Source organism: Embiotoca jacksoni, unplaced genomic scaffold (genome assembly GCF_022577435.1).
Source record: "Embiotoca jacksoni isolate LCO1_2020_lvr unplaced genomic scaffold, fEmbJac1.0.p SCAF_20, whole genome shotgun sequence".
In the NCBI taxonomy this organism is placed as follows: Eukaryota; Metazoa; Chordata; class Actinopteri; family Embiotocidae; genus Embiotoca; species Embiotoca jacksoni.
The window spans coordinates 9,817,663-9,961,541 of NW_027185341.1; the positions used below are offsets into that span (position 1 = coordinate 9,817,663).

A 143,879-nucleotide genomic window follows, 5' to 3' on the forward strand; every position below is an offset into this window, starting at 1 on the left:
AAGAAAGTCCTTAAAATTGTTTGGTCCCTAAAATGCCTAATCTGGTTCTCCAGCAGCACACCCTGTATGAGTGGTTCATTTCAGTCTCTTCCACTGTGATAGTCGACGTACTCTCCACGTCTCTGGAGCTGCATCCCAGAGACTCCTGATAGTTAAGAGTGAAGACATGTCGACACCTGTTGCTCAAGTCCGTCATGGGTTTTCAGCTGGGTTGAGATCTGAAGGTCATGGTATATTTTTCACATCATTTTCAAACCCATCAAACCATCCAGTGACCCCATCTGTGACCTCTATGAATCATCTGCATTAATTATTATTCACCACTCGTTTTTTGCCAAATTTGTCATCCATCTGTACCCACACAGCTCAACACCAATACAGGTAAAAGAATTCATTCATTTTATTGTTTATTCATTTAAATGAACTGACCATTAACTTTCCACATGGATGCAGCTTCCTCTATTAAGGCAGCAAAATTAAGATTATACATTATTGCCAGGTCATAATGTGTGCTTATTGTAACAACACTATTTACCTTATAACCTTAAATTACTTTTGTTACAAATGTCTTAAACTGGGCAACAAAGCTGAAAAGCCTTAAAAAAAAAATAAACCTCCAACAGAACTTAACACTGATTACCATCAGACTTTAACTAGAATTTATTCAATATACTTTGAATTATGATTTGAATGTTTTGATTTTAAAGCACAACCAGCAAAACTATATGCATACGTTTACCAGAACTGCCTGCAGTGAAGAACATTTTTTCCCAGAACCTCAAACTAAGTCTACATTCAGGTCGACTCCATGCTGAGTCATGATACAACTATCAACAGGGCTGTCTAGCATTTACGTTGTTTTTTGTTACACTGATTCCTGAATGACTGTATTTTAAATAGCTGCTCGTCTTATCCGTGGACGCAGCCAATGGAACATGAATTTGATTGACAGATGAGACACTGCAAAGGGAACCAATCAAAAACACGGCTTTAAAGGTTTTGAGTGCACACTGTGAAAGAAGCCAAACAAATAATACATTCTACATATAAGCTCTTAATCCAAAAGAATATATTCGGATGTAACCACACTATGAATAATCACCAACATTTTGAAAAATAATTGTAATTTAATTACATATTTTTTTCTCAGTAACTGTAACTGATTATATGTGTTTTGTATTTTAGAATAAGATTAGTAGATTAATTAATAATTAATAAGTAGAAGAAGATTCTCAGCTGATTGGGCTGAACATGCCTGCAAACATCAAGCTTTTGTTCATATTGGATGCATATTTTGATTATTCTGAGCTTGCTCCTATCCTCTGTTCACAAAAGACTAAATACTAAATTAAATAAAATGCAATCATTTGTGGCGGTCCAATTGACCCACACATAACTAACACTTTGATTATGGATAAAATCACAATATATGTTAAAAGGGGGCTCTATGTTAGAAATGCATGCATTCGATGGAGTCTAATAAATACACTGTTGGTTGTTCCAAAAGAACACTGTTAGTGTTTGGAGTGCAAAACACACACAGACACACATGAACACACACACACACACACACACGCACACACACGCACACACACGAACACACACACGCACACACACACTACCTGGTGTTTTGAATTGAGGGATGGGAGGAGGGCTTGTTCTATTATTTATTTGGGATGACATCTGGATCAGTCAGACTTTTTGAAACACCAAGCCTCCTACTTGCATGTGTGCAAACTATTCTAAGATGCCATTATTACTGCAATATCAGCTTCTCACTTTGTAACCAACCAGACGCACACTAGCACGCAATGTTCCCTTTAGAAATCATAGTCCACCTGGAAATCTGTGCTCATTGATCAGTCTCATATCCCACCCTCTACACACCCACATTCAACCATAAATGGTCAACGCAAAGAATGAATGATTTTGATGAGGAATGAGGCTGCTGATCAGTAGTTCTTCATGGTGAATCACATCTACGGAGAGAAGAACCAGGAAAAGGAATGTTTCTGCCGCAGAATTGTTGCATGTGGATGAGGTGGAGGATAAAAATCACATATTGTTTGGTGTCACAACAGTGGGGTGACGAAGAAAGAAAATGTGTCAAGTGGCAGCATGTTGCAGTTAGATCATTACCGGACAGTACCTGGTTTTCTGTTTTGTTTTTTTCAAGTCTTCAGATTCAGAAGTTGGTGGAAAAAAAGAACAGCATACCGCCGTCTGAGTGTGTCTGATACTAACGGGGGCGGAAACACACCCGAGCTGTCACAGCTGGAATCCTGACTGTCCTCTTTATTCAGAGGAACAGGTGTGTGTGGAGCCACCGCGCTGTAATCAGTGCGCTGAGTGTCTGAAAGCACAGTCGGATTTACTGCAGCGCTCTTACACACAAAAACTAAACGATAACTCACACTGGGTGATGTATGCACAGTAAGATAAGATATTATTAAAATCTATTGACGCTCAGTTCTGCAATTCTTTAATGCTATTTCATTATCTTCTGTTATCTTGGATTCCTACAATGGATGATGATGATTTAATCAGTCAGCCCAGTTCATTGGGGTAAGGAGAAAAGTTATATCTTCGGAATATCCTTTTTTTTTTTTCCTATCATAAGCCTCGTCAATATTATCTTCCCATGACACTGTTAGCTCAAAGAAATATATGATTCGCTGGCTACCTGACCACAATACAATGTCTGGCCTGTGGCTGCTACAACTTATTTCTTGCGGAATCAAAAGCTTTCAGACATGATCTACCTGCAGTCACATGAGAAACTAGTTTGGTTTTTTTAGGTTGTTTCAATTAATATTCCAAGAACTAAAAATGAACTAAGAATAACACACATTTTCACCAAAAGACTAAAACAGAAATTGACTGAATCAGGTGTCTAAATAAACACTGGGGATCAGGAGTGGCACTTTCTAAAGTCCTCAATACATGGTTTACATGGCATTGAAGTTAGTCTTTAATGGCTTCATTGTGTATTTTAATTGCTTTATATTTGCCTGTGTGCAATTTCACAGACTATGAGACACTTTATTATTCTTTGCAAGACTGTTGCCAGAACTATTTCCAGCTCATTCTGAGTCAATCAACTTAGAAAACACAGCGCACAAAAGCCAAAGTGCAGCCTGAGGCAATATGAAGAACTGATTTAAGAAAATGTCTTACAAACCACCACAATAACAACACCTCACACTTATTGTGCAAAATTGACTTTAAAAAACGTAATAAAGAAACAATTGTCAGACAGATAGGTCGGGGAAGTGGTAGCATTATTATATTTATAGCTTACTGTTTGGGAGAGAAACTTGTGGTGTATTGTCCTGATCAGAAGATATGTCCTTGACATAACTGGTCAGTCACAGACTAAACAAAAAAATCTTAAGGTAACTGAGAGATAATGAACTTAGCAGAGTATCTCAAACAAATTCAAGGTCAGTATGTCAAGAGTAAAGGATCTAATATGTCAAGAAAAATTAAATTTTTCCTTTCGATTTATTGTAATAAAGTCATGGTTAACTCATAATCTTAAATCCTCAAGATTAGAAGAATACCTCTTTAGATCAAACTGCTCCCCTGAAGACTCTCATGCCTATAAAAGGGTCATGTGAAGTGCATAAACAAGTGTACTTCACTTTAAATGCACCTCATAGGGTCGTGGTCGCCAGCAAGGCAACAGTACATCAGTCTTTATGGAAGCATGTTCCCTGCATCAGGCAAGTGAGGCTCTGTGATTACGCTGCAGGTACATCCTTGGAAGCATCCTTGGTGGATAATGGCAGCTATTCATCTGTGGCTCCTGTGGTGCAGCTAACTCCATCAGAGCCTGTCAGTGTTTGGAAGGTCCCATCTTTCACTGGGAGATCCTACGCAGGTGGCCGATTGGTCCCCGGTCAATTAAGCAGGTGTCACCTGCTGCATGTCAAGCTCGGTGGATCACCTTGACATAATCGGACTGCAGGCAATTATCACCGAGCGGAGAGGGATTCATCCAGGCAAGGAAAGGCCTTCACGTGTAACATCTGCTGCATTGGGCCTCCACAGGGAGAAGAGATGTTAGTTTATTCAAATACTTGGGCCGGATATCTAATTCTCTCATCACGAGTCCTCAGAGACTGTTGTGCTTACTTACCTCATCTTAATTTCCCCCAGCACCCAATCAAGAGAGAAAAGGCTGCCCCATTTGATATGATGAGAGAGGGATTACTCACCTACGAGTGCCGGATGACGTCATCATTAAAGAAGGTCAGTCATGCCGGGGCACTCGGGCTTGACGTAAGTAGCTTTCATGGAGCTTGTTGCTAAATTAGAGAAGTGCAGAAAATAATACAGACAGTATTAATCAATTATGCAGCGGGTGAAATGTTCCCAAGTCTGTAATTGAGCATCCACAGTGGGAACCTTTGGCCCCAAGTTATACAGTGCCATTTTCCATTAAAATCTAGTGGCGTCACTCTTGTGGTGGGTCCACCACCTCAGTTCCAGCTAAAAATATATTCCACCAACTGCAGCCTCTTTTCTTTGGATGTTACCAAAAGAATCAATAACTTTGGCCCCCAAAATTAGTTTCCTGACTTTGAAGATCCACAGACCTTTTTATGAGGTCGACAACAGCCTCATCTGTAATTTATGTTTGATGCAAATTAGCAAATGCTGGCAAAGCAGCATGCTCCAGTAAAATGGTGAATACGGCGCCCATCTTACAACTGTCTGTGTGAGCATGTTAGTACGCTGCATGAGCTCGATGCGGTACAGCGTCACACAGCTGCTAACACATGTAAAATCTTAATTTTGTTTATGTTTGCCGCAGTGTTCCCAATTTTTATCAAAAAATGTATTTCAGCATTTTTACTTTTGCTGGCCAGCAAACAGTAAAGAGGCAGACAGGAAACATAGGGTGAGAGAGGGGTATATAATGTGCAATACATTTGAACCGGCACCGTTGTGTTTATGTGATATGAGCTGTAAGCATTCAACAACTACGGTGGTCCAATCTCAATATAGAGTGCAGCAGTTTTGCACTGTGACACCAACCAGGAAATGAAGGTGTCTGATTCTTGGGGTCTTTACGGAGTAACCGAACACGACTCCATAGTCGACCTGAAGAACTGCTTTTACTGCTTTTGTGGAAGATGCTGTTAACTCACTTCACAGACTATCCCAGGCTATTCAGATTGCTGGTCTCATTTAGTCAAATGACCAATGAGCTTTTCTTTCTGGTTACAACTCTTTCAAATCGTATCTCTCTGATAGAGTTCAAACTGTTGTTGCCTTTAGTTTCAAGCCAAATCATCAGACCGTAGATGAAGGTGTCCCCCAGAGATCAATTTTAGGGTCCACTGCTCTTTATTCTGCACATAAATTATATTTTTTTCCCCACACTATTGAACCAGTCTAACATAATGATGTAACACTATAAAACACTCAGCCAGGGAAATCCATAATGTGTTTCTCATTTTCTGCAGTCTTGAGAAGATTAACATATGGGCTCAACTGTACATGACCCACTCCTGTTCTCGTCAGAGAAAGAAAGGTTGGTGGAAACATTGAAGAGTGAATCTATCATGCTATACGTCCCAGCTTCTACCTAATCCCAAATCCCAGAGCACAAGCCAGGTATTTTGTTTTCATTTTGGCTCTCATGGCCTTCATTCCCACGTTCACACACACACATACGCAGATAATAAGAAGATGGAATGTGCCGGCATAGAAAATACCTAATCACAGTCTATCTATCCCTGAATCTCACTGAAACAGTTTGAGCCAAGATGTAGTACACCAATCACGCGTGCATCGGTCACTCTCCAGCTGGCTTTTTTACGTAAACTTATCACAGTATATCACAACAGAGAACAAGAACACATTTTAATGACACTCTGAATGGCTGAAATTACAGCGCCTCCATCTCATCAACACAGTGTGAGATGTAACATTCTTCTGAGATTAATTGAAACATGGCGGAGGGATCAGGGGGTGGGGGGGGGGGGTTGACAATGTGTTGATGATATGCATTAGTTCTCAAGCAGTCTGTAAGAATACGCATATTGCACAATATTGCACACAAGTGTTATTCATGGACAACAGCAGTGAGATCATGCAACCTGCAAGGCATCATTTTAATTTCACCTTCGGGAAGTGACATAGTAAGCAGTTCTCAACTGCAGTATGAAGAGTGCTGATAATAATGTGGTCTAAAGTGCTGCTCTAATGCTTTTGCACTGAACATGATGTTCTGAGCCGAACTGTGTGTTGAGACAATGGCCTGTTAGCTTTAATAAGGATGTACTCAGCACTAGTGGTTCAAAAAAGTAAATGTGGACCATACATATCAACGACATAAACAACAATGTGTTAGAAATACAGCTTTGCAATGTTATGCAATTCAGCAGCACTGTCAGCCTTCATTTATTTAAAAGGTAACTGAAAGCTGCCATGATCAATACATTTATAATGACAAATGAGCATATAACTGTCATGTTAAAGTCCTCATTTCTAGGGAACCACTTATCCTTTAGATCTGTAGAGCTACGACGGAGCGTTTTGATGAGTATACAGTATTTCACATAACCTTCAGTTGCTAAAGAACCAGATATTTCCCTCGGATGTTAGAGGCGACCAACTACAAAAGAGCTCAGAGAGTCAATGAGCTCGCATTCATTAGTTGGACAGAAACATGACTGTAAATGCTGCACAGGATTTACGTGCTGTATAAATAGGCACCTGTTTGCCAACAGGTTCACTACACCGTGGGTGTAGCTACAGCTTGTTTCCACTGCACAAAAAAAAAAAAATCTGACGCAGGTTTAAAGGAATAGTTCACCACTTTATTTTGTTATTTATGTATGGGTTTCAAAATTTAAACAAAGCCAGACTAGTTTATTTTCCGCTGCTCCGTCAGTATGCTATGCTAAGCTAAGTAAACACATCTTAAATTTAAGTTTCGTACCTAAATATAAAAGCAGTTTTTTTTTTTTTTTTTATTGTTTTATATATGTTTATAAAAGTTGGGATTGTGTGGTATTTGGAAACTATACAAGGACATGTGAATAGGCTTCTTTGTGTTACATGGACGGTCAGCTAGGAAGTTTCTTCAAGGCCATTTTTAGTGTTTCTCAGTTGATCTACTGTAAAAGTGTTTAGAGCGATGTGTTAAAACTACATGTGTTTCCTGACAGTTTTACTAACTTGGACAAAGTTCTTGACGAGCGAGAAAAGTAAATAAGAGATGAGAAGTATCTTGAGTTCCTTGACACCAACAAATATCTGCATTTGGTTGGGAAAATATGTTAATGTCAAGCATCACATTAGAACTCTGACCAAGAAACTCTATCCTCACGTTAACGTCGCTTGTCCCACTGCTTTGGCCCTACTTGACTCACTTTGTCATGCTGCGTTGGAAACTCAGGCGACAGGACTCATCACTTCACATCGTGGTCGGATGATCTTCACTTACTACGTGCAGGCTGCAGCTCTGGTATATGAATTTTTAACGCTATACTCAGTTTACATTGGTGCAAAATACTAAAAATCTTAAATCCGTCAACACTGCAACCACAGGACAATAAAAAGAAAAACCTTGTAACTGATATTAGATCAAATATATAATCATATAGAGCACTTAAAAGGTAGATTAAATTGGACCACAGTAGTAAACCATTGGTGACTTTAAGAAGGAAGGTTTTGATGATGTAATTAATTACTTTATAAAAAATAAATAAATAAACATTTTTGTGAGGAAACCAGTTTCTCCCAGTAAAAGAAAAATGAATTGACCTTTAAAAATGTTTTTCTGAAGGTGGGTTGGCATCTTCCCCTGAGAAGTTATTACAGGAATAATAACTGCAGGGAAACTCAGACTGAACTATGAGAACTATTATGAGAGCTGGAGGGAGAGCCAATTAGAGTCAACGGGATTCTGACAATGTGGGAGTTCTGCGACAGAAAGATCAGAAATTCTGCACATTTTTTTATTCTACATCTGATTCAATCTGTGGCATCTAATCATAAGCAGTCTAACAATATCCACAGAGAATTGGTCATTTTTTTTCCATCAAGATCAGCTTTAAGGGACTTTCTTTTCAAAGCCTCAACTGATATGCAGAGGAAGGAGGTTCCAGAGGAGCAGCGATTATTTACAGCAAATGAGGCCTCCCAGAATCTGATAGCTGGAGATAAGAGGCGGGACGGTGACAGAAAGCTCAGTAAAGAAGGAGGACAGTGTGAGAAAGTGTGTATCTGTGTGTGTGTGTGTGTGTGTGTGTGTGTGTGTGTGTGTGTGTGTGTGTGTGTGTGTGTGTGTGTGTGTGTGTGTGTGTGTGTGTGTGTGTGTTATCGATGGATTGATGGATTGATGAGACAGGCCTGAGACTCTGCATGAACTGACTTTTTCTTATTCGAACGTCAAAGAGTTTTGTTAAAATATACAAAACAATTTCAAAGCGATACGAAACAAAAGAAACCCAAAGAACTGGAAAACCACCACAATGACTACAAAAATAAGTAAAGCACACACAAAGCATGGCACCAAAGAAACACAATACCAGAGAGACCAAAATAATTATCCCAATGAGAAGCAAAACCTTTGAAGTAACCATTACAAGGCACAAAATGACACCAAAGACATACAAAACGAGACCAAAGACTTACAAAATGACATCAAAGACAGACAAAATGACATCAAAGAGACTCAAAAAGATGCTAAACAACACTGAAGAGACAGAGAACAACACCAAAGAGACATGAAACAAAACTGAGAGACAAAATGACACCAAAGAAATACCAAGCAACACCAAAGAGTCACAAAACAATATAAAAAGCACAAATTATCCCAATTCGAGGCAAACTTTTGAAGCAACCATTACAGTAGACAAACTGACTCCAAAAAGATGCTCAATGACCCTGAAGAGACAAAAAGCAACACCAAAAAGACATAAAACAAAACCAGAGACAAATGATTCCAAAGAAAAGTAAAACCACCAAAATAACTGCAAAGACACAAAATTACCCCAAAAAGCAGCCAAACAACACCAGAGACACGAGCAACATTCAAGAGACAAAAGTATACTGCAACGACCAATAAGACCAACAAATTGACAACACAGAGACACAAAATTACTCCAAAAAGAAGCAAAACAGACACAATTATATTGAAAGAACCACACAGAGACACGAAATGACAACAAAAAGAAATAAAAAAAATTACCCCGAAGAGACAAGAAAGCCCTAAAAACAATACCAGAGACACAAATGATCCCATATCGAAGCAAAACCATCAAAACAACTGCAAAGACCAAAGAATACAACCACACGGAGCCAAAATGACACAAAAAACAACCACAAAGACATAAATAAACAACCACAAACGACTCAGAACATACGTCAAACAGCCGAAAGAGATGCACAACAACACCTGACCAAACCAGTGCTGCCATCCTGTAAAACATACCTGCCTGGCCAAGTTGGAGCGATGGTGGTGGTGAAGGACTTGATGGTACTGAACTGAAACAGCTGCAGCGTAAACTCTCGGCTCATCTCACGGCCTTTTCTTTCCATCTGAACTCCCATCAGAACAATGATTTTATATCTGTTTTATTCTCTCGGTATTTTAAAGTGTTTGTGTCTGAGCCAGGTGTAGAAAGGTGCTAATGTTTGCATCCACAGTATGTGAATCTGTCAACATGGTTTGCTGGTGAAATACCTGAATGACCTTTCGCCTCTACTCTTTGGAGAATCTCCAAATGCCACCACATCAACGTATGATTCAAGATCTCATGCAAAACAGCCCTCCCGTAGCAACACATTTATCATTTAATTTACTGCTGACAGACGCAGAACAAACCCGTCACCTCCCCGACTCCTTCTGACGAAAGTCATCATCGCAACTGATGAGCCGGGCGTGACGCACGTCGTCACTTTGTGCAGAGGCAAGTGTTTCATCCAGGTCTCTTTTACTCGTCTATTCCTCCAATTATCCATCAGAGACCTCCTCTGAAAGTGAGGTCAGCCGGTTTGAGGATTTAAATCAATGGAGGTGCACCAGAGCAGCGGACCCCTTCCTCCAGGAGACAACCAGACTTCGGAGAGGAAGCGGAAACGTGAAGGGAATGCTGACAACGTTACACTCGATACGACATGACTGGCAGATAATAGTACAGGACATCTACTCAAAGGACTCAAAGCTTCACTATCTTTGATTTTTAGCAGTTTGGGTGAAGAATAGATCTCAATTCCTGATTTTTTTCTCTTTTTTTTTTCTTTTAATCCCCAAACTAAAAGAAAGTCCATTCATGTTCATATGAATTCATATTAAAAACTTCTTCAGGAACTTATATTTGAATCATACTATAAATAACTGATTCAGGATCTCAATTTGAAAATAAATCACACAAGTAGTAATTATTTACACGTTACCAGAGAAGGTTAACAGGTTTTATGCATCCATCTTATTTTGATGGTTTTCCAGATTGATAAAGATTAATTCGTGCCAATTCAAGTTCAGACTGTGAGAATTATGGAAAATAAAATCCTGCTTTTTATAATGCTGGCTGTCTGCCGGGCACAAATAAGAGTGAGCTTCTAACAGGATTCAAGTGGATTTCTCATAATACAGAAAGTCGTTACGTTAATGCAGAAATCATCACTGCTGCAGATTAATTCAATGATGGACTTAATGTTGAGGTCATGAGAGGGCAGGTATCCATCTCCCTGAACAACAGACTGCAGACTTCATAATCGAGTAGTCATGCTGCTGTGATTTGTAAGACTGCTGTCTGTACAGGTTAACGCTGATGGCTGCATATTTACTGAATTTCACACTGATGACGCTCAATTGAACGATATGGACAGAGCTTTTTGTCAGTCAGCGAGCCATTCATTGTAATGAGATGCAATTGCGTATAAATGGAGTTCTGATTCCTGAAGTTCACCAGCAGAGCTGGTTTGATGATTACGCCCTAATTGCTGAACTTCTGTCTTCCTTCCGTCACCATCTCAGCAGACGCTGTTCGCTGCTAGGTAGGTTATTTCTGCACAAATATTGCAAATACATGCTAATGTTTTGTTTTTGTTTTTGTTTTTTTGTGCATGTAAGTGTTGCTACTTTTTTAAGAAGTGTGATGAATGAATGGATGTGATATATAACAGGTAGCAAGCACCCTCACCAAACAAGTCAGCTGGCCATGGTGCTAAAATAACTTGACTTAACGTGACTTTTTGTAATTCGTTCTTTGTTTTTTTAAAGCAAATTATCGGATTGACCGCTATAGTGTACGCAAAACAGTTTACGTTCAAATTTTCTTTGGGTTTTACACAAATGTCTGAAAAAATGTTGGCAACATTTTTTTATAAACAGCTGGTGATGCCAGTTCTCCAGTCAGTGCCATTAAACCTCTGCAGGTGAAGAGGTCGCAGATGACGTAATTAATTAGCCATCAAACCTGAAAAAAATAATAAATAATGTGAAAAAAACTGAATGAAAGTTTGTCATTTCTATTTGCGTCACGCCATCATTCAGGAAGGTTACCGTCTCCTTTTACAGCGGAGCGCAGCTTCAGTGTATGTGTACAATCTTCTCTCCCGACCGTTTAGCTCCTTACCTCACGGTGACCTCGTCGCTGAGACAGACAAGTCATCGCGGTGACTCTTGTTCACCTGCACGATAGCTGCTCCAGATTACTGCCTGGCTGCTGCCACGTTTACGCCCTCTTTGATCATGTTTAACCATTCGTGTCTTCCCTGAATAGCTCATCAGCTGTCTGCAGAAGTAAATGCATTACTTAAGCCTTATTACTTGACGAATCCAACTTCTTCATGTCTCTTATGTCTTCTTTTCTCACGAAGTTAAAAATTGATTATGAAGCTCTGTGCATCTAAATTTGTCAAAGAGGTAAACTAGACAACACGTACTGGAACTATGACAGTAGACTGACGGAGGGAACGTTTGCAGTCGATGTCTCATATCCAGACTATTGATCACGTTTTACTGCGTGTTTTCCAGGATGCTATGACAATGACAACATCATATGACTGTTGAGGTAATTGGGTGATATGAAGGAAGGCGGTCAGGGAGGCAAACATCCATCATATATCTCACTTTGTTATTTTAATTATTATAATAATCATATCACGCTGACACTTCATCATTTTATATAGAAGAATCATGTGAAGTAAACTGACTTTTGACTCTGAAAAGGTGAGGAGTCCACTAGAATATTAATTATCTGAATTTGTGTGTAATTATATACGGTTTTTTCCTCATGTCTGGAAAACTGGAAAAAGATTTGTCATATGAAGAAGTGCTTCATCTGCAGATACAAATACAAAAATCTTAAACTCATAATTAACACCATGAGATGATTTAGCTGGAGTTTGTCTCATTATACGTCACCGTGACGAGAGTTTGTTGGATTTTAGATTTTACACCATTTTGTCACAATTTAATTTACAATATGCTTCAGTGCAGTCCGTGTCACTACTGCTGCCCTGATGCACGTAAAGCCGACTGTTGTCAAGAAACGCTAAAAATGATATTTCAATGACGTATTTTTCACCATCAAAATGAAACTAAAGCTAAATAGTAAGTAACCTTTGTAACTATGACAAAATGTTAAGAGCTCAACATTGTTGTTGAAGTCATAACGAAATGAAACTGAACATGCATGTTTAACGTTCCAGAGGAAACAGATTCAGAGACTAAATACATCAACAATCCACTGAGAATTAGACAAGAAGGCCCTAAAAACACCGGGGGGAAACTACAAATACATGCAGCATGCTGACAAAAAGGTATGAATCGCCAACCAATGTAACGTTTTGAAGTGATGTAGCATCGTTACTTTGCAGCGTCGTTGACTGGGCATCAAATACTGCTGATACAAAAACATGTGGTGATGGTTCGGAAAAGATCATGGTTTTGGTAGTTGCTGTTGCTGTTTAGTGACAATTAGGCAACAAAGCCACATAGTTAGGGATAAGAAAAGATTGCGGTTTGGGTTAATTAAAAGAAATCCACATTGACTTTCCCTTTTTTATGGTCTTTTTTGACATATTGCACCTTTAAATTCTGGTCATTTATGCGTCTAATGGCAAACAACTTGATTGTTAAGAGTTGTTTATGGTAAAGTTGTACTTTTGATCGTGATTTTTAACTACAAAACTTTTTTACTATTTTTCTTTATGTTGTGGGTTTTTTTTTTAAGCTGCTGACTGCTAATAAAACTTAAACTGCTTTACAGATTGACAAATTGATGATAAGAGTACAACTATGAGTCTAATGTTGAAATCCGTGTTTGGTAACATATTTGAGGGGCCATTTTAATCATGTATGCAAAAAGGCTTTTTTACATTTAGTGTTCGAAGGTATTTTAAAGGTTTTGATAAAGCATTTACAAGCAGATTGGGGGAAAAAAATGGAGCTGCTGGCCATAAAAATGTCATTTTACAAACCTGCAAAGAATATTTTCCCACTCTACACTTTCACTTGAACTTCTGAACTCACCATCTTCAGTGAGTCACTGAGAATAATCCTGCTGCCCAGTTGATGGATCGCTGACATACTTTATGTAGAGAAATGACATTTGACAGATTCTGCGATTCACACCGATGAACATTCGGTACACTGCCGTGTCAGCTGCATGAAGAATGACAGAGACTCTGGAGGTCGGTGAGGGGAGGTTTACTGTGTTTTACTTTCATACGAGGTGGAAATAGTCTCCTGGAAAAACTCTAATGCAAATGTTGACCAACTGACCCACTTGGGCAAAGATCTTTTTGAGGAATTTGGTTTCTGTAAGTGCTAAATAAAGATCCAGACAGATTGTTTTATCCCCTTTAAATGCTCTGAGGTAGTATTTCCCTAAAATACAAGAACTTGAGGTTGGGGCTGAACGTTGTTGATTGGTTGAATCCTCTTGAGTTTTTCTTAGCATTTATCGAGTTATTTTTAAACACCTTCAAATGCAAAGAAGTTACTTTAATTTTTGTTCATTGTGCTGCAACACAACTTTGTGCTACAGAAGAAATCATATGAAAGACATACCGATGAGTCTCCCTTTCATCAGTGTTGTCATCACTGTATTTTTTAGCACAAAAATTTAGTAAAATAGGTGTTGTTTTACATTAGCAGATTAATCATTTAGCCTTATCTTCGTGGGGCTTTGAGACATGATGAAAACGCTGAAAGTTCTTGGACATTAGTCCAGAAGAATTTCGGTGGAAACAAGGTAAGAGTCCGGGTCCTTCACAAATGTGGTAAAAATGAGAGCACAAATCTCTACTACGGCAAATGGTCCTCTTCTATGATATGCAAATCTGCAACCACAACCACTATATACTATATACTATATATACCTCGATATATTTACAATTGTGCCGATGTTACAGTTGTACTTGTTTTAGTTCTCCTCTATGAAGCCACTGTTCATTAAAAAATCAGTTTACTGACCCTGTCTGTCTCTTTACCAGCTCTCTCAATGTTATTTTGGCTGCTCATGAGAGCGAGCTGCGGGCGATCCTGTTCCAGCAGATAAGTCCAAGGCTGAATTTGTTTCCCAGAACACCTTTGGTGATCCAAAATGTCTGCCTGCTTAAGTTTGAACAAGTACATGTGTATCCTAGAGGATTACTGGCTCTCGTGAATGTACATTGTGATGCAGAGTCATCGCATTTCTGTTTTGTCACTGTTAAACTTTATAACTATCTACTAGATTTCCAAATGTACAATATTGCGTTTAATGGGCCAAATGTCCAATCACAAAGGTAAAAAATAACGCCTTGAGATTTGGATCTGCTCTAAAGTTGAACACCTTCTTCCTTAGACTAAACACTACACCCTTCCACCAAATTTCATGTAAATAGGGCAAAGAGATTTTCTTTGACCCTGGTGTGAAATAAACAAACAAACAAACATACCAAAATCAAGCTACGTGGCAGAGAAAAGGAGGGAAATTTATTTCTGCTACCATTGACCTGTTATTCAGACATGTACCTGATATTGATCCACTAATTGAGCTGATCTTCCTTGTTAAATTAAGTATAGTTTATATTTTACAACATTTTCTTCAAATTCCTTTAATAAAATGTGATTAAAAGCCACATTTATACAGCAGACATCAAACCTGTACATTAGATGAGTGTTTCTTCAAATATCAGTCATCGTCTGCTGTGAACAGATGTAAGAAAAAAGGGGTCAGGGGGCTTAAAATTGTTAAATGTACTGCTACAAAAATGCATCAGTGCAGCATGTTCGTGATTAAATAAAAACACGTAAAGATAAAAATGATTTGATAGATCACGATCTTCCTATTAAAAAGTAGGGAAATGGTTTTAAAGTTGTATCAAACAGACTAATTGAAAATGTGCACACGTTCCATGTTGGCAGTCATGTTGGAACGGTGACTTGTTGAGGGACTGTTTAAACCAGTAGTGGGTTGGTGTCATACTGACATCACAGATTATGTCTTCAGATAATTGCTGCTGTCACAATGCAAGAGGTGCAAAAATAACTGGTGGAGAGTTTCAAAACAGTTGAGGTGAAAAGGAGACATCCAGACTGTCTTCTTATTGTTGAATATTATTAAAAGAGCAAACTTAGCCATGAAATACCCAAACAGACAGCACATTAAATGCCCTACCAGAGTGGACACATTGTGGACCATTGCTATACAGTAATAATACCGTGCGGCTTTTGACATTCAAACCACAATCTGCTTCATTCCCGTCTAGTCTACAAGCAGCAACTAAGACCTGTGATTACAAAAGTGAGAAGATGGACCACTGAGGGAAAACAAGAGCTCCAAGCTGCACAGACTGGAGTGTCTTTGAAACTTCTCCCATCGACCCGACGGACATTGTGACATCATACGTATAACAGCTTTTTTGAGGGCATTCCTACTGGAATGGGACGTATCAACAACAAGCCAAAGTTCACCCCTGAGTGTAAGCAGATCCATAAAGACAAGATGGAGCCAATGGGAAAGGAGACAAGGGCACTCACAGACAATAACAACAAAAAAAACCTGTATAAGGGGAACTAAACGTCAGGCTGGCAGCCAACGACCCCGCTGCAGTTTGTAAGTTTATGCCGGACATTAGCAGCTACAACAGAACATCCCTCCATATTGGCGGTAATCAATGACTCGTCGACAACTTTGATGACACCGTTCGCACCTAACATGGGTCTCTAGTAGCCACATGTGATCGGATCGCACTTCCCCTCTTTGTATGCAAATGAACACGTACATCACGCAAATAAACAAGTAAATAAGCACATAAAACACGTACAGCAATGAGAGGAGTTGAAGCAATAGGCATTTAACACAATGAGACGTCTCTCCTCACCGGAGCCTCATATAAATGATCCATCTATTAGAAATGTACGACGTATGTCCCGTTTGTAAATGTCTGAACATAGTTCATGGAGATTATAACTAAAAAGCTCCTTTATAGCCACAAGTTTGCAGGTAAATCTCCTAGTTTCTGTACGGTTCTGCTGTTCTTGTCAGAATCATGCAGGATCATTTTTCTGGTAACATAATGAAATCAAAGAAAAGCAGGTAGAGATATTCAGGTGAGAGAACTGTTGCAGAGGAGTGAACAAAAACATCCCAAACTAATTTGGGATCCTGGTGGGTGACTTGAAGGTACCGCCGGCAGCTCTGCTAGCTGGAAAAGATGTCATGATAGCAGTGTGGCATCAGTGCGCCTGACCACACCTCATATTAAGATCAACACATCCATAGGTGATATTACACTTGGCGTTTAAACAACAAGGGCTCTGGATGGGAAAATAATGACGGTGTCCCTCTGAAACTAGTGGAGCACTGGTAACTCCGTAGCGTTAACTATAGATGAAACTGTTGCTTGAGATAACTTACTCTCTGGCTATGGGTTAAGAAAAGTACATAGACAGCTACTTCCATTTAACACTATTTCTTTAATCTTCCTCCTTAACCACCTCGAACAACCGAACTACCAAACTACCCAAACATGGCCTCATCACCTCACCACAAATCATTCCATCCAATCTCAACATTGCAGCCAAAGTGCAGCCCATTATATAGTTCCCAAATTAATGACACAGAACAAATACAAAATAAATCCCGACAAATATAAATCTAATTTTACACTAGCAAAGATACCAGCAAAGACCAATGACTTAGTATATTTGTCTTATACGTCTTATTTTCTTTTTCTTTCTCTTCTTTTTTATTTTTTTATTTGTGTGAATAATCTGAGGAGGTTTTAGGGCATATATATATATACATGTATATAAATGCAGAAATTCTCAAACACTTCCAAGAACCACCGTGTATGGAGGGATAAGGCTTCCTGGCACTGATTCACATGACGGGTGTGTCATTGAAACAGCGTCAGTGAGACTCTCGAGCAAATCAAACTTTTCAAGGCCACTTCTCAAAAGAAATCGGAGACATTATATAATGCAGTCCACTTTGTCACTTATCTGACTCCACATATTTCTTCACCGTTCATAGTAGAAGGCCTGAAGAAGACTGATAATGCTCTTTGCTTCAATTTGAAAAGCTCTCCATCCAAATATCATTCAGCTTTGCAGGGTTTGAGTCGTTGAGCTCACAGTGTGCTGACTTCAGCTGAAGGCTCTATCGCTCTCTGTGCATTGATTCTGAACCAAGGCGGGCGTGTTTACCAACTGGGTAAGCTCGAGCACGTCCCTCAACTTCATTGAAGTGTGGAGTTCAGAAATAAAAGCCCCGACCGATGCATTTTCACTTCCATTGCATTGGATTTTTTTCTTCGATTTATGGCCAGGAGCAGGAAGACCTTCACAGAATAGGTAATTATGCTCCATACATCATAATAAAACCTCAGAAGACTGCATTAGAAAGCTTGTATGGATTTCTCATAAGGTTCAAGAAATAACAAGATCTTACATAAACACGTCATCACCATTATTTTTTAATTTCTGACATTTATGATGATGAATTATGATCAATTAACAGCTCAGACAGACATTTAGAGAACCGTTTTCCTGGAAAGATGACAGGGTATTGGTATTTCTAAAGGCCAGACATGTTGTCATTTCCCATTTGCATCAGGCACAGCAGTTACTTCTTCCATGCCAGTAAACTGTGGTAATTCCATAGAGATGTGTGGCCAGTGACATTAGTAGCTGACAAATAAAGCATACAGAGGAATCGTTCAGGTTCAGAGGTCCACCAGTGTACCAGCTGGCTGCTCAGAGCCTCAACGTGACTGGAACACAGACAGGAAAGTACGAGGTTTAAGGACAGAGTTAATCTGTCCGTCAGAACTTTACAGTGGATTCACTATTTAAATCGGGGACAGTTTAATCTGGTAAAGTTACTGAAGTTCACTCTATGAAACTCAAGTCAGGACGGAATCCACTGAGAACCAGTTAAGCTCGATTAGATCTGAAGAGTTCAACATGAGGGACGGAATTGTCGGTCAACTTGGCCTTCACGACCATAACGGGCCTTTTCTAGTAAGGAATCAGAATTTTCTGTACAGGACAAACTTGGCGAGTTGTACGTGATGAAGCTGTATGATGAACGAAAGGAAGTAGTATGTTTCATCTACAACCGAGACAAAAACATTCTTGCTGATACCATGGACTCATCCGGCCTGTAGGGAGTACATATCATCTGTACTGTCCACACCTTCAACTCAGAGATCAACACTGAAAACTAACTCGGTCATTCCAGCACAATACCAGTGATTTTCTTAATGCCACTCATGAGCAGCTCCGGCTTTATTTTGGAAGTTGTCGCGAAAACACAAATTGTCTCAGAAGTCGCAAATTGCAGAAGGACCTTTACTGTGAGTTCTCTTCGACCTTCACAAGCCTTCCCGATACTGTTGCATCATGATGACTTTTCCCACGATTAATCTTTGCTCAACATTGTCTGTAAAACCGTCTTCGGCATTCTGGCCAAGAGATCGTCAATACAAGATGGAAATTGAATATTAACGTCTGTAAGTATTAGAAGAAGAATTTTAAATTCAACTTTTGATTTGGCAGGAGGCCAATGTAGGGAAGCTATAATGGTGTGAATGTGCGCTCTCTCTCGCAAACAGCAGTCAGCACTCTTGCCACGCGATTGTGAATCAGCTGGAGGCTTTTCAGAGAGCCACCGGGACACCCTGACTACAAGGAATTACTGCTGTCTGGCCTGGAAGTAACCTGGATCGCTATGTATGTATTTAAAATGTTATTCATCTCAATTGTACTTAGATGAGAGCAGCGGTCAAAGAGTCAGATATATCCCAACCTTGACACATAAAACTGTCTCTATGTCCATTTACCTACAGAGCTCAGAGGAAATGTTGCTTTTCTGTGAATTTGTTGAAAAAAGTCTTTAACCTTAAATCAGACCTTTAGGAGGTGATCGTCATTCGGCTTCGCAGCACAGGGAGTCTTCTTTATGTTTTACTATACAACCTCCTAAAATAAGCTGCACCACTGACGTCTTCTGGGTATCAGATCATTCACAGTGAAAAAAAATCCACAAACCATGTTAATAAAACTAACATTGAACAATCTTAATGTCTTTCATGGGTTTTTATTTGTATGTAACCTAGCACAGTCACCATGGTGACCATGGGGCCAAATATAGCCGCAGAAACCTAGGATGAACTATAGCTTACGCTCCTCCCAAGTAAGTAATTGTTTAAAAAAGTTAAGTCAGTGAGGAGAGAGTGAGAGAGGTGTGTATAGGAGGCATTACAACAGCATCAGTGGATTAAAGCTGGTAGAATCCATGTTATTCTCCGGGGCAATCAAACACCTCCAACGAAGTGCAGCACAGTGACATGCACGGAGCGCAGACAAGCAATAACCTTCAAGAATAAGTATTCCAGGCTGAGTCGTTTGATCAACATGAGCACTAGAGTGGTACAGTGGCACGTTCGCATTTACAGCAACACCGTGGACTGAAGCAGAGAGTGTCTCATCGAATTTGTTGTCAAGCAGAAGGTTTCTCTGATATTCATAGCGTTGTGCAAATTGAGTTTGTCCACAAGAGTCAGACTGTCAACAACTAGTTCAACCGTTTCGTTCTAAAGTGTCTGCGGGAAAACATTTGGCGCAAAGAAGCTGAGGCGTGATGCCGCTTCGGTTCTCAAACACGACAACCCTCACAGCGCATTAAAAACCCACGAGTTTCACACCTTTACCAACACAATCATCGCCTCTATTCACCCGATTCGTCTCCGTGTGACTTTTATTTCCCCAAAGATTTGTCACATGTTCAGATTGCAAATGCCAATATTGCTTCCACCTGCTGCGGCACATCACGGTGCTGAGCTTTGTCTGCGTGCAACAGGAGCATTCTCTGAACTTATTGATCCACCCTACCGCAAGTTCAAAACACTGCATATCTGACTACTGATCATGTGATCTTACCGTGAATTGTAAAGCGGATGCAGTTGTGTTTTTGAATTTGTGTGTTATGGCTGGTGACACCTGTCCAGGTTGTTCCCCGCCTTTAACGCAATGCATGCTGGGGAGAACCTCCAGTGACAGTTAACAGGATCCTCAGTTGCAGAAAATCAATGCATTAATGTATGATTTGATGACAGTCGCTCTTGTTGTGACCAAAGTAAAAAGAAGGATAAACAACAACAGGAATCTGATCAAAAGTTTTCCGTTTTAAAACAAAGTAACAGTTTATGTAGCAACACAGAAGGGAGCAGAGAAACTCAGACCAAGAAGGAAATCAGAAGTTTCCTGCGTGAAAGAGATAAGAATCGATATGTTTTCAACCGCAATCAGCACAACAAAAGAGCTGCCAGCACCGTGACGTACACCCTCTTGTGCCGTCCGCCACCCAACACCTGCTCCCTGTCAGCATGTCACTCGCACACTTCCACTGCCGTCCCCCATTTCTGTCATGAGGAGCTATCTACACGCATACTGGAAGATCACTATGGAAACTGAGCAACATGATCTAAGAATAGACATGAAAAATGCACACATGCAGTTTATCTGGGATACTATAACTCTGAGGTTTTGTAACACGAGAATCTCTAAGTTTGTACGATCCACAAAAATACACAGTAAATCCTCATTTCGTGATGCGTGCAAGGTACGGCACACGTTTCCCAAACTAAAGTACATCCAGCTGATAAAAAAAAAAAGCACAATTCAAATAATGAGTCTCTCCTTTCCACATCTACTCGAGTGTTATCCTGAAATCTGGATAGACAGCATCTGTAAAATATCTGTATCAAACAGCTCACTGTGTTTCTGTCTGTGACAGATGCTGCTAAGAACACAGTGTTCACCCACCATTTCTACACCTGGTGATGTTGTCGTAAGCACAGGAAGTTTTCTCTTTGTACTGCAAAAATGTACGATTACACAACTCTGAATTGTTCCCCGCCATCCTGTTTAACTTGAAGAATGTTTATATTTTTGCTTAAGACTTTTTGAGCATGTAGTGCAGAGTCTGACCTTTGCTGCATAAAACCATCTTTGTACATTCCTGACACGGAAAAGCTTGTCCTGTCACACTTCTCATTCATGCAGAATGAGACGCCGTCTTTTCCTTTTACTTCACCAAAGAAATACCGTATCTATTCTACTGTTTTTCTCTTTTTCACTATTCTTACATCACTCTTTCTTTCCACTCCTCTTTTCCTGTTCCCTTTGGTCAGATTCCCATGATTAGTTTTGTAATCCTACTTAATGTGAAGTCAGTCCTCCCTATATCAAGTCTATTCATGGGAAAAAATAAATACACATCATCTCTCTGCTTAAGTTATTCTGTGTAAAATGCACAACTTGGTCCGTATTTCAGAGGCCGTGGGATCTGCTGTTTTTATGCTGCTTACTTCCTGTGCTGCAGGGTTTGAGGCTTGTTTTACAGCACAGCTCTTTACAGTTTATGTGGCATGATAATTGGAATACGTCTCCCCCCTCCAATAAATGAGTTAGATGTACAGTAGATTACTAATTAAATAAAGGTTCCCTTACGGGCAGAAGTGACATGTTAATCATTTTTTGTGTGTGTTGTAGCACGTATGTGGTTAGTTACTTCTTTCAAAAGTAAGTCAGTAAGTAATGAAAAGTAATTATTTGAATGTGTTATGTCCTTGTAAAATTATTTAGAGTTGCATCATCAAACAGTTGTGATTTTACACATTTTGGAGACTCACATCAACATTAGCATCAACTTGAAGTCGTGTTTCTGGCCACTTCACTTAATACGAGTTCAGTGTTCACTCTTCTGTTCATTAGGTAGTTGTTACTACATCTGCTGTTTCGACAGTGTGTATCTGTGGGTTTATCAAAACTTTTCCACTAAAGCCAGCTGCCTGATGCATCTAACAGGACTGATGAGAACTGTAAAGTTGTGTTTCACTCATCAGAAGCATCCGTCCCTCCAGGAATTTGAGTAATTCTTTTTGGATAGTTATGATCAAATTTATTTGATTTTGCAGCAGCTTTTCTTAAGAATTGAAATTTGTGAAGTTTCTAGTGGTTTTTTTCAGTAAAATTGCATAAATTGGCAAAAAGTGCAGCTACTTTATGCAGTGACTCTTTCAGCAGAGCTTCTGTTGAAAACCTTTTTTGAGTAAAATTCACGGGAATTTGGCAACATCGCAAGTTCTTGCAAATACTGCGAAGATTTCTTGAATTTAGGTTAATTATTGACTGTCAGTCTGTGATTTCTTGGAGGGACTGAACAACGATAGATGGCTGATAAATATCTGGGTTCATCACTAACGAGTCAACCACTTTCACATAACACACTTCAGATCGACTGTTATTCAAAATCTTTCATCAACGCAGCTTTAAAATTCATTATTTTTGCTATGTTTTGGTAGCAACATTTTTCTTTGGCCTCGGGGATAAAAACAACAAATTTTGATCATTAAAACAGATGATTTATTTTCTTTAAAAGAAAACTTTTTTGAAAATAATCATCGAGAAATACCGAACCTCTGAAAACTTTCAGCAGTGGACTTTTAAGATTCAGTTTGTCACAGTTTGTTGCTCCTGCTCACATTATTTACAGCAGCTGAATGGCAGTGGAGATGACACATCAGACAGGACTGCTCTGATATTTTTTTTTATTTTCCAAAATGTTCTTTTTCAAGATTCAGATCTCTGGTCGTCTGTGAGAATCTGCCTGATGAGAACAGAGCGGCATGCCGTGAAAGGAATTAACAAGAGGATGCCAATTTAAGACTTGAGATCACGTCCTCTGGCAGCTGATTCACTCATTTGTCTGGGAGGAGGAACTGCGTGTGTGAGTGGATGTTGGAGGGAGGATGAAGAATAGAAAACAGACACTACATTGTGTATCACTGTGTTAACTGCCACCACACTTCACCCCCCTTCACCTTTTCCACCGCACGCAGAGTCCAACGTGAACCAACTATTATATTTTTGGCTCCAGCGCCTCTCTGAGCCTTTTTTAGCTCTGAGGATGGATGGTACAGTATCGTAGGTGCTCCCGGAGCTCAATCACCTGTGGATGAATGAGTCTGAGGGCACCTCTGTGCTGTCTTAGGAAGATTATTGGCTCGTGATTGCTGACTCAGAACACACTCATCAATTTGGGAAGACAAGAAGGGCCGCGAGAGAACAAAGTCCAACACTGAAGTTGAGAAAACAACCCAGTATCACGGCAGAGCGTGAAATAGACACGCCAGTCCACTACAGCAAAATGTGAGATAGCCACACTTTGACCTCTTAAGGCGTGACAGTTACACATTTTGCAAACGTGAAACCTGTACGCATGTAAAAGTAACGCAAGGAAGGATTATGTGACCAAGTCGAATCCAGGAGGTGACAATGCTTTTCTTGAGTTATTTTCTGTTTCCTAACCGCAACCATGTTGTTTTTTATGTTAACCCCAACCAAGGGTTTTTCCTAAGAGTTAAATTTTCCTGTAAATCACATGGCCGTATGCATGAAGTAGGTTTTATTTACATCCACTACAGAAAAACGTGAAACTGTTGTGCCTAGAGAGGCCAAAGTGTGGCTATCTCACGTTTTGATGTCGTTGACCGGCGTGTCTATTTCACATTTTGCCGTGATTGGAGAAAAAGATGAGAAAAGGGCAACTTCATCAATAATACTGGGAGGAAAAGGAAAATCTCAAAGATTAATACAAATAATAAGCATATATTAAGTTTGTAAATGACTAAATATAACTATATATACTGTAACTAAAAGAAGGTCTGCTTACATGCTTCTGCTTCCTGGATAAGTTCATACTTAAAATTCTAAACACATTCATCTCATTAACCAATAATTAATCTGATGGCAAAGTAGCTAGTAGAGTGTTGCCCTTGAAAATAAAGGACAACTGATTTTGCTGCCAGAGAGGAAAGCCTTAAACAAGCTGACTCTCTGAAGTGAAGCTGCAGCCTTAATACAGCAGCTCCAGGCTAATTGGTGATTTTGTTAAACTATAAAACTATTCTGACATTTTCAAAAATGTCTTTAATTTGATGTGAACTTCTGGCAAAACTTCATGAAAAAATGTTGTAGTGTTTATAACTGTCAGGATAACCTGGAGGAGCAGAAAAGAAAAGCCATAAATCGAATCTCTGGGAGAAAGTCAGTGTGTTTTAAAGCACACATAGTCAGTGCAAGAAAAGTCAATTATCTGTGCTGGTTCGACTCTTATCAGTCTCATTTGCTGGAAGAAAATGGCCCATGGAAATTAACTGGGAGAGATTTTTTTTTTTTTAAAGATTATTGCAATAATTAATTCAGAAAGTATGTGTGTAAAATTGGCTCTTTCTGGTTTCAGCAAAGACTTTTAATCTCAAAAGGTTTGCTGCAGCTGCCATCCGAACTTTTTTTTCCCGAATATTTTAATCTCATACCTGTCAAAGTAAAAAAAAAAAAAAAAAAAAAGGCACCCTTTCCTCTTTTCTCCTCCACTGTGTCTTATTCATCTTCTTTCTTCCATTTGCACAATGTTTACAGCTGCGTCCATGAGACGGCTGGATGGCTTGTGTATTTTTGATTTATTATCTTCACTGTGAGTGTGGTGACGTCAGGAGCAAAGAGCAGCAGGCGGCGAGCAGAGAGCTGGATATGTGAGACGCAACCTGTGCCGGTGCGCATCTTTCCAAACTTGTCCAGCGCTGTCCGCGAGCACGGAACCAAACAACAACAATCCGGACCGGGGGGATCATCAGCGCGCGCAATGAATAACAAGTCTTTAAATGTGAACACGAGTCCGGCGCGGGTCGGCGGCTCCGGGACTGTGGATCATGAACTAGTCATCACCTCCACTTTCGGGACGCTTCTCTCCGTCGTCTACATAATCGGAGTGTCGGGGAACGTGTACACGCTGGTGGTTATGTGTCACTCGATCCGCTTCGCCACTTCCATGTACATCTCCATCATCAACCTGGCTCTGGCGGACCTGCTCTACCTCTCCACCATCCCCTTCGTGGTGTCCACTTACTTCCTGAAGGACTGGTACTTTGGGGATGTGGGCTGCCGCATCCTGCTCAGCCTGGATCTCCTCACCATGCACGCCAGCATCTTTACCCTCACCGTCATGTGCACGGAGCGCTACCTCGCCGTCACCAAGCCGCTGGACACCGTGAGGCGCTCCAAGAGTTACCGCAAAGCTCTGGCGTGGGGTGTGTGGCTGCTCTCTCTGGTGCTCACTGTGCCCATGATGATCATGGTCGCTCAGACCACTAAAAACACTCCGGATGGGGGAGTGAAGAGGATGTGTGCACCCACCTTGGCGCCGCTGGCTTATAAAGTATACGTGACCGTCCTGTTTGGCACCAGCATCATGGCCCCGGGGCTTATCATCGGCTACTTGTACGTGAAGTTAGCCCGCACTTATTTAGAGTCCCAGCGCAACTCTGTGATCAGCAAAGGCGGCAAACGATCACCGAAACAGAAAGTGCTGATCATGATTTTCACCATCGTGCTCGTGTTCTGGGCGTGCTTCCTGCCCTTCTGGATCTGGCAGCTGCTGCCTCTGTACCACAAGCCGCTGAGCCTGGCCTCGCAGACGCACACCTGCATCAACTACCTGGTGGCGAGCCTCACGTACAGCAACAGCTGCATTAACCCTTTCCTCTACACGCTCCTCACCAAGAACTACAGGGAGTACCTGAAGAACCGGCACCGGAGCTTCTACAGGTACACGTCGTCGTTTAAGCAGCGGCCGCCCAGCCTCTACTCCTGGGGGAAGTCCGCGTCCTCCAGCAATCAGTTCGAGTTCAACTCCGAGACGTTGGTCATGGGGACACTGAAGTGACTTTTGAGCTGCGTGTGAGAGGAAAAAAAGCTTCTGAAACGGGAACCACAATAGGTAGGTACCCCAATGTCACCATTACGCACAGGCCGGAGTTACACCGTGCGTAAAACACGCGCTGTGGTGGCCAAAAGTTCGGGACGTGATTTGTCACTGAGGGTTATTTTCCAGCATCACAAAAACCTTTGATCACAAGATACTTGTTTGTAGTCAGAGATAATCTGAATGTTATTCCATCCATGCCTGGCCGTTTTCTTACAGAGTCCCACTGAGCCCTGTTAGCACTATCTGCTGCTCCTTCAACCCCTCAGCATCAGTGGAGGAACTGATCCTGCACAACACAATGCCACAGAAGCTGAATCGTGTTAACCCTGAGATCCCAAGTGGCACAGCCAAAACACTAAACACTAAAAATCATCACCATATAGGAGGGGAGGGGGAATCCTTTTCTTTTTCCCATGTAAGAAATGTATGCATATGTAACAACAGGAACACAAAAAGGGTGCAGGTGTTGCAACCTGGTATGATTTTAAAGGAAACATGTCAGTGTCACATTTGCCTCATTTAGGCGTGAAAAGTGCTGCGGTTCAGGAAAAGATCAAAGTTTTGACGGGTGACACCGACTTTATGGTCAGTTGTGTCAATACGGTGGGCAAAATTCAAAAGTTAATTATTTCATCATGATGCTAAAAAAAAATCATAAACAATTGTCTATCAGACATTCCTAAAATCCTATTTCTATTAGACAAAACAAAGTAAAAAGAGAACAAAAAATTCAGGGCTCTGATTAAATGTAGATGTGGTGTAAAGATGCTGTTAAATATGAAAAAAAATATTTTGTGGAAGTGCAAGTTATTACAGCAGGGAACTCATAAATAAAGGACAGCTGTGTTCTCAAATGAAAACATATTATGTTACACTGTCTGTATTTTCTGTTAATGTTACCACGGCTTGATTAACCTGCTGGGGGACCGGTGACCCCACTGACCCTCCACCTACTGACAAGGCTGGATTATCAATCAAGCAACAGACCGGGAGCCCCAGAAGGCCCCAACGTCATCTGTGGATATTATTCTGTGGTAATTTGATTTGTTAATATGCACCACTATAGTGCACAATTTAAAATACATTTGTCCCCTTCGTATCCTCGTGGCCCCATTTTACAAAAAGGTTAAGTGAATAAAGTTTTGATAATCTATGTTAATCTTAATGTTATGCTTGCATTGTCCTTAAATTTGTGTGTAATCAAATTATCACTCAATACATACGAAACAGAGCTAAAAAGTTTGATCAGGATAAAAAAAAAAAAAAGTATATCCCTGCCCACCTTCTGTACAACAATATGTATTCCACCAGGTTGAACAGACAACTATCATGGGTCGCCCAAAGCCCGGGTTTACTCCATGTTATTTGGGGAAACATAATTCATGTGCCAATTTGTTGGAAAGTTTCACCAATTTAATATAATATTAACTTGTAGAGGGGCTCGGTGTTGACAACAAGTTTTAGGGCCTTTATTTTAGATTATGTTGTATACATGTTATTATGTTATTTTTGTGATTCTTTTTTTTTCAAATTGCCCTAAAAATCTAGGCAAATATTAAATATACCCATTTGACAAACAATTGCCAGAGATTTTTCTCATTCTTGTTAAAACAATGACTTTACAATAATACAATAAAATTGCTGACAATTGATTTGCGTTTGACGGACCAATAATTTCAGCTCTCTGAGGCTCTTTGGTTTCTATGAGTGGAGAAATAAGGAAACTGAAATGTGTTGCGGTGGTCAGTGGGGACAAAGCAGCACAGTTTTGCCCCGGGGTCCTGTAGGAGTTTAATCCGGCCATGAAATGATAAAGTATATAGTACATCCTGCCGCCTCCAAGTTCTCCAGTAAAACGTGCCCAACCCTGCTGGACTTCTACTGAACTTGGGGAAACACATTCAGGAATATGCATCGTGGGGACATGGGGTTAAAGTGTCAACCATGAACTGCATCGCTCCTGGTTTAAACATGACCGGGGCCTTTGTTGCAAGTTATTCCTCAAGTCTCTAATGAACGCAAACTGAAATAATAAAGATGTTAAAACAAGATTTTAAAGCAGGACATGTCTACAAAAAATGTATTTTGTTAATAATGCTGGGCCTGTCTTCGCTGAAAATGAGTGACTCCCTAAACAACTAAATTAAGTTGTTCAAATTACTATAATATACAGTCAACCTTTTGGGGTTCAGTTGGATCTGCACAGTTAGTTATTGATCCTTAGACACAAGTATTCCAGTGCTCGAAGTTCACTTCATGCGTACAATCACATCACTGATTAAACCAAAACAGTCGGTCCCATGGTGAGTAAAACCAGACGAGTGTTGAGCTCTGGGACTGACTTTAGATGATCTGAGTCCACATCTAGGGGCCAAATTCACAAGGATTCCTCGGACTTTAAGTTCCCCCTAGCGACAAAATCCTAAGAAATTCTTAGAATTGTGACGTTTTCTAAGAATGTCCCCTTAAACTTAAGAGCAGATCCTCTTAAAGATAAAAGTTAGTCAAAACATCTTAACCCTTGAGAGCTCCCAAGGTAAAAAAAAAACAAAACTGTGAGGAGCAGGGAGGAGGACTTTTAAGAAGCTCAAGAATTTCTTCAACAGGAGAAAATTGCAGAAGTACAGCGAGGTCGGAGAAATAATCTTCAAACGCTGAATGACGGCATGTTAATGAAACGCTACAAATTATATCATACAGGGATGATGTTTGTGTTCGATCTCATTAGAGACGCTCACTTCTCCCATTCAACACAATTAAGGTAGAAAATGCAAATTATTGCAGAGCGACGATATTTTTTAGCTGGAAAAATGACTCGGGTCCGTCACAACCTTCATCAACAGCGACCACACGAACAAAATCACACTTTCACAGCTTCGTATTGGCACATAGTTCATTTCATTTCCACTGGATGTCATCGTCCATTCTGTGTCCATTATCACCAAGAGTGCATTTTTTGTGATCATCCAATCACATCTTTTAAAAGGCCGCGTCACTTAGCAACACGGTCAACCACAACCTTTCACTAAGATAAAAGTTACTGTCCTTTCCTTGTTCGGAGTTGTTTTGAGAAGTTTCCTTAATCACTCCTAGTCTAAGACTCCCTGGTGAAAAAATGTTTGTCTAAATTAGGAGCTCTCTGAGAGGATTCGAAGAATGTTTGTGAATGCGGCGCCTAGATTCTGGTGGGAGGTGGAAAAAAAGAAAAGGAAAATCCACCTGCGTGGCCAATCGCTTCCACTGAATGTTCACGCTTCCACCCACAGAAGCGAACACACTTCTCCTGCTGTGGTAAACTCCGTGCCAACAACACCTTCTGCTCAGACTAAGCGCTTCCAAACAGGCTTTGTGTGTTTGTTTACTAGAAGAACTGAGCTGTGGCCCACTTACCTGAATGATGAAAGCTGCAACTTTTTCATTGTTGACACAATGAAAAAGCCGATCACCTGATCTGCACTCAATGACAATTAACTTTTAAGAAAGTGATGGTGGCAGTTATTTTAACAACTGCTGTACGTGCCTCATGTTTTATGGAGAGTTTATAGTGTTTTAATTATGATAGCTACTGAAAGGAAGCACTTTTCATTGAATCTGAAGTCCTCAGATCGAACAACCATCTGCTGTAAAACCAAGGTGCCCTCCTTAGATTCAGCAGGCACAGACATATAAACAAACTGTATGTAGTCGGGGAGGATGGATGGTAATATTATGTATGCCTGGACACGCCTGCTTTGTTGTGCAAACACACACTCTGACAGAAACACGTCCTCAGTGTCAGATTTCCTGCAATTATGAAAATGATCAGAATGATATGGAGAGGCGTGACATTTTCAGACTAATGTCCTCGGTGGGATCGGACATTCTGGTCCGCGTTGACTTCTGCGCGTGTTTACATGTCAAATGTCCCAAACTCGTGCATAAAATTCATTGCAGCCGATCCCTCGGTGCCACACCGTCCCAGCATGTGAAAAACGGCCTCTCCTCCGATCTCCTTCTTCCACTCTCCACATATTGTCTGACAAACGCTTTGCTGCACTTCCACGATGCAAATTTCTGGATACGATCAGGCCCGTCTGGGACTTATACACGTACGGCTGCATGAATTCAAAATGCAAGAGCAATCTAGGAGGGATTTGTTGATTTCTGTCCTGAGGCTGTAAAATCTGTTCATCCCTGAGCTCAAGAGAGTCGCCTCTTGGTTTTCTGCAATCTCATACTTTAATCCCAAAAGAGAAACCAGATGAATACTATTGATGATGAACAGATTTTGCACCAGGGAGTGAGTGTACGTTATTTCAATCAGACAAACTGTTGGACCTGTAAACGCTAACCTCGTCACTTTTTAAGTTAGTAAAGTGAACTTGGCAAATAGATGTCAACTTACACATCCGGTAGACACGCAGCAACTTCAGCATTCATTGATCTAAAAGTCCTTTTAGCTCTGTTTTTGGTCTCCACCATCTCCGAAGGAAAATATTTGGTTCCTTAACTGCTAAATGCGACGCTAACGTTACCTTTTTTTTTGTCTGTAATTTGGAACTGAACTGGGCCAGTAGGGTGGGATTTTAGATTTTCATCCTGATAACAGCTGCTTGCAAAACAACTGATGAGAGCAGGTGGGTGTTAAAAACTTAATCTCTGTAGATTAGATCGTTTGATAGATTTATATAGATAATAAAACATACTGTAGGCTATATAAAGCAAATTGAAGCAGCAGATCAGATAATGGGACACGTGCCGGCACTTACACCTCCTTTTTTTTTTAAATTCTAACTTCGTTAGAATATCTATCCATATCTATATTCCCCCTAAACCCTCCAAGTCAAGCTTTCTGCTATAAACTTGTTTTTTAGCCCATGCTAAGATACGTAGCAGGTCCTTTAACTTAAAGCTCCTCTGGAACCACACAAGAAGTTATACAATTGTTTATAAGGCCTCATGACTACCTTACAACTTAAATGAACACGAGAACATGCTACTGAATACAGCTTGTGTTTTAAATCAATACAAAAATCGTGACTTTTAATTTGACAGAACAGGCAAACCAGTGTGTGTCATCTCTTCAGGTGTTCTTAAAATCAAAACCAGAGGAGTCTGTCAAATCATCTTTGTTAAACAAAGTGGAGATTTCTTTTCATCTTTAAAGCTAACAGCACTCTTGTGCTTTGAGATCCTAGTTTTAACACGAGTAAATCCGTGATTCTGAGCTCACGCGACTGTTTTTCTGTGCCGTAAAGCAGTATAGATAAAACTGCTGTAATGTGCAGTTCAATCTTCATGCTGTCGCTTTAAAAATGACATTTTGGCTTTTGGATATCACATCAAGTTGAAGTGGTCTGCAGCTGTGTGTTAACTGCCTATATTGGCAGACACTTCCAAGAGTTTCATTAAATGGGGATTAGTCAAGTCGCCAGAGACGGAGTCCTCACTAGGCTGTGTGGACACGTCGATCTAATGGGGCCTGTTGACGATGATAGTGGTTATGAGCCAAACCACTACAATTAATTAATTAAGCACATATCGTGATAGAAGCCTGTTGAGAGTAAGACTTTGTATTATGTTTCTATCATTTGTTCAGATTGCTTTACAAATGCCCCAATTAATATTGAATCACTGCCCAATGCTGTCAAAGCTTTAGTAATAAGACTGGAGGCAATGCTTTCTTTGTACATTCAGTTTAGCGACGAGTGCTCCAATTACAGCCGTGTTTACCAAAGTTTTGTCCTTAATACAAGATAATGGAGTAACTGGACAGTAAAAGCCAATTAGTGTATTGCATTAAGGCGAGGCCAAAGGAATTTACAATGAACTGTTGGACAAACTCCTTTCCCAAACAGTTAGTAGCTTAACAGTTTAGAGCAGTGTGTTTAGGGCTGTCGTGAGGAAGAGATTTGATATTTAAAGAGATTAAAGGGTTATATGTTTGTTTTTTTGCCTTTTCAAAGTCCAAAATACAAGAGAAAGGATGTAATGAGTGGATTAAACAGTGTTTACCTGCCTGAATCTCAAGCATGTCTGGCTAACTACGAGGGGAAATCTAAAAACTTTCAAGACTGCTCTTTTTACATGTGAACTGATGATGTGCGCTGAGCCGGGGAAAGTTCAAATCCGTGTTAATATTCCAAGACATGTTGCTTTATCAAAATCAGCACCTGAGTTACACACGATTTTGTAAGCAGTGGTGCATTTGGGATTTTCACTATTGACATTAGCAAAAAATGTCACATTAAATTTTGTGTCAAACTCAAGAAATCAGAAATTAAGCATATTTGACCTTTATTTAACCAGGTAATATCAATTGAGAACCAATTCTCATTTACAATGATGACCTGTCAGCACAGTCCTGAGGTGCATGTTTTTGGATGATGGGAGGAAGCCGGAGAACCCGGAGAGAACCCACGCAAGCACAGGGAGAACATGCAAACTCCTCACAGAAAGGCCCAGGACCGGATTCGAACCCAGAACCTTTTTGCTGTGAGGCGACAGTGCTAACCACTGCACCACCGTGCCACCATTATCTACTGTTCATTATCAGGGTAAAAAGATGTCCTTTGAAGTTTATACTTTTGAAGAACCTGATAGATTAAAAAAAAAAAAATGAATGCGAACCGTAGCAGATAATTGTGTTCTTCTTTACAGCGACCGGCGCATTTACTCTGAACGTTAAAGAAAATTAATGAAAAAACGACTTACTGACATAATTATATGAGCCGGAAGACTTGTATACGGTGCCGTCTCGCAGGATCTTGTTACCTTGAAGCCTACATTCAGTGTGTTGCAGTTTTACTTTGACATACCGAGCGCCATCCTCGTTTCAGACGCTGGCATTCCTCCCACACGGCCCTGATCCACAGGCAGGCCTCCTGCTGTGCTCCTCTCATCACTAACGAATGCGATAATAGGTCCCTGAGGAAGAGCAAATCTGTGCTGTAGGCGCAGGAGTTGTTAGTGAACGCGTAGACGTGAAGTCACTCACTTAAAGCTTCATTCAGAGTCAAAGTAAGAATAGGAATTTTTATGTAAAGCACAGCAGGACTTCTTCCACCAGTGACAGAGCAAATCATGTACGTGTACATTTTTGCTAACCGACGCTTTTTTTTCCCCCTCGATGTTGCTTATATTGTCTAATCCATCAAAGACCATCAAGCCAGCAGTTGTGCGCAATTGATAATGTAGATTTAAAGCTACCTTTGATATTTTTATATTAACAACTGGTCAAATGACTGTTTTTAAGGGATAACTCGTAGTGACAAACCCAAGCACCACCCGACGCTGCAATTCCCCCTCAGCTTTCCAGGGTGTTTTAGCCTCTTTTAGCATGATTTAGATTTGATGGCCCACAGCTGTGGTAATTTGGTTCAGTCTCACCGCTCTCATCAATCAAAAGGCCTATTTTTATTTATGTAAGAAAAGAAAATCCGATAAACCCACTGCAAACCTTTGGCTGAACACTAAACAAATTAGGGATACGTTTTTGAGCATTTATTATCCCAAGTGCCAGAGATTTCCATCAGGAGTTGGCTGCAATATCCAGTGGAAAGTGATTTGAAAAACCGTGTAAGTAGTGCTTCTCAACATAAGTGTAAGTTTGACAAAAATATGAATGCAGACTTTGTTTTTCAAAGCAAAAAATTACACACCTCATTTCAAAAGTGGGCATCTCCAGATCTGCAGTAATGGTTCTCTGCTGGAAAACGGCAGATTCCTCCCTTCAGGTTGGGACGGGGTTCTTTTCCCAAGTGAAGGAGTTAAAGTATCTCGGGGTCTTGTTCATTAGTGTAGGTAGTATAGAGCGGGAGAGAGTGGCCAGGCTCAGCCTTAGAGATTGGGGAAGGAGTTCTGACACCCAAGGAGACCTCGGAGTAGAGCTGCTGCTTTCTAGGAGCATCCAACTGGTAGGAGACCCCTGGGTAGATCCAGAACACACTGGAGAGATTAAACATCTAATCTGGCCTGGGAACACGTTGGAATCGCCTAAAAGGAGCCGGAAAATACTGCTGGGGAAAGAGACATGCTGCCGCCACCACCACCCGACCTCTAATAACCGGAAAATGGTTGGATGAATTTCAAAAGTCTGCTGAATGAAAGTCATATTGCACTGAAATGAACAGAAACCAATAGCTGCTTGCATTGAAAAAAAAAAAGGGAAAAAAAGCCATTATAATTTCCCCAAAAAAGAAGCATGGTTTGCATTGAACATGTGAAAATAGCTGCTGGCATTTTAAATCGATTTTTGTGATAGAGCTGCCAACGTAAACATTAATGTATCCAACTATATCCAGCATTAAAGAGCTGGATTCAGCAGAGGATTACCTGCCTTTAATCACACGTGGAGCCCAATGTGACATAGAGTTTTTTTTTTGTTATGATTATTAAAATGGCTTCATGTCATGGAAAGTGACACAAGAATAAAACGGAACATTTTGATTGCTGGAACCTAAACCAAGACAGACTTTTGACGCATCACGTCATTTCATTTACGAGCCCACCCTCTACAACAACTAACACAGAAACTACCATTAACATTTTATTCCCTTGGAAGTTAAGGATTCAAATGGCTGATCGGCAAATAAAATATAAATCAAAAGATGGATTCCAAATTCAAACTCCAGAATCAATAAAGAGGAGATGAGAATGGAGATAGCGGACGGTTCAGAGCAGCTGTGTGGAAAATAAGAAAGGCAAGGATGACGGCTTCTGGAACGGAGGATGGCGTTTGATCAATCGAGCGTTTCCTCGAGTGTCGAGCTCACAAAAGAAGTGTGGATAAGGCGCTGGTAGCAATCAATAGGAGGCGTACACGTGAATAAGACTGGTTGATTTAATAAAAACTTGACACCAATACTCAGGTTCGCTGGTTTCTCAATAATGGAAGGAAAACGGAGGAAAACCAATAAGTTTGAGGCCTATAATGAGGCAAAGAAACATTATTTCTCAGGTCTGTATTTTATTTCAAACCATCTTCACTGATCATATGGAATCAAATAGTAGCACACCAGAAAAAGCCATCGGTCTTGGATAAGGAGAAGGTTCTTTGCAGAGGAAAATGGCTCTCGGGGCGAGGATTTAGCGATGAGAAGTGGATTCAGTACCAGATTTATTTCTCTTCTTCAAGGAATTGATGGCTCTCCTTAAAATGAAAACATCCTATCCTACTTTAGGCTCCGAATCTATTTCGGCAGAGAAGCAGTATCTTCTCGAGCCGTCCCCTGAATGACCGAGGAAAGCAGACGGTGGAAACCTGCCAGGAACCCAAACATAGCTAATACGAGCAATTAAGATGGTGCAAAAAGAAAAGAAACCGCAGTAGAAAATTGGAAAAAACACAAAAGGTCAGTAACAAATAAGAAAACACCTCTACATAAGAGAGGGAGTCCCCAATAACAAGAAGCAAGTCAATACCTGAAATTAAAAAGAAAATTACAGATATTGAATGTGCAGCTACAGTATATCGATGTTATGAGTAGAACCTCACTTTTTCCTTCCCCTCCTTTCCCCCATTGTCCTTCCTTCTTGTCCCCCCCCCCCCCTCTCCCCTCTTCGTTGCAGGGCTTGTACAAGCCGTCGGGCTGCGGCGTCATCCATCACCCATGGATGCCTCAGGGCATGGCGGGATCAGAGATGCCGTGCGCGGGGTCGCAGGTGAAGGACACGGTGATGGCGAAGCGCGTCCCCCACGTCACCTTCTCCACGTGGTGGAGGTTCTCCGAGCCAGAGGAGAAGAAACACACTCGTCCTGGGAGAGGAGGGAATGAGAAGGGACTCTTTAGTAGAGGACGCGTTTACAAACGGTTTTAAAAAAAAAAAAAAAGGAGCAGTTCAACATTTTGGTTCTCGTTTTGCTTTCCGTGTACGACCGAGACGAGTCGATTACATACGTGCACAGCGTTCGCGTTGCGATCCACGGCTGGCGTCGGGACGCGGTGGACGCAGCTGTGAAACTAAAGACGACGTCGGTCGTAATCCCACGTCTGTGTTAAATGCAGAGTTCGGTCCTGACGGTGACAGTAGCTCAGCACACAGGAAGCAGGTCAAGACGGGTAAACACTTTAGTTTAACCAATGTATGAAGAGATATGTAAAAACTGATATGAGTAACGTTGACGGGAGGATGGTGGATATTTCTCGACACGGTCTGGGTGTTTAGGTGTGATGACTAATAAGAGCAACCGTTTGCTGTCCCAACTCAAATCTAACCAAGACCCCTTAAGCATCATTTTAACTGTTTATTATAAGATATTGGAGATTGTATTACATATATTGAGATTACTTCTAAATTTTGGACAAAAGCTAAACGAGCCGTTCTTTCCACACTAACTGAAGTTAAACATCGTTACAGCGACGCTGCTCATCAAAGAGCTCCAACAGGAAACCTAAACTCACAAATCATTCCATTTGAATTTCTGCTCATAATGGTTTAAATAAACAATATAACTCCCCAACATGTAACTCCACCAAGTGTGGACCAAGCAGTGACGACGATCGTCCAGTGATGACGAGCTCATCGTTCAGTGACGACGATTGTCCAGTGACGACAATCGTATCGTCCAGTGACGACGATCGTCCAGTGACGACGAGCTCATCGTCCTGTGATGACGATTGTCCAGTGACGACAATCGTATCGTCCAGTGACGACGATCGTCCAGTGACGACGAGCTCATCGTCCAGTGACGACGATCGTATCGTCCAGTGACGACGATCGTCCAGTGACGACGAGCTCATCGTCCTGTGACGACGATCGTATCGTCCAGTGACGACGATCGTCCAGTGACGACGAGCTCATCGTCCAGTAATGACGATCGTCCAGTGACGACGAGCTCATCGTCCAGTGACGACGATCGTATCGTCCAGTGACAACGATCGTCCAGTGATGACGAGCTCATCGTCCTGTGACGACGATTGTCCAGTGACGACAATCGTATCGTCCAGTGACGACGATCGTCCAGTGATGACGAGCTCATCGTCCTGTGACGACGATTGTCCAGTGACGACAATCGTATCGTCCAGTGACGACGATCGTCCAGTGACAACGATCGTCCAGTGACGACGAGCTCATCGTCCTGTGACGACGATTGTCCAGTGACGACAATCGTATCGTCCAGTGACGACGATCGTCCAGTGACAACGATCGTCCAGTGACGACGAGCTCATCGTCCTGTGACGACGATTGTCCAGTGACGACAATCGTATCGTCCAGTGACGACGATCATCCAGTGACAACGATCGTCCAGTGACGACGAGCTCATCGTCCTGTGACGACGATCGTCCAGTGACGACAATCGTATCGTCCAGTGACGACGATCATCCAGTGACAACGATCGTCCAGTGACGACGAGCTCATCGTCCTGTGACAACGATCGTCCAGTGACGACGATCGTCCAGTGACGACGAGCTCATCGTCCAGTGACGACAATCGTATCGTCAGTGATGACAATCGTCCAGTGACGACGAGCTCATCGTCCTGTGACGACGATTGTCCAGTGACGACAATCGTATCGTCCAGTGACGACGATCATCCAGTGACAACGATCGTCCAGTGACGACGAGCTCATCGTCCTGTGACAACGATCGTCCAGTGACGACGATCGTCCAGTGACGACGAGCTCATCGTCCAGTGACGACAATCGTATCGTCAGTGATGACAATCGTCCAGTGACGACGAGCTCATCGTCCTGTGACGACGATTGTCCAGTGACGACAATCGTATCGTCCAGTGACGACGATCATCCAGTGACGACGATCGTCCAGTGACGACGAGCTCATCGTCCAGTGACGACAATCGTATCGTCCAGTGACGACAATCGTCCAGTGACGACGAGCTCATCGTCCAGTGACGACAATCGTATCGTCCAGTGACGACAATCGTCCAGTGACGACGAGCTCATCGTCCAGTGACGACGATCGTATCGTCCAGTGACGACGATCGTTCAGTGATGACGAGCTCATCGTCCTGTGACGACGATTGTCCAGTGACGACGATCGTATAGTGACGACGAGCTCATCGTTCAGTGACGACGAGCTCATCGTCCTGTGACGACGATCGTCCAGTGACGACGATCATATCGTCCAGTGACGACGAGCTCATCGTCCAGTGATATTTTGGTACGTTAGCCAAACCCGCTAGGACACCGTTGCCTGCTTACAACCAACTCTACGATGCGACAGACCATTACGGCCACGTTGAGAAAAGTCTGATACTTTTTTTTTTTTTTTTACTTTGCATTTTCACAATTAAATGGAAATGTCTCTCGAAAAAAAAAAAAAAAAAAAAGCCAAAACTTTGAGAATAAAGTTGAAATTAGACTGAACAAAATCAAAATGTTGAGAAGCTCTTTGTGACCTCTGTTGCGGGACGTCTGCGCCTCAGAGCTCGTCTGAGCTCCACAACTTCAGGATCAAACAACGTGTTCGAATGTCTTGTGATTCAACGTATTCTCTTTGGAGTGAGCGCAGGTTTAACACCGATACCTTCACGTTTGTCCGTTTCCGGCTATTTCGGTCTGCACAAACGCGACTACGTCCTCCAAGTTTAACTTTGCAGCACGCTCTCATCCGTCTCAACACTAATTACTAAACTCTTTACGCGCCAAACGAGAGATCAGTTCCGTGTTACTAAACACACACAACACTACACCAGGCGTTTTCTACAATCACTTGACTTTTTTCCCCCTCTACATTTCGCCTTCTTTTTCAAAAGCAAAATTTGTTAAATACTCGTTTGTACTGCCACATCCAAAAAGTAAACCAACGACATGGACTACTCACTATTCTAAATGCCTGGTTGTTTGGCAGTGCTTCCCCTTACATTGTCCTGGAAATCGTTTTTCACACAAGAGTTAATGCCTTTACACATGGTGTGAAAGCTCCAAGACAATCGACCTACTTCCAGGGAAAAAAAAAAAAAAAAGTCACTTTTTTTCACCCGGTAATGTTTGTTTTCTGTGTGAACTAATGACAAAAACAACAGTTTAAAAAAAAAACACCACCAGTGTGTGAAGACCATTAGAGGTCTTGGAGTTGCTCCAATTTATACAGTAATGATTCCTAAAATATCATTAAACATGCGTGAAAATTTATTCTTACGTATTTGATAAACAAACAAGCGACATCGTGATAGTCGGCGAGCTTTCGAAGTATAATTCAATATTTTTTAGTTGAACGGAGCCAAACTGGCCGTTTTGTAGTAGTTGTGCTGAGGCGACCCACGTCCTCACTCCGGCTGGGCACTTGAAGCACAGACATTGAAGTGGTAATAACATTATCATCTCAACTGTGAAAAGAAAATAACGGCCGTTTAGCTATTCAAAAAGAAAATTCACGCTGCTGATGGAACCGTAAGGAAGTTTGATGAGAAAAGAAAAGGACACGTTCGACTTATTCCAGGATGGTATTTTAGTGAACGCTGAAATGTATTTTTAAACTGAGATTGAAACGTGTTAAAAAACGCTCTTTTTCTTGAACCAACGCTCGGCGAGAGTCTGGTGAGGATGCCTCGGCTAAATTCTCTTCGCTCATCAGTCTTTGCGTCGCTGGAACAGATAATGAGCGAATGCCAATTACCAACCGACCAGTCCGATTCTTTTCCAACTACAGCGCGCTCCGTGTCACACGGACATTTGCATCGCTAGTCTGAGGTTGTAGCGCCACAATTAAGAGATTTATATTTCAGTTTTCAGACTGTTGTTTTGTGATCAAACTTCCAGCCTCTTCACCTTCTGAAAGGGTTATCTCATTATGTGAATATGAATAAACAGTTTGAATCATTGTGCCCCAATTTGTGTCCTCTCCTTTCCTTCAGGGAATACCAACACGCGCAGTTGTGTGTGTGTGTGTGTGTGTGTGTGTGTGTGTGTGTGTGTGTGTGTGTGTGTGTGTGTGTGTGTGTGTGTTTAAATCCCCCCCCCCCAACAGGGCATTTCCTGAGGATGTCGGGGGAAATCAGTACTCGCTGTTAAACAATAGAATTTATACTGAAAACTCCAACAATGGTAAATAAGAAGAAAAGGAATTGGCGCACAAACAAAAGAGTGCGAGCAGCGAGACAATAAGTGGAGGTCCGTTTGTTTTCCACCAGTGGGAAACGAGGGCATTTTCAAAGTGCTCAAATTAGCAGCACCGCTTCCGATAACTTCACAATGAAATAATCGGAGAGTAAATCGCTTGCACTTGTCAGTATAAACGTTCACACCGATTACTGTGAAGGACGCGGCAGATTCGGTGCAATCAGCCGAGCGGATCAGCGGCAACGCAAAAGGAGATTCACGGGGGAATTCGACAGAACTGGCCGTCTAGTAAAAAGTAATAACTTTCCGACGCATTAGTCGGACACGACTGGAAAAACCTCGACAAGCCCCCCGTGAAACGAAGGACGGTAAACGCTTGCCTATACGGACAATTATAAATAAATAGGCTATTTCCATCACTGTGTAATAAAGAAAACACATCAAAGAGGCGTGGCTGAATTTCTTGGTACCTTTCTATGAAAATAAAAAAAGAAACTAACAAAAGTAATGTGTTTGATGAAAATCCAAATTGTTTTTGGATTTTTGTATTCAACATAATAGTTTAAATAAGAAACAAATGTAAATGGCAATAACCAAAATGATAGAACCCTCGACTTAATATTTAATTGTACAGCCTTGAGAGGCAGGAGCATCAAACGAATGACTTGTGAAGCTCTCGGTGAGACTTCTGCTCCTGTCAGCAGGCAGTTTGTCAGCAAACTGCTCCATTTGTCTAAAGTCCAGTCTCTCCAGATCGCATGTTTCAGCTCTTTCAATAGATGTTAGATAGGATTCAGACCAGGACTCTTGGAAGGCCACTTCAGAATAGTCCTATGTTTTAGTGCTGGGCCATTCTGGGGTGATTTTAGCCGAGTTTCGGGGGATTATGCTGTTGGAGGAACCTGTGGCCGAGACGGAGCTTTCTAACACTGGGCAGCATGTTTCGCTCCAAAATGCCTCGATAGTCTTGTGATTACGTGGAGTCCCGCACAGATTCAAGGCCCCCTGTGCCAGAAGCAAAGCAGCCCTAAAACAGAACAGAGCCTCATCCATGTTTCACAGCAGGTGTGGTGTACTTTTCTTGGAAAACTTCCTCTGTGAACACAGAGCTGACGTGACTTGCCAAAAAAAGCTCCAGTTTTATCTCATCTGTCCAAAAGAAGTTCTCCCAGAAGCGCTGTGGATTATTATTATTTTGTGCTTTTCAGTCAAGTTTTTGTTTCAACAGGCGAGTCTTCCTCGACGCCAGATTTTGCTCTACAAGCCAATCATGCTGCAGTCAGACACTGATGTCTGACAGCCCTTTGAATTGATCTTAAATCTACTTTTTCAAAGGTTCTTTGATCTGCCATCACCACCATCCATCTGCTCAATCTTTGGTCAATTTTCCTCTTGCACCTTCATGCAGGCAGTTTGACCTCAGTCCCATGGACCTTAGCTTTTTTTAAAAATAATCTTTTCAACTATAGTGACAGGAACATCAAGCTGGTTGGAAACGGTCTTACAGCCTTTATCTTTAATGCGCTTGTCTACATTTTCTTTCTGATCTCTTCAGACAACTCTGCTTTGATTTCTCTGCTCTATGTTCAGTGCGGTGCACACAAACACCAAACAGCAGAGTGATCACTCGTCTCCATTTAAACAGGCTGAATGACTGAAGACATGCATGGCATGTTGGTTTGAAAAATCACTATCACCTTATTATTTCTACCAACAAATCTGCCAAGGTACAAGGTACAATCATCTTTATAGAAGAAGCAACAATTGATCTTTTTTCATTTGTATGCTTTACTCTATGACATACCAAAGACAGGCAGCTCCTGCATAGAGGAGAAAACTGCTTTTAAATTTCACTACTTTTATACAATTAATTGTAATAATCTACATAAATTTATACGTTGCAGTCCAACTAAAATCACATTTCATCGCTCATTTCTGCGGAAACTTGTTTTTTTTCTTGTTAATGTCAATAAAATGAAAGAAAGACCGGTGAGGTTTAAAGACCACACAAGCATCTGACATTTATCTGACATAATGCAATGCAAATGAGCAGCTAATTAGCCTCCTGCTGTAGCCTGTAAACTGGTGAATGTCTGGTTGCTCATTCAAGCGATACAGGAGGAGTGTTAATGTTTGTACGTCCGAAAAGAAGAAGACAGCTGCAGCAGCAGTGTGTCATCGTCTTATCTGCATATGACAGCTGATATTACGGCTTTATGCAAATCCTAGGGGCGTCACGGTGCACAGAACGGCTGTCTGGCTAGAATACATATCGATGATAAAGCTGCAGGTAACTGATGCTCACGAGAAAAAAAAAAAAAAGACTTTACTGTCCAAAAAGAAAATTATGGAAGGGCCAATATGTCAAAGCTCAGCAAGATTTGAAAAGGGCAGTAAATGCAAGAAAACCCCAAAAACATCTTGCAGCTTAAGGAATTTTGCATGGAAGAATGGTAAAAGCTTTCAGAACAATGCCATCAAAGACTGATGAACAATTATGAAAAACACCTACAAGAGGATGTTGCTGCTAAAGTGGCCGGTGCCGGCTTCTGATGCCAAGGAGGTACAGTACATACCTTTCCCACCCAAACTATATTCAACCTATTCAAACTAAAATGCTGGTTTTCCTTGTGGTCATCACCTTTACCTGTAGGTAGGTACTGTGTCACAGAAGATCAAAAGTATCCAAATATGTCACAAATGAATTCGTTCATCCAGTTTCCATTGAAATGTATTGATTTTTTTTTCACGACTGCAAGATATGCACTTGGGTGTTGCATTTTGCTGCCTATCTTAACACGGATTTCCCGATTGGGCAGTTGTCTTTCCAAAAGTTCTTCAGGTAATAAAAGTTCATTTGTGGCCGTAAACCTTTTCAGGTTTATACTTTGACCATTTGTAATGTGACTAATTTGTGCTATTGTACATTGTTCCGTTTGTGAGCACAAGACAACCTGGAAACCGACTACAGAGAAAAACCTGCCATTTAATATACAGAAATATAAACCACAGCAATTTAAATTTTTACCAACAGTAACGTGATGAAAAACATCTGTCCACTTGAAACAATGAATTAATAATGTAATCCCTGAGAGAAGCACAGCAGAAACACCAGTGTCAGATTGAGCACTTGTCTTGAAAACACTTAAATTGACTCCGTAAATAAAATTTAAAAAAGCTTCGGTATCATAGCTAGGTTCTGAATTAATATTCTGTTTAGCATGTTGCCCTTACTGAGCAATTACTTAACTTTGTCATCAGCTCCACACACAACTCCTGCTCTTCAAGTCGTTCCTCCAGTGTTTTTTTGTGTGTGCTTGTAATAAACATCCACACCTCACTGATTAGCCCTTAATGAGGCCTTTAACTTCAGAGACCCAACTGGCATGAATGTGCGCGGCTAACAAGATGCTAAACGGTGCGTGACTAGTCCGGTGCCAAACCTGAAATGCCCACAAACACACGCCAGCACGGTCACGAGGCGCGCAGCATGTCAACAAACTGTCCAGTCGATGTATTGATTACTCCCACCGCCTCATAAATAATTAGCTGAGGATGAATCACACAGGCCGTAGTGTCTTTGAGGACGGAAGGCATAAAAGTTGGACAAAGCGAGATGACGTAGGCATTAATCATCGAGCAGATCTCGGGCGGAAAACACCTTCAGGGACACAATTACCTGGATTCCACTATGATCGGGTACAATTTGAAACCCCCCGAGACGGCTGAAAGAAACGAGTGCACTTTCCGTTTGTGCCCCGCAGCGTGCATCAAGTCTGCAGCGCTGCTTCAGCGACATGATGACATCTCTTCTTTACAACAGTTGTTTACCATTTCGGGTTCTTTCAGAGTTTCACAGGAGGTGGTCCATTTGACCAGAAACAACGAAACCGTGGATTTCAATGTCGGTGTGTGTACCACACACAGCGTCCAGTTTCACTCCCAGTTGACTGCACCGTCGCTGCATTCCCTTCCCTCTGCTATTAAAAAATATATATCCAGTTTTATGGCATGTAGCATTAACATTCATGGACACAGCAGCACAGCAAAAGCCAGTTCTCATAAAATTGCTAATAAAATTGACCACTGGGGAAAATGTGACAAAATCTGCTTCAGCATCTCCACTCAGCTATTTTCCTGAGGGAAGCTCTGGATTTTAATTTGTGCTGAAATGATTTCATAGTTAGCCTCTCGGCACAAAATTAGTCAACAAGCCAAGATGGTGAGCGCGGCATACATTATACCCACTAAACATCTGCTTATTGGCATGAGCACAGTAAGTATGATAGCCTGCTAACAATCGCATTTAGTTCAACCTACCGCTGTGCAGCGTCACAGAGATAATAGCATGGCTATAAACCCGTGTTCGGTTTTATTCACTGGTGAAATTATGAAGGCCATCAACCTGTGGAAACTGTGTCTGTGGAGGAGCTTTGTTAATATCTCATCAAATTGTATCTAAGCTTACACCGGATACGAGACATTTAGTTTAACAGGAAGCCGGCTTTACGATTGGAAAGTAATGTAAATTAGGCAAGAATCTAAAAAAAAAAACTAAGTGGCAACACACCATGATGTTACTTATTGGTTTCTAAACTGCTGTTTCGAAGCCTTTTTCAGAAACCTGACGGCACTCGGATTGTATTTTCAACTGAACGTAGTTTCCGGGTCTGAAAAGAGAAGCTCGCAGGGAAGAGCATAAAGTGTGATACCAGTTGGGGCCACTAGGGGCTAGCTTCAAAAAGCTTCTGGCTCCATAGACTTAAAATCAACTGCTCATCAAATAGAAAGTTTATAAATATATTTTTCCACTAGTCAAAATGGTGTCATTCACTAAATTCGTTCCTTCTTATGAGTTTTCTGGTGGTCCATTTGAAAATAATCCCATTGTTAATTTGATATTAGGCTTCAAAAAAAGCAATTGTTTGGGGGCGTGTCTGGTTTCTGACATGCCTGGGCTGCAGTCAGGTTTCCACAGAAAGTGGGTGGTGTAGTGTCCTTGGAAAGTCAGTCAGTCACAGCTCGCTCCTCTCCAGCTTATCCAAATATGGTCACTTCTGGTTTCAAAAAAACATAACGATGGAAAAATGCTGAACTTGAAGCTTTGAAGCAGTAGGCCACAAGTAGGATATTTGAGTGCACCTCAGGTATGTCAATCAAAAGAGACACCCCCCAAACATACCTGTCTGAGGTTTAATACCTCTATAATTATGGAAGTATTTTCAGAAGGACCACCAGAACACTGATCACAAGTGAATTTAGTGGAAAACAAATTCTCCTGTAATATTTCGAGAGAAGTTGACGCTTTTTGAATTGGAGTGTATTAGACCCAGAGGTGTTTTGGAGACAGACCCTAGTGGCCCTCAGTGGTATTACACTAAGGCACCTCCACACTGGCTTCACTTTTCAGACAGACTTCACTGGTGCGCCCTCTGGTGGAGTCCTCCAGTAACACGTAGTACAGAGTCAAGTATATGAACAAATACGTTCACGACGCAGAGTTGTCAATGAGAACGCGTCAACAGCAGGTATATCTCCGGTTTAACATTAATCTGAACAACACATGACACCTTTCAAACAGGAATCAGCCCTGTTAAGAGCCAAGAATTAATCCAGACAGTATTCAGTGTATGTTTGCAGAAGCACAGACATCAAGGTCAGGCTGCTGGTTTAAGGCGTAAATGCAGCAGAGGTTATCTAATTCCCCCGCGGTCGTCTGAGCTGGAAGGTTATCCCCGACTGACTCCACCCACGGACAGACGTGCCGCTTTCACTGTCCGTCCTTCTATCGCTCTGTTTGTATCCGACGTTCCCAGCCGAACCCCTTATCTTTCCCTCACATATCTACCCGTTATCTATCTCCAGCCATTTGCTGTCTCTGACCTACCAATAGGGGATGCGTTCACATTCAATATATCCATCAGTCACCTCTCCTTTTTGTTTAATCCTCCACAACTTGAGCAATGGTTCCCCCTCCATCCCCTCAGGTGCTCGCTGTTGTTACATCCCAAACTTTTGCTCTCCGACTCCAAAGTCCTGATTGTCCTCCTGCAGTTATAAAAGCACCTTGTTCATTGCCGTCACCTCAAACCGCCGTGATTATCTTCGCAAACTAATCATCCGTCCAGATACCTGAAGCCGACTCTCACCGAGTCAAAACGTGTCAATGGCCCAGCGTGGTGCCTAAAGAGTCTCTCAATAAGGTAAGAGAGAACATAAATGAGGTGTGCTGTCGATGCATTATGCATGGCTGTGTGCTGTGCCTCCTGCTTGATGCACGTCTCTGGATAAAAGTCACCGTGACAGGCGCAAACACGGCAGCAGGAGATTCTCCGGTGGCTTTTTTTAGATTCTCAAGCAGCCGCCACTGACAATTAGAAATCTATCAAGGAGGACCTTAGAGAGACGGGACTCTTCCTCCTTCTCTGTCCCATCGTCTCCTCCTTCATCCAGCAGCTTTCATTAGGTTTAAGATCCCGCTGACACCCTCCTCTCTCTGTAGTCTGCAGGTTACTCTCTCTTCACTGATGCAAGATGGCTGCACTATTCATAAACATCTGTCACGGGCGACGAGGCGTCAGGCGAGCTACAGTCACTCTTCATCATGCTGTGTGTCCTTCAGTCGGTGTCCCTCACCGCTCCGTCACCGGGCCGGGACGCTTCAGTGGCTCTTTGACTGGGTAAGAGACTTGTGGCTGACTGACACACGAGCGGCTGATGGAGAAGAGGCGAGATGGGAAAAAAGGAAGTGGGACGAAAGGTTAAAATAAAAAAAAAAAGTAGGCAAGGAAAAAGTAGAAAGACGCCTTTTTAGGAATGGCTGTTGAGTAAAAGTGGCGAATGAGTTGTGCTAGAGGGACATTGGGGTGAGATCAGGAGAAGGGGGAAAAGAGCTGTGAAGAAAAAGTGAGAAAAAAAGACAAGGTGAACAGAGACAGCATGGTGGGGGGGGGGGGGGGGGGGGGTTACTGTCAAGATGTGATCGAGAGGAAGTGATGCTGGTCAGGGAGACAGAACGGCCTCTGGAGATGTTTTCCACTCTGAGCAGATTTCGTTAGCACCTCTAACATTGAGGAGCAGCACTGTTTAACAGGACAGGCATCAAGCAAAGCAGAGAAATGTGATCCAAGCAGGCTGCTGCCCGAGTTCATCGCTCAACTTTGCCTGAAACTCTTTAAGCTACGCGACACCGGCATTTCAAACCGAGTGACTGTTCAATGGAGTTCCTTTTTGACATGAAAGAGTGTGTGTGTGTGTGTGTGTGTGTGTGTGTGTGTGTGTGTGTGTGTGTGTGTGTGTGTGTGTGTGTGTGGTGCATAAGTTTCCTCGTATATTCCCTTCACATGAGTGCGATTGCTGAAACGTTACTGCGCGACTATTCAGCGACTATTAATCGTGAACACGTGATTCTTCGCTCGCTGCATTGCTGCCATCTACCCGCTGCTTGTAGTTACAACAGTTGTGCTCTCATTATCAGCTCATATGATTTACTCACAGGTGTGTGAACTGATCTGAATATGAAGCGTCCGTAGCTAAAAAAAAAAAAAAAAAAGTACCATCTCTCGTCAGCAGAAGCTTACTGCTGCTGTTAAAAGCATGTAGCAGTAACACTGTTGCTTTATGGGTAAACATCGGCCAGCACAACGGACCGAACGGAGTCCCTGGATGTTTCATTTATCTGAGTGCTTTCTTTTCTTTGTCCAGATTGAATGACAGAGTTCAGAGGTGATTGTCTGACGAGGACGACGGACGTGATGGGACAGGAAGACGTGACGACTCGACTTCATCCCTCTAAAAGCCGCAACTTCAGACCATTCGATCAGAAAAACAGACCGCGTGAAATGGAAAATGAAATCAACACAGATTGAAAAGCGAAACTTTTTCTCAGAACAGTTGAATATAAATATCAGGGTGGTCGGAGTGCTATCTATCAAACACAAGACAATGCTGTAGATTATGATAAATGCCGATATGTGAAGGAAATGTAGCCGCACACTCAGCCACAATTCAAAACCACTTCAACTCATCATTCATGTTTTGACACAAGAGTCTTGGATACATTGAAGGCAGCAAATATGAACTTAAAGGAATATTTAAATACTGAGGGTGAATTAAAAATGTGTAGCACAATTCATACTTCATACTCTCTATCCATCTATCTCTAAGACAGCGGAGAGCTAAAAGATTGTTTAAAACTGATCAAAGTTCTATTTACTTGAACCTGAAAAAAATCTAAGTGAATTGAAGCTCTCCGCTGTCTTAGAGGTAGATGGATAGAGAATTCAAATTAAGCCTTGGGAATAATAAAGTGAAAAAAAAGTTGAAAAGGAGTCCATCCAGTTCAGTGGATGTCTGAAACAAGTTGACAAACTCAGTCTGGCACAAAGGGACCAGCTTTGAAAATACAGAGTACTGATCCAATCCCCTTGTTTAAAGATGTGTCACATTATCCTCACATCTCTGCAAAATAGGAGATGATTTTTCTAACACCCAATGTGCTTTTGGCCCAAGCAACTTCAAAACATCCATTTACTTACACTCGTTCCCATAAATTCTTTATGTTGTGTACGTAGAGACCGACTGTAATGACAAACACAGATCACATCATTTCCTAAAAGATCAAGATGTTGTTCTGTTTAACCCTCCGGGTGCTCTAAGCGTGGTCAAATCTAATCCCCTGTCTCTGCTGGCGATTAGCCACTTTTAGAGGATTATGCCCACTTTGTTATATATTTTAGCCTACTAAACCTCCAGACTCCATAATGCAGCTAAGTATAGCAATCATAATTTTGAGCACAGCTGTGATTATGAAATGTTTTATCTTTCCTGCAACATTTACTTGAAGTCTGGCTTAATCGGCTTACGTATACAAAGCCAGCTGTTACTAGATGCTATGCCTGATAGTCTGGTTTTATAATATCCGACCTTAAAACAGGCGTTTGAAGCCGATGTGGGGGGAAAAAAAGCACTATGTGGCACTGATAGGCAGATTTAATTTTTAATAACTGATCGGTACCTGCTCGTGGTTCCACTGTCCGGTTGCCATTTTGGTCCATGAAGACAAATCGTCCTCCAGTGAAGTCGGAGCTGTAGTCGGACAGGTAGAGTAGAGAGGTGTAGTCAAAAGAGCCGTAGGTCACCTGGAAGACAGCGAGAGGGGAAGACAGTGCGAGTCACAAAATGAACCCGTACAGCGAGCTCAGAGGAGGGGTGGGTGGCTGTGAAAGAATAAACAAATCATTGTGAAGAAAATTCGGTCAGAGTCATAATGTCGGTTTTGGTTGGATTCGGTGTCTTGGTGATTAAATGACCAGTCTTAGTGTGGAGTTGGTAAGAAGTGCGCGTTCAGATGAAGCTTGTGGGTCCAAAAGTGAAGCCAATGCTTAAGTGCCTTAAAGTGCAATACCACTGAGGGCCACCAGGGCTGGCTCCAAAAAAGACACTGGCTCCACAGACTCCCATTCAACTTCTCATGAAATATGAAGTCAATCCAGTTTTTATGTTGTGATTCACTAACTTCGCTCATTCCATGAGATATTTGGCCTCAAAAAGCAGTATGTTTGGGGGCATGTCTGGTTTGATTGACAGGCTTGGGGTGCAGTTAGGGCTGCTGTACAGGCAGGTCAGATCCACTCCCCCCTTCACCCCAGTTCAACCAAATATAGTCATTTCTGGCTAAAAAAAAACAAAAAACTAAATGGCGACGATCGAAATTCCACATTTAAGGCTTCAAAATGGCAGTTCACAATCCAACAGGTGATGTTACGTTGGGTTGCCGCTTGGCTCAGACACCGTTAAGTGTACAATCGAGTGCTTGTAGGAACTTGACCCATACAAGGGACTAAAACTCAGGATCTGTCAGTCTGTGTCAGACAACTTCAAGTTTTGTCTCTCACAAGTGCCCCAACTATACAATAAGTTTTAAACTCTCGTTAAACCCATTTTACTACGGTTCCCGTAAACTGTGCTCACACGGTGTCACTGCTGTGAATCATATTGACTTGGAATCTTTTTTTTTTTTTCGGGTTTCCAAACATTGTGAGAAATCTTTGGGAAGATTTCACACTTTAAAGTTGGGGCTCCAAAAAAAAAAAAAAAAAAACACGATTAAAAGTAAATCTGACGCACGAGCGCTTCACACAGCACGTACCCGACACTTTTATTCCTCATACTGTAAAGTCGTGTCTACAGAGACGCCTCGCCTGAGTAGAAGCAGCAGCAGGTCTGTTGCTCTGCGACCTGATCAGGCACCGTACTGAGCTGTAGGTCACCCACAGTTTGAAGGAGCTCTGAACCCAATACACATCCACTGCGGTTATACACATCCAAAAATGCAAGAAAACAGGCTTCAAGTGGAAATATGACTTTGCAGACACCTGGATTGGTTTAAATGAGTATAAGTTTTCTATCAGATGTGAAGGAGAGTGTTGAATAAAAAACACAGCTGAAACGCATGCTTTGTAAAGTCTGGCAGCAACAGTATAAACAAGTGCCCTCCTTATCAAATTGTTGGGATTTCTTGAGGCTAAAGTGCTCCATAAAATGGCCACTATGTGCAGCGCTGCTTTAAGATGCAGCATAATTCTCTCATGCAAAGCGAACCGAGGCCTGTTTTTGAAGCCCTAAAAAGAGATACTCAGCTCTGTGAAAGCCCACCGAGCTCAAACATGCAGTACGTGGCCTCAATTAAAACATCAAACCGTGCATTGACATGGAAACGGAAGTGGTTGATGATTTGAAAGACAAAACCATTTCTGACCGAATGTGACTCTTACTTGATCAAACTTCAAAGAAAGAGAAACAACGTGTGCTGCCGAGAGGATCGTGAATCACTGAAACATCAAACCACCGAGAGAACTAAAAACAGTTTCCAATTCGCTTCTACGAGTTCAGTATGGAACCTTTCACGTTATTTGAACGTTTATAAAAATAAAGGGTGTGAATGTGTCTGAAATTGTCTCTGTCCGGCTAAGTGCCGCATTTCACTGAAACCCCCTTTCTGTTGATAACTGCGGTGATTCGGGTTGTGATATATCAGTTGTGACAGCAGGCTCAGGTCATGCTGCCTACTAACACTAGGAGAAGAGTATGAAAGGAAAATAGAGTGGCACCATGGGGACTGGCCACGGGTTCACAGAGTAGCAACAAATTCAGGAAAGAAAGTATTGATGAATCCCACATTTGTGCATCAAATGTTCGTACGCACAATTCGGGAATGAGGCCCACTGTCTTCAGTGTTTTAGATATGATGCAGAGTTTATCGTTAAATTAATGACTGCCAGTGAAATAGAGACCCTGAGGCAGCAACGCAACGCCCAAACCAAAACACTTCCACCGCCGTGCTTCACAATCGGTGTGAGGTTCTTCTCCTGGAAAGCCGTGTTTGGGTTGCAGCAAACATGTTTGGATTCATCTGTCCAGAGCACATCATTAACTTCAGGTCTTTACTGATAGATGTTCATTCATCTAATGCTCTTCATGTCAATAGTTTTTCCTGATCAGAACTGAATCGGCTGATAATTCTCTGTGGGTTTGTCACTACAAGTTACACAAATCCATTTTATTTGTTTGTTAGTATAATATATTCAGTTTTAACATTTACGAGCATTGTCCTCGTTTTTAGAATTTCACCATGAAATGAACATCTGAATTATTATTTCTTTGCCAGAAAAGTGCTTTGGACCTTTCTTCTTTGAGAAGCTTTTGTTTCCCACCAAAGAGCCTCCTCATCAAACTAGTTTAAACTTCTGAGCACTCCCGTCCTTTTCTCATCATAAAATATTGATTCGTGTAGATTCAAGGTGTTGCCGGAGTAGCATGCTGACCTGCAGACTGCAAAATACGACCGATGTAGTAGGACATCAGCGTACTTTTGGCATCCTACCTTTTAACATACTATGTATTGGGGACATACCTAATCTTTTTTCTGGCATATTAAATACTACGGTAGTAAGGATATTGGAATGCAGGGATAGTCTAACTCATAGGAATATGTACCTTTACACATATTTTAGGTTGTTTTGGTCCATGATAGTGTAATTTGAATGAATCCCCTCTCAAATGTGTCTTCAAATTGATACAAGTTTAGTAGAAGTTCAGCTCAGGCGATCAGAAAGTTCAGGTGTTTCAAAAGGAGGGCGGCTGCGTTAAGGCCGTGATTACCACACTGACAAGTCGGTGAACAGCTTTACTTCGACAGACAGACAAGACAATGTCAGCAATAAAAACACTACATTTGACTAAGTGTCTGCTCTCATAATTCACTTTCTTTACACAGCCAGGTCTACCGCTGCCGTCACACTACAACCGCCCGCTATGACACCGCATCAGCAACATGATCGATGGGATGAAAACGCACCACCAACATCGTCAAACCCCATTTACATATAAACTAGGGCTGAGTTTGCCAATTAGCCCCAAAATGGCGGCAGAGACAGATGAGGAGGAGAAGTGGCTCTTTTCTGATTAAATGTTTCCAGCTGTCGAGGGCCAGTGGGAGAGGATGAGGTGACAAATATTAATATGGCCGCAAAACCAATATGAGTTGTTAGTGAACACTGAAGGATGAAGCAACAGCAAACAAGAAATACATTCCAAGAAACACCACAAGGAAAGACGATATGTACCGTCTCCTGTCCACTCGCCTTTTCCCTCGGTTATCAAGACAAGACTATAGATCAATAGGAGACAGATGCTTTAGGAGTAACAACATGTCCAGGCCGATGGTTTGGAAACCTCTCCGAAATTAACATTCAGGAATGTCGGCGACAGTCCACTAAATTGCAGTGATGCATTTTTAATTCTCTTTATGAGGAAACAAGAAGAAGAAAAAACATACATCCAATCCGAGGAATAATTTCAGGAGTTACACACCCTCCTCGTGCTTTTTTAAGTTAAAGTAAATCCTTGAAACTTTTTCTCCCCAAAGACACTTGTTTGAACTTTCTTCAAGGTCTTCTCTCAGTCCCAGAGACACTAATGTCTCATGACAACAACCAAAGACTAAAATATGAGACTAAAATTAAAGCAGTGAGCTTTATTAGAGCTGCACTCCATGAATATTCATAAAAGAGTAAACAATGTATGACGTGAACAGTTTCCATAACAGACCAGAAGTAGGGGCTAAAATGGAATTAAGATGCTGCCTTCAGGGGCAAATTATCAAAGAAAAACGTACAAGTCTCAGCTGACCTGATGGTAAATGTGAGAAACAAGGAGGATATTCTGGCCTCCGTTTTTACATTTTTGCTTTCAGTGAGAGTCTCAGTGAGAGTAGATATATATATCTATATAGAGCTAGAGATAGAGAGCTATAGATAGAAGTTTTAATATCGGTACATATCGGCTAACATAGATGCCGATACTTCTGTGATGAACAAGAAGGTGAAGAGAGAATCAACATGTGATAATCGTTCACTACTTTCTCTTGAACACATTTGTACCCTTGCATTCATTTGTGTACAAACAGTGACAGAAATAATTGAATGAGTCATTTCTAATCTGGATCGCCTGTTTAGGAAAAATTGCTGGACGAAGAGCTGAATTTGCGATGATGGAAAGTTGTGGGCAGAGAAGGAAGCTCATCGACTTTCAGTAGCTTTCAAGAGGCTACCGTCCACCTGTAGCTCTTTGCACAGAGCTCGTAGCCTCGGAGGTCAGCTAACTGATTGGTTAATATCCTCCCTGAGTGCTTCAATCAACCAGAGCCTTGTCAGATTTATACATTATCTGCCTGATGAGGTGACTGTCACAAACAACACGAACACAAGTCTGAGCTCCGTCATCCGAGGAACGAGTCGTGTCTCCGTGTTTGTTCCTCACCTTATCGATGTGCGGGTGCCAATACTCGTCATGTTGGGTCTTGGCCGTCGTGCTGTTGATTCTGGAGAAGAAGGTGGGCTTGGTGAGGTACATCAGAGTTTGGTCCAAACCAAACGTCTCAGCTATAACTGCCTGGATCCGCCCACGTACATCACTAACAATGAAGAACAGGCACAGTATATCAGGCTGAAGGCCGTGATTACCACATTGACAAGTTGGTGAACAGCTTTACTTCAGCAGACAGACAAGACAAGGTCAGCAATAAAAACACTACATTTGACTAAGTGTCTGTTCCCATTATCCATTGGCTTTACGTTCCCTTTTCTTTTAAGCAGCACGACAGTCAGGCAACATTCAAACATTCAAGTCCCAAATGCAGCTTTGAGAACTCTCGTCTATACAAACACTTTAGTACTAAAACTACATCAGCAAATGGCCGTTGACAACAATCAATGTTTTGATTTAGTGCTCGTGATGTTCCAATGCCACGTTTACTAAAGCAAGAGATGTGCATTTACCTGATGGGCATAAGAACACTTGAATAGGTTTACATGTAGCCATAATCTGCTTTGTAGACAAATCAATATAATTACATGTTATTAATGTTTTAATACCTTTTCAAATAATAAAGAATTATGGGTCGACCAATATGGTTATGGATACCAATACTGGTGATTGATAATCAAGGAGACAGATTACCGAGGTTTGAAACTAATATACTTTCGCAGTAAAAATAAAAATCGGAGTCAAAATTTGGAATAAGAAACCCGAACAAAATGTTGTTCTGTAATCTCTGTCTTTGCACCCTCAGACTGGCTCTGTCGGAGGTTTCTTCCTGTCAAAAGGCCAGTTTTTCCCTCCTAGCTTGAGTGGGAATTGTTGAATTGTTGGGTTTCCCTGTATAATGTTGTCGAGTTCTGTTGGAACAACGTTACTGTGTTGAGTGCTGTGAAATAACACGTGTTGTGATTTGGCGATCATAGGCCATTACTCATGGGGTGGAACCAATCAGATGAAGCTGTTAGCAGGACATTGCTCAACACCACAGAGTGCAGACGGCTGCATCAGAGTTAAAGCACCGTACATTTAAATCCACTTATTTTAACGACGATTTCATAAATAAAAACGCCGATAGGCTCCCGATGATCAGCCCGGATAATTGGTCGAGGTGTATAAAGAATGGCATAAATGCATTTCAATAAAGAGTCACGCTTGATAATTTGAGTGCATGTTACATTGTTTAAAAAAAATATATATCAGGTGTCTTATTTGGGAACAAAGCTCCACGAATGTTCAATAAATGCGTGGCGGATTTTTAATCAAAGTTCCTCAGTCACCTGTAAAGCTGGAAATCCTCCGGCGTGAACACGTCTGCGATCTGATCCCCGAAATACCTGCAGCCACGTCCCCGTCGCACAATCACAGGCAGACAGTTCCAGACGCAGACAAAGCCAATCAGAGACACACGAGCACCCAGAAACAAACACAGAAGACGTGATCCGTTAGCATAAATCAGCATGTCACAGCACACTGTAATAACCATCCAAACACAGAAGACTCTAAACATCTGAATCTGACTGCTTCACGCAAGGACATCTCCACTGGTGTAGACGTCCCTGAGGACACCCCCCCCCCGTGTCAGCCACCTGCCCAGAGGACAGAGAAAGAAGGGATGGGAGGGGGCTGAGGGAGCGATGAACGAAGCGAGGACAGCGGGGAGCAGATGATCCAAATAAAACGGCAGTGATGAATGAGGGCCGTACGGGTCACTGGACCTGCAGAAGACGGCTCACAAAGACCCGCTTCAGGAATATTAATGACCAACTCCGTGTTCTGGTGAATATATTTCAGCAAATGTTACATATCGGTGTCAGTCCTGCACGTAGCACACCGGACAAGGAGACACAAATACAGACAAATGTTGCGTTCCAGATGTTGTACTTGTGTACCAACACTCACTGTTGTGAGTATAGACGTGCGTTTCACACTGTCAAGTACAGAAACATGCAGTGAACTACAAGTACCAGGATGATGCACTCAAAATGCCCCAAATAAAGAAGTGTGAAACTCTTTCCACCCTAAACGGTCGCCATCTTGTCTCCGTAGAGGAAGGGGGCGGAGCCACCGACGTAAAGAATTTTCTAATTAAGTTGTCTGAGGAAGCTGCAGCTGTTCTTGAACGCCACACAAAAGTGTTATTCGTCATTACTGCTGCTGAACAGAAGAATCGGTGTGTTTATTGTGTGTTAAACACGAGAATACGTTAATTTCTGTGTAAAATAATTAAAGCTGCAGATATTGTGGCGGGTGATGTGTTCACATGATGAGGTTATTTCCGGTCGGTGCAGAACAGCAGTGGGAGATTTGAAAACAACACTACCATGTTTAAATTCCTGCACTACACAAGGAAGAGTCCCAACATGTAAGAGCACTATTTATTAATGTACTAAGGGAAGTTCGTCCTCTTGAATGCAGCAGGTTTACTTGCCCACCTGTAGATATTCACAAACTGTTTCCCCATCGACAGCGCTCCAGAGTGCAGGTCCAGTATGGAGGCCTGCAGGGGTCAAAGGAAATACAGGTAATCAGTGCAAACGACAAATCAACTGAACAAACATAACGCCAGCACCACATTGATGCGTGCTCAAAAAAGTTTTCCTCTTTAGCCTTTTTTTTTTTCTCCCTCTGCCCTTTACTTGTTATTGCTCGTCAATCCTTTGGGACGCTGCTCTGAAAATAGGTCCTTTTCTCAGAAGTCTCCCTGTTGCTTCCGCTCCCGTCACTTAAGTGTCTTAACACTCCATAAACAGTTCCCTTATGAGGACCAGTGGAGAGGGAGAGCATTAGTAGGGCATGTAAGGGACAACCAGACACCTGCAGACAGGAATATGACTTCCTGTTTTCTCTTCCGGAACTGCAGCTGTCTGGTTATTGTACCAGCCTGCCCTCTAGTGGTCAGAGGATCGATTACAGAAGGGGATCTGGAGAATGTGGACCTTACTGATCTATTTAGAGAGTGAAGCTCTGCAAATGGAAAGTGTTGTGCAAAAGCTTGTGAACAATAGTGAATTATCTAATCATTTCTCCTGCTATTAAAGTATAACAGCTCCATTGTTGTCCCAAAATGTTAATAACACAACAACCAGCTTCACGTTTGCACTGGGCAACAACTTCCTTCATTACCACCAACGTTGACACTTGTTTATTTTCACACAATCCCACATTCAACATCCTGCTGCTGCACAGGCTCACTAGGGCTGCAAGGAAACCAAATGTGTATTAATCCGCACAGGAAAAGTCCCCTACAAATCCAATATTTACTCCAGTTTTAAATTAACCAGACTTGTCAGCATCGATTTCAAAGTTGACAGCCTGTCTTTGCAACTTCTGTATGCATGTAATATTCTGTTGTTCTTCCTGTTGAGTATATCTTGTGTATACGCCTGCACAGGTGAGTGTTAGTGGGCTGTTTTGGGGTTTTATTGTTGAAGAATCTAATATTGTTTTCTCTTTATCTCACTCGGGACAGCAGATGGAAATTAGCTAGTAGGTAAGTCTGGAACAGAGCATCTCCTCTCTTTTTGATATTAATGCTTTCTGTACATGGTCCCGACTACAAATAAACATAAATTTAAACTTAATCATGTTTTCCAAAAACTACAGAGCACAGCTGCTTTACAAAATGATTTAGCTTTTTCCGAAAGCCAAACTTTATATTGCCAATTTGTTTTTAAAAGACCTACAACTTACAGACCAGCCTGAAGTGATTTCTCATATTTAGGACAACATCTGTTTAAATTTGAGTTATTGTGTGGATTGCATGAGTAAATGTTGGGACACTGGTGTGCTGAGGGAGAAACGATGGAAGACAATGTCTGGGAATCACATGCGAGGAACACGTTCTAGGGGTCGACTGATATGTATTTTTTTCAGGGCCGATACCAAATACGGATTAGAGGTAATCAAGAAGACTGATGACAGATATACATTTTCAGTGAAAATGAAAATCTTCGTGTCAAAATTTGGAATAACAACAAAGAAATCCTTAATTGAAGCACCAGCAGGTTTGATACTTGATTCTGAAATGTGCTTTCCTGCAGCAGGTAAACTATGAAAGGTTGTTCTGTAATCTTTATATCTTCTGGGGGCCTGATTATCAGCCGGGCCGATAATTGGTCGACGACTCGCACATTAATTTAATCCTAAAGCAAAGTTCTGATCAAAGATTCACGCCGAGACAAAAGAGTTTCAGAGCGTTGAAGGGAAAGTTTGCAGCAGTGTGAACCGTCCTGTTTCAGCCAGCTGATGGTTCACCTCAGACTGACCTCGACAAGTTGCGAGTGGGAAGTGGAGGAGACGGAAAGTCCTCTAAACTGTGGAACTGTTCCGGAAAAAGAACAAGAGATCTGCGACCTTAAGTTCGTGGTATGAATTTCCAGAAACCCCGTCGGTGTTCCACCCGAGCACCCGTGGGTGGCTCCAAAAGTATCGTCCCTCGTGTTGTCACCGTTTCATCTAGAAACTAGAACGGCACCTTTTGTACATAACTCACTATTACTATCTTCATGCATGTTTTAAGACACTACAAATTATATCCAAATGCGTCGCTATGGAGATGTTGCACTGTTCAGTCTGGCTGCTTTGGTGTAAACTGGCAGGTAGCCTCGCGGATTGCAAGTAGTTTCAAATCATCTTGTAGGGAGTCTTTGGTCCGAACTGTCCTGAACACACAACTTATTCAGCAATATTCAGAAATACTGAGAGGCAAGCTGGGCTTTACGTTTGAACTTTTTATACGTTTATTTACAACTACTGGTGATTTTCACGTGCAAAACCACCTGATAGGCCTCTTAAATTCCTGTATGGGGAATTCACCGGCTGAAAGACAGTCAGTTCATCCCTGCCTCCCTGTCATGTTATTCCTGATGAAATACTCACTCCTCCCTCCGACCCGGCCAGCGCCAGCCCCCTCTCAGCCAACCTGTGTGCAGGAGACACAAACAATGAAAAGAATTCAGCTGCGCACACGCACAACATCATGAAGGGGGAAAATAATAAATACATAGAACAAAGCGAGAAGGGGTGGAAGGAGATGAGCCGCATGTTTACCTCCGGAGGACCTGAGCCTCCTCCCTCGTCACCACGCTGTCTGTGACTGCGCGGCCGCACTTCTGAGGGGTGCATCCTGGGAGAGAGACGAGAGCAGAGCATTTCAAAAACAACGCCAGAGCATCTCGGTTTCAGTATCCTCTGGGTCCTACAGCAGAGACAAGAAGTGACTCGCAGGAAAATAAAGTCCGAGCAGTTTGTTGTGTTCATGCCACAAAATTCAGGTGTTTCCTTCCAACTTTTGGATGATTATAATTCATTGCCGGACGCCTGAACCTCCCGCTGTGTCATCTTTACACGCTGGAGAAGCACAGTTTGAACCCTCAGCAGTACTGAGCAATACTCAACACAGAGAAGATATGATGTAAATAAGTTAAACATACAAAGCCTGTCACTGAAATATATGAAGAAATGACTGACACCGACAGGTACCAATAATCAAAATAAACAATGTACTGTGGTGCTGCCAACTCTCCACTTATGTTCCCATAAATCATAGCAGAAGAAGAGAGCGCAATGAGATGGCATCGTGAAAAGAGCAGCAGTCAGATCGCCAGTAAAAGAGACTTGAATTAGGACATTTCTGTTAGTTTCATCCAGCTGATGGATGGAAATGATTCCAAAGATGATGAATCTTAATAATTACTGGCTGACTTCAAATCTGCGTCAGTCATCCATCATCCATCTGAGTGTGCCCGTCCTGCTCACCTTTACTCCCTCTTCAATTGACATGGTTAGTAATTAAAAAGGTTAATAATCATTGGATTATACGTAAATGATTCAGGGTATTTCTCCATGCAAGAAACACCCTAAATAACATGCAGTGGTTGCGGCTTCTCAATTTTGAGGATTTTCTGCGTCTTCATCTGGTTCACTGAATTTCAGCTCGAGCTTCAGTCTTTATTTCATTGTGCAGCCGAACACGTGAAAGGACGATCAGTGCTGAAAATAATGACTGGCTGCCACACAACTCGCTCTCATTACATCTGATTAGGTGGCAACTGGTTTCAAATAGCGCCTCAATCAATGGAGAGTTGATTGCTAGTTGTATATTTCTACAACCAGGTGGATCAGAGACACGGAGGTTCAAACCCAAACTGAACAGAGAGCTTGTCAGGGGACGGTTTTAAAAAATACAGTTTTAGGCGTGTTTCATATCTCCTCCTGTTTTTGACGTGTTGTTCAAGTACCCCCCCCCACACACACACACACACACACACACACACACTGCTGTTAGTTGCATTAAGTGGGACCATTGTTTTAACGTTTAACATGAACTCTTAAACAACACGTGTTTATGATCAAGTAGACTTGTATTATACTGCCATCTAGTGGATTCAATCTGCGCCGTTTCACATTCAAACCACTGCAGAGAGCACAAGAAACTGGTTTGAGTTTTGATTTTAAAACTAATAGTATTTTCTTTTTAACCTTTCACATTCACTTAATTTGTTAAGAGTATTTTTTTTTGGGCTTCCTCCCAGTCATGTTCAACTTCACACCGCAGAGAGACCACCTGACCCAGCGCACTTCAAGGACCAGAGCCTCACCTGGGTAGCGTTTGTAGTTCTCGTAGTCCTCGGAGCACTCGACGCTGAAGACTCTGGGCTGAGGAGAGACCAGCTCCCGCTGCCTGGCCAGAGTTTCCGTGATGTCGCTGTCCAGAGACGTCACGTACAGCCAGGCGGCCGCGACGCACGCAGTCAAAGCAACCAGCAGCAGGGCGGCGAGCCCGCGGGAGCCCCGCCACGGGGACCCCTGCCTCAGCGCGTTCCCTCTGAGCCAGACACAAACAAAGAAAGCTCAAGTCTCCAAACCAACTCAGTCTGACTCGTTGTTAATTGGACGTCCGTTGAAATGAAGAATTAGCGCAGGGAGGATTCAGGACTGTTGTGATCCCTCTGTAAAGATATCCAGATAATTAGAGTGACTCCCCTTCAAATATTTATTAAACAAAAAGTACACCGTTATTATTCCTTTCTTCCCAAACTCTCCTGTTGTCGTAGTATTTGAAGATTTGGAGGGTTTTTTTGGGGAGAAGAAAAGTTTTTTTTAGCGCTAATAATGCCTGCTGGAGAGTAACATCTCATTTATCTTGTTTATGTCGGTGTTGGAGAACAGCTATTCACATCTCATTATAGTTAAATGTGTTTGCCACAGCCTGCTGAGTGCATTCAGACAGGCTCCATTCATTTGGCAGCATGCACACAAATCTGGAGCCTCCTTACTGATCGTTTCTCTCACCTGCCAATCAAATCATTCATCTCAACAACCATGCCAGGACAGTTGTTCATGTTGTCACATGAGATGAAGAGATATTTTAAAAGAAAAGAGCCCTTCAGGAACCCGTTACAAAACAATAGTGAGCAGTATCCAGGCCTGTTGATCAGAGGCGACCTGATTGTAGACTTGGTCTTTCCCTGCAGTCAGCTGGGATTCAAAATCAAAACCTTTCAGAAGAACTGTTCATGTTGACAAGAATCAGTATTGAGTTCTGTTAAAACTTACGATGCCCTGTTTATTATTATGTGGCTTTTTTTTTTTTTTTTTTGCTGTATTCCCCAGTTTAAAACACGAGTTAGAAAAGTGTAATAAGAGACATCAGTTTAATGAAATAATTAAAATAGTGACGTTTCTTATTACATTTTTAACACTCAACTAGGAATCTGAAACTTATTGCATTTCAAAAAGTATCCTAATAACCAATCATGTCCAATAATAATAATAACAACCCTACAAACACAGAAATAATGAATGAATGAACACGTAAACGTGGAGAAGAAAACAGACTGAAGCTCCACTTTTCTTTGTGCCCATTAAAATCTCATTAATTATTCACGTCATTAACTGTCACGTGGGACATCTTGAGTTTTTATTCCTTTATTTGTGAGAAAACTGGTTCACGAGGGAACATTCACAAAACGGTAAGAGAAGGCAGGAGCAGAGTAAACGTGAAGTCGCAGGATCGTTTCCGTGGAGCTCCTGATGATCTGATCTCTGAAGAACCTTTCACCTCCTCTCGTCCGCACAGGTCCGACATTAGCATCCGTTTATTAGCTTACCTTTTAATTTTCCTCTCTATCTCGGAGGCGTTTGACCCCTTCGTGTTTCTCATTCGCAGTAGAGCCATCTCGCCTCCGTTTGTCCGCCACGTCGCGTTCAACAACTGCGGTCACACGCGGCTCCTCGCTCCCCGCCTGGTACTAGCCATACCGCACAACCCGCCAACAGCTTGTACCACCACCTAAATACCTTGCACTTCCGGGTGGCCCCGTATCGTCAAACCTGATTGGTTCTCCGGGAGGGGGAAAGCGTCGTTTTCATTGGACTACGTCGGCGTCCAATCGAATTCCACTACAGCCCCCACGATTGCCAAAACACGAGCTGGGCGACAAAACAGGAAGTCAAAAATCGATCAATTTGATCAACTGCGTAAACCTGAAACTCTTCGCACGCGCGGTACGGTCAACCATCTCTTACTGCGGCTGCGTAGACTAAAAAAAAAATAATCGATTCACTGGACTGCGTATGTGCGTTTAAACGACCGGAAGCGACAGTCAGACGTTTGTCGTGCAGGACAGGTAGTCTGCCCACCTTCAGGACTCCTCGTGGTCACATACCTGCATACGGTTTGGTACCTGCTGTCCAGGTGAGTCACACTAAGGATCATTCACGTGTATAAACACCCAGCTGTGGCTGCTGATGTTAAAGTGCAGCTCTGTGTAACAGGCAGGATGAAGTGTCCACCTTGGCCTAAAGGGAAGAAGCTGGTTCACCTGGATTTGAAAGGTGCCCCCCCACGAGTTGAATACCTAAACAGGGTAAGCCTCCTCTGTGAGCAACACGATCATGTCCACACCCCCGTCACTGTTTAAACAGCACGTGTGCTGTTCACTGACGTGTTTCACCTCCTCAGCTGATCGAGCTCTTCTCTCAGCTGGGAGTCGACGGCCTGCTGGTGGAGTACGAGGACATGTTCCCCTACGAAGGGGAGCTGAAGCTGCTGCAGGCCACAGCACAGCCTGCTTACAGGTGCAACACATTCCCGCCTCTGTTTACCGTGTGCAGTTGTGCATGCTCTTTCTTATCTGTCTTATTATTTTGTGAGATACTGTAATGAAATTATAATCCTTCCCGTGTTAGTAAGAGATAATACGCTGGTGTGCCATAACAATGCTTCGTTTCAGTAAGTTCATTATGTTGAATGTTTGCTATATGCTGCGTTTATAGCCGAGAGGAAGTACTGTCTGTGCAGGAGCTCGCCAGGTCTAAGGGCATGGAGGTGATCCCCCTCGTACAGACATTTGGTCACATGGAGGTGGGAGCAGACTCTCCTGCTGTTTATAACCAAATATAATGGCTAGAACTGCTCAAGTTTTGAATTGAGTTCTGTATCACGTTTCGTCCCTCCTGTCTGAGGCTCTGCTTTTGTCCCGTCTGTCACAGTTTGTGTTGAAGCATCGGCCCATGTGGCCCCTGAGAGAGCTGTCGCACTGCGTCGGCACTCTGAACCCCCACAAAGAGGACGGGGTGAAGCTGGTGATGGAGATGCTGAGGCAGGTGGTGGAGCTGCACCCCGATCTAAACACACTGCACATCGGAGCAGATGAGGTAAGGACGGCTCTTTGGTTAACTCATTTTCGTCACTGGATCTCATTGCGTTTGTCTCCACTGCCACCAGGTGTACATGCTCGGCGAGGGCGAGGAGTCCAAGCTGTGGCTCGGTTCGCCAGGATGCACGGTGGAGCAGCTTTTCCTGAGTCACGTGACCAAGGTGGCCAAGGCTATCAAGGAGGCGTGGCCTCACATGACCATCATAATGTGGGATGATATGATGAGAAGCATGAGCCAGGACACACTGAAAGGTGAGGAAGAAATACAGCTGCTTTCCACTAAACCTTGAGATCGGTGATATTTGAATCCTATGAGACGAGAGTTACACCTTTTGAAAACAAAGAATTTCAGTTCTGTAAAGCTTTTTGACTCTGTGACCTCATTTAAGGACATACGCTACCAAGAAGCAGCGTTTTGATATTGTTTATGGTTTGATTCAGAATTACATGTGTATGCAATATAGACATTAGAATTCTCATACATAACATAATGATATAAGATATGAAGCAGCCACTAATTTAAATAAAATTACAACTAGTTTTACCTTGACCAACTACAATGTTGAAATGCATCATTAGTACACAAAAAGGCCATTTTTCTGCATCGATCAGCCCTACTTTTAATATCTAAAGTACATTTTGCTGTTAACACTTTTGTACTTTTAGTTTCAGAAACAGAACTTTACATGCAACGGAGGTTTTTACTGTGTTATTATTTTAAATAAGTTAAAGATCCATCCATCTGTGAGCGTAGATGGGTGGATGATAAAGATAATAAAGCTAGTATGGTAATAATAAATAAAAGTACCCCCATTATTGAATTGCTTTGCACAAACAGAAATATAATCAAAATTCAACTTCAAATTACAGTATTTTTCGAAGACCAGCCGAAGGATTCCCGGTTGTCTTCACCTTTTTAGATCTGCTACTGGTTTTGGTGTCATTGCACTAAAATGCCACCTGATTTGATCGTCTTTTTTGTTGTTTCTGTTGTTGTGTCTGTTGTTGTTGTTGATCATGTGAAAGCTAGCGGTCTTGTAGGACTCGTCCAGCCCATGTTGTGGGACTATACTCCTGACCTGGATGTGGACAAAACTGGTAGGAACTGAATAATTGGTATCAACGCGCTCATTTCTTATGTATGCATGATCCAATAGTGTACTATAAAACCTCACATGAAAATATGTTTAATTCAACACATTTTTCTGGTTTACTTAGTGTAAATATTTGAGTTTTGTTTATTTCTAGTTAATTCCACTGAAAATGGCTTAATGTTTTACTTTTAACACAATATTGTCTAACTTGTTTTGACCGCTGAGAGTTCACTCAACTCATTAAATTAAGTTTACAAAACAGAGGTAGCATATTAGCATACTTCCCAGCATGCATTGTTTGAGAGTTAAAACTCCCCAAAGACTCGTCATTTTAGTTGTTTGAAGAAAAACAGACTTGATGGAAACCTGCTGTGTGTTTTTAATGTGAAATTAAGTTATGATTGTTTCTTTTCACGAAAATAAAAATGATTCAAAACATTATGAAGGTTTGTTTTGAATTTAGTCACTACCACCGCAGACATAAATCTGTGACTGTAAGCCGCCTTAATATGAGTCTTTGTTCTCATCCTGATACACAATGAGCTCTAAAGCTGCATCTTTATGTTTTTAGTAGTAATTGAAGAGGAATATTTTTAAACTGGGATAATGTAAAAGGAAAGCGAGTCTTCCTGTAACTCCTTCATGTGACAAAACAGTTGTTACAAGTTCAGCTACCACAACAAGTTTGACTCGTTTAAAATTTACGATTGACTTTGAGCTAATTAGTCAACCCGAGTGCCGTTAACTCACATTTTTAAAACCACAGGGGAACGTATATTTCGAAGTTGAATGAACTTGAAATGAGTTACAGTGTGTATCCCATGTTTTCCAGTGTCTCTGCTAGAGAAGTACTGCAGTGCCGGTATGTCAGATCTGTGGGCCGCCAGCTCTTTTAAAGGCTCCACCAGCGTTTATACTTGTGTGACCGGCACGCAGAGACACGTGGAGAATCATCTGCAGTGGCTGAATGTGGCTGCTTCGCTGTCTGCTGGTGTGAACCTGAAGGGTATCGCCATCACAGGCTGGCAAAGGTAGGAATCAGAGCAAGTTCTCCAGGTTAGAGTTATTACCCAAGCTGCTGCTGCTACATATTTAATCAGCTAAGCACAGGTGTTTACTTGGTCCATTATTCCCCCCACTGTCAGGTACGACCATCTGTCCGTGCTGTGTGAGCTGTTGCCCGTGGCTCTCCCTTCACTAGCAGCCTGTCTCCAGACTCTACTCCACGGTCAGTTCAGCGCTGAGACTCAAAGCAAGGTGACTGACAGGCTGGGGATTTCCTCAGTGGAGGTGGAGGCCATGGGGAGGTGAGGTTCGACACCGTCTAATGAATAGTATCGTCAGTACATATGAGTTTCTGCAGGTTAACAGGATTTTGTTCTGCGTGGCTCTCAGGACATCTTCGGGCGACTTGCTGTTTCCGGGACGGAGGCTGGCTGAGTTAATCGTGGAGCTCAATTCACTCCTAGACTCGGAGGACATACGATTTTTTGAAAACAACATGTGAGTTATGGTCTTTGATCATAAGATTTCCTTTTCACCGTTTCATTGATTTAAAGAAATAGTGATTGTGACATGCATCTTGCCATCACCGTGGGTTCTCCCAGCACAAACGAACAACGACCAGTCAAAGTCCAGTTTTGACGAGTTTATTGACACACAAAATAACTCTGATGACCGTGTGCTCTCCTGCTCAGCCTCCGAGCACACGTCCAACGTCCTTTCTGCGGCCAACCTGCGGCCCAGTGTCCTCCAGGAGTCCTCCTCCTCTAGTGTCCTACCAGGTGCTATGTGGAGAGAGATGATTAGTGATTCCAGGCACCGTTCCCTGAGCCACTGCCCCAATCAGTCCCACCTGCAGCTGAGCCAAACCACGCCCCACTACCACAGTGATATATTGATAAATATATTGATATCAGAATTTGTTTACTCCCTTATGTCGGTATCTGGCCCAAAACTTTAGTAACAGTCGGGCTCTTATTTTTACACTTTAGTTTTTATACACTTTCAATAAACAGGTATAATATAAGAATTATTGAGTTTTAGAGGTTGTGCTAAAAAAAAAATTTAACTTCGGACGGGGACAGTCTTTATGCAAAGCGGAGCAGTAGCTTCATATTTATCCTACAAATATCAATCAGCTAATTGTTTTTCCCAGAAACTGGCAGAATATTCCTTTAATATTTTTGACAGATATGCAGCTGATGGACTGTATAATTTTGCTACTGTAGGTTTGTCCGAGGATGGTTCAGCCCCTACCAACGTCAGAGGAGGACGGTAACCCCGCTAATCACCATGCAGATTCACAGCCAAGCATCAACGTGAGTATACAATTCTTATGTTTCAACAAAACAGGTGAAAGCAGTCTGTCAGCTTTAGATACAAATGACCTGTTATGGTGATACAAATGCTTCATCAGGCCACCCACTGAGAAACAGTCAGGACTGTCTCCAAATAGACACAAACACGTCTTTGTTAACTGTACACTATATGTACTGTATATGTACTATACATAAGGATAAGCTAAAACAAACACATGTAATCCAATCTGTGTACATAATATCATCATAAAAGGACTTTTGTTCTTAAATCAATCTTCAGAGTTTATTCTCATGACTTTTTCACATAAATAATATTATATTTTAAATATATTTTTCTTAAAATGCTAAGACTTATTCTTATGAGATTACAATTTTCTCAAAATGTGACTTTAACTCTTGAAATATTACTTTTTTTTCTTTAGATTTTTTCTTAAAATATTCAAACTTTTATTCTCAAAATCTCAGATTTTTTTTATTTTTTTTTCAGTTTAAGACATGATACTGCTAAACAGCAACAGGTTAGCAGTGCCATAGTGAGCGTGTTAGCTTGCAACACGCAACATTTAGCTCAAAGCACCTCTCTGCTAAAATACAGCCTCACGCTGCTGCGAGCATTCCTGTAGACTCTCATCCTGTTTGTCTTCCAACTAAAACCCCATGCTATACCCTCGCAGGTACCTGGCTATGTTGCAACAGAAGGCGGAGGCGGTGAGAGAACAGATGGTGCATGTTTACCCAGATTCAACAGCCCAGGAGTGGATAGAGGAACACGTCAGCCCTGTAATGGCTCCTTTACAGAGGATAACGGAGGAGATCGGAGCCTGTGTGAAGGAGATGGTGCCATAGAAAGATTCTCCACTTCAGCATTGAACTGTTTTTTGTTTTTTTTTAATTAATTCGGACTCTGTCCTCTGAATTTCTGCCGCACATCAGCACTAACATTAACTGGAGTGATTTTATATGTGGTGCATGTGGATGGAGGTAAGTGTAGCAAAGAGAGGAAGCAATGTCATTAAATACAAAACAGCTTTATGTACGTTCTGCAAATGTATTAAAAATAAACCAACAGTCAACAAAAATCCGCTGAATTTCCCTTTTCAGGTGACTCACATCAGCATTCACGATCAGTCATGACACAGCCCTGATTCAATACATTTTTCAGAAATTAAAAAATTAAAAAAACAGTTTGACTAATAAGTGTTTGCCTGAGATTGAGTCTTTGGTTCACAATGAAAGTGTATAAATGTTCATGTACAGCAACAGACACCAGCATTTCACACATGATTCACTCTGGACTGAGTTCAGGAAGTCCTCCGTGCTCGATTACAGTTTGCACATGCATTCATCCGGACTGCAGACTGGGTATGAATAAACATGCAAAAGGTGATTATGAAGTGGGTGGTCCAGAGAATAGTGGGAGAAACACTTTCCTTCAACTCGCACACATAAACATTCATTTGAGTTCAGTAGGAAGGCACAGTAAATCTGGAGTTTACTCTCGAATAGTAATTAGCTCAAAAATGTAAAGAAATATACAGAAGGCTAAAGTATAATGACAGAAAAAATTCATCAGATTTCCTCAAGATTTTTTGGGTGGGGGGTATTTTGACAAAACATAACAGATTTTTCTTACATTTTCACCTGGAAGTTATGTTTAAAAACATGATGATAAGGAGTCACTAAAAGAGCCAATATCCCTGTTGTTGCATGCACATGTTCACAGTTTAACATGTGTTGAGGGCGACACTAAAACTTCACCCTGTCTTATATCTTTGAGGTCCCATAATGCCCCCCACTTAATCCACACAGAGATCAGAGTTTAGTCGGCTTCGTCGTCTGAGTCCGTGCTGTTGTCCAGGGAATCTTCCTCCTTCTCCTCTTCTCCCTCTCCGTACTCAGCCTCGTACTCCTGCTGCCTTTGTTGCTGCAGCTCCTCCAGACCCAGGAAGCGCTTCAGCAGTGCAGCCACGGCCTCCACATCGCTGACGGGTGGAGGTGCAGAGAGGGAACAGGGACATACTGTGTTAACTTGTGGGAGTTTCGACCAAGAATATTTGTTTTGCTTGTTTGGTTTTAATAATCACATTGTAAGGAGACAGTGAATCCAAGTTATGATTGACAGTTACACTAACAATGATGGGATGACCTACAGTCGAGTAACACGAGACAACATTTAGTTTAAAAGAATATAAATAATTGTCTAATAAATATTCAAGACAACTGATAGATACAAACATATGTAGTATAAGGAACAGATATTACTTATGACCGAAGACAAAAACGATATACGATGGAACTTTTTAAAATGATAACTAATATGTTGTTATAGTGATAATGTTCTTACCAGGGCTGTAAACATACTGTGTATCCTTGCCTTGTCAGAATGTGTGCAATAATTTACATCAGGGGACTCCTTTGAGAGCTATTCTTTTTTCCTTTAAGAGCTACTTTAACCAAATGAAAGCGTCTGAGCTACATGAGTCGCTCTCTGACTCTAACATTTATTCACATAGCTGAGCTCCACCCCAACCAGCTGAATGAGCTTCCTTATGTGAACTATAACAAATTGATATTCAACCTCGCGAGCGACTAGTTGGGAGACCTCTGATTTACAACTAAGAATCTGTATATATCTGGTGGAGGAAATTGTATTGAAATATGCCATGTGCACATACTGCACATGTTTAGTCTATGTTTGACTACATTTAACTGAGTTTGGGTATATGTGTGAGTATGTGTGTGCAGGTATTTATTATCACATGCATATACTGCATGATGTGCATGCATGTGTTTTATAGTATCATTCCCTCCCCCCAAAAAAGTTGCTGTTTGTCTGTTTGTCAGCAGGATTACAGAAGAACTAGCAGCGTGATTGTCATGGACCTTGGTGAAAGGGTGTAGTATGGGCCAAGGAAGGACACGTTACATTTTTGAACCGATATAATATATATAAATAATATATCTACCGATACAATATTGCCACACAAAACATGGCCACACTGTGCTGTACCATTTCCCCTAGAAGCATCAAAAAGGATTCGATTCAACTCAAATCTTCAGATTCAGATTCAGACAACTTTATTGATCCCAAGAAGGGCAATTCAATTGCATCTTACCCAGTCCATACGCACAACTTTAAAACTTACAAGTAGCAGTATCTAAAGTTATAATAAGTTACAGATAACAATAAGTTATAGTCCATATAAGTAACTAAATTCAAAGCCTGTCTTCGTCATTTAAAATATTCACTGTCAGCGTTTAGTAGCCTGATTGCCAAAGAAATAAAAGACTCCCAGAGGGAGTGCACGTCTCTCTGCTGCACCCCAGTTATCTTGGACCAGACTTTCACAATACTGATTACACTATTCTTGTCCTTCACAGACAACCTGTTAACCAGCCAATAAATGAGAAAGTTAAAAGGCTTTTAATAAATGACTGGTAAAAGAGTTTAGCTTCCACAAACAATATTGCCACACAAAATATCGCAACATGTATTGCACGAGTTTTTCCTACCGCCAGCAGTCTCAAAAAGGATTTGATTCAATTAAAATCTTAAATCTCATAACGTACCTGCGTCCCCCCAGCATGGCGCTCTGAGTGAGCGGGTAGGAGAAGCCTGCAGCCAGCCGCAGCATCAGCAGATATCCCTTTCCCAAATAACGCACCCTCTCCTCCTGGACGCAAACATCACACAGCTGCGTCAGATCCAACACAACTGAAAGAGAGGAAGACGAAACATTAAGATGTAATATTCTTCGCTCTCACCTCACTAATAAACTGCTGTGTTGACGAACCCACGGCTGACCTTTCTCCTGCCCCTTCCTCCATAACGTCAGGATGTAAGCGTACAAGCTGAAGGTCTTGAGCTCGATCAGGTTCTTGGTTTTGTCAAACACGGCCTCCTCCCACTCCTCCATGTTCTGCATGGCCACGAACAGACAGCCGGTCACGTAGAAAAGTTTCCACGGGATGCTGTCTGATGGATCCACACAACGCAAGAGAAGAACACACAGAGCTGGTGTCAGCAAATGTGGGAAGTTACGTTGAGGGACTCCTGTAAATTCAGTTTTGTTTACCTGAGCTGTAGTATGCAGCTGCCAGCCCAACAGATGCTACACCTGCAATTAAAATAATAGGTTTGTTATTGTGGAGGAAATTCAGTTTTCAGGAAGTGTTTCAATTAAAGACTTTAGCGGCGGATACAGGATAATGGATGGCTTATGTCGGGATGCTCATTTCATATTTGAGAGTGTAAACAACATTTGTTCTGAAACAGAGACTTACCAACAAGAAGAGACCATGAACGGATACCCGGGGATCTCTTGAGGTGCAGCAGGTTGGAGCTGTACTCTTCTACCATCATGTATCCCATCTGAACAAAGGTGAGAATATGAATCCAGTGCTTGACATGTACTGGAAGTCAATTTTGACTGAGCATTAAAGGGCTAGTTCACCCAAATCACGAGTAATATATGTTGGCATTTATCCATTATGGGATTTTGAGGTCATATGTGCATCTGAGATTTCAGCTGCAACTCAGTACATCATAAAATAATCAGCAGTAGCATGTCTTTCCCAAAGATGGATTACAAACCAAGCAAAGCTTGGCAACTTCAGAGTCCTAACTTTGCTTCGCTTTAGAGGCACCAAGACATTCAGTTGGATTTTTCAGGCCGACTTCATATTAAAAGGTCAAACATCTTTTGGTTTTCTACAACAGTGTGATATGGAGAAAAGAAAATTCTTTCATTTTTTTTACTGAACTTTTTTGGTATTAAGAGTAAAAGAATGGATGTTTGTAGAAATGTTAAGCTACAATTTAGCCATCATTAATTGTATTATGAAATGTTGTCCTTATTTGACATATATAAAAAGATAGTTCACATTCTATTGATAAATGTGAACGATTTAAAGGGTGCCTTAATGTAATATGCACTTTATTACCAGTGATGTCTTATCTTTTGAACACACCTCTAAACTGCCTCACTGTATTGACATCTAGTTGTACGACCTTCATTATTTCAGATTTGAGCTTGTACATGGCAGTTAAAAGATAAATCCTGCTGATGCGCTGGGAGGCATCATCACTGATGTAACCTGAGGTCATCAGGTGTTTTGGGTCTTTCAACATCAGACACCCTCATCCAGGGGACCCATCCAGGGTTGATCACACCTTTAGCTTACATCCCAACAGAACTGCCTTAAAAATCTGCCCTATTGTTCCAAAGTGGCTTTCTCTGTAGCTTCAGTAGTGGATGTGATGTCCTTCCTTCTGAAACAATGATCCTGCCAGGTGAAAGCTGCATTGATGTTACACCAGCTGCCGGTTGGAGGCGGTGGTGAGGAGAACAGATTTAGCCCAAGGTTGTACGTGTGGCCTCACACCAGCTCTGAGGAGCCGTGATGGTCTTTGACTGCTGGTGGTCCTTTCTGGTGTTGATGGTCATGGCTACACTCTCATATATATTCAAACTAATAAGTTGAATCTAATTACCACACCATGAATCTGGGACACTGTAGTGTTCTACCTCTGTACCATGCAGAGTCCGACTCAGGGTCCCAGGACTTCATTTTTTTCAAGAGTCTCCCTGGCAGGTTAATGCAGCCATGGGGTAAGCTGCTTGTGACAATGGGACTCTTTTCAAATTAAATAAATGATATTTAAATGATGTTGATCTGTTTCTGTGAGACACACTGCTGGTTTCCTATTGTTCAGTCCTTTGAACAGAACAGATCTACCAATGTATTTAGATATAGGCAGAATAAAAACTGTTCTCATGGCTGGATATCCCTTGAAGTGAGACAGGATATAATTTATATACATGTCTGCTTCTATATCCATTTTTCCTAAATGTGGGTGAACTGACCCTTTATTGGATCTGAAAACCCAACAAGACAAGAAAGATGCTTCTGCTGTTGCTGTTGCTGCTGCTGATTGGATGAGATGTGAGACCACACAACAGTCTCACCAAAATAGTGCGAGATACCAATAATATAAGGTTTTGTATTGCTTACCTTAAATTCGTATTCTTTTCTGTAACGTTTCGCTTTAAAGACTTAGAAAAAGACTATTTGTACAAGGAAACGCATCCAGTGAATTATAAGGAAGTTCTGTTCATATTGCAACAACAACTGCCCTGAATGGGTGATACTTCCTTCCTGGATTCGTCAGCTCTGATTGGACAGGCTCACTTTAACTCTGCCTTCAAAATAAAAGCTTAAAATCTATTCATTTAAAAATAAAGATATCCGACTGTGTGAGTTATTAACAACACACATCTTTTGATTTTCTACGACAGTAACTATTTCAAAATATTTTATTTTTGTTACATTTTATTCATAACAATACAGGACTCTGAACTGCGAATAGACCAAACAACCATAACAAAGTGGAACAAAACAACAACAACAACAACAACAACAAAAAGACTGCCATTTCACAGAAAAGTTAAATACATATATACATATATGATGACTGAAATGTCCATAGGTAGAATGAGAAACAAAAAAGAGTCCACGATACCAAGATCAGGTGAGGTCCAAAAAGGCCTAAAAACTGGAACCGACACATAAAAGCACAGTGCGATAAAATGCAGCAGTGTAACCCTGCTGAAAAAACCCAGCTAAAACCATCTTAAGATGGTAGCTGGTGCTAGACTAGTCTAGTTGGTTAACCAAGCTGCTCTTACTGATCTGTCAATGTAATTGGCCAGCTTGGTATGGCTGGTCATCCTGCTGGACCAAGCTGGTGTCTGCTGGTCAAGTTGATTGGCCATGTGGCTGGTCTGACCACCAATAGAGTCGAAAATAATTGGTTCCCAGGTTGATAGTTCTTCTTAATTGAATCAGTGAAGGAACTTAGGATGTAGCTACACTGGACACAGCACACCAAATTACTCCAAAGTACAGACAGGAAGCCATTTCATCTTTTAAAGCAGAGGAAAGAATCATTTCCACTCACCAAGTCTTTAGAAAAACCAAGTGTCAAAGAGATTCTTGGGAATGAACTTTCTACCATATATGGTATTATTCAAATTAAATACAAAAATGTTTTATTTTAGTTTTTGTTGTTTACTGAATCAGGTTTAACTTTACCATTATTTTTATTGTCTTGTATTTCAAGCTTACTTGAATGAAACAGAATAGATTTGGACTTTTTAAATCCCGTCAACGTCATCGATAATATCGCTTTTGTTTTGAAACTCCTGAAAACCTTGAGTCAAAGCTTCCGGTGCTCCTTTTGCGCATGCGGACGAGACAAGCCGGGGTACACAATGGAGTCAGACGTCCACAGACACGACCGGTTCGGATACGAGGAGCCCTGAAGCTTAAAAAAAGAAGAAGCAGAAGTTAATGTATGATGAAATAAAGACGGAGGTTGAAGCTTGCACTGACGGTGACGCCCTCTATATTCGAGGTGACCTGAAAGTGACCCGGTACCGGCTGAGTGGCGCCGCGGTGCTGCATCGGTGCTGCAGTCCCGCCTGGTGGAGCAGCGGCGGCTCCTCTGACCGTCCTCCGCGTCGGTCCGCGGCTTTGTCCCCCCTGTCGTCCCCCCCGCCCCCCAAAAAAAGCCGTTTTAATAGCAACCGTGCGGTGAGTTACCTCGTGTGTATCTACCACCAGACCTGGCACACCGTTGAGCCCACTCAGTTCAACCGTGGAGGCCTAAACACTCATTAGTACCCGTCGTTAGAAAAAAAATGCAAAGTAACGTTTATCATAAATAAAACTCGCTCATTTGTGCTGCTTTCCAATGTCATTATCTTCAGCTGTAATAACATATCTATCATGCGGGTGACTTTTTTGTTGTTGTCTGTTGTGTCTCGGGAGAGTAACACGGTGTACCCAGACCACGACTCAAAGTATATATGTGGGTTTTACAGCGTGATAACTTCCTGCCTTCAGACGCACGTTACGTGACGTCACGGGCTTTGCGGCTGTTGTTTTGTTGGCATTGTTTATGTAATTAACGCGAGTCATTCAAATTTAATGACAGGATACTTGTTTGTGTTTAATATGGGCTTCCCATCATTATAGAGCTGCTGTGTTTGTGATGAGCAGGGTTGCCTGTGATAGGATGGTGGAAACACACACACACACACACACACACACACACACACACACACACACAGCAGGGTGGAGTTGACAAAACAACACTGAGCTGAGCAGCAGGCTCAGTCCTCCTGCTGTGAGGACGTGATCCACACGGGGAAGCTAACGGTGCTGTTTCTCAATTTATAGATAACCACCAAAGAAAATGTCAGAGGTCAACGTGGCGAAGCGCAGGGAGAAGTGTGAGAACTGCACCAAACAGGTATGTTTCTGGACTCCCGAGTCACGAATCTGTCGATTCCCTCGCAAGAGTTTGAAATGCTTTTTTTTTCCTGCTGTCAGTGCTGAACTGAACTATTGATCTTCCACACAGTGCAACAAGAAGCAGAGCAGTGACGGTGCCAACTCAAACCAGGAGAGAGAGGACGTCAATGAGCAGGTAGTAGTGTGTGCTTACAAAGCAATTTCACTGTTGACCATCAGGTTGTTTATTAAAGGGACACTCCACCTATTTTGTACATCAAAATCAGGTCGCTGATCACGAGGAGTTCAGTTCAGATTGTGAAAGAAAATGAAGATTTTTAAAGTAAAAAAAAAAAAACATTTCTCTCAGTTTGCGCTTGAAGACGAACATTTCTGACGTAAAGATGTTGTTACAAACTGGAGGTGTGGGGTTGTTGGCATTCACCAGGCATAAACAGGTTTATGAAAAGAGGCGAGTGGGTTGTATTCTGGGAAATGTAATGTATCCGGTGACAAAGCAGATTTGCGCTGCGTCTCAGTCACGTGCTGCATTCAGTACACTTACATGTTTCTGTACTTCCTTGTGTAGTGCCAGGTTTTATACAGTGTTGATATTGTCTCAAATGACACACTTACCGAAAATAACCGCAGCACTTGAATGCGTCACCTGACAACGTATCTGTCGGCTTTATTTGTTTATTTTACCTAAAAATCCATGTTTTTCTGCCATGTTTCACGTACAGTCAACATACTGATGGCTTCCATCCAACAGCAGTAAAGTGTCTCATAGTGAAACAAACACTTTTGAGGAGACCTGTACAATCGAATTTGTGTAAGTTTGGTGTTTTATGCAGCAGCTTCCTTCCAATATTTAGCCAAGATGGCAACCGTTGAGCGTGAGAAGTCTCCAGAGTCTCATACTATATATTTCTTTTTATGATTCCACCATCCAGGTACTCACAGTGCACTGCATGTTTCTATACTATCAGTCTGAACCTGCTTGGACTTAAAAAAAACAACAAGTGTATTTACGTAAATATGCAACTTAAGACACAACCTAAGTCAACAGCTCGTCTGCGTCTGGACTGCGTATGAAACATTAGCGGGATTTTAATGTGAAAAGTGAGTCATGCGGTATTTGGTTGACCAATAATTGTCTCAGTGAGTGACACATATTTACACGTATTTAGATGGTTCGCTCATCAGTCCAGCCAACAAAGTCTTGATTATCTCCACCTCTGTTTACTTTCATTTCTGTCTCTGATCGGCCACCAAAACCTTTCAAATATATAATGTGTGTCTCTTAACGCCGTCCGCCTGACACACCGCTTCTTCTCCTTCAGGTGAATGACGGATCCCAGTTGCTGCTGAGTGCATGTCTGTCCTGCGACGGCTGTCTGTCCGAGGAGGACGGCCTGAAGATCTCTCAGCAGAGCCTGGAGGAGGTGGAGCGAGTCCTGGCTCTCAATAAGGTACGCTGCTCCCGAAGCCGGCCGCCGACGCCTGAGAAAGTGTCGTCTCGTTGAGCGACAGCTCACGGTGTATCTCTGCCCCCGTCAGAAGTGCGACGCGTCGAAGCACAAGGTGCTGGTGGCGTCGGTGTGTCCGCAGTCGCTGCCGTTCTTCGCTGTCAAGTTTGGTCTGGACGTCACTGAAGCCGCCCACAAACTCTGCAGCTTCCTCAAGAGCCTGGGTGAGCAGTCTGAGGATGTGACATCCCTTCGCCATCAGTTTCTCACCCTCTTCTATTGGCTTGATTTAATCAGAACCAGCTTTGTCTCCTGTTTCTATTGGATTTGCCTTTCTTAAAGTTATTAAAGTCTTAAAGCTGTGACTTTTAGCGATTCTTTTAAAGATGTGTAGAAACTGCCACCTGCTCATCAGTATCACAGAAGCTGCCTTTGCTTCTTTCTCACTCTGTCTTACTGTCTCCGCTCTCGGCTGTCTGGATTTCCCTGCAGGGGTTCAGTATGTGTTCGACACCACTCTGGCGGCCGGCTTCAGCATCTTAGAGAGTCAGAAGGAGTTTATTCAGAGGTATCGCAGGAGACACCACGACTCCCACGCTTTGCCCATGTTCACCTCCTCCTGTCCAGGTAAGCCGGCTTCATCCTCACTTCTTTTCCTCCATAACATTCTCCTCTTTTTTCACATTTTTATTGCAGTATTTGCTCTGTTTTTGCGTCTTTCTCCCGCTGCTCCTCAAGCTCCTTCCTGTACACAGAGTTTATTTTCTTGCCATGTGCTGATTCAGCGGAGGCAGAGCTTGTTTTAGGAGCACAGATAGCAGCGCAGAGCTGCTGGGGAAAGATAGAAAGGTTTCTATCACCACTCCCTTTGTCACAGATAGGACACATGACCTTCTGTGGCCTTTACTCTTACACAGTGTGCATACAGACATCCAGGCTTTCTGTTTGCAGGGTGCATCACTCAACCATGGAAAAGTCAGTGGGATTATCAGGGATGTTTACAAATGGGCAATTATAAAAGAATCTGCCCAAATTAATGTATGATTTATTACACATTTTGTCAAGTGTGGAGTGAAAAGGTTTTTATTTTTTGACCAGATACAGCCTGCAGCCTTGAATTGCTTTTATTTAAGAAATGTGTTGGACTCTGGCTGTATTTTTTGTTTCCAATCTTTTGGTATTTATTTCTACCATAAATGAAAACATTCTAGGCAGCAACACAATAGGCAAAGGGTTATAAGAGTGTGTGTGTGTGTGTGTGTGTGTGTGTGTGTGTGTGTGTGTGTGTGTGTGTGTGTGTGTGTGTGTACAGGGTGGATCCGGTACTCGGAGCGCGTCCTGGGCAGTCTGGTTACTCCTCATATCTGCACCGCCAAGTCTCCTCAGCAGATCATGGGCTGTCTGGTCAAAGACTTCTTCTCTAAACAGCAGGTGAGCTGAAATCCTTCCCGGTCAAAGGTGTGTCGTTGGATGGTGGCACATCAAACACTTATGTATTTCTGGTTACAACTTCAGAAGATGGACTGAATTCCATCATCAGAGATAAAGATATGAAGGAGGTTTCTCGGTCATGAGCTCAACGGCCGCGTCAGGTTTAGGATGACATTAAATTTGTGTCAACTGAAACAAACTTAAACTTAAACTTAAACCAGTGGTTTAACAGAGATTTAAGGGATGACCTGTTTTTCTGTGACACTAAGGAAGCATGGCAGCAACAAGTCAAATATTAAACATACAAAATGGTTCTAACCTGAAAATAATCAAAGCAGAGCAGTTTTGTTGGTTATTGTCGTTATTTATTAAGAGCTGTCAAATATTAACTGCCACAAGCAAAAAGGAAAGAAAGAGATTTCCCCCCGATGAATAATAACGTGTTTAAAGAGTTGCCCTGCTTCAATAAAGATGATAGAAATACTCACACTAAACCATCATATGATTACTAGCTGAAGTGCGTTTCCAGAACAGTCAGCCTTAGTATGCACATAGAAGTGTCACAACTGAAGGTCACATTGTTTATCTATTGCTGGTGTTTTATTGTTATATCCACAAGAAGATATTTCTCAATCTAGTTTTATATCTCCTCCCTGTAGTTCTACTGTTTAGCGTGTCTGTCTGTGAGGCTCATTTACTGACAGTCTCTCCGGCGCTGCTCTCAAACCACAGCTAAGTCCAGATGCCGAGTGACAGGGGAAGACATTTGTTTGGCAGCCGACTGTCACAGGTGGTGTGACGCGACTCAAATCTGAACGCTCTCAGCAGAATATTCATCCTCTGCAGAGGGAAGAAACCGCCTCGTTCTGCTGTTCTCACTTCTGCTTCCTGTCCACACAGAAGCTGAGTCCGGAGAAAGTCTTCCACGTGGTGGTGGCGCCCTGCTTCGATAAGAAGCTCGAGGCTGTCCGAGAGGAGTTCTACAGCAGCCTGCTGGAGACCCGGGACGTGGACTGTGTCCTCACCTCCGGTACCGCCGCCACGGACCGGCTCATCTTTAATAATACATATTAGAGTTTGTTGTGACTCCTCGGGGATAAAAATGACAACTTTCACTGGCTGGAGGTAACTGAGACAGAGACGAGAAGATTCTCTTTTTAATCAAGTTGCAGTCTTAAACGGCCTCCGAGAGCTTCCATCATCCTCTTTCTGCACATCGTAGTGCTTCTCAGGCGTCATATGGGACCTAAAGTGTGCACATATGCTGCACTTAAGTACCGATGTACCAATGTACACATTATAATGATCACAACAGGATGCACGACATACTTCTTCTGTCCGGTTGAGATCCAGCAGCTTGAGTGTCGGTGCATCTGAGAAGGACTGTAGATGTGAGCATCGTGATCCGGTTTTACTTCCTCTGTAGTTCAATTTGAAATTTGAGGAAGCTGCAGAAGAAGGATATGTGTGCACCTGATCAATCATACAGACAGAAGATTCTGCTTGTTCAGCACTAAAACAAACACGAGAGATCACATCTCTTCTGTCCTCTCTTTTCTTCAGTGCCTCAGCCAGTGTGCGAGACTCTGAGACAGTCGTTGATACTGATGTTGAGATGTTTCATGTTTCAGGGGAGATCTATTACCTGATGGAGCAGAGGAAGGTGTCGGTGGAGGAGCTGGACTCGGTTCCACTGGACCAAGTGTGAGTTGTTGTGACAGTTGTGTTGGAGTGCTCGTTAGGATGTGCGTGTTTCTCTCCTGTTGGGAGACATTGACAATTACTAGTTTATCAACGCACACATGGACAAAAGAAAAAGGATCTCGAGTCTCCTCCAAGATGAGAGAAACCTACTCAGACTCATGTGATTTCATCAATGTGACTAATGAAGTTTTAATTTTGAAGGTTGAATAAGTGGGCTGGCTAACTGCATGTAATATAATAAGAGCATTTTGAATGATGGGAGCTGTGACTGCATGTAATATAATAAGTGCATATTGAATGATGGGAGCTGTGACTGTGACTGCAGGTTTGGAGAAGCTGGTGACGTGTCGCTGGTGAGGCATGACGGCCGAGGATCCGAAGGCTTCCTGGAACACGTGTTCAAACACGCTGCTAAGGAGCTCTTCGGTCTGGACGTCCATGAGATCACATACAAGACGCTCAGGTGAGACGCTGAGACACAGAAACCAGTCGTCCATCCATCCTGTACATCCAGTTCTGTTAGTCTGGATCAGAGGTCTCCAGACTTTTATCCCCTGAGAGCGACTGTGTTCAAATGAAAGTGTCCGATAGCGACTCGTATTTAGTAACATATATTCACATAGCTGAGCTCCACACAAACCAGCCGAATAAGCTTCTTTTATGTGAACAATAGCAAATTGATACTCAACACACATTTTGTATCACAACAGTTTAAATTGAACAGCATCTGCATGTTTCTTTCTGTATCTACGTTACATGCTTTAAATGCTCGTCTGTGGACAAACTGGTTTGAAAAGTGTGAAATAAAGCTTTTTTAATATAAGATGTAACAGGAAAATCCAGTGTTTCCACTTCGATTGAGACCCCCCCGCCTCTTCTGAAAGAAACACAATTCTCGGTCAAAACCTAGTAGACGGTTCGACCCCGTGTTAAATTGGAGGGATTTTAATTTGAAAAGTCGCATTCAGCCGAACTGCGGTGTAACTTTGATCTGTCGCTCACTCAGTGAAGCTCCACCCTGCTGTAGGGGTCCAGACGGAAATATTGTACTTACGTTATTTATCTAATTTATGAGCACCTGTTTCTTTCCAGCCCAGTGAGATTCTCTGCTGTATTTAGCGGACATGTTGAAGTCCTCTGATCTCTGTGGGTCAGTCAGCGTGTTCTACCGGCTGGAGACCTCTGGTCTCGAGTCCTTGTGCCTTCATGTGAATTCTTTACATTAATGTCAACAGTGTCATACAAATTGTAATTTGGATATCAAATATGACCTTGTGTATGAAAACTCTCTCTCCGTGCACCATGTTGGCGGTTTTATAGGAATCGGGATTTCCAGGAAGTGACACTGGAGCGCGACGGCGAAACTCTGCTGCAGTTCGCTGCCGTCTACGGTTTCAGGAACATCCAGACGCTGGTGCACCGGATGAGAAAGGGCCGTGTGCCTTACCAGCTGGTGGAGGTGCTGTCCTGCCCAGGAGGTAAGAACCTAAGACTACCTTTCAGTTTAGATTTGCTGTGTCAGCTGAGTAGATGCAGTTTTGAGCCTTTCCGTTCCTCCCCACGCGTCACTTCAGGGTGCTTGAGCGGCCGCGGTCAGGCAGAGAGCGAGGCGGGAGGTCGGGTGGACAAAGCCCTGGTCCAGCAGATGGAGGAGGCCTACAGCAGCCTGCCGGTCCGACTCCCAGAGGTCAACCCCGTCCTGCACACCCTCTATCAGGACTGGCTGCAGGGCCAGGACTCGCTGCAGGCCGGCAAGCTGCTCCACACCGAGTACAGAGATCAGAGTCAGATCCACACACAGCCGCCACACATGCAGTGGTGAGAGGAGAAGGAGGCATCTTCCTTTCAGACATGATGGAACAGCTGCTTGGTTCTGATTGGACCATCTCGTCTTTAATGCCAGCCCAATGAAGGACAAGCTGTGGACCATACAGCCCTATGGAGCAGCTAGTGAAGTCTCAATAGGTCAATTTTACATTTGGCCACAGGGGGGCGCTGTCTGGAATTTAATTAACACTGGCTCTTCTGTGACAAACAGGAGTGTCCAGAGTCCAGAAAAACACACACTTCATAGTTTTGCTTCCTGAATCAGTAATGTCAATAAGCTGTGCAGATAATATCTAACCTAACAAAAAAAAAAAAGTTGGGTAAAAATGCCCCTGATGTGTCAGATGTGAGAATCAACGACCTCTGTAGCGAGTATAAACTATTTACTGCTATGTTGCCTTCCAGAGCAATAAGCCACTGAGATGATGTATAAGAAGCTATAATCACACCTGGAAACCATGAACTGAGCGTGTAGATACCGAATGTATATCTGAAGAGTTTAATGCGTGTCCAACATGAATCATGACGTTTTTGATTTCTCTCATCTCCACTGTTTCTTGCTAAAAGACCCGACGATGTGTTTCTCAAACACAATGACAACTATGCAACGGTTTGAGCGGACCGCGACGCCTCCGCATGACTCGAGTCCAGTGATGCGATCGTCTGTACCAGTGGAGGGAGAGTCGTTGTTTTTATGGTACAGGAGGATCTCCTTTGTGTTATCACTGCTCCAATTCCACAAACTAGTATTTGTATTAAGTTATATGTTTGTTTTGTTGTTGTTTATTTTACAAGATCAAACACGTCATATATATGTACAGCACTAAAATATTCTGACAAACAAATCAAGTGTTGCCTCATTTTTAGTCTGTCGATGCTGAAACGTTGATTGTGCTTCCTGCTCAAATGAAGACGTTAAATATTAAACCTATCATGTGTGATAGGTTTGGTGAAAAAGCAGTACATATTTGTGGAGCATTAGTTAATAAGTTATTGGATCTGGGTTGTTCTTTTGTCTTTTTTTTATATTCGAAATGTGTGCTGCTGCTAATCCACAAAAAAGACCATAGAAGAATGAAAGTTTCTCTGATAGATGCCAGTGGATTATCCAGATCCAGACTACTTAAAGCTCCAGTTATTTAAATGCACTCTATTTTTTTTTTTAATATTTGGATATCTAAGTAGCAAATTTAACCAAAACCACTTACATGAGTGGATCCAACTCGAACTCGGTGAGGAAATAGGCCTTGTTGTCACTTTAAAGGGGCTTCATGTGTACAGTATACGAACTGAAGCTCTAAAACAGTATGTTGTTTGAGAATTCAAATCAAATGTCTTAAATAATGGTGAAAAAAAGAGAACTCGCTATCCCAAAACAACATTTACATTTCTGGTTGCTGGTTTGAGATTTGTTAACACAGGTGAGACTGGAGGAAATTGTGGGACGTCTCTGAAAGGCAAAGACATCAGCTGACTCAGGTTTCCTTTGTCACATTCTGTTTTTATTAATTGGATATAGATCAGTAGGTCGTCTGCATAACGAGTATTATGTTTGTAGATACTATGTCCAAAGGGAAGTATGTAAACAACAAGGGGACAAGGATGGTACCTTGGGGAACACCACAGGTCAGAGGTCACTGAAGAGGCAACATCACCCATGATTAATGAGTATGTTTGGTTTGACAAATACAATCAACAGTAAACCAGTGTGAGGCAGCTGAGGCCCAAAATAATTTATAATGCAGAATTCCCAAACATGGATTTAGGACTGAAGCTATGAAGATGTCCTCTTGGTTTTATTTTGTGTGCTTTTTTCTGTAATTTTACAGACTGATACATCAACCGATTTGTCTAGAAAGAAGTGGTTGCTCGTGCTACTTAGGGCCTCATAAAATTAAAAATGTCAATGTAAAGGATCGACTGGAAATAAAATATGCTCATTTGCCTTGTTGTAGAGGGTAATATGTCCTTTTGCTTAGCTCAAAAAGAATTGTGAAATCAGAAGTGGATAGACAAAGGTCTGAGGTGCACCAAATACCTCAAAAGCTCACTGACTGGTAAAACACGTTTGTTTAAAGAATTAAATGTGACATAAAACAGTCTGAAGCAGTTTCCTTCAATTATCAAGATTTCCGAGAAACACTCTTTATCAGTACGAGAAAACAAAACAGAATTTGCCTCACAAATAGGTTTGGGCTGTTTACAAAGTATTTGGTTGTGGCTTGTTTCATTTTCATACTGTGTTTGTTGTACTGTCATCACTGGAAAAACATCAAACACTTTACCAACGGCTGTGAGTAAGTACAGCGAAAGTAAAAGGATTCACGTCCCACCTGTGACCACAAACGACTCTATTAATGAAAAGCTTCTGATTGTGGGTGGTATCCTTGTGCTCATAATTGATGTTTGACCTCAGTGTTGTTCTCTCTCTATCTGATTTTCCCTTTCTCTTATCTCTTTCTGTTCTTAGCTGCCATTCAATGTGTTAATCTCTGCCAACAGTCACTTCTCTAAAGGGAGACGCCCCCAACTTGGTTCATAGTCTAACTTGACATGTTATGTTTTTTTCCCCAGTTATTCCCTGACGCTCACTTGGCAATAAGCTCTCCATCAAGTAAGTATTGCTCATATATATTTATTGATGTGTATATATATATATATATATATATATATATACAAAAATGTGTGTAAGGCTGTGTTAATTGGTTGCTTTTCAATTGAACTGGTAACTAATTACTTGGAGGTAAATGTTGGTTTTATCAGTTGACTCCAACAGATTTGTTTAGATTTTAGATTTTTGTTTTTGTTTTTGTTTTTGTTTGCTTCAGCTGGTTTCAACCATGTGGAAGATTTATCTGCAAAATACCAAGTATGAAAAGTAAAAGTACTCATTGTAAAGTGGCAATCTTTTCCATATTATGTTTATATATCTTTATTGATTGTCGGTATTGATGCATTAAAAAGTCCAGAAAACAGCATTTTATTGTTGCAGCTGTTTTGAGTTGGAGCCAGGAATGACTTTTGTCATTTGTGCAGGTTCATTTCAATGCTTTAAACATAATAAAAGGTCACATTACAAGGTCACATTACATTTTGGAGTCTGGTTTCAGGATGAACCCACAGCATGATGATGCCACCTGCCTCTGGATAAACCACTGCTGTTCACATTACGTTTAAAGCAGCTGTCGTGGAGCTGTCACTTTAACAAATGTTTATATATGCCGAGAAAAGCGTTATGATAAATAAGTGCGATTATATGAAGAGATAAACAAGGGTGGGAGAGGTATATGGATTCTTGTAATTGATTAAATATTAAGTATTCAGTGTTGATCCTGAGAGGTTTCAGGTTTAATAAATGTTGCTTCAGATTTATTAGCATTGCTTTGTCATTGCTGCATTTCGTGCTTTTTGTTAAAGTCCCAGAACGTAGCTTTGAGCGCACACGGTCCTGCGTGGTTAACTTGTTGCTGTTTCTGAGTTTAACTGCTAAATGGCACGTTTCCATTTCCAACGGTTGGCCTGGATTCCTCATCCAAAGTGTGATTGCAAATATTTCACAACAAAATGGAAAAGAAGGGTTTTCTGTCTACAGAAACACTGGAGGGCTTTTAATTTGAAACAGATAGAGGAAATGTTTGTATTAACATGTAATGCAGTAACTTTATAGATGATCAAAACGAAGCTTTGAGTTAAATACACCTTAAATGTCAATAATACATCTTTGATCCTTTTATTTATCTTCACTGGCTTTAGAGATGATCGGATCGTTAAGCACTAAATCAAATATGATATGGATATGTATATAGTGAAAGAGTTGCAGCCCATATAGTGTACATAATAAAGGTCATTGTCACACATTCAGGTGTGCGGAGATTTTTTTTTTTTAACAATGTGACCGTATGTAATGCATTATGACTGTTAATATGAAAAACAATGTTCTAACTGTGATGTCATATTATGCAATTGTCAGTGTAGTAGTTTGATCTGAGTTTTTCCAGATCATCCACAGGTCTGCAAAAACAAACAAACAAACAAACAAAAACACAGCACCTATGACAAACGCTTTGTCTGTAACTTAGAAAATGTGCGTGACTGCTCACCTGTGTGGGGTGTGGTAAAGTGCAGGATTTAATTGTTAGATCCTGATCGATCCTGTCTCTGTATATATGTAAATAGTTATTGCTGCGGTATGGATGGTGAAGTGACAGATTTATGCACACTTTGAGGTTCAAACGCTCAAACAGCTGCCGGGAAATAGCGTCACGACTGGTGTGTGCGTGTGTGTGTGTGTGTGTGTGTGTGTGTGTGTGTGTGTGTGTGTGTGTGTGTGTGTGTGTGTGTGCGTGGGTGGGTGTGTGCGTGGGTGTGTGCGTGCCTCGCTCAAATCTGGGCCAAAAATTAACAACTGGCACTCGGTCCTGTAAACACCAGGCCTGTAACCTGTTTAACTGTATTTTTTTGAGTGGCTCCGAGGCGTCCCGTAATTTATCTTCCCCCTGTTCTAACGAATAGTTTGAAAATGTGACTTATTTGCTATTTTCGGTTCATTACTTTTGGCCATTTGTTTATTTTTTGTATTTACTATTGTTATCCAACTATTTCAACTGCCTATATCTCTAGGACTTGATGACTTTTCCTTTTAAGAATTCAGTGCAATGTATTTGCTGCGATTCATGAGGAGATCGACACCTCTCTCATATCTGAACACTAAATATGAAGCTGCAGCCATCAGCTGGTTAGCTTAGCTTAGCATAAAGACTGTGAACAGGGGGAAACAGCTAGCCTGGCTCTTTCCAAATGCCTCTTTCCAAACGTGTTCTTTCATGAACACATTATGTATTTGTTGGTTTAATCCGCACAAAAAGAAAAGTGTAAAAACAGCCAGTTGTCTGGAGTTATGGACCAAACTATACTTGTCTGGGAGCAGCGACCTGGAGTCTCGGCTGGTGATCTCACAATGATGACAAGACATAAAACACGCAACTCCCCGTATTCCTCCATCCTGTTAAATCTGATTTATTAAAGCAGCTTTTTATTTTAAAAATGGGTCACATTATTCTGTGGGAAAGGCTTCACTCATGATTACCAAACCACAGAGAATAATCACACAACTCTGCAGGTCCCCTCAGCCCCACTGACCTTTATAGCATTTTTTAGTTAGTTGCTTTGGATTTATGCAATAAAGCCGTGAACCCATAAACTGCCCGGCACCAACTGGCAGAAAGACCAAGTAAGGACAGATTGAAACATTCGCAGACAGATTTTTCCTTCAGGAATTGGTGGAGACTACAGGTGTAGTGCTGCTGGGACACGATGGAGTGAGACTCTACCAGTCTACTTTTTATTGAATAAATAAAATGTCAGTTCTCTTGATCAAGTTGAAATTCATTAAATTTTTAAAAGTGCTTAAAGATCCAATCATCTCTAAAGTGTACGATATGCAAGAAAGGCAATAAAAACTAAAGAAATAGAGTGTGTTGATTGATTCAGGATGTCAACTCGAAGCCTCGTTTGATCTTCTACCATTTGCCCTGTTAAATTTACTGCATTATACGTTAAAGCAAATTTAATATTTCCTGTACTGTTTCAAATTAAAAGCCCTCCAGCATTTCAGTGGACAGACACCCATTATTTCCAGACAGGGCTTTTATTGTGGAACATTCCAAGGAACGTGTTGTGTTTGAAATCAGACAATAAAGCTTCAGAAGGAACAAAATAATTCAACAGCGCTTTAAAGGAAGAAAAACCTCTGACAGAACCAGGCTCAGAGGTGGGCGGCCATCTGCCTCAACCGGTTCAGGTGAAGAGAGAACAGAAAGAGAAAAGAACAGCATGTACATCCGGGACAATGAAAAGTGGGTCGGGCCAGTAATTGCATAATTAGCAACTTATTATACAGTGGTGTGAAAAGTGTTCCTGATTTCCAATTTTTTTTGCATGTCTGTCACACTTAAATGTTTCAGATCATCAAACAAATTTAAATATTAGTCAAAGATAACACAAGTAAACACAAAATGCAGTTTTTAAATGAAGGTTTTTATTATTAAGGGAGAAAAAAAATCCAAACCCACATGGCCCTGTGTGAAAAAGTGTTTGCCCCCTCCTGTTAAAACATAACTTAACTGTGGTTTATCACACCTGAGTTCAATTTCTCGAGCCACACCCAGGCCTGATTACTGCCACACCTGTTCTCAATCCAGAAATCACTTCAATAGGACCTGCCTGACAAAGTGAAGGAGACCAAAAGATCCTCAAAAGATAGACATCATGCCGAGATCCAAAGAAATTCAGGAACAAATGAGAAAGAAAGTAATTGAGATCTATCAGTCTGGAAAAGGTTCTAAAGCCATTTCTAAAGCTTTGGGACTCCAGAGAACCACAGTGAGAGCCATTATCCACAAATGGAGAAAACACGGAACAGCGGTGAACCTTCCCAGGAGTGGCCGGCCGACCAAAATTACCCCGAGAGCGCAGCGACGACTCATCCGAGAGGTCACAAAAGACCCCACGACAACATCCAAAGAACTGCAGGCCTCACTTGCCTCAGTTAAGGTCAGTGTTCATGACTCCACCATAAGAAAGAGACTCGGCAGAAATGGCTGCATGGCAGAGTTCCAAGACCAAAACCACCGCTGAGCAAAAAGAACATTAAGGCTCGTCTCATTTTTGCCAGAAAACATCTTGATGATCCCCAAGACTTTTGGGAAAATACTTTTGGAAGGTGTGTGTCCCATTACATCTGGCGTAAAAGTAACACCGCATTTCAGAAGAAGAACATCATACCAACAGTAAAATATGGTGGTGGTAGTGTGATGGTCTGGGGCTGTTTTGCTGCTTCAGGACCTGGAAGACTTGCTGTGATAAATGGAACCATGAATTCTACCGTCTACCAAAACATCCTGAAGGAGAACGTCCGACCGTCTGTTCGTGACCTCAAGTTGAAGCCAACTTGAGTTCTGCAGCAGGACAATGATCCAAAACACACCAGCAAGTCCACCTCTGAATGGATGAAGAAAAACAAAATGAAGACTTTGGAGTGGCCTCGTCAAAGTCCTGACCTGAATCCTATTGAGATGCTGTGTCATGACCTTAAAAAGGAGGTTGGTGCTGGAAAACCCTCCAATGTGGCTGAATTATAACAACTCTGTAAAGATGAGTCGGCCAACATTCCTCCACAGCTGGAAAAGACTCATCGCAAGTTATCGCAAACGCTTGATTGCAGTTGTTGCTGCTGAGGGTGGCCCAACCAGTTATTAGGTTTAGGGGACAAACACTTTTTCACACAGGACCATGTGGGTTTGGATTGTTTTTCTCCCTTAATAATAAAAACCTTCATTTAAAAACTGCATTTTGTGTTTACCTGTGTTATCTTTGACTAATATTGAAATTTGTTTGATGATCTGAAACATTTAAGTGTACAAACATGCAAAAAATTAAGAAATCAGGAAGGGGGCAAACACTTTTTCACACCACTGTATCTTTTAGGTATACAATATAAAGTTTTCAGTTAAGTAGAGTGGAGTGAAGAGTACAATATCCATCTATCCATTATATGTACATCTTATCTTCTTTCTACAGACAGCGAAGCCTCCAGGATGTCCTGCCTGTGGATATTGAGTTTGACTTTGTCCTATGTGCTACCAAGCAGCGTCTCATCAGATGCAGGTATTTTCTATATATCAGAAATAGATTCACTGAAAATATATTTCAAATAGGCAAGAATTTAAAAAAATGTAATCATGTCAATTGTTGTTGTTTTCTTCTCATTCAGCAGTGTCACTGAGTTGCAACAATATGGTGGAAGCTGAAATTGGAGACAAGGTGACACTAAATTGCACCATAAACTGGACCGAAGACGGACAGGGCTGTTGGGGTACTGAATATTTCTGGTGTGACTCAGAGAGTAAAATACCGTGTAACGGCAGCTGTTTGGAATACATCTGTGAATGGGATAATCGGACTTATGTGTCGCTGACCATCTCAAGTGTTTTGAAAGAGGAAAATTTCACAGTTGGAATGTTTGCATCCTGTGGTATGGATAAGTCACTTCCCATCAGCCTGAAGCTCCGTAGTGAGTCGCTTTCTGCATCTTAAAGTCTGGTGACACACGCAGTATTTATACCACATGTTGATATAAGTGTATTTTACTTTGCCAGGTAAAACCACCACATTACCTGAGACCGACACTGAACTTGATGGTGTTGTCGCTGTCGCTGTCGCCGTCGCCATTGCCATCGTCATTGCAGCTGGCGCAGCCATTTTGTATTTCCTGTTTAGAACTGGCAGATGTACACAAATCAAGGGTTTCTGTGTTGTTCGAGGGGGTTATTCCTCACCGCAGCTGGCTGCGTAGCCGCCTGAAAAAACAAACCTGTTGATATTTTTATTTTCACATTTTTGGATTTCGTTGACATTTTTATACAGCTTCAGACTTTTAAATACAAGTTTGTGTTTATGCTCATCGAGCCATGTAAATTTAACACGTCTGAAGGCAGCTTCTATTAATTATTGAAAATAACACTCCATTAATATCATTTGATGTACGTTTGTTTGTTGTTTGATGGATTAATTGGGTTCCTTTGAATTCATTTTGTTCACCAGCACTCTCATGGTAACTGTAATCTGTAAAGTCCACATCTACAGTGTTCCCTCCCAACCGTCCGGTGGTTATTACACACATGCCCGAACTGACTGCGACCCCCCCCCCCTTCCACTCATGGACTCCCCTTTTGCGTCGAGCCGCGATCTTCAGCCTGCGAACATCTGGGGTTCAGATTACTATTCACTACTTTACATCCCTGTGTTTATTACCTTTAACAGGATGCCAATGCCAATTCAGTGGACGCATTAACAATGTGAATTTATAATTTAGGTTAGGTTAGGTTAAGTAGTTAATTTATTAATCCCCGAGGAGACATTTTTTCGCTACAGCAGCATACAGGAAGCAATAGATTTGTTACTCTAATTTACTTTATTTGTCTAAATATGTCTTTTTATATATTTCCTTCCATGTATTCCATATTTCCATCCGTCCCTCCATCCATCTGTCAATCTTCACTTGCAACATATACATTGTTAAAACCGTTTCTGGATTCAGTTGTTTGAATGTGAACACAACCACCATAACTGCAGTTTCTTCAGTAATGTTGCCGACATCGTGAACATCCTGTCTCAGCGCGAGGCTGAAAAGGTCAGCAATGCATTTATCACTTTCAGGCAGCACAACTGTCCCAGTAACTCTCTGAAAAGCCTCCAGCTGATTCAAAATGCTTCTGCAAGAGTTCTGATTGAAGTTAACAAGAGAGATCATATTTCTCCCATTTTAGCTTCTCTTCACTGACTCCATCTGAAATCCAGAATATAACTTAACATCCTTCTTCTATCATCAGAAAGCCCTGAACGACAAAACGCCATCATATCAAAGACACAACTGTAACCTATAATCACTACAGAGGGCTTTGCTCTCAGACTTACTTGTACCTCCTAGAGTTTTAAAAGCAGAATGGAGGTAAACCTTCACCTGTTCGACTCCTCTCCTGCAGAACCAGCTCCAAATTTGGGGTTCTTCAGGCAGGCATCATCTCTATTTTCAAGTTGAAATGTTCGTTTTTGTTAAGGCTTGAAATTAAAGCTGGCTAATATGACCCTGAACCATCACCTTTGCTCTGCTTTCTTTTGCTCTCCATGCATGTATATCACTGCTGTATCTGGCTTAAAAATGTCCTTAACATTGCTAATTTAATGTGGTTGTATATTACTCTATTCAGTGTAATTGTAAAGTTTCTAAGTCTCCTTTTATACTCTGTGCCACGACTGCATGTTTTAATATTTCTTTAACATTTTCAGTTTTGTGATTATAAAGTGTCCGTGGGGAATTTTGCCGTGTAAATAAAACAGATTTATTGACTGAAAAATAATTTACAGTAAAATCGTATGTGTGATTGACATGCTGGATATACTGTGTGCATAGCTTCTGGTGCAGATGAACTGTTCTGGATGATGAAACATCTTGACAAACAAACACTTCCACACCTTTGATGTAATGCAGCAGATCGTACACACACGCACACCAACACACCTACACACAGCTGATCAACCAGCAAGAGTCAGAGGCACATTTCCTCTGTACACCACATTTCTCCTTTTACGCCTTCATGTGACAGTTAGACTGTCAGACTGCATATCTGTTAGATGTCCTGCAGCCCAGCTTGCGGGATGAAGGCCCACTGGTGGAGCTGCATGTTGGGATTACTCTGCATGCCTGTCAAGGTAACACTCAACACCTGGACGGGTGAGTGTGTGGAGGGAAGGATGCATGAGATTTGATCGAAAAAGTACAGATGTCTTCAGAGAAGCGTCTGTGTCATCTTTTTCCTATTTGTTTGCAGCCTCATCCTGTTTTCAACCTCCGAGCAGCATCTCTAAAAACAAAATGACTGTTGAGTCTTTACTTCAGTAAATGTAATCGATGCAGCAAAGAAATACAAATAAAAGTACTGTATTCAAAATCCGACTTAATTAAAAGTAATTTTCTTTACAAAATATACTTATCAAAACTACCTTACTACAGAAAAATACCCAATGCAATACATTTCATTAGTTTGTACATTGTTTTGGTGGCATGAAAAAGATTCTCATGCATGAGTGGATTCAGTTTGTAAAAATTGTTTTAGCTCTTTTTTTTTAGTTTATGTAGTTTGTCTCTGTGGTTACTAGGATGACCAGATTACAACAACCCAAATGTTGGACAAAGAGTATGTTTGTGTGGGACAAACACGTTGCCAAAGATGAGCGGTAGTTTAAAGTGTTCTGAGTAAAGACAGTAGGTATTAAAAGGAAGCTAAAGTTTCACAGTAGATATGTGGTGGTTGCTACAGCAACCTGCTGACCTGTGCAGAGTTACTTCACTACTGTTTCCCCGTCTGCAGTCATCTTCGGGTTTATTGTAAATGTATTTATCATAGCTGCACTTTTAGATTTTGGAAATTTAGAAAAGGCAAGGCAAGTTTATTTGTAGAGCACATTTCAACAACAAGGTAATTCAAAGTGCTTCACATAAAACCATTAAAAGCATCAAAACATAAGGCAAAAGAAAAGGACAATTAAAAACAATTAAGAAAAGGTGGGACAGAAGATTAAAATGTTGTGCAGTCCCAAAATGGGACACGTGGTCACCTTGGTGGGTACCAACCTACAGGTCGGGACCCCTGAGGAAGACTTTTTGAAATGTGAGGATTTAAAAGTTCCCCACACTGGAAAACACTTGTTTCATCTTTTAAAATGTCATCCAGTTTAGGAGCTTTTTTATATGAAATCTTCTCTGACATAAAAAAACAAAAAAAACACATGATGAGCTGTAACTGCTTATCCACTGTAAACAGATGATTTTTTTTTTCCTCTGTACTTGAGGTGAGGCAGTCAGTAACAATCCATCTCTCCCTGACAGCTTCTCAAAATCCCGCGTCCATCTCTCTGATAAGCGTCAACTCCTCTGCTGAGATCACATGCTTCACATCCTTTTCTGAGCCGGAGGGGTTGTACCTGAACCGGCGTTTCCACAGCACCACAAACGTCGCGTACCTGGCGCTGAAGAAAGGCCTGATCACCAAGACTACTATCAATGCACAATTCACCAACCGGATTCATGTAACTCAGGACCCGCAGATCAGGGAGAACCGTGTCGTCTTCCAGCTGAATCTGCTGCAGCTGGAGGACACCAACCTGTACTACTGCAGCTGGATGTACTTCATCTCACCCGCAGAACAAAGTTTGTCAAGCAACGGCACCTTGATCATCATCAGAGGTGAGAAGCATCATGCACTTCAGCTGACGCAGTCCACCCACATAAAAAGAACTTGTTTTTTGGCCTTGAATCTAACTGTCTTTGTCTATCTGTTGTTTTTTTCAGAGAGTGGCCCTGAGGAACCATGCAAGGAGCCCATATTGGACCTCACCTTGATTTCCTTCAGTATTTTGGCATTTGCTACCTTCTTGCTATGCTTCACCGTAGCACTGATTTTAAGATGCAAAAGAGTAAGTGTGAAGCGCACGGACCTGCTCTCATATTGTCATGCAAAGTCAAAGACGATGCAGCAGTGTTCAAATGTTTTTTTTCTGTGTTCCTACAGTTTAAGAAGCGCTTCAAGCCAGGTAGAGCTGCGAACCCCCCCGCATTCAACAGGCCTCAGCACGTCTGTCCTGCGCAGCCAGTTCTCGACTCTCCGTACTTAATCACATCATCAAGCCCGTCGGACTTCAGGAGAATTCTGTGATGCTGAGAGCTGCTGCGAAGCTGATGAAAAGATATTCCTGGGTCAAAGTTAGTGTAAACTCAACACGGTGTCACAGCAAAGCGTGACATAAACACGCCGGTCCACTACAGAAAAACCTGATTTATACAACAAGTAGCTCCGACCCAGCGATCTGATTGGTCAACTGAACATTTGGAACGAGCTCAAATCGCCATGAAGCCTCACAACCTGCTCATCTCTAGAAATATCACTCCGCCTTCTCAATGAGAAGATATAATTGGAATTGAATTTCACATAATATGCAGTATAATGTTGTTTTTACTTGTTATAGGTCTGTTAAATGTGACCCATTCGGTGAATAAGGGTCTCTTTTGGTCCTTATTTCTTGCTTCGAGCATTAAAAAAAGTTTTACATTTTGAGAGTGAACGGCACCACAATATGAATACATTTTGTTTTACATATTTTATTTAGATAGTTACTTGTTGCATAATCGCAATATTACACTCGAGGGTGTGCTCTGCCGTGATTGTTGGCACGGCGATGATGTGGTCAGGACCGAGGCGCTTGCGTAAAGCACACCCTCTCCTGTAATATTGCTCAAATAGCCACGCTTTGTGCTGTCTCGGCGTGAAAGTTACACGTTTTCCTGTAGTGGACGAAAATGAAATCTACTGCGTGCGTAGAGCTGTCTGATTTACGGGAAAATGCATTTTCTAGCAAAAACCATGTGGTGGGGGTTAAATAAAAATAAAAACACGGTTGGGGTTTGTAAACAAAAAACAACTCAAGAAAAAATAATCAAGTAACATGTCATCACCTCCAGAATTCAAACATCGTCCTCCTGCATGACAATTGCGTGCAAGTAAGTTTCACACTTTCAAAAGTGTAACTTTCATGCCGAGACAGTGCAAAGAGTGGCTATCTCACATTTTGCTGTAGCGTACCAGCGTTTTTATTTCACACTTTGCCGTGATACTGGTAAACTACACAGAAATATGTTGCCCCGAAGCTGCCCCGGGGATCAGCTCGCCTTGTGTTCAGCTGACTTTCATTTCCTTTAATATACATATTCGGGTTTTGTCGGCAAAAAAACGATTTCACAACCACATCCTGGTTGGTGCGAGATTAACAGGTGTGATGTCTGTCAGCAATGCTGGTGATGATAAAAAACTGCAAAGCCTGCGCTTCTTTTTGTGATGTAGCAAAAGTTTGTTTGACCTGCTGAGGTTTCCTATGCAATACGCTTTGTAGTGCTTTGATGTCCTTTGATGTCCTTTGATGTCCTTCGTGTTTCATAAAGAGACGTTTAACTTTTAAAACAAATGTGAACTTGTCTGCCTGATTCAACATTGTACAATATTTTATAATGTTGCTGTTCCACTTAAATATTCTTCTAAAAATGTTAAATATCATCAAAGATAGATAGTTCGATAGATAGAAAAAAGACTTGTTTACACTTATGCTCATGAATGTGAGACACGAGCAAGAGTAGTCAGTTATTTATGTTTGTCATGTTTGGTTTAAAGCCTCTTTAACTTATTTTATTCTCATTACACTAATCTTGTATTGTGGTGACCCTTATTTCATAGCCTCATAACACAAGTACGCCCTGAAGTATTCATCCATCCATTATCTATACCTTCAAACATCCCATTCCTCTGTAAATTATTTCAAAGTTGATTTGCAACAACTTTTTCAAGGATTTTAGAAATAAACAGGAGGTTGGAAACCGGTCTGTAGTTTCCTAAAACAGCTGGATCAAAAGATGGCTTTTTAAATCAAGGTTTAATTACAGCCTCTTTAAAAGCCTGCGGCACATAGCCAGTTGCAATAGATAGGTTGATCTGATCTAATATGGAAGTATTAATTAAAGGGAAGACTTCCTTAAAAAGTTTATTTATGACGGGATCCAAGAGACAGGTAGATGATCCAGATAAGGAAATAATTGCAGTTGGCTTGTAGAGCTCAACAGGAGAGAAATGTTCACGGTATAAATCTGGTCCCAAGGCCGCTTCCAGGGCTGCTGTGTTTAACAACACATCACTGACAGGGACAGGAAGGGTCAGCCAGACTCTCTCCCTAATGGTAGCAAACCAATATATATCTATTTGGTAATCGAAACTTGCTAGTCAAGGATAAGGTCGTGGAAAAGCGAGATACATTTTTTTTTAAAGTAAAGTCTAGTTCTAGCTAATAAATAATGTATTTATTAATTATTAATTAGTCTAGCTAATTATCTTATCTCTTTCGCTGTTCCTGTGGAACTCACGTACGGAACCCTTTGTTTCCCGCGGACTGCTAAAGGTGTAACACAAGGAGCAGCCTTGAAAAACAGCTGGTTGCGATGAAAATACTGTAATAAAAACGATAAAGTTCATCGACGTCAAATGAAAAAACGCGTCGACGTAGCTGACTGTTCGCATCGCAGCGTGTTGGTGAGCCGGAGAGATGAACGCTTTCTGCCTTGGCTTTTGACCTCCGCGCTGCTCGGTGTCTGTCCGAAGCTCACAGCCCGGAGCTGTCTCCGTAACACCAGGACAACAACCCGGAGGACATCGCCGCTTCTCGGTTCAAAGCCCAGCAGCTCGTCTGTGAACGATGAGCGGCCATAAGCTGCTGCTTTCCGAGCTGAAGCTGTGGACTTCAGGAAGAAGTAGATGGAGAGGTCGACTTCACGCAGGTGAGACACCCGGAAACGACACCACGTCACCTCGGAGCCTCTCGTGTGAACGCTCAGCCGAAGTCAATGCAAAGTTTCGTCAATTTTAGAGTCGTCCAAGCGGCTTGCTGGCGAAGCTTCATACCTGCTGGAGGATTTACTTAAACTTGAACAAACTCACTTTACACAGCGATTCGGTTTATACTCAATGTACCGAGCAGCGCTTATACCAATGATATATGATGTTATGTGAAGGTACCTTGCTGGGGAATCACTGCATACAACCGTTTCCTCCAGAAAGTTGGCACCCTGTGTAAAATGTGTAAAAAAAAAAAAAAAAAAAACAGAATGTGATGATTTGCAAGTCATGTAAACCCATATTTAATCATAATAATATTTTTATTTTTTTAAACACAACATATCAAATGTTGAAACTGAAAATTGTTATTGTTTAATGAAAAATATATATGCTTATTTTGAATTTGATGGCAGCACCACGTTTCAAAAACGTTGGGACAGAGTCAACAAAGGACTGAAAAGTTATGTAATGCATCAAACAACATCTGGGATAAAAGGGAGAGGGACCATCCAGCTTGTTATCGGCACACAGTTCAAAAGCCCGCGTCCATAATGGTACAGGGATGCATTGGTGCACACGGCATGGGTAGCTTGCACATCTGGGAAGGTGTCATTAGTGCTGAACAATATGTAAATGTTTTGGAGTAAACATGTGCTGCCACCCAGAAAACATCTCTTTCAGGGAGGGCCTTGCTTTTTTTCATTAAAACAATGCCAAACCACATTCTGCACGTATTTTAATGGCATGGTTCTCTAGTAGAAGAGTCCAATACTAAACCGGCCTGCCGGTCTCCAGTTTAAAAAATCTGGAGCATTATGAAACGACAACTACAACAAAGGAAACACTGAAATGTGTAGCAGCTGAAATCGTAGAATGGGACCACATTTCACTTTAAAAACTCCAGAAACTGGTCTCCTCATTTCCCAAACGTTTACAGAGTGTTGTTAAAAGAAGACGTGACACAACACGGTGGTAAACATGATCCTGCTCGTACTCTTTTGAGATTTGTTGCTGGCATCAAATTCAAGATAAGGACATGTTTTTCATAGAACTAACATTTCTCATTGTTTTTATTTACATGTTTCAACTTTTTTGGGAAACAGGGTTGTTTTACAATATCCCAATGGACAGTTGCACTACCAGTTCAGACTTTCCTTTTCAGCCAGGGTTAGGTATGTCTCTCTTTTTTTTCCAGGTTTTAGTGGGCGTGGAAAGTTTTTTTCCTCCTACAGCCCAAAGGTTTGTATCGTTGGAAGCGGCCCAGCAGGTTTTTACACGGCACAACATCTAATCAAGGTAAATACTTACTCTTTTGAGAAGGTAAGAGAATAGAGCTATTAGGTTAATAGTTAATAATAATAAACTTATATTATTAACTTTTTTGGCCTCCTTTTTTCTTTTCAATTAGTTTCATTAATTTAGCCATAACAGACACACTTTCAACTAATAATCAAATCCTAATAGGTCTTTTGTGGCCAGCATGCTTGAAAATGAATGTAATGGGTTTCCGCCTGCGTACTGTATCGACACGACACTAACTTTCAGTTGGCTTTTGAATAGATGCTCAACATGCGTAGTTCAGGAAATAACTAGCAGACTATGCTGGTATTTTTGATTCACTGGGCTATGTCAGCGCAAACCGAGCCCCCTATTCACAGGCTTATTATAGTCTATTTAAATATAGCAGCTTGGCTCTTTTGTGTTTTAAAATTATTTTTGTTTGCAGTTCAAGTTTTCTTTTAGTCATCATGCAACAGAACACAAGACACTTTTCTTTTTTTTTCAGTAGAAAGCACATACTTCGTTTTTATTCTAAACCTCATGGTTTTCTGTATATCCTCAGCACCTTCCCAGATCGGCCTTACATTTTATTTTTTATGTGTACTATTAGATTTTATTTCCTTTTGATCATGTTTTTTTTTTTCTTCAGCTCTGCGAGACTCTATGTAGGCACAGCACGCACACACACACACACACACACTGTTTCCACAGTCGATATCAAATAACTCACTAATAGTACGACGCTGAAAATAATATCTATCATTCATCCATGTGTCTGTGTTATGTTACGTATTCCAAATGTAAAGTATGTAAATTAGCGTTGCTCAGGCTTTATTAATTAAAGCTTCTCTTTTGTGACTTCGTGAAAACACAAATTCACAAGTGAAGTTAAAGCTCGATCTTGTCTCACAGCTCCTCTGAGCAGAAATCTGTATGACAGCAGACAACTGGTGCACAAGAACGGGCCTGATCCTCCTCAAAAGAAAAAACTTTCTTATACATTTGTGTGAGATTACGACGACATTTGTAAGTCGTTTCCCGGCTGACTCACTGCGAATAATGTATTTGTAGATAATGTGACTTTTGACATAAATGAACAAAATATTTCAGAAGAAATGTAGTCAAAGACTGAATTGTGAAACCTTTCTAAAAAAATATGTAATCGTGTTTTTTATTTTAAATAATAAACAAAATTTGGATGGAAATGGAAGCAATTTTACAATTGATCAGTAATCAATAAGAAGGAAATACATCTTAAATATTATAGAAATCACCGGTATTGTTTAAAAACAGATAAAGACTTTTGACATGAAAGCTGCATTCTTAATTTAACCGAGTATCCCGTATATTTAGACACGTCTGGCGTTTGTAACAAACTGAACAGGCAGAAAATCGATGGATTGTGATTTTGTGATATTTGATAGACTTCCTGTCCTGCATTCAGTGACACAGCTCCCCCGTAACAATACGGTGAGCAGACCGAACATACCAGCGAGATATCGATGTGTATGTGTGCAACTCTGACCAATATTATTCTACGTAGAACTAGAATGAAAAGATTTCCATTTTGCGCTTTGCGTCTGTTTCTGTCTCAGACTCGTCAAGACGTTCAGGTGGACATTTACGAGCGGCTGCCCGTCCCCTTCGGCCTGGTGAGGTTTGGAGTGGCCCCTGATCATCCTGAAGTCAAGGTACCGCAGCTAATTTCCTGAAACATTAAATTGGATGAGAACAGAGACCTGCGCAGGTTTTGAAGTTGCCAGCTTTGCAGTTTTGTGGTGTGCTGTCGAGCTCGGCCGATATAACGGCGAGCAGATTTTATGGGCCGATATTGTCCTCTCTCAGACATCAGTACGGGCACGAGAAAACTTTTTTTGATGGAACATAAATCAGAAGAAGATGCTTGGGGTGAATTGGAATTTGTATCTGTGATTTCTTTATATCGTTATTTATGATTATTAAATTAACAGGGAAATTTACTGTTTTATTGCACTGAAGTCGGTGGGAACAATACATTGTGAAGTATCCTGCCTCTGTTAAATAAATTTGTCACAAAAGGGGTTGATAACGGCATTTGAGGGATCAGTGCAACAAAAAAAAAAAAGTGTTTAAAGATACTGTTTATACGGCATGTATATAAAAGAATATTTTTTTTTACCCACTAATATCGGTGTTGGTATCATCATCAAACATCCTGCATCAGTTGAAATCCAGCTTTATTACAAAGAAGGTGTTCCAGCTCTCCGATCAGGAGCTGTGGTGATTTCTGTTACAAATTGAATTCATTCGTTTTTTATTAATTACTTCTTTTTATTTTTTTTAATGACTGATATCTTTCGTTCATGACCGATATCTTACCGGCCAGTAATAAAATAATATGCAGTGGGATCTCAGTAATTTGCATTATTGGGTAAAAGGAAACTCTGTAAACATGTCAGACAACCCTGTTTATGGAAGCTCTCAGGTTTCTCTCAGGGAAAAGGTCCCTGGCAGCTTTAGTGGAAAAATTACGTGATCAAACATGCCAAACAGAAAGTAAACTTTTTTTATGTCTGCCAGATGTAATCAATGTGAGAATGAAAGTTGACGACTCTAAACCTGTAAACATAAACGAGTGCATTCCTTCCTTCAAACATCCCGATGCTCTTTTTCTAACTTACAATAAGCATCTCCACTTTTCTACTGAACGTTTGTTTAAAACTAACGTCTTTTGTCAACCAAGTCGTTTTTAAGTGATAGTTAAGTTCAGCATTTGAAAAATACTTCTATTTTTTTTTTTCTAGATAAGATTGATGCCACTCTCCTCTCCGTCTCTTCAGTTCTTGGCTTGCAGAAAATACATCGTTTCCTTATTGTCTTAAGATAAATACAACAGGAACTGCCTGCTGAGATCAAGAGACAATCTTATCTTATCAAAAATAGTTACAGATCAATTTCCTGTTATTCAAAAATGTAATCAGCTTATCTTCGCAGCTCTGTCGAGCACAGAGTCAGGATGTGGTTAGCCTAGCTTAGCATAAACACTGTAAGCCGAAAGGGAAACTGCTAGTAAAAAGTAAAAAGTACTAATTCAGCAGTTCTGCGCCTCATTTCTAGCGAGAGCAGGGTTAGCGGTTACGTCATTTCCAGTAAAACCACATCTGTTTGTTTTTCTACCTGTGTGTGTGTAAAGAAATGACATACAACATGTTAATGGTGTTTTTGATCTTTCTTCTGACACGTTTGCTGACGTCCAGCCCTATCTTCTCATCGAACTCGGTAACATTTCAACTAGATATTTCTATCGAATGACTGCGACTTCAAATTTGGAAAGTATCACATTTACTGCAGAGCGTTTGACCACCGAGCCACACTGTCTTTTTTTTTTTTTAGCCTGCTTGTGGTATTTATGCTAAGCTAAGTTTAGTCGCTGCTGGCTTCAGACAGATAAAGCGAGTGGCGTCTCGTCATCTACCAGACAATCATGTCTGTGACATCAGAGCAGTGAAACGAATCGAAGGGTCATCACACCTGTCGTCATATTATCATTTAGGCCTCGCACCATAACTTAATACAGCGACATGTATTCTTCATTCAACTGAGTCCGTTACGCTCACAGATCCCTTTAATTAGGGTTTAAACTCCATCACAGGAGATATAAAATCATATTTTTTTATTTTTTAAATATTTCTGATCTCTTCTTCTCCGCAGAACGTCATCAATACATTCACGCAGACAGCCAAAAATTCACGTTGTAGTTTCTATGGCAACGTGAACGTCGGGAAAGATGTGAGCGTCAGTGAGCTGCAGCAGTCCTACCACGCCGTCGTCCTGGTAGGAACATAAACATGACATGAACATAAACCGCTGAGTCCGCGCTGTCAAGTCACCTGGAAATAAAAGTGCATATTCATAGTCATTCATGTTTTTTTTTTTATATATATATTCTGTCAGAGTTATGGCGCAGAAGGAAACAGGAGTATCGGAGTGCCGGGGGAAAACCTGGCCGGTGTGTACTCTGCCAAAGACTTCGTGGGCTGGTACAACGGGCTGCCCAGCTGTCGAGAGGTAGAACTTCTGTATTTCTGCTTTACAAGTGAATGTTTCTTGTAAATCAAGCAAATGTTGCCACGTTTGAAAAAAAAGAAAAAGTCCGACCGGTCTACTTCTACCGTTCACACAGACGGTTTGTGATCAAATCTCACTTTCTCTCTCTCTTATGTCTTTTTCATTTAGCTGAGTCCAGACTTGAGCTGCGAAACAGCCGTCATTCTGGGACAAGGCAACGTAGCCTTGGATGTGGCCAGAATCCTGCTCTCTCCCGTCGACATTTTACAGGTGAGAAACACACAGAATTAAGATCAAATATAACAATAAATAAGTTTTCTGTCAGTAAGACCACAAGGTCCGGTCGCGTTAATGTCATGATGCAAATTTATTTAACAATTTGTATCTACTAGAATAATGTTGAAAACTGTTCATCAAGGAGGAAAAACAATGTTGGTTCATTCAACCACGATTTGAGTGTCAGATTCCACCAGCAGAGAGCCATGTGTTGTCTTTGACTCTATGATTTTGCAAAATGTAAAAATAAAAACACATTAAAACATAACTTGGAAAAGAAGAGTGAAGGTAAGACACAGTGACTACGAGTAGGTCGACCGTAGAATATCTTCGCTGAAGGTCACGGCTACGATTCAAGGTCGTCCTTCCACACTTACAGCAGGTTCAGAGATAACGAAGCCGTCTCTGCAACAACTCATTCGAAAATTTTACTTTTGATCTTTGAGGCCCCCGAAAACTGGTGGTAGTGATTGTTTTTGGCTGGACTACTTTACTCCATGGCAATAATGAGCTTTCATAAGTTTTATAAGTTTGATAAATGATTTTCACATTTGGACTTTTTAATTTTTGCTGAAAAATCTGTGAAATAAGGTTTAAAAAAAATATTAAAACATGTTTCCCTTAATTCATAATCTACAGCAGGGGTCTTCAACATTTTTCAGGCCAAGGACCCCCAAACTGATAGAGAGATGGAGCAGGGACCATCTACTATATATCTGGTATAAAATTGTGTTTTATGTTAAACTGAAGGAGTTTTGGAGGGACATGTCCAGGCTTGTCTGTGAGTGAACCGGTGTCCAGCTTGAGAGAGCTCCTGTGTGTCTCTGAATGTGTCCATTTCTGACTGAAAGATAACATCTTCTGTCTCCATTTATCCATTCACTACAATATGTTGGATTCATGTTAATGTCTATTTGAAGACATTTAAAATTGGGGGACATTTTTTTTTTTTTTTAATATGAAAAATTGTCTAATCAACCAAAAATTGCACGACCCCCTGCAGTACCTCTGCGGACCCCCTGTTGAAGACCTCTGATCTACAGTATCAGAACCAGACTCAGAGGTGGGCAACCATATGCCTCGACTTGTGGGGAGGAGGGAAGATCTGGTTGGTAGGGACTGCCGATCAGAAACATGCAGCTTGGAAGCCAGAGATACTTTCAGATATAGCACTGAACTGAACTATGGGAAAGAAAAGAAGCGCGTAGAGACCAACCCGCCTCCCACAGTTTACCTCTAAACAGACATAGTATTGTTGAATGCAAAGTTGGGATTAAAAGAAGAAGAACTGGTTTGGGAGATTGAAGTGAGGAGTGAGTGCCATCTACAGATCCTCAAATGTATGGCAACACAAATGTACCAAAACCAGAATTTCATTGAAAAAGACCAAAACTTAAAATAATTGGGTACCTGTGGCATTAAAAATAACATAAAATTAAAAAAGACCAAAATTACTTCAAATAAACATAACCTCTCCAACCACTAAGAAATCCAGTTGTTATGGCAGAAACTGATGGAAACATTGTACTGTTTTGTTTTATTTTTGTTTTATTCTTGTTTTTTTACAGAAAACTGACATCACCCAGCCGGCGCTGGAGGCTCTGGCGGAGAGTCTCGTCCGCAGGGTGCTGATTGTTGGCAGGAGAGGACCCATGCAGGTCGCCTGCACCGTCAAGGTGAGAGTCTGAGGGGGAAGAGAGAGAGAAGACATCGAGTGAAAAATCTCTCAGCCGCAACCACTTCTCTGGTGAACACTGAAACCACCAACCAAAAACAGTCTGTCACTTGACTTCATTCAATACACGACCAACCGAATGGGATGGCATTTTAAAATATTCCTCTTTACACACACGTACAGTGAGACTCCGAAACCATCCTTTCTTCAACCAGCAGGTTACAAATATCAACTTTCAGCTGGTTTTAAAGTAGATATTAATTAATACTACAACAGTGGATATTGTTACAATGATTTCTTTATACAATTAAATAATTGTTTTGTCATACTCGTGTTCCTAATATTACGTCTTGCATTGGTGCAGGTACCGTCGATCTATATAACTAACTGTTTAAATTTACTATGTATTACATCAAACTAATTATTTTAAACGTTTATCTTTTAGTTTTGACAAAATATTTAACCATTTATCAGTTGTTGTTTTTTAACTACTTATAGGCTAGTTTTTGTCAGTTATTTAACTTTTTTTTTTATATATTTAAATTATTAATTCAACTATTTAAACATTACCTTTTGGTAATTATGGCACGTATCAAATTCATTACTTCTTCTATCTCATTTCAACTATTGATCTGCTATTTTTCGCAAATTTTGTAAGTGTTTATCTGTTAGTTTTGGCCTTTTATTTTAACTATTTATTTGTTAGTTTTGGTAATTTGTTCCACTGTTTATCCAATATTTTGAGGGATAATTATTTTAATACGTTTTTAACATTTTTTTTTAATATTTAATCTAGCTAACGAGCCATCAGTTAGCTATAACTGTTACACTTCAGAGGGTTGCGGAAGGACTGGGGCGTTTCCCAGCTGACGTTTGTCGAGAGGCTGCAGACCAATCAACAGTCACTAACAGACACATATAGACGGACAGACACAGAACCGAAATGAAAACTAAGATCCAAGTTGCAGTGAATTAATCAAACACCTTCATTCAAGAAATATTTGTTCCTTCAAGTTCACGGGATGTTTTAATGCAGCCCAGCCATCCCTGCTCTCCTCTCCTTGTCTGCAGGAGGTCAGAGAAATGGTGAACCTCCCTCGCACCAAGCCGGAGATGATGGCGGCTGACTTTGAGGGTGTCAAAGAGGCTATTAAAGGTAAGAAATGAAATGAAAGTTTATCTTGATATTTTTCCTTATTTTGAGGATTTTACTCGTCTGCTCATCTGTTGAACTGTACGTGTCCATTGAGTTTTTCATCACTCCGTTGGTTTGAAGCCCGACAAAAACTGTAGTTCACAGTTTGAGTGAATTTAATGTCACACAGTCAGCATTAAGAACATGTGAAAAATATGTCTGACTTATTCACAGACTGTTGAAAATCTCCGAAGAAAGGAGGAAATGTGTGCTGTGGTTAGCAGCTGAAACCTGTAGAAACTGCAAAATAGTTAGAGGATTACGCAACATCCTGTCGACCTTCGGTCCGGTCCTCGTCCTCGCTACACAACTGACATTGAGCTGATTGATGGCGGCGAGCCCGCTCAGGTTTCAAGTGATAACAGCCTCCTTACACTGATTATTATGAGAACCTTGATCTCACGTCTATTATAAGCGATAAGCAGTAAGAGAAACTGGTGGTTTGTGTCTGTCTTAGTATCAGTGCTGCTGAACTTGAACTTGCATCGCTGCAGTGACGGCATTGTGGTTACAGCACGTCAAAAAATGTGCAGTTACAGGAAATTTTTTAAAGGTCAGCAGCTTTAAATATTTTTGTGACGTGAGTCTTACTGTGCATGCATGTGTGTTACAGTTATAGAGAGACACAGACACATTCACACACTTTTTCCGTTTTTACTAAAATAGCGTGCGGTTACATGCACGCAAACACAGATTGAAATTACTGTACATGCCTGCACGCTATATAACAATGTATTGTATAGTGTTCATTTTGATGACTATTTTTTAGATTTAGTCGTTCTGAGATCAGAAGTCTGTGAATTTCAGTCTGATTCCTTTTTGCTGCTCAAAACATTGTAGTTTTGTCTCTCATCAAAAATCACTGACTAAAAAAGGATTGGTTTAGTTTCAGTTGATGAAAAAGTTGTCAAGAAAAACACTTGCAAACAATCAGCGAGTCAAAAACTGGTGTTACAAATTATAACTAACGCACATAGATGTCGAAAATATTCCAAATATGGACATGCATACCAGCACAGGGACAGAGCATAGAGACTGTAACTACTTTAAATGTGAGATTAAACATTTGAGCTTTGAAATGAAAGCAAATCAGAGAGATTATTAGCGGAAGTGTCTCTTCTGTTTCAGATTTGCCGAGGTCCAGGAAGCGTCTGACGGAGCTGATGCTGAAGACGGCCCTGGAGATGCCCGGTGAGGTGGAGCAGGGGAGACGAAGCCAGGCCTCCCGTATCTGGGGCTTTCGATTCTTCCGGAGCCCCGTCGAAGTCCTGGCCGACCCGGACCACAACCGAGTAGCTGGCATCCGACTGGCGGTCAACAAGCTGGAGGTAAACAGGATTTGGATTGTTTAGAGGATTTGAAGTGCCCGTGTGCCTCAGCATGTGCAGCTGCTGAGTGTGCTGTCCTGGTTAAAGTGTGCTACCTCTGTGCGACCAGGGTTCAGGGGATGGAGCTCGGGCTGTTCTCACTGGAGAAGTGGAAGACGTCACCTGTGGCCTGGTCATTAGCAGCATTGGCTACAAGAGTCTCCCTATTGATCCATTAGTGCCATTTGACTCCCGTAAAGCCATCGTCCCAAACTCCATAGGCCGCGTTGAACAAGCAACAGGTACCCTGCAAATACCACGAATAACAAGACTACTTTTCCACGAACATTATAAATGTTTAATGAATCCATGGTTCTCTGTAGGTCTGTATTGTAGCGGCTGGCTGAAAACAGGTCCCACAGGTGTGATAGCTACTACCATGAACAATAGCTTTGACACAGCACGAACTTTGATGGAGGACATGGACTCTGGAGCGTTGGATGTATCTGCTGCCAAGCCCGGTTCACAAAGCATCAGCGCTCTGCTGGAGAAGAAAGGTACTTCCCTGTCTCAATATTTTTCCACCTCTTGCTGAGCCCTATTAGCTCACAACTAATGAGTGGAGACAAATATAAATTTGCATGGATTAGTGTTGTGCGATTTTTTTTTTTGGGGGGGGAGGGGGGGTCAGCAGGATATCATAATAGTTGTCAAACTACATGAGAGACAAATCAAAAATGATATTATACTAGTCTGACACAATAAACCAAAAAATAGAAGAAACTCCTTGAACACAATTTGCAGACTTAAAGGCCCAAAAGGTCTAGAAGAAGAAAAAAGAAGAAAAGGGATACAAAAGAGATGCAAAACAACTATAAAGCGAACAACTACAAAGAACATTGAAATAACAACAAAAAGATGCAAAACAACTACAGAAAGATTCAAACAAAAACTAATAGACGCAAAACAGTGCAAAAAGACTACAGACACGCTGAATGACCACAGAGGTGTAAAACATCAAAGAGAATTATGGCAAAAATCCAAAATGACCGCAGATGGATGCAACATGACAGCAAAAAAATGACAACAAAGAGATGTCAACATCTGGACATAAACAGTGGTCCCACTGTGTCTTACGGTCTCACGCTCTACTCTGCATGTCTCTGGATGTAATCGTCCTCAGAGGCCACGAAGCTACTCGGACAGATCAAAATGTCTTTGTTGCCGAAGCCCAAACTTCCTCAGTTTGTGAGTCATATTAGAAGAGAAAATGTCGATATTTCCACAACCGTGCTCGGACTAAATGTGGCTGCTGGCCATTGATGCGATTCTACTAACATGATCAATAGTAACCATTTCTTTTCATACTAACTGACAATAATCACTGCAAGGGCGGCACGGTGGTGCAGTGGTTAACATTGTCGCCTCACAGCAAAAAGGTTCCGGGTTCGAATCCGGTCCTGGGCCTTTTTGTGCGGAGTTTGCATGTTCTCCCTGTGCTTGCGTGGGTTCTCTCCGGGTTCTCCAGCTTCCTCCCATCACCCAAAAACATGCACCTCAGGTTAGTTGGCGCTGCGGTCGTGGCAGCCTGTTGCAGCAGCTCCCCCTCGGGATGCTGCTGCAGCAAAAGAATTTCCCCTCGGGGATTAATAGAGTACAATTTTTTTTAAAAAGTGCCAACAGATCGCTCTCTCCGTAGCGCACGTATTGTCCAGATTTACCAACTTCCAACAGGAAGGAAATTCTTGCAGCCTAATCCGGACTCCAGCAAAGAATTGGATTTTCCGATTGTTTCATTGCAACTTTCCTGCTATTGATGAACAAAAAGGAATTCACCATGAAAAATGCTCCCCACTAAGGGCCAATCTGCTTATCAGTTTGGTTGTGTAGCATTTCATTTAGATTAAAATGCCTGTTAGACGTTCAGCTACGAGGCGGTCTTTTGTTAAACGAATGCCATTAAGCCACACACGTGTGTTTTGTCATCTGCAGGAGTGAAAGCAGTGACTTTCTCAGACTGGGAAAAGATCGACAACGTGGAGATGAGCAGGGGTGAAGCAAGTGGAAAACCGAGAGAAAAACTACTGACTGTGGAGGAAATGCTGCAGGTGGCTCGGAAATGACTGAATGCGACACAAGACACCGAGTAACTGTTGCAGCATAAAAATAACAGCACTTATTACAACATCGATGGGGACCTTATAGATACACAATAGAAATGGAATTAAGCAGTTAACAAGGACTTGATTTTGTACACATGGTGCATGTGAAAGCGACTGAAGTTTACCTTGAATTTCTTGATTTGTCATTCAGTTTTTTCAACAGGATCAATCTGAAGCACTGAAAGACTGACAAACTTTTTGCACTCAAACTAAAGGATGCTATTAAGGTAATTTATGTTCAGAACGATAATGGCTTAAAGGTTTTACACTTCATATAATCACATTTACCATCTTGAATATCTTTTGTAGAAAATAAAAGACTTTTAACCTTAGATTGCTGTCTTTAATTCAATTCAATTTTATTTATATCGCGCCAAATCACAACACAGGTTATTTCATGGCACTTAACACATCAAAGTGCTTACAGCAAGACTTTACAATATTATACAGAGAAACCAAACAATTCAACAATTCCAGCTAGGAGGGAAAAAAAACTCCTCTTTCAGGGAGAAAAACCTCCAACAGAGGGAAGAAAAACTCCCTCTTAACAGGAAGAAACCTCCGACAGAACCAGGCTCAGAGGTGGAGAACATCTGCCTCCACCGGTTGGGGTGAGAGGAGAGCAGAGCGAGAAAAGGACAGCATAGAGATAGAAGAGAAGAAGTGTTGGTGGAGACGACAAGCGCAGGACAGAGACATGCAGCTCCATGACGGGACATCTGCAAAAGAAAGAACAGAAACTATGCGGAACTTGTCTCGCAGTCTAAAGGTTCCCGGTTCGATTCCCGCCTGGGACTTTCTATGTGGAATTTGCATGTTCTGTCAAAACTAATAAAAGTAAAGTTTGTCGTCCATAATATTGATGACTAACTTATGCATGTAGTCCATAATGTAAAATATTACATTCAAGCAATAACATACAATCCTCCACAAACTAAGTTCCAGGCACCCTATTGAACCCAGAACCTCCTGATTGTGAGATGACAACGCTGGCTTGGAGCTGCAATGTTTTGCTGCCCTCATTGCATGTTTGTCTGACTTATATGACTTGTATAACTTTTAAACATGTTATTGAAGAGTGATTAACGGTGCAGTGGTTGGTATTGTTGCCTCCCGGTCAGAAGGTTCCAGGTTCAAGACTTGCCCTGGAAAGGAAGACATTAACATCTGAGACGAAAATCCAAAAGTGTCTCTTTTTGCATGAGCTGCCTTCAGGTGCCAACTCGAACTCAAACTACTCTGCTCTTGTTGCTGGCCATGGATCTCCAGTAGTCACTGGCCTGTGGTTCACCTTGTCATGGTCGCCGGCTGTGTAGTTCGATGTTTCTGCTTTTTGTCTTGTTTGTTTCACTACATTTACATGACGTTAAACAAGATCGTCCAGAGCCATTATTATCCAATATGATTAAATTCAGTTTTGCAATCAGCGTGCTAACGTTTAGCATGTTCGCTTACTTTAGTACAACTGAGGCTGAATTGGACAAAATGGTCAAGTACACTAAATTCAAATAAATGTGGAGACGCTCGAGATTCAGCAGAGTCATTAGACTTTGTCCTCTCGAGGTGTTAAGGTAAACATCTACTGTATGATCATCTTTCAATGACTTTTTTTTTTTTTTACAAAAGAAAAGGAACACACGAAAAATTCAAATCATGAGTTTTATTTAAACAGTTACAGCAGACAATATTTATCATGGTTCCTCAAAACTAGTCCCTACTTTTCCTCAGTGTGACTGATGTGGACAGAGTAGTGTGGGGTTCCAAGTCCAAAAGTGTCTCTTGCATGAGCTGCATCTGCTGTGCTGCCTTCAGGTGCCAACTCAAACAACTCTCTCTGTTGTTGCTGGCCATGGATCTCCAGTAGTCACTGGCCTGTGGTCGCCGGCCGTGGGGATCGACATGTCGTGGTCCCCGGCTGTCTGGTTCCCCAGGTCGTGGACGCGGGCCGTGTTGTTCGACATGTCAGCGCCATCCGTGTGGTTCCCTGAGTTGTGGGTGCCGGACGTGTAGTTCGACAAGTCGTGGACGCCGGCCGTGTTGTTCGACGTATCGTGAGCACCGGCCGTGTGGTTCCCCAAGTCGTGGACGTGGGCCGTGTGGTTTGACATGTCAGCGCCGGACGTGTGGTTCCCCGAGTCGTGGGCCACAGTTGTGTGGTTCCCCAAATCGTGGGTGCCGGACGTGTGGTTCCCCGTGTCGTGGGCCACAGCCGTGTGGTTCGACGCGTCATGGGCGTCGGCAAGGTGGATCTCCATGTTGTGGACGCTTGCCATCAGGTTCTGACTTTCGTAAGACTCAACATTCTTAATTTTGAGATCCTGTGATCTGGTCACGGACGGTTTCTGGTGAGATGCCACAGCTTCCACTTGATTGGTTTCCAGTTGTACTGAAGGGGGGAAAACATTTTTTTTTTTATTGAGAATGACAAGGCAGTTTCTTTATACAACAGTGTCTTCAATATTGGAAAAAAAGTTTTACTTGACAATTAAGCCCAGGCATTAGGTTTGCCCCAAAAGACTCTTCAATAACTAAATAGAGTTAGTTTTATTGGAACTCTACAATGTAAAAGCATTTAAATTATTTAATGCACGAGTGAAGCTGACAATAGCACTTTAAAACTGACACCATCTGATCAAGGTTGTTTTGATCAGACCTTCTGTTGTAGCCTAGTATGAGGTTAATGCGTGCCAAGAACAAAGGCTCTACACCAGGAGTCTCCAACCCATAGCTCGTAAACTAGCAGTAGTCTGCTCCCTAGTTTTGAGTATATCGCAGAAGGTTTGAACAATATGCAGCGCTTCCCACAAATAGACTTTCTTGTGCAGGTGTCATTTAAGAGGAGAAATTTTTTTAAAAAGAGCTCCGCCCTTCATGAAACAGATCAGAGGACAGAAACCCAGCAGAGATGCTCACTGAGCTGGAAAGAAACAGGCACTCATAAATATAGTACACAACATCAAAGTAATAGTTTTGGTTGAACCACAACAGCAGAGCCAGATCTGAATCTTGCAAATTTTAAAATTAAACCCTCCAAGATTTAGACAAGGTCCACCCTGCTACCAGGTTTTGACTTGGACATTAGTTTCTTTAAGGAGGAGCAGAGTCCCAATCAAAAGGTAAAACAATCAATTGTCTCAGCTAAATCTTATGAGAATGCTTTAACCAACACTTATTAATCTAGTACAGCCACACAAGGTTGTGTGCGCTACAGTAGGTATTGAAGGAACATCTGTGCAATTGTAGATTGGCTAAAGAAAAAAAGCATTCACATGCTGGCAAGTTGAAGCCAGATCATCAATTTGGTATCGTTCACCTAAAATAACTTTATTCAGCGGGTTGGGTGGAGCTCAGCTATGTGAAGAGTTTTACAGAACCTGCTCACCTGCTTTACGATTTTGTTCCAACATTAGCGCCATCTCCTGGAGAAGCAGGAGGGCCTTCCTTATAGAAATCTCATTGGGAGACAGGTCTGTGATGCAAAAGACATCAAGTTAACATCAGAAAGCAACTTCCCAATAAAAGATTCTGTCACCGGTGTTCTTACCGTTTTTGCTCGTCTGCTGCTCGGCATCAAGCTTTACATTTGTCTCACCAACTGGAAAACTAGAGCCTACGGACAGCACATTTTCTGTTAATCAAATGTTTGTGCTGTTTTCCAGAGTTACACCAAAACCTTGTAGCAGCCTAAATATATTGTCTGACATCATAAAACCTTCCGCTTTCATTTACAACAGTTCACCGACAACTTAGTCAACATCAGCGTCAAACAAAGTGTAAATGAAAAACAAAACCTTTGGCCAGACAGACGGTCAGCACACAGATGAGCAAGGCCCGAACAGCTCCCATTGTTCCAGAAACCACGTAACACTGCAGTCAACGGTTGAGCTTTAAGTAGCCCGTCATGCAGGTTGGCACGAAGCTGTTGCTCATCAGCTCTTAATTGGCTCGTAGAGATTCAGCCCTTCCTGTGACAATCAGCCAATCAGCTTATTTATTTCACAGTACTTTGATTTGCATGTTTGATAAAGAGCGTGGGTAATATTAAATGTAAACACTAAAATCAACACTGAGAAAGAAACGTCAAATGGAAGAAAATTGAAGTGATATCTCTCCCGTTTAGACTTCTGTAGAAGGATTGAAGAATGTAACTAAGAGGAAAGCTGGACAGTGAACTGCTTTTTATTGCGTGTTTTTTTACAGTTCACACAAAGTGACAAATTAAGGTTCAACTCACTCAATATTACTATCTGCCAAAGGTCTCACTAATTGACAGGATTGTGTCCTACCTCTATGCATGCTCTGCTCACACCAACGGAAGAAACCAGCTGGAACGAAGCCTTAGCAAGCAGGTCAAAGTGGCCATCAAGTGGGCATATATACAAGTTAAACATATGGCTGTTGTCCTGAGGTACAAATTTAAAAAAAAAAACCTCCTCCCACAGTGACCACAGAAAGTAAGCTGTACATAAAGTACAACATATTCTCAAACTGTATTTTGATCAAATTATTGGTAACATTGAGTTCTACCATCTTTGTCTTTGCATAAAACCTATTTCATTCATGTCCAGTACTTTATTGTCTCCCCGTGAAAACTTGTTGGGGGTTCATTATGCACAATATAATAGATACAGTAGAATCTAGAGTTATTACAAAAAAATCCAATTCAAACTATAAATAATGAAATTTGAATTATTTATTATAGCACCAAATCACAACAGAAGTCATCTCTGGGCACTGAACATAATAAAGTCTTCAGAACAGAACTTTATAACATTATAGGGAAATTGAACAATTCCCACGTAGCAACAGCTGGAAGGAAAAACTCCCTTTTAATAGGAGAGCAGAGACAGAAAAGAAGAGCAGAGAAATAAATACACATCCTAGTAAACACACTAAACTCTCATCTTCATTCAGGGGATTGTTGAGTATTTCCATCTGATGCAACTCATGTAAAAATCTGCTTTTTGTCCTCTTTGTTTCACTACATTTTAAACAAGATTGTCCAGAGCCATCATTATCCAATATGATTAATTTCAGTTTTATAATCAGCATGCTATTGTTCAGCATGTTTTGTACAGCTGAGGCTGAATTGGACAAAATGGTCAAGTGCACTAAACTCAAATTAAATGTGGAGAGGCTCGAGGGTCAGCAGAGTCTTTAGACTTTGTCCTCTAGAGGCGTTAAGAAGGTAAATATCAACTGTATGATCATCTTTCAATGACTCAGGAAGCAGCTGATCAAACCCCCCAAAAGTGACAGAAGACAAAGTTTTGCTGGGATTCATGTGATGTTCCAACTTTCATGTGCTGATTATCCATAATGGTGGTCAGATGAGACCTTTGGGAGCCTTGAAGCTTCTCTCGGTTCTGTCAGCTTCAGGGATTTCAGCTCAGCGACGACATCTGGTGGTTTGTAAATCAAGAACACATTTGTTCTGAAGTGTTGCAGAACAGCTGGAGCCAAAAGTTGTTTGTGTTTTCATATTTAGTCTTTAGAAAATATATTTTAAAAAAACATCAGGTTTGAAAAATGAACAGTTTACAATGAATATTTGTGCCAGATTTAAAATGTTTGTTCAATAAAAATCAGAACACTGACAAGACCCCTGTCCATAGAAATCCATCAAATGGTAAACATCCTGGAAATATGGCTTAAACTTACAGTACATTTCAAGTCTCTGGATATGCCAGAAACTATACACCTTTCTTTCTTTTACAAAAGGAACGCACGAGAAATTCAAATCAAGAGTTTTATTTAAAGTTAAAGCAGACAATATTTATCATGGTTCCTCAAAACTAGTCCCTACTTTTCCTCAGTGTGACTGATGTGGACAGAGTAGTGTGGGGTTCTAAGTCTAAAAGTGCCTCTTCTTGTATGAGCTGGAACTGCTGTGCTACTCCAGCTGCCTACTCTTTAACTCGAACAACTCTGCCCTCTCATTGCTGGCCATGGATCTCCAGTAGTCAATGGCCTGTAGTTCACCTTGTCTTGGACGCCGGGCGTGGGGTTCCCTTAGTCGTGGGCGCAGGCCGTGTGGTTCGACGCGTCGTGGGCGCTGGCCGTGTGGTTCGCAATGCTGTGGGCGCAGGCCGTGTGGTTCGACGCATCGTGGGCGCCGGCCGTGTGGTTCCCCAAGTCGTGGGCGCCGGCCGTGTGGTTCGACATGCCGTGGACACCGGCAGTGTAGTTGCCCAAGACGTGGGCGCCGGCCGAGTGGTTCGCAATGCCGTGGGCGCCGGCCGTGTGGTTCGCAATGCCGTGGGCGCCGGCCGTGTGGTTCGCAATGCCGTGGGCGCCGGCCGTGTGGTTCGCAATGCCGTGGGCGCCGGCCGTGTGGTTCGCAATGCCGTGGGCGCCGGCCGAGTGGTTCCCCAAGTCGTGGGCGCCGGCCGAGTGGTTCCCCAAGTCGTGGGCGCCGGCCGAGCGGTTCGACATGCCGTGGGCGCCGGCCGTGCGGTTCGACATGCCGTGAGCGCCGGCCGTGCGGTTCGACATGCCGTGGGCGCCGGCCGTGCGGTTCCCCAAGTCGTGGGCGCCGGCCGTGCGGTTCGCAATGCCGTGGGCGCCGGCCGTGTGGTTCGACGCATCGTGGGTGCCGGCCGTGTGGTTCCCCAAGCCGTGGACACCGGCAGTGTGGTTGCTCAAGACGTGGGCGCTGGCCGAGTGGTTCCCAAAGTCGTGGGCGACGGCCGTGTGGTTCGCAATGCCGTGGGCGCAAGCCGTGTGGTTCGACGCGTCGTGGGCGCAAGCCGTGTGGTTCCCCAAGTCGTGGGCGCCGGCCGTGTGGTTCCCCAAGTCGTGGGCGCCGGCCGTGTGGTTCGACATGCCGTGGGCACCGGCAGTGTGGTTGCCCAAGACGTGGGCGCCGGCCGAGTGGTTCCCCAAATCGTGGGCGCCGGACGTGTGGTTCGCAATGCCGTGGGCGCAGGCCGTGTGGTTCTCCATGTCGTGGGGGCCGGCCGTGTGGTTCCCCAAGTCGTGGGCGCCGGCCGTGTGGTTCACAATGCGGTGGGCGCCGGCCGTGCGGTTCCCCAAGACGTGGGCACCGGCCGTGTGGTTCGCAATGCGGTGGGCGCCGGCCGTGCGGTTCCCCAAGTCGTGGGCGCTGGCCGTCAGGTTTTGATTGTCGTAAGACTCAACCTTCTTAATTTTGAGATTCTGAAATCTGTTCACGAACGGTTTCTGGAGAGATACCACAGCTTTCACTTGATTGGTTTCCAGTTGTACTGCAGAGAGGGGGAGGGGGGAGGATTGAGAACAACATGGCAGTTCCTTTATACAACAGTGTCTTCAAGATTAAAGCAAATGTTTTACTTGACAGTTAAGCCCAGGCATTAGGTTTGCCCCAAAAGACTCCTCAATAACTAAATAGAGTTAGTTTTATTGGAACTCTAAAATGTAAAAGCATTTAAAATCTTTAATGCACGAGTGAAGCTGACAATAGCACTTTAAAACTGACATCATCTGATCAAGGTTGTTTTGATCAGACCTTCTGTTGTAGCCTAATATGAGGTGAATGCGTGCCAAGAACAAAGGCTCTACACCAGGAGTCTCCAACCCATAGCTCGTAAACTAGCAGTAGTCTGCTCCCTAGTTTTGAGTAGATCGCAGCAGGTTTGAACAATATGCAGCGCTTCCCACAAATAGACTTTCTTGTGCAGGTGTCATTTAAGAGGAACAAATTTTTTTAAAAAGAGCTCCGCCCTTCATGAAACAGATCAGAGGACAGAAACCCAGCAGAGATGCTCACTGAGCTGGAAAGAAACAGGCACTCATAAATATAGTACACAACATCAAAGTAATAGTTTTGGTTGGACCACAACAGCAGAGCCAGATCTGAATCTTGCAACTTTTAAAATTAAACCCTCCAAGATTTAGACAAGGTCCACCCTGCTACCAGGTTTTGACTTGGACATTAGTTTCTTTAAGGAGGAGCAGAGAGTCCCAATCAAAAGGTAAAACAATCAATTGTCTCAGCTAAATCTTATGAGAATGCTTTAACCAACACTTATTAATCTAGTACAGCCACACAAGCTTGTGTGCGCTACAGTAGGTATTGAAGGAACATCTGTGCAATTGTAGATTGGCTAAAGAAAAAAAGCATTCACATGCTGGCAAGTTGAAGCCAGATCATCAATTTGGTATCGTTCACCTAAAATAACTTTATTCAGCGGGTTGGGTGGAGCTCAGTTATGTGAAGGGTTTTACAGAACCTGCTTTACGATTTTGTTCCAACATTAGCACCATCTCCTGGAGAAGCAGGAGGGCCTTCCTTATAGAAATCTCATTGGGAGACAAGTCTGTGATGCAAAAGACATCAAGTTAACATCAGAAAGCAACTTCCCAATAAAAGATTCTGTCACCGGTGTTCTTACCATTTTTGCTCGTCTGCTGCTCGGCATCACGCGTTACATTTGTCTCACCAACTGGAAAACTAGAGCCTATGGACAGCACATTTTCTGTTAATCAAATGTTTGTGCTGTTTTCCAGTTACACCAAAACCTTGTAGCAGCCTAAATATATTGTCTGACATCATAAAACCTTACGCTTTCATTTACAACAGTACACCGACAATTTAGTCAACATCAGCTTCAAACAAAGTGTAAATGAAAAACAAAACCTTTGGCCAGACAGACGGTCAGCACACAGATGAGCAAGGCCCGAACAGCTCCCATTGTTCCAGAAACCACGTAACACTGCAGTCAACGGTTGAGCTTTAAGTAGCCCGTCATGCAGGTTGGCACGAAGCTGTTGCTCATCAGCTCTTAATTGGCTCGTAGAGATTCAGCCCTTCCTGTGACAATCAGCCAATCAGCTTATTTATTTCACAGTACTTCGATTCACATTTTTGATGTGGTTCTATAAGATCTGTCAGGATGATGTGGTTCTATCAAATCTGTCAGGATTACGTGGTTCCATGAAATCTTTCAGGATCATGTGGTTCTATAAAATCTGTCAGGATGATGTGGTTCTATAAGATCTTTCAGGATGATGTGGTTCTATAACATCTGTCAGGATGATGTGGTTCTATGAAATCTGTCAGGATGACGTGGTTCTATGAGATCTGTCAGGATGATGTGGTTCTATGAGATCTGTCAGGATGACGTGGTTCTATGAGATCTGTCAGGATGACGTGGTTCTATGAGATCTGTCAGGATGATGTTGTTCTATGAGATCTGTCAGGATGATGTGGTTCTATGAGATCTATCAGGATGATGTGGTTCTGTAAGATCTGTCAGGATGATGTGGTTCTATGAGATCTGTCTGGATGATGTGGTTTTATGAGATCTGTCAGGATGATGTGGTTCTATAAAATCTCTGAGACAAGATGGAGCCTCATCCTGAAGAGCTTTGTAAATCAGCAGGAGATTGTAGAAATTCTATTCTTGATTTAACAGGAAGCCAATGAAGAGAAGCTAAAACAGGAGAAATATGATCTCTAAATCCCATCAGTACTCTTGCTGCAGCATTTTGGATCAACTGCAGGGTCATGAATAATTTGGACATCCTAACAACAAGGAATTACAATAATCCATCAGAATAAATCCATAGACAAATCCATTGTCTGAGGCTCTTAGAAGATGGTTAGTAACTTTCACCAATGCTGTTTCTGTGCTATGATGAACTCTAAAGCCTGACCGAACATCTTCAAACAGACCATTCCTCTGTAGATGATCACAAAGTTGATTTATAACAACTTTTTCAAGGATTTTAGAAATAAACAGGAGGTTGGAAATTGGTCTGTAGTTTCCTAAAACAGCTGGATCAAAAGACGGCTTTTTAAATCAAGGTTTAATTACAGCCACTTTAAAAGCCTGCGGTACATAGCCGGTTACAATAGATAGGTTGATCTGATCTAATATGGAAGTATTAATTAAAGGGAAGACTTCCTTGAGGAGTTTAGTTGGGATGGGATCCAAGAGATAGGTAGATGATCCAGATGAGGAAATAACTGTAGTTACCTCGTAGAGCTCAAGAGGTGAGAAATGTTCAAAGTATAAATCTGGTCCCACGGTTGCTTTCAGGGCTGCTGTGTTTAACAACACATCAGTGACAGGGAGCTGAGAGCTGAAGGAATAGACGGTTCAACAGAACTGTGACTCTTTGTCAGTCTGCTACAGTGCTGAAAAGAAACCTGGGGTTGTTCTTGTTTTCCTCTATTAATGATGAATATTATGCAGTTCTGGTCTTATGGAGAGCTTTCTTATATAATATTAGACTATCCTTCCAGGTCAGGTGAAATTATTCTAAATTCTTTCCAGATTTCTAATTGCCTGCCTAGCAGAGTGTAATTGTGAGTTGTACCGAGGAGATGCCTCCTCTGGTTCATGACTCTCTTCTTCAGAGGGGCGACATTATCTAGAGTTGTAGCAAAGAGGCTGCAGTGTTTTCTACAAGATGATTCACTTGTGTGGAACTAAAGTCAACGTAGATGCCTTCCATTGCTTTAGCACATGACATTGAAAGAGATAAACATGAAACTGTTTCCTTAAACTTGGACACAGCATCATCAGACAAACATCTCCTGTATTGGGATTTATTCCCACATGCTGTTTCGTCCATTGTTGTAACTTCAACTGTTAATAAAAAGTGGTTGGACAAAACAGGGTTTTGAGGAAATACAATATAATTTTGAGTTTCCATGCCATCCAACAGCATCAGATCGAGGGTGTGGTTACCACAGTTAGTGGGTTTATTTACATGCTGGGAAAAGCCAATGGAGTCTAATAATGAGCTGAAAGTAGAACTGATGCTGTCGTTGTCCACATCAACATGAATGTTAATGTCTCTGACTATCATCACTTTATCTGAACTCAGCACTAAATCTGATAAAAAGTCAGATAATTAATTTAGAAACTGTGAATAAGGACCCGGTGGGAAATAAACAACAACAAATATAATCGTTTTTTGTTTTTTGCCAATTTGGGTGAGAGAGAGTAAGAGTCAGACTTTCAAACGAATTACGACTAAATTTAGGTCTCGGATTAATTGATAAGCTTGAGTGGAAGATTGCTGCCACTCCTCCTCGGCCTGAATCTCTAGGAATATGATAATTGATATGACTGGGAGGAGTTGTTTCATTAATACTAAGATATTCTTCCTGCTGCAGCTGTGAGACAGAATAAATCTATTTGATGATCAGAGATCTGATATTTAATAATCTGCATATAATTGTCATATTTTGATGCATTAAATTAGTAGGATAAACATTACATTTTTATTGATACATCTTTTGTTCTGCATCCTGGCCTCAACCCAGGGATGTCATGTTTTAGGGGTGTTAAGAGATACGGCCATATTTCTAGACAGAAGAGCTGCACCATCCAAAGTGGGATGGATGCCGTACCCGGATCAGACCAGGTTTTCCCCAGAAAGTATTTCAATTGTGAATGAAGCACACGTTAGTGGGACACCATCTCAACAACCAGCGGTGAAGTGAAGACATACGGCTAAACAGGTCATCAGTGGTCCGATTAGGAAGGACCAATGGAGCTTCAGTTTTGACTAATAATTGTAAAAGATTTTATTTCTCAGCGTTGCTTAAAATGATCCTTAAGCATTTTTATTTGGTGGTGGGGATATTGGAACATTTAGAATTTTTAAATTTCAGGTTTTTTGTCATTGTTCACTTTGAGTATAGTTGGTTTAAGTTAAGGATGGGAATATTCAGCATTTTCCTCCATAAACGGTCTGTTCGATAACAATTAGATCACTGACAAGATCCCTATCCAGAGAAATCCATCAAATGGTAAACATCCTGGCAATATGGTTTAAAATTACAATACATTTCATGTCTCTGCATATGTCAGAAACTACAAACTTTTTTACAAAAGAAAAGGAACACAAGAAATTCAAATCAAGAGTTTTATTTAAAGCAGTCACAGCAGACAATATTTATCGTGGTTCCTCAAAACTAGTCCCTACTTTTCCTCAGTGTGACTGATGGACAGTAGTGTGGGGTTCTAAGTCCAAAAGTGTCTCTTCTTGCATGAGCTGCATCTGCTGTGCTGCCTTCAGGTGCCTACTCTTTCATTCAAACAACTCTGCTCTCTGTTGTTTCTGGCCAGGGCTCTCCAGTAGTCACTGGCGTGGGGTTCGACAAGTCGTGGGGCTCCCCATGTCGTGGGGCTCAGTCTGTGGGGTTCGACAAGTCGTGGGCGCCGGCCGTGGGGTTCGACAAGTCGTGGGCGCCGGCCGTGGGGTTCGACAAGTCGTGAGCGCCGCCCGTGTCGTTCGACAAGTCGAGGGCGCCGGCCGCGGGGTTCGACAAGTCGAGGGCGCCGGCCGCGGGGTTCGACAAGTCGAGGGCGCCGGCCGCGGGGTTCGACAAGTCGAGGGCGCCGGCCGCGGGGTTCGACAAGTCGAGGGCGCCGGCCGCGGGGTTCCCCGTGGCGTGGGCGCCGGACGCGGGGTTCCCCGTGGCGTGGGCGCCGGCCGCGGGGTCCGACAAGGCCTGGGCGCCGGCCGCGGGGTCCGACAAGGCCTGGGCGCCGGCCGCGGGGTCCGACAAGGCCTGGGCGATGGTCGCGGGGTCGTCGGCCGCGGGGTCCAACAAGGCCTGGGCGTCGGACGCGGGGTCCGACAAGGCGTGGGCGTCGGCCGCGGGGTCGTCGGCCGCGGGGTCCGACAAGGCCTGGGCGTCGGCCACGTGGTTCTCCATGTTGTGGACGCTGGCTGTCAGGTTTTGACTGTAGTAACAATAATCAACCTTCTTAATTTTGAGATTCTGGTGATCTGCTCACGAACGGTTTCTGGAGAGATGCCACAGCTTCCACTTGATTGGTTTCCAGTTGTACTGAAGGGAAAAAATAAGAATTATTTAGAACGACAAGGCAGTTTCTTTATACAGCAGTGTCTTCAAGATTAGAGCAAAAGTTTTCCCTGACAGTTAAGTTAACATTAGGTTTTGGCCAGAAGACTCTTTAATAACCAAATAGAGTAATTTTTATTGGAACTCTACAATGTAAAAGCATTTAAATTCTTTATGGCACAAGTGAAGCTGACAATAGCACTTTAAAACTGACACCATCTGATCAGGGTTGTTTTGATCAGACCTTCTGTTGTAGCCCAAATCTTATGAGAATGCTTTAACCAACACTTATTAATCTAGTACAGCCACACAAGGTTGTGTGCACTACAGTAGGTATTTAGGGAACATCTGTGCAATTGTAGATTGGCTGAAGAAAAAAAGCATTCACATGCTGGCAAGTTGAAGCCAGATCATCAATTTGGTATCGTTCACCTAAAATAACTTTATTCAGCGGGTTGGGTGGAGCTCAGCTATGTGAAGGGTTTTACAGAACCTGCTCACCTGCTTTACGATTTTGTTCCAACATTAGCACCATCTCCTGGAGAAGCAGGAGGGCCTTCCTTACAGAAATCTCATTGGGAGACAGGTCTGTGATGCAAAAGACATCAAGTTAACATCAGAAAGCAACTTCCCAATAAAAGATTCTGTCACCGGTGTTCTTACCGTTTTTGCTCGTCTGCTGCTCGGCACCAAGCTTTACATTTGTCTCACCAACTAGAAAACTAGAGCCGACGGACAGCACATTTTCTGTTAATCAAATGTTTGTGCTGTTTTCCAGTTACACCAAAACCTTGTAGCAGCCTAAATATATTGTCTGAAAATATAAAACGTGACACTTTCATTTACAACAGTTCACCGACAATTTAGTCAACATCAGCTTCAAACAAAGTGTAAATGAAAAACAAAACCTTTGGCCAGACAGACGGTCAGCACACAGATGAGCAAGGCCCGAACAGCTCCCATTGTTCCAGAAACCACGTAACACTGCAGTCAACGGTTGAGCTTTAAGTAGCCCGTCATGCAGGTTGGCACGAAGCTGTTGCTCATCAGCTCTTAATTGGCTCGTAGAGATTCAGCCCTTCCTGTGACAATCAGCCAATCAGCTTATTTATTTCACAGTACTTTGATTTGCATGTTTGATAAAGAGCGTGGGTAATATTAAATGTAAACACTAAAATCAACACTGAGAAAGAAACGTCAAATGGAAGAAAATTGAAGTGATATCTCTCCCATTTAGACTTCTGTAGAAGGATTGAAGAATGTAACTAAGAGGAAAGCTGGACAGTGAACTGCTTTTTTTTGCGTGTTTTTTTACAGTTTACACAAAGTGACAAATTAAGGTTCAACTCACTCAATATTACTATCTGCCAAAGGTCTCACTAATTGACAGGATTGTGTCCTACCTCTATGCATGCTCTGCTCACACCAACGGAAGAAACCAGCTGGAACGAAGCCTTAGCAAGCAGGTCAAAGTGGCCATCAAGTGGGCATATATACAAGTTAAACATATGGCTGTTGTCCTGAGATACAAATTTAAAAAAACCTCCTCCCACAGTGACCACGGAAAGTAAGCTGTACATAAAGTACAACATATTCTCAAACTGTATTTTGATCAAATTATTGGTAACATTGAGTTCTACCATCTTTGTCTTTGCATAAAACCTATTTCATTCATGTCCAGTACTTTATTGTCTCCCCGTGAAAACTTGTTGGGGGTTCATTATGCACAATATAATAGATACAGTAGAATCTAGAGTTATTACAAAAAAATCCAATTCAAACTATAAATAATGAAACTTGAATTATTTATTATAGCACCAAATCACAACAGAAGTCATCTCTGGGCACTGAACATAATGAAGTTCAGATCAGAACTTTATAACATTGTAGAGAAATTGAACAATTCCCACGTAGCAACAACTGGAAGGAAGAACTCCCTTTTAACAGGAGAGCAGAGACAGAAAAGAAGAGCAGAGAAATAAATACACATCCTAGTAAACACACTAAACTCTCATCTTCATTCAGGGGATTGTTGAGTATTTCCATCTGATGCAACTCATGAAAACTTCTGCTTTTTGTCCTGCATACCGGTCCACACCTCCCTCACGTTGTTCTGCTGGAGTTTGGCCTCCAGCTTCCTCCTGTAGGAGTCCTTGCACTCCCTCATCTTCTCCTTCAGGTGGCGCTGCACTCTCCTGAGCTCCTCCCTTTCCCCAGACCTGAAGGCTGCTTTCTTCTTATTAAGAATTATATATATATATATATATATGTTGACTGTGTTTATTGGTTTGTTGTATATAATATATATAGATATTTAATGTACTGTATATATACTGTGCATTTTATATTTATATTTTTTATTGCTATTTACTGCTATTCTATTTTATTGCTTTTCTATTATATATTCTATTCTATTATTTTATTCTATTGTTTCTATTATTGCTTCTGTATGTATGCTGCTGTGGCGAAAAAATTTACCCTCGGGGATTAATAAAGTATATACCTACCTACCTACCTTGTTTCACTACATTTACATGACATTAAACAAGATCGTCCAGAGCCATTATTATCCAATATGATTAAATTCAGTTTTACAATCAGCGTGCTAACGTTTAGCATGTTCGCTTACTTTAGTACAACTGAGGCTGAATTGGACAAAATGGTCAAGTGCACTAAATTCAAGTAAATGTGGAGACTCTCGAGATTCAGCAGAGTCATTAGACTTTGTCCTCTAGAGGTGTTAAGGTAAACATCTACTGTATGATCATCTTTCAATGACTTTTTTTTTTTTTTACAAAAGAAAAGGAACACGTGAGAAATTCAAATCAAGAGTTTTATTTAAACAGTTACAGCAGACAATATTTATCATGGTTCCACAAAACTAGTCCCTACTTTTCCTCAGTGTGACTGATGTGGACAGAGTAGTGTGGGGTTCCAAGTCCAAAAGTGTCTCTTGCATGAGCTGCATCTGCTGTGCTGCCTTCAGGTGCCAACTCAAACAACTCTCTCTGTTGTTGCTGGCCATGGATCTCCAGTAGTCACTGGCCTGTGGTCACCGGCCGTGGGGATCGACATGTCGTGGTCCCCGGCTGTCTGGTTCCCCAGGTCGTGGACGCGGGACGTGTTGTTCGACATGTCAGCGCCATCCGTGTGGTTCCCTGAGTTGTGGGTGCCAGACGTGTAGTTTGACAAGTCATGGACGCGGGCGGTGTTGTTCGACATGTCAGCGCCGGCCGTGTAGTTCCCCGAGTCGTGGTCGCCGGCCGTGTGGTTCGACGTGTCGTGGGCGCCGGCCGTCCGGTTCCCCAAGCCGTGGACGCCGGCAGTGTGGTTGCCCAAGACGTGGGCGCCGGCCGTGTGGTTCCCCAAGTCGTGGGCGCCGGCCGTGTGGTTCCCCAAGTCGTGGGCGCCGGCCGTGTGGTTCGCAATGCCGTGGGCGCAGGCCGTGTGGTTCGACGCGTCGTGGGCGCAGGCCGTTAGGTTCCCCAAGTCGTGGGCGCCGGCCGTGTGGTTCCCCAAGTCGTGGGCGCCGGCAGTGTGGTTGCCCAAGACGTGGGCACCGGCCGTGTGGTTCCCCAAGTCGTGGGCGCCGGCCGTGTGGTTCGCAATGCCGTGGGCGCAGGCCGTGTGGTTCGACGCGTCGTGGGCGCCGGCCGTGTGGTTCGACATGCCGTGGGCGCCGGCCGTGTGGTTCCCTAAGTCGTGGGCGCCGGCCGTGTGGTTCCCTAAGTCGTGGGCGCCGGCCGTCCGGTTCCCCAAGTCGTGGGCGCCGGCCGTCCGGTTCCCCAAGTCGTGGGCGCCGGCCGTCCGGTTCCCCAAGTCGTGGGCGCCGGCCGTCCGGTTCCCCAAGTCGTGGGCGCCGGCCGTGTGGTTCGCAATGCCGTGGGCGCAGGCCGTGTGGTTCGACGCGTCGTGGACGCAGGCCGTGTGGTTCGCAATGCCGTGGGCGCCGGCCGTGTGGTTCCCCAAGTCGTGGGCGCCGGCCGTGTGGTTCCCCAAGTCGTGGGCGCCGGCCGAGTGGTTCCCCAAGTCGTGGGCGCCGGCCGTGTGGGTCGCAATGCTGTGGGCGCCGGCCGTGTGGTTCCCCAAGTCGTGGGCGCCGGCCGTGCGGTTCCCCAAGTCGTGGGCGCTGGCCGTCAGGTTTTGATTGTCGTAAGACTCAACCTTCTTAATTTTGAGATTCTGAAATCTGTTCACGAACGGTTTCTGGAGAGATACCACAGCTTTCACTTGATTGGTTTCCAGTTGTACTGCAGAGAGGGGGAGGGGGGAGGATTGAGAACAACATGGCAGTTCCTTTATACAACAGTGTCTTCAAGATTAAAGCAAATGTTTTACTTGACAGTTAAGCCCAGGCATTAGGTTTGCCCCAAAAGACTCCTCAATAACTAAATAGTTAGTTTTATTGGAACTCTACAATGTAAAAGCATTTAAATTATTTAATGCACGAGTGAAGCTGACAATAGCACTTTAAAACTGACACCATCTGATCAAGGTTGTTTTGATCAGACCTTCTGTTGTAGCCTAGTATGAGGTTAATGCGTGCCAAGAACAAAGGCTCTACACCAGGAGTCTCCAACCCATAGCTCGTAAACTAGCAGTAGTCTGCTCCCTGGTTTTGAGTAGATCGCAGAAGGTTTGAACAATATGCAGCGCTTCCCACAAATAGACTTGCTTGTGCAGGCCTCCTTTATATATTTATTAAAAAAAAAAGCTCCGCCCTTCATGAAACAGATCAGAGGACAGAAACCCAGCAGAGATGCTCACTGAGCTGGAAAGAAACAGGCGCTCATAAATTTGGTACACCACATCAAAGTAATAGTTTTGGTTGAACCACAACAGCAGAGCCAGATCTGAATCTTGCAAATTATAAAATTAAACCCTCCAAGATTTAGACAAGGTCCACCCTGCTACCAGGTTTTGACTTGGACATTAGTTTCTTTAAGGAGGAGCAGAGTCCCAATCAAAAGGTAAAACAATCAATTGTCTCAGCTAAATCTTATGAGAATGCTTTAACCAACACTTATTAATCTAGTACAGCCACACAAGGTTGTGTGCGCTACAGTAGGTATTGAAGGAACATCTGTGCAATTGTAGATTGGCTAAAGAAAAAAAGCATTCACATGCTGGCAAGTTGAAGCCAGATTATCAATTTGGTATCGTTCACCTAAAATAACTTTATTCAGCGGGTTGGGTGGAGCTCAGCTATGTGAAGGGTTTTACAGAACCTGCTCACCTGCTTTACGATTTTGTTCCAACATTAGCGCCATCTCCTGGAGAAGCAGGAGGGCCTTCCTTATAGAAATCTCATTGGGAGACAGGTCTGTGATGCAAAAGACATCAAGTTAACATCAGAAAGCAACTTCCCAATAAAAGATTCTGTCACCGGTGTTCTTACCGTTTTTGCTCGTCTGCTGCTCGGCATCAAGCTTTACATTTGTCTCACCAACTGGAAAACTAGAGCCTACGGACAGCACATTTTCTGTTAATCAAATGTTTGTGCTGTTTTCCAGTTACACCAAAACCTTGTAGCAGCCTAAATATATTGTCTGACATCATAAAACCTTACGCTTTCATTTACAACAGTACACCGACAATTTAGTCAACATCAGCTTCAAACAAAGTGTAAATGAAAAACAAAACCTTTGGCCAGACAGACGGTCAGCACACAGATGAGCAAGGCCCGAACAGCTCCCATTGTTCCAGAAACCACGTAACACTGCAGTCAACGGTTGAGCTTTAAGTAGCCCGTCATGCAGGTTGGCACGAAGCTGTTGCTCATCAGCTCTTAATTGGCTCGTAGAGATTCAGCCCTTCCTGTGACAATCAGCCAATCAGCTTATTTATTTCACAGTACTTCGATTTACATTTTTGATGTGGTTCAATAAGATCTGTCAGGATGATGTGGTTCTATAAAATCTGTGAGGATTACGTGGTTCCATGAAATCTTTCAGGATCATGTGGTTCTATAAAATCTGTCAGGATGATGTGGTTCTATAAGATCTTTCAGGATGATGTGGTTCTATAACATCTGTCAGGATGATGTGGTTCTATGAAATCTGTCAGGATGACGTGGTTCTATGAGATCTGTCAGGATGATGTGGTTCTATGAGATCTGTCAGGATGACGTGGTTCTATGAGATCTGTCAGGATGACGTGGTTCTATGAGATCTGTCAGGATGATGTTGTTCTATGAGATCTGTCAGGATGATGTGGTTCTATGAGATCTATCAGGATGATGTGGTTCTGTAAGATCTGTCAGGATGATGTGGTTCTATGAGATCTGTCTGGATGATGTGGTTTTATGAGATCTGTCAGGATGATGTGGTTCTATAAGATCTATCAGGATGATGTGGTTCTATGAGATCTGTCAGGATGATGTGGTTCTATGAGATCTATCAGGATGATGTGGTTCTATAAGCTCTGTCAGGATGGCGTGGTTCTATAAGATCTGTCAGGATGACGTGGTTCTATGAGATCTGTCAGGATGACGTGGTTTTATGAGATCTGTCAGGATGACGTGGTTTTATGAGATCTGTCAGGATGACGTGGTTTTATGAGATCTGTCAGGATGATGTGGTTCTATGAGATCTGTGAGGATGATGTGGTTCTATGAGATCTGTCAGGATGATGTGGTTCTATAAAATCTCTGAGACAAGATGGAGCCTCATCCTGAAGAGCTTTGTAAATCAGCAGGAGATTGTAGAAATTCTATTCTTGATTTAACAGGAAGCCAATGAAGAGAAGCTAAAACAGGAGAAATATGATCTCTAAATCCCATCAGTACTCTTGCTGCAGCATTTTGGATCAACTGCAGGGTCATGAATAATTTGGACATCCTAACAACAAGGAATTACAATAATCCATCAGAATAAATCCATAGACAAATCCATTGTCTGAGGCTCTTAGAAGATGGTTAGTAACTTTCACCAATGCTGTTTCTGTGCTATGATGAACTCTAAAGCCTGACCGAACATCTTCAAACAGACCATTCCTCTGTAGATGATCACAAAGTTGATTTATAACAACTTTTTCAAGGATTTTAGAAATAAACAGGAGGTTGGAAATTGGTCTGTAGTTTCCTAAAACAGCTGGATCAAAAGACGGCTTTTTAAATCAAGGTTTAATTACAGCCACTTTAAAAGCCTGCGGTACATAGCCGGTTACAATAGATAGGTTGATCTGATCTAATATGGAAGTATTAATTAAAGGGAAGACTTCCTTGAGGAGTTTAGTTGGGATGGGATCCAAGAGATAGGTAGATGATCCAGATGAGGAAATAACTGTAGTTACCTCGTAGAGCTCAAGAGGTGAGAAATGTTCAAAGTATAAATTTGGTCCCACGGTTGCTTTCAGGGCTGCTGTGTTTAACAACACATCAGTGACAGGGAGCTGAGAGCTGAAGGAATAGACGGTTCAGCAGAACTGTGACTCTTTGTCAGTCTGCTACAGTGCTGAAAAGAAACCTGGGGTTGTTCTTGTTTTCCTCTATTAATGATGAATATTATGCAGTTCTGGTCTTATGGAGAGCTTTCTTATATAATATTAGACTATCCTTCCAGGTCAGGTGAAATTATTCTAAATTCTTTCCAGATTTCTAATTGCCTGCCTAGCTGAGTGTAATTGTGAGTTGTACCGAGGAGATGCCTCCTCTGGTTCATGACTCTCTTCTTCAGAGGGGCGACATTATCTAGAGTTGTAGCAAAGAGGCTGCAGTGTTTTCTACAAGATGATTCACTTGTGTGGAACTAAAGTCAACGTAGATGCCTTCCATTGCTTTAGCACATGACATTGAAAGAGATAAACATGAAACTGTTTCCTTAAACTTGGACACAGCATCATCAGACAAACATCTCCTGTATTGGGATTTATTCCCACATGCTGTTTCGTCCATTGTTGTAACTTCAACTGTTAATAAAAAGTGGTTGGACAAAACAGGGTTTTGAGGAAATACAATATAATTTTGAGTTTCCATGCCATCCAACAGCATCAGATCGAGGGTGTGGTTACCACAGTTAGTGGGTTTATTTACATGCTGGGAAAAGCCAATGGAGTCTAATAATGAGCTGAAAGTAGAACTGATGCTGTCGTTGTCCACATCAACATGAATGTTAATGTCTCTGACTATCATCACTTTATCTGAACTCAGCACTAAATCTGATAAAAAGTCAGATAATTAATTTAGAAACTGTGAATAAGGACCAGGTGGGAAATAAACAACAACAAATATAATCGTTTTTTGCCAATTTGGGTGAGAGAGAGCAAGAGTCAGACTTTCAAACGAATTATGACTAAATTTAGGTCTCGGATTAATTGATAAGCTTGAGTGGAAGATTGCTGCCACTCCTCCTCGGCCTGAATCTCTAGGAATATGATAATTGATATGACTGGGAGGAGTTGCTTCATTAATACTAAGATATTCTTCCTGCTGCAGCTGTGAGACAGAATAAATCTATTTGATGATCAGAGATCTGATATTTAATAATCTGCATATAATTGTCATATTTTGATGCATTAAATTAGTAGGATAAACATTAAATTTTTATTGATACATCTTTTGTTCTGCATCCTGGCCTCAACCCAGGGATGTCATGTTTTAGGGGTGTTAAGAGATACGGCCATATTTCTAGACAGAAGAGCTGCACCATCCAAAGTGGGATGGATGCCGTACCCGGATCAGACCAGGTTTTCCCCAGAAAGTATTTCAATTGTGAATGAAGCACACGTTAGTGGGACACCATCTCAACAACCAGCGGTGAAGTGAAGACATACGGCTAAACAGGTCATCAGTGGTCCGATTAGGAAGGACCAATGGAGCTTCAGTTTTGACTAATAATTGTAAAAGATTTTATTTCTCAGCGTTGCTTAAAATGATCCTTAAGCATTTTTATTTGGTGGTGGGGATATTGGAACATTTAGAATTTTTAAATTTCAGGTTTTTTGTCATTGTTCACTTTGAGTATAGTTGGTTTAAGTTAAGGATGGGAATATTCAGCATTTTCCTCCATAAACGGTCTGTTCGATAACAATTAGATCACTGACAAGATCCCTATCCAGAGAAATCCATCAAATGGTAAACATCCTGGCAATATGGTTTAAAATTACAATACATTTCATGTCTCTGCATATGTCAGAAACTACAAACTTTTTTACAAAAGAAAAGGAACACAAGAAATTCAAATCAAGAGTTTTATTTAAAGCAGTCACAGCAGACAATATTTATCATGGTTCCTCAAAACTAGTTCCTACTTTTCCTCAGTGTGACTGATGGACAGTAGTGTGGGGTTCTAAGTCCAAAAGTGTCTCTTCTTGCATGAGCTGCATCTGCTGTGCTGCCTTCAGGTGCCTACTCTTTCATTCAAACAACTCTGCTCTCTGTTGTTGCTGGCCATGGCTCTCAAGTAGTCACTGGCGTGGGGTTCGACAAGTCGTGGGCGCCGGCCGTGTCGTTCGACAAGTCGTGAGCGCCGGCCGTGTCGTTCGACAAGTCGTGGGCGCCGGCCGTGTCGTTCGACAAGTCGAGGGCGCCGGCCGCGGGGTTCGACAAGTCGAGGGCGCCGGCCGCGGGGTTCGACAAGTCGAGGGAGCAGGACGCGGGGTTCCCCGTGGCGTGGGCGCCGGACGCGGGGTTCCCCATGGCGTGGGCGCCGGCCGCGGGGTCCGACAAGGCCTGGGCGTCGGCCGCGGGGTCGTCGGCCGCGGGGTCCAACAAGGCCTGGGCGTCGGCCACGTGGTTCTCCATGTTGTGGACGCTGGCTGTCAGGTTTTGACTGTAGTAACAATAATCAACCTTCTTAATTTTGAGATTCTGGTGATCTGCTCACGAACGGTTTCTGGAGAGATGCCACAGCTTCCACTTGATTGGTTTCCAGTTGTACTGAAGGGAAAAAATAAGAATTATTGAGAACGACAAGGCAGTTTCTTTATACAGCAGTGTCTTCAAGATTAGAGCAAAAGTTTTCCCTGACAGTTAAGTTAACATTAGGTTTTGGCCAGAAGACTCTTTAATAACCAAATAGAGTAATTTTTATTGGAACTCTACAATGTAAAAGCATTTAAATTCTTTATGGCACAAGTGAAGCTGACAATAGCACTTTAAAACTGACACCATCTGATCAGGGTTGTTTTGATCAGACCTTCTGTTGTAGCCCAAATCTTATGAGAATGCTTTAACCAACACTTATTAATCTAGTACAGCCACACAAGGTTGTGTGCGCTACAGTAGGTATTTAGGGAACATCTGTGCAATTGTAGATTGGCTAAAGAAAAAAAGCATTCACATGCTGGCAAGTTGAAGCCAGATCATCAATTTGGTATCGTTCACCTAAAATAACTTTATTCAGCGGGTTGGGTGGAGCTCAGCTATGTGAAGGGTTTTACAGAACCTGCTCACCTGCTTTACGATTTTGTTCCAACATTAGCACCATCTCCTGGAGAAGCAGGAGGGCCTTCCTTACAGAAATCTCATTGGGAGACAGGTCTGTGATGCAAAAGACATCAAGTTAACATCAGAAAGCAACTTCTCAATAAAAGATTCTGTCACCGGTGTTCTTACCGTTTTTGCTCGTCTGCTGCTCGGCACCAAGCTTTACATTTGTCTCACCAACTAGAAAACTAGAGCCGACGGACAGCACATTTTCTGTTAATCAAATGTTTGTGCTGTTTTCCAGTTACACCAAAACCTTGTAGCAGCCTAAATATATTGTCTGAAATTATAAAACGTGACACTTTCATTTACAACAGTTCACCGACAACTTAGTCAACATCAGCGTCAAACAAAGTGTAAATGAAAATCAAAACCTTTGGCCAGACAGACGGTCAGCACACAGATGAGCAAGGCCCGAACAGCTCCCATTGTTCCAGAAACCACGTAACACTGCAGTCAACGGTTGAGCTTTAAGTAGCCCGTCATGCAGGTTGGCACGAAGCTGTTGCTCATCAGCTCTTAATTGGCTCGTAGAGATTCAGCCCTTCCTGTGACAATCAGCCAATCAGCTTATTTATTTCACAGTACTTCGATTTGCATGTTTGATAAAGAGCGTGGGTAATATTAAATGTAAACACTAAAATCAACACTGAGAAAGAAACGTCAAATGGAAGAAAATTGAAGTGATATCTCTCCCGTTTATATTTCTGTAGAAGGATTGAAGAATGTAACTAAGAGGAAAGCTGGACAGTGAACTGCTTTTTTTTGCGTGTTTTTTTACAGTTCACACAAAGTGACAAATTAAGGTTCAACTCACTCAATATTACTATCTGCCAAAGGTCTCACTAATTGACAGGATTGTGTCCTACCTCTATGCATGCTCTGCTCACACCAACGGAAGAAACCAGCTGGAACGAAGCCTTAGCAAGCAGGTCAAAGTGGCCATCAAGTGGGCATATATACAAGTTAAACATATGGCTGTTGTCCTGAGGTACAAATTTTAAAAAAAACCTCCTCCCACAGTGACCACAGAAAGTAAGCTGTACATAAAGTACAACATATTCTCAAACTGTATTTTGATCAAATTATTGGTAACATTGAGTTCTACCATCTTTGTCTTTGCATAAAACCTATTTCATTCATGTCCAGTACTTTATTGTCTCCCCGTGAAAACTTGTTGGGGGTTCATTATGCACAATATAATAGATACAGTAGAATCTAGAGTTATTACAAAAAAAATCCAATTCAAACTATAAATAATGAAACTTGAATTATTTATTATAGCACCAAATCACAACAGAAGTCATCTCTGGGCACTGAACATAATGAAGTCTTCAGAACAGAACTTTATAACATTATAGAGAAATTGAACAATTCCCACGTAGCAACAACTGGAAGGAAAAACTCCTTTTTAACAGGAGAGCAGAGACAGAAAAGAAGAGCAGAGAAATAAATACACATCCTAGTAAACACACTAAACTCTCATCTTCATTCAGGGGATTGTTGAGTATTTCCATCTGCTGCAACTCATGAAATCTTCTGCTTTTTGTCCTCTTTGTTTCACTACATTTACGTGACGTTAAACAAGATCGTCCAGAGCCATTATTATCCAATATGATTAAATTCAGTTTTACAATCAGCGTGCTAACGTTTAGCATGTTCGCTTACTTTAGTACAACTGAGGCTGAATTGGACAAAATGGTCAAGTGCACTAAATTCAAATAAATGTGGAGACGCTCAAGATTCAGCAGAGTCATTAGACTTTGTCCTCTAGAGGTGTTAAGAAGGTAAACATCTACTGTATGATCATCTTTCAATGACTTTTTTTTTTTTACAAAAGAAAAGGAACACGTGAGAAATTCAAATCAAGAGTTTTATTTAAACAGTTACAGCAGACAATATTTATCATGGTTCCACAAAACTAGTCCCTACTTTTCCTCAGTGTGACTGATGTGGACAGAGTAGTGTGGGGTTCCAAGTCCAAAAGTGTCTCTTGCATGAGCTGCATCTGCTGTGCTGCCTTCAGGTGCCAACTCAAACAACTCTCTCTGTTGTTGCTGGCCATGGATCTCCAGTAGTCACTGGCCTGTGGTCGCCGGCCGTGGGGATCGACATGTCGTGGTCCCCGGCTGTCTGGTTCCCCAGGTCGTGGACGCGGGCCGTGTTGTTCGACATGTCAGCGCCATCCGTGTGGTTCCCTGAGTTGTGGGTGCCGGACGTGTAGTTTGACAAGTCGTGGACGCGGGCCGTGTTGTTCGACATGTCAGCGCCATCCGTGTGGTTCCCTGAGTTGTGGGTGCCAGACGTGTAGTTTGACAAGTCGTGGACGCGGGCCGTGTTGTTCGACATGTTGTCAGCGCCATCCGTGTGGTTCCCTGAGTTGTGGGTGCCGGACATGTAGTTTGACAAGTCGTGGACGCGGGCCGTGTGGTTCGACATGTTGTCAGTGCCATCCGTGTGGTTCCCTGAGTTGTGGGTGCCGGACATGTAGTTTGACAAGTCGTGGACGCGGGCCGTGTTGTTCGACATGTTGTCAGCACCATCCGTGTGGTTCCCTGAGTTGTGGGTGCCGGACGTGTAGTTTGACAAGTCGTGGACGCGGGCCGTGTTGTTCGACATGTTGTCAGCGCCATCCGTGTGGTTCCCTGAGTTGTGGGTGCCGGACGTGTAGTTCCCCGAGTCGTGGTCGCCGGCCGTGTTGTTCAACGTGTCGTGGGCGCGGGCCGTGTGGTTCCCCAAGTCGTGGGCGCCGGCCGTGTGGATCTCCATGTTGTGGACGCTTGCCATCAGGTTCTGACTTTCGTAAGACTCAACATTCTTAATTTTGAGATCCTGTGATCTGCTCACAGATGGTTTCTGGAGAGATGCCACAGCTTCCACTTGATTGGTTTCCAGTTGTACTGAAGGGGGGAAAACATTTTTTTTATTGAGAATGACGAGGCAATTTCTTTATACAACAGTGTCTTCAATATTGGAACAAAAGTTTTACTTGACAGTTAAGCCCAGGCATTAGGTTTGCCCCAAAAGACTCTTCAATAACTAAATAGAGTTAGTTTTATTGGAACTCTACAATGTAAAAGCATTTAAATTATTTAATGCACGGGTGAAGCTGACAATAGCACTTTAAAACTGACACCATCTGATCAAGGTTGTTTTGATCAGACCTTCTGTTGTAGCCTAGTATGAGGTTAATGCGTGCCAAGAACAAAGGCTCTACACCAGGAGTCTCCAACCCATAGCTCATAAACTAGCAGTAGTCTGCTCCCTAGTTTTGAGTATATCGCAGCAGGTTTGAACAATATGCAGCGCTTCCCACAAATAGACTTTCTTGTGCAGGTGTCATTTAAGAGAAAAAAAAATTTTTTAAAGAGCTCCGCCCTTCATGAAACAGATCAGAGGACAGAAACCCAGCAGAGATGCTCACTGAGCTGGAAAGAAACAGGCACTCATAAATATAGTACACAACATCAAAGTGATATTTTTGGTTGAACCACAACAGCAGAGCCAGATCTGAATTTTGCAACTTTTAAAATTAAACCCTCCAAGATTTAGACAAGGTCCACCCTGCTACCAGGTTTTGACTTGGACATTAGTTTCTTTAAGGAGGAGCAGAGAGTCCCAATCAAAAGGTAAAACAATCAATTGTCTCAGCTAAATCTTATGAGAATGCTTTAACCAACACTTATTAATCTAGTACAGCCACACAAGCTTGTGTGCGCTACAGTAGGTATTGAAGGAACATCTGTGCAATTGTAGATTGGCTAAAGAAAAAACGCATTCACATGCTGGCAAGTTGAAGCCAGATCATCAATTTGGTATCGTTCACCTAAAATAACTTTATTCAGCGGGTTGGGTGGAGCTCAGCTATGTGAAGGGTTTTACAGAACCTGCTCACCTGCTTTACGATTTTGTTCCAACATTAGCGCCATCTCCTGGAGAAGCAGGAGGGCCTTCCTTATAGAAATCTCATTGGGAGACAGGTCTGTGATGCAAAAGACATCAAGTTAACATCAGAAAGCAACTTCCCAATAAAAGATTCTGTCACCGGTGTTCTTACCGTTTTTGCTCGTCTGCTGCTCGGCATCAAGCTTTACATTTGTCTCACCAACTGGAAAACTAGAGCCTACGGACAGCACATTTTCTGTTAATCAAATGTTTGTGCTGTTTTCCAGAGTTACACCAAAACCTTGTAGCAGCCTAAATATATTGTCTGACATCATAAAACCTTCCGCTTTCATTTACAACAGTTCACCGACAACTTAGTCAACATCAGCGTCAAACAAAGTGTAAATGAAAAACAAAACCTTTGGCCAGACAGACGGTCAGCACACAGATGAGCAAGGCCCGAACAGCTCCCATTGTTCCAGAAACCACGTAACACTGCAGTCAACGGTTGAGCTTTAAGTAGCCCGTCATGCAGGTTGGCACGAAGCTGTTGCTCATCAGCTCTTAATTGGCTCGTAGAGATTCAGCCCTTCCTGTGACAATCAGCCAATCAGCTTATTTATTTCACAGTACTTCGATTTACATTTTTGATGTGGTTCTATAAGATCTGTCAGGATGATGTGGTTCTATAAAATCTGTCAGGATTACGTGGTTCCATGACATCTTTCAGGATCATGTGGTTCTATAAAATCTGTCAGGACGATGTGGTTCTATAAAATCTTTCAGGATGATGTGGTTCTATAACATCTGTCAGGATGATGTGGTTCTATGAAATCTGTCAGGATGACGTGGTTCTATGAGATCTGTCAGGATGATGTGGTTCTATGAGATCTGTCAGGATGATGTTGTTCTATGAGATCTGTCAGGATGGTGTGGTTCTATAAGATCTGTCAGGGTGATGTGGTTCTATGAGATCTGTCAGGATGATGTGGTTCTATAACATCTGTCAGGATGATGTGGTTCTATAAGATCTGTCAGGATGATGTGGTTCTATAAGATCTGTCAGGATGATGTGGTTTTTATAAGATCTGTCAGGGTGATGTGATTCTATGAGATCTGTGAGGATGATGTGGTTCTATGAGATCTATCAGGATGATGTGGTTCTATGAGATCTATCAGGATGATGTGCTTCTATAAGATCTGTCAGGATGATGTGGTTCTATAACATCTGTCAGGATGATGTGCTTCTATAAGATCTGTCCGGATGATGTGGTTCTATAAGATCTGTCAGGATGATGTAGTTTTTATAAGATCTGTCAGGATGATGTGGTTTTTATAAGATCTGTCAGGGTGATGTGGTTCTATGAGATCTGTCAGGATGATGTGGTTCTATGAGATCTGTCAGGATGATGTGGTTCTATAAGATCTGTCAGGATGATGTGGTTCTATAACATCTGTCCGGATGATGTGGTTCTATAAGATCTGTCAGGATGATGTAGTTTTTATAAGATCTGTCAGGATGATGTGGTTTTTATAAGATCTGTCAGGGTGATGTGGTTCTATGAGATCTGTCAGGATGACGTGGTTCTATAACATCTGTCAGGATGATGTGGTTCTATAAGATCTGTCAGGATGATGTGGTTTTTATAAGATCTGTCAGGGTGATGTGGTTCTATGAGATCTGTCAGGATGATGTGGTTCTATGAGATCTGTGAGGATGATGTGGTTCTATAAGATCTGTCAGGATGATGTGGTTCTATAAAATCTCTGAGACAAGATGGAGCCTCATCCTGAAGAGCTTTGTAAATCAGCAGGAGATTGTAGAAATTCTATTCTTGATTTAACAGGAAGCCAATGAAGAGAAGCTAAAACAGGAGAAATATGATCTCTAAATCCCATCAGTACTCTTGCTGCAGCATTTTGGATCAACTGCAGGGTCATGAATAATTTGGACATCCTAACAACAAGGAATTACAATAATCCATCAGAATAAATCCATAGACAAATCCATTGTCTGAGGCTCTTAGAAGATGGTTAGTAACTTTCACCAATGCTGTTTCTGTGCTATGATGAACTCTAAAGCCTGACCGAACATCTTCAAACAGACCATTCCTCTGTAGATGATCACAAAGTTGATTTATAACAACTTTTTCAAGGATTTTAGAAATAAACAGGAGGTTGGAAATTGGTCTGTAGTTTCCTAAAACAGCTGGATCAAAAGACGGCTTTTTAAATCAAGGTTTAATTACAGCCACTTTAAAAGCCTATGGTACATAGCCGGTTACAATAGATAGGTTGATCTGATCTAATATGGAAGTATTAATTAAAGGGAAGACTTCCTTGAGGAGTTTAGTTGGGATGGGATCCAAGAGATAGGTAGATGATCCAGATGAGGAAATAACTGTAGTTACCTCGTAGAGCTCAAGAGGTGAGAAATGTTCAAAGTATAAATCTGGTCCCACGGTTGCTTTCAGGGCTGCTGTGTTTAACAATACATCAGTGACAGGGAGCTGAGAGCTGAAGGAATAGACGGTTCAACAGAACTGTGACTCTTTGTCAGTCTGCTACAGTGCTGAAAAGAAACCTGGGGTTGTTCTTGTTTTCCTCTATTAATGATGAATATTATGCAGTTCTGGTCTTACGGAGAGCTTTCTTATATAATATTAGACTATCCTTCCAGGTCAGGTGAAATTATTCTAAATTCTTTCCAGATTTCTAATTGCCTGCCTAGCAGAGTGTAATTGTGAGTTGTACCGAGTAGATGCCTCCTCTGGTTCATGACTCTCTTCTTCAGAGGGGCGACATTATCTAGAGTTGTAGCAAAGAGGCTGCAGTGTTTTCTACAAGATGATTCACTTGTGTGGAACTAAAGTCAACGTAGATGCCTTCCATTGCTTTAGCACATGACATTGAAAGAGATAAACATGAAACTGTTTCCTTAAACTTGGACACAGCATCATCAGACAAACATCTCCTGTATTGGGATTTATTCCCACATGCTGTTTCGTCCATTGTTGTAACTTCAACTGTTAATAAAAAGTGGTTGGACAAAACAGGGTTTTGAGGAAATACAATATAATTTTGAGTTTCCATGCCATCCAACAGCATCAGATCGAGGGTGTGGTTACCACAGTTAGTGGGTTTATTTACATGCTGGGAAAAGCCAATGGAGTCTAATAATGAGCTGAAAGTAGAACTGATGCTGTCGTTGTCCACATCAACATGAATGTTAATGTCTCTGACTATCATCACTTTATCTGAACTCAGCACTAAATCTGATAAAAAGTCAGATAATTAATTTAGAAACTGTGAATAAGGACCAGGTGGGAAATAAACAACAACAAATATAATCGTTTTTTGCCAATTTGGGTGAGAGAGAGCAAGAGTCAGACTTTCAAACGAATTATGACTAAATTTAGGTCTCGGATTAATTGATAAGCTTGAGTGGAAGATTGCTGCCACTCCTCCTCGGCCTGAATCTCTAGGAATATGATAATTGATATGACTGGGAGGAGTTGCTTCATTAATACTAAGATATTCTTCCTGCTGCAGCTGTGAGACAGAATAAATCTATTTGATGATCAGAGATCTGATATTTAATAATCTGCATATAATTGTCATATTTTGATGCATTAAATTAGTAGGATAAACATTAAATTTTTATTGATACATCTTTTGTTCTGCATCCTGGCCTCAACCCAGGGATGTCATGTTTTAGGGGTGTTAAGAGATACGGCCATATTTCTAGACAGAAGAGCTGCACCATCCAAAGTGGGATGGATGCCGTACCCGGATCAGACCAGGTTTTCCCCAGAAAGTATTTCAATTGTGAATGAAGCACACGTTAGTGGGACACCATCTCAACAACCAGCGGTGAAGTGAAGACATACGGCTAAACAGGTCATCAGTGGTCCGATTAGGAAGGACCAATGGAGCTTCAGTTTTGACTAATAATTGTAAAAGATTTTATTTCTCAGCGTTGCTTAAAATGATCCTTAAGCATTTTTATTTGGTGGTGGGGATATTGGAACATTTAGAATTTTTAAATTTCAGGTTTTTTGTCATTGTTCACTTTGAGTATAGTTGGTTTAAGTTAAGGATGGGAATATTCAGCATTTTCCTCCATAAACGGTCTGTTCGATAACAATTAGATCACTGACAAGATCCCTATCCAGAGAAATCCATCAAATGGTAAACATCCTGGCAATATGGTTTAAAATTACAATACATTTCATGTCTCTGCATATGTCAGAAACTACAAACTTTTTTTTTTTTTACAAAAGAAAAGGAACACAAGTAATTCAAATCAATAGTTTTATTTAAAGCAGTCACAGCAGACAATATTTATCGTGGTTCCTCAAAACTAGTCCCTACTTTTCCTCAGTGTGACTGATGGACAGTAGTGTGGGGTTCTAAGTCCAAAAGTGTCTCTTCTTGCATGAGCTGCATCTGCTGTGCTGCCTTCAGGTGCCTACTCTTTAATTCAAACAACTCTGCTCTCTGTTGTTGCTGGCCATGACTCTCCAGTAGTCACTGGCGTGGGGTTCGACAAGTTGTGGGGCTCAGTCTGTGGGGTTCGACAAGTCGTGAGCGCCGGCCGTGTCGTTCGACAAGTCGTGAGCGCCGGCCGTGTCGTTCGACAAGTCGTGAGCGCCGGCCGTGTCGTTCGACAAGTCGAGGGCGCCGGCCGCGGGGTTCGACAAGTCGAGGGCGCAGGACGTGGGGTTCCCCATGGCGTGGGCGCCGGACGCGGGGTCCGACAAGGCCTGGGCGTCGGCCGCGGGGTCCGACAAGGCCTGGGCGTCGGCCGCGGGGTCCAACAAGGCCTGGGCGTCGGCCACGTGGTTCTCCATGTTGTGGACGCTGGCTGTCAGGTTTTGACTGTAGTAGCAATAATCAACCTTCTTAATTTTGAGATTCTGGTGATCTGCTCACGAACGGTTTCTGGAGAGATGCCACAGCTTCCACTTGATTGGTTTCCAGTTGTACTGAAGGGAAAAAAATAAGAATTATTGAGAACGACAAGGCAGTTTCTTTATACAGCAGTGTCTTCAAGATTAGAGCAAAAGTTTTCCCTGACAGTTAAGTTAACATTAGGTTTTGGCCAGAAGACTCTTTAATAACCAAATAGAGTAATTTTTATTGGAACTCTACAATGTAAAAGCATTTAAATTCTTTATGGCACAAGTGAACCTGACAATAGCACTTTAAAACTGACACCATCTGATCAGGGTTGTTTTGATCAGACCTTCTGTTGTAGCCCAAATCTTATGAGAATGCTTTAACCAACACTTATTAATCTAGTACAGCCACACAAGGTTGTGTGCGCTACAGTAGGTATTTAGAGAACATCTGTGCAATTGTAGATTGGCTAAAGAAAAAAAGCATTCACATGCTGGCAAGTTGAAGCCAGATCATCAATTTGGTATTGTTCACCTAAAATAACTTTATTCAGCGGGTTGGGTGGAGCTCAGCTATGTGAAGGGTTTTACAGAACCTGCTCACCTGCTTTACAATTTTGTTCCAACATTAGCACCATCTCCTGGAGAAGCAGGAGGGCCTTCCTTATAGAAATCTCATTGGGAGACAGGTCTGTGATGCAAAAGACATCAAGTTAACATCAGAAAGCAACTTCTCAATAAAAGATTCTGTCACCGGTGTTCTTACCGTTTTTGCTCGTCTGCTGCTCGGCATCAAGCTTTACATTTGTCTCACCAACTAGAAAACTAGAGCCGACGGACAGCACATTTTCTGTTAATCAAATGTTTGTGCTGTTTTCCAGAGTTACACCAAAACCTTGTAGCAGCCTAAATATATTGTCTGACATCATAAAACCTTACGCTTTCATTTACAACAGTTCACCGACAACTTAGTCAACATCAGCTTCAAACAAAGTGTAAATGAAAAACAAAACCTTTGGCCAGACAGACAGTCAGCACACAGATGAGCAAGGCCCGAACAGCTCTCATTGTTCCAGAAACCACGTAACACTGCAGTCAACGGTTGAGCTTTAAGTAGCCCGTCATGCAGGTTGGCACGAAGCTGTTGCTCATCAGCTCTTAATTGGCTCGTAGAGATTCAGCCCTTCCTGTGACAATCAGCCAATCAGCTTATTTATTTCACAGTACTTTGATTTGCATGTTTGATAAAGAGCGTGGGTAATATTAAATGTAAACACTAAAATCAACACTGAGAAAAAAACGTCAAATGGAAGAAAATTGAAGTGATATCTCTCCCGTTTAGACTTCTGTAGAAGGATTGAAGAATGTAACTAAGAGGAAAGCTGGACAGTGAACTGCTTTTTTTTGCGTGTTTTTTTACAGTTCACACAAAGTGACAAATTAAGGTTCAACTCACTCAATATTACTATCTGCCAAAGGTCTCACTAATTGACAGGATTGTGTCCTACCTCTATGCATGCTCTGCTCACACCAACGGAAGAAACCAGCTGGAACGAAGCCTTAGCAAGCAGGTCAAAGTGGCCATCAAGTGGGCATATATACAAGTTAAACATATGGCTGTTGTCCTGAGGTACAAATTTAAAAAAAAAAAACTCCTCCCACAGTGACCACAGAAAGTAAGCTGTACATAAAGTACAACATATTCTCAAACTGTATTTTGATCAAATTATTGGTAACATTGAGTTCTACCATCTTTGTCTTTGCATAAAACCTATTTCATTCATGTCCAGTACTTTATTGTCTCCCCGTGAAAACTTGTTGGGGGTTCATTATGCACAATATAATAGATACAGTAGAATCTAGAGTTATTACAAAAAAATCCAATTCAAACTATAAATAATGAAACTTGAATTATTTATTATAGCACCAAATCACAACAGAAGTCATCTCTGGGCACTGAACATAAGTCTTCAGAACAGAACTTTCTAACATTATAGAGAAATTGAACAATTCCCACGTAGCAACAGCTGGAAGGAAAAACTCCTTTTTAACAGGAGAGCAGAGACAGAAAAGAAGAGCAGAGAAATAAATACACATCCAAGTAAACACACTAAACTCTCATCTTCATTCAGGGGATTGTTGAGTATTTCCATCTGCTGCAACTCATGAAATCTTCTGCTTTTTGTCCTCTTTGTTTCACTACATTTACGTGACGTTAAACTAGATCGTCCAGAGCCATTATTATCCAATATGATTAAATTCAGTTTTACAATCAGCGTGCTAACGTTTAGCATGTCCGCTTACTTTAGTACAACGGAGGCTGAATTGGACAAAATGGTCAAGTGCACTAAATTCAAGTAAATGTGGAGACGCTCGAGATTCGGCAGAGTCTTTAGACTTTGTCCTCTACAGGTGTTAAGGTAAACATCTACTGTATGATCATCTTTCAATGACTTTTTTTTTTTACAAAAGAAAAGGAACACACGAAAAATTCAAATTATGAGTTTTATTTAAACAGTTACAGCAGACAATATTTATCATGGCTCCTCAAAACTAGTCCCTACTTTTCCTCAGTGTGACTGATGTGGACAGAGTAGTGTGGGGTTCCAAGTCCAAAAGTGTCTCTTGCATGAGCTGCATCTGCTGTGCTGCCTTCAGGTGCCAACTCAAACAACTCTCTCTGTTGTTGCTGGCCATGGATCTCCAGTAGTCACTGGCCTGTGGTCGCCGGCCGTGGGGATCGACATGTCGTGGTCCCCGGCTGTCTGGTTCCCCAGGTCGTGGACGCGGGCCGTGTTGTTCGACATGTCAGCGCCATCCGTGTGGTTCCCTGAGTTGTGGGTGCCGGACGTGTAGTTTGACAAGTCGTGGACGCGGGCCGTGTTGTTCGACATGTCAGCGCCATCCGTGTGGTTCCCTGAGTTGTGGGTGCCAGAC

General features: G+C 42.0%; 7 protein-coding genes and 1 long non-coding RNA gene across 8 annotated transcripts; 6 read left to right on the forward strand and 2 right to left on the reverse strand.

The window, feature by feature from the left end:
- The first annotated feature begins 25,035 nt into the window (after window positions 1-25,035).
- LOC138202281 (urotensin-2 receptor) lies at window positions 25,036-26,663 on the forward strand. The gene has a single exon (XM_069156164.1). It carries the CDS (start codon window positions 25,176-25,178, stop codon window positions 26,253-26,255), a length of 1,080 nt encoding a protein of 359 aa, XP_069012265.1. The 5' UTR covers window positions 25,036-25,175; the 3' UTR covers window positions 26,256-26,663.
- Window positions 26,664-35,826: 9,163 nt separating this feature from the next.
- Window positions 35,827-62,600, reverse strand: ogfod3 (2-oxoglutarate and iron dependent oxygenase domain containing 3). The gene is made up of 9 exons (XM_069156166.1): window positions 62,292-62,600; window positions 60,780-61,006; window positions 59,230-59,305; window positions 59,059-59,101; window positions 56,613-56,677; window positions 55,458-55,514; window positions 54,121-54,274; window positions 49,316-49,439; window positions 35,827-36,033 (listed from the first exon to the last, which is right to left on the reverse strand). Exons 1-9 carry the CDS (start codon window positions 62,357-62,359, stop codon window positions 35,897-35,899), a joined length of 951 nt encoding a protein of 316 aa, XP_069012267.1. The 5' UTR covers window positions 62,360-62,600; the 3' UTR covers window positions 35,827-35,896.
- Window positions 62,601-62,625: 25 nt separating this feature from the next.
- Window positions 62,626-68,409, forward strand: hexd (hexosaminidase d). The gene is made up of 12 exons (XM_069156165.1): window positions 62,626-62,878; window positions 62,959-63,050; window positions 63,146-63,261; window positions 63,460-63,547; window positions 63,676-63,840; window positions 63,911-64,094; window positions 64,869-64,940; window positions 65,769-65,967; window positions 66,082-66,243; window positions 66,332-66,439; window positions 67,168-67,257; window positions 67,932-68,409. The coding sequence occupies exons 2-12, from the start codon at window positions 62,964-62,966 to the stop codon at window positions 68,101-68,103; spliced, it is 1,443 nt and encodes a 480-aa protein (XP_069012266.1). The 5' UTR covers window positions 62,626-62,878; window positions 62,959-62,963; the 3' UTR covers window positions 68,104-68,409.
- On the reverse strand, window positions 68,274-73,403 carry cybc1 (cytochrome b-245 chaperone 1). Its single transcript, XM_069156167.1, has 6 exons — window positions 73,273-73,403; window positions 71,542-71,629; window positions 71,334-71,375; window positions 71,063-71,233; window positions 70,828-70,972; window positions 68,274-69,239 (listed from the first exon to the last, which is right to left on the reverse strand). The coding sequence occupies exons 2-6, from the start codon at window positions 71,627-71,629 to the stop codon at window positions 69,077-69,079; spliced, it is 609 nt and encodes a 202-aa protein (XP_069012268.1). The 5' UTR covers window positions 73,273-73,403; the 3' UTR covers window positions 68,274-69,076.
- Window positions 73,404-74,518: 1,115 nt separating this feature from the next.
- Window positions 74,519-82,849, forward strand: narf (nuclear prelamin A recognition factor). The gene is made up of 12 exons (XM_069156168.1): window positions 74,519-74,853; window positions 75,502-75,574; window positions 75,686-75,751; window positions 76,899-77,027; window positions 77,116-77,248; window positions 77,517-77,651; window positions 78,337-78,455; window positions 79,356-79,485; window positions 80,087-80,159; window positions 80,485-80,622; window positions 81,480-81,637; window positions 81,734-82,849. The coding sequence occupies exons 2-12, from the start codon at window positions 75,518-75,520 to the stop codon at window positions 81,979-81,981; spliced, it is 1,386 nt and encodes a 461-aa protein (XP_069012269.1). The 5' UTR covers window positions 74,519-74,853; window positions 75,502-75,517; the 3' UTR covers window positions 81,982-82,849.
- A 6,760-nt stretch (window positions 82,850-89,609) lies between these two features.
- LOC138201858 (uncharacterized) lies at window positions 89,610-91,884 on the forward strand. The gene is made up of 3 exons (XR_011178611.1): window positions 89,610-89,651; window positions 89,758-90,057; window positions 90,143-91,884. It is a non-coding gene; the product is annotated as an uncharacterized lncRNA (long non-coding RNA).
- Window positions 91,885-92,028: 144 nt separating this feature from the next.
- LOC138202351 (uncharacterized) lies at window positions 92,029-95,547 on the forward strand. Its single transcript, XM_069156289.1, has 5 exons — window positions 92,029-92,040; window positions 92,150-92,255; window positions 93,433-93,789; window positions 93,895-94,019; window positions 94,115-95,547. Exons 1-5 carry the CDS (start codon window positions 92,029-92,031, stop codon window positions 94,256-94,258), a joined length of 744 nt encoding a protein of 247 aa, XP_069012390.1. The 3' UTR covers window positions 94,259-95,547.
- Window positions 95,548-96,542: 995 nt separating this feature from the next.
- fdxr (ferredoxin reductase) lies at window positions 96,543-109,251 on the forward strand. Its single transcript, XM_069156169.1, has 12 exons — window positions 96,543-96,918; window positions 98,172-98,272; window positions 99,853-99,948; window positions 101,948-102,070; window positions 102,191-102,304; window positions 102,473-102,574; window positions 104,149-104,256; window positions 105,327-105,411; window positions 106,579-106,778; window positions 106,888-107,059; window positions 107,141-107,314; window positions 108,750-109,251. Exons 1-12 carry the CDS (start codon window positions 96,837-96,839, stop codon window positions 108,878-108,880), a joined length of 1,488 nt encoding a protein of 495 aa, XP_069012270.1. The 5' UTR covers window positions 96,543-96,836; the 3' UTR covers window positions 108,881-109,251.
- The last annotated feature ends 34,628 nt before the right edge of the window (window positions 109,252-143,879 follow it).

Coding starts and splice junctions, on each gene's coding strand:
- cybc1 (XM_069156167.1), bottom strand. CDS start 71,629: ATGGGATACATGATGGTAGAAGAGTACAGCTCCAACCTGCTGCACCTC. Junction 71,234..71,333: donor AGCTGCATACTACAGCTCAG/GTAAACAAAACT, acceptor TGGATCCATCAG/ACAGCATCCCGTGGAAACTT. Junction 69,240..70,827: donor GCCATGCTGGGGGGACGCAG/GTACGTTATGAG, acceptor TCCACCCGTCAG/CGATGTGGAGGCCGTGGCTG.
- fdxr (XM_069156169.1), top strand. CDS start 96,837: ATGAGCGGCCATAAGCTGCTGCTTTCCGAGCTGAAGCTGTGGACTTCA. Junction 99,949..101,947: donor CTGATCATCCTGAAGTCAAG/GTACCGCAGCTA, acceptor TCTTCTCCGCAG/AACGTCATCAATACATTCAC. Junction 102,071..102,190: donor CCTACCACGCCGTCGTCCTG/GTAGGAACATAA, acceptor ATATTCTGTCAG/AGTTATGGCGCAGAAGGAAA.
- LOC138202351 (XM_069156289.1), top strand. Junction 92,256..93,432: donor TACTCTGCATGCCTGTCAAG/GTAACACTCAAC, acceptor TCTCCCTGACAG/CTTCTCAAAATCCCGCGTCC. Junction 93,790..93,894: donor CACCTTGATCATCATCAGAG/GTGAGAAGCATC, acceptor TGTTTTTTTCAG/AGAGTGGCCCTGAGGAACCA.
- ogfod3 (XM_069156166.1), bottom strand. CDS start 62,359: ATGGCTCTACTGCGAATGAGAAACACGAAGGGGTCAAACGCCTCCGAG. Junction 55,515..56,612: donor CAGTTTGTGAATATCTACAG/GTGGGCAAGTAA, acceptor ACGTGGCTGCAG/GTATTTCGGGGATCAGATCG. Junction 49,440..54,120: donor GGCACCCGCACATCGATAAG/GTGAGGAACAAA, acceptor GCTGTCTTCCAG/GTGACCTACGGCTCTTTTGA.
- hexd (XM_069156165.1), top strand. CDS start 62,964: ATGAAGTGTCCACCTTGGCCTAAAGGGAAGAAGCTGGTTCACCTGGAT. Junction 63,841..63,910: donor TGCACATCGGAGCAGATGAG/GTAAGGACGGCT, acceptor CACTGCCACCAG/GTGTACATGCTCGGCGAGGG. Junction 65,968..66,081: donor GCCATCACAGGCTGGCAAAG/GTAGGAATCAGA, acceptor CCCCACTGTCAG/GTACGACCATCTGTCCGTGC.
- narf (XM_069156168.1), top strand. CDS start 75,518: ATGTCAGAGGTCAACGTGGCGAAGCGCAGGGAGAAGTGTGAGAACTGC. Junction 77,652..78,336: donor GTTCACCTCCTCCTGTCCAG/GTAAGCCGGCTT, acceptor GTGTGTGTACAG/GGTGGATCCGGTACTCGGAG. Junction 80,160..80,484: donor TCGGTTCCACTGGACCAAGT/GTGAGTTGTTGT, acceptor CTGTGACTGCAG/GTTTGGAGAAGCTGGTGACG.
- LOC138202281 (XM_069156164.1), top strand. CDS start 25,176: ATGAATAACAAGTCTTTAAATGTGAACACGAGTCCGGCGCGGGTCGGC.